Source organism: Carcharodon carcharias, chromosome 20 (genome assembly GCF_017639515.1).
Source record: "Carcharodon carcharias isolate sCarCar2 chromosome 20, sCarCar2.pri, whole genome shotgun sequence".
Classification (NCBI taxonomy): Eukaryota; Metazoa; Chordata; class Chondrichthyes; order Lamniformes; family Lamnidae; genus Carcharodon; species Carcharodon carcharias.
This window is the reverse complement of record NC_054486.1, coordinates 35,208,464-35,313,721: the sequence shown is the minus strand read 5'-3', so window position 1 is coordinate 35,313,721 and position 105,258 is coordinate 35,208,464. Positions and strand designations below refer to the sequence as shown.

At 41.5% G+C, this 105,258-nt stretch overlaps 1 protein-coding gene and 1 pseudogene across 4 annotated transcripts; both read left to right on the top strand.

Moving 5' to 3' along the window:
• Positions 1-21,067: 21,067 nt before the first annotated feature.
• Positions 21,068-23,326, top strand: LOC121292319 (annotated as a pseudogene).
• Positions 23,327-23,768: 442 nt separating this feature from the next.
• tmem62 (transmembrane protein 62) lies at positions 23,769-95,347 on the top strand. 4 transcript variants are annotated; one of them, XM_041215206.1, is made up of 14 exons: positions 23,769-24,023; positions 25,066-25,177; positions 34,131-34,268; positions 37,337-37,382; positions 47,150-47,291; positions 48,289-48,413; positions 64,535-64,657; positions 67,979-68,134; positions 70,884-71,043; positions 76,103-76,216; positions 84,710-84,794; positions 85,808-85,912; positions 89,972-90,090; positions 93,115-95,347. In XM_041215206.1, exons 1-14 carry the CDS (start codon positions 23,775-23,777, stop codon positions 93,439-93,441), a joined length of 2,001 nt encoding a protein of 666 aa, XP_041071140.1. In that variant the 5' UTR covers positions 23,769-23,774; the 3' UTR covers positions 93,442-95,347. The 4 variants fall into 4 exon arrangements, with proteins under 4 accessions (XP_041071140.1, XP_041071143.1, XP_041071141.1 ...); XM_041215209.1 differs by lacking the exon at positions 25,066-25,177; XM_041215207.1 differs by lacking the exon at positions 89,972-90,090 and having other exon boundaries at positions 93,115-93,263.
• Positions 95,348-105,258: the final 9,911 nt, after the last annotated feature.

Here is a 105,258-nt window from a genome sequence, read left to right as displayed (position 1 = left end):
TCACATCATTGTCATTGTAAGCTGTCCCTCGAATCGAGGATGACGTCTGCTCAGGCTTGCAGGTTTCTGCCATGGGTCTTCATGTGACTGAAGAGGCCAAATCTCGACCTGCAGATCTTTGGGCACATGGGACACAACGTCCCATGACGTCTCTCTGGCACTCATATTACTTCCCGTACAAATATTGCACCACATGCAATCTCACAATCTTTTCAACTCGACCTCTGGAATGTACAATCTCACTTTTTTCACAAAGGATTTGGTCCTCGAGTCACTTGCAACATTAACTCCACTCATCTGAGGCCCCTGGAGACAGTTGTCACACAAACAGGACGCTCCTGCAGAATTTCCTTAGCTAGGTTCTTGAATGTCTTGATGGTATGGATTCCCTAGAGACTCCTTTACTGGGTTCCTTTAATAAACCTTGTTCAACAGTCAGGTCAACTCTGGCAAAATAGATACATAGCCTCACAATCTCTGCTCAATTCACAATCTCTACTCGAACCATATCTTCAGCTTTCTGTCCTGTTTAACTGCATTACACACACTCAGCTCCTTGTAAATGCGCCTTCTCTGGTCTGTCTGCTGCAACCTCTTCTTTGTACTTTACAGCAAAAGCTTCTTTGTCTGTCTTCCCTGTGTCTGGGCATAAAGCTTTTTTATAGTCATTTCTTGCTTAACATTGTATTTGCATTCTTGAAAAGTGCAACTTTGAATGAAACAATGTTAAGCAAATCAGATGTTCCCATTACAACCAATGTAAAAGCTTTAGTTAGACTCTGTAGGATCTTCCCTGTCAGGGAAAAATATTAAAACATTATACTCTGTAAATTTAAATACTGTGCTAAATTACTATATTCATATACTAAATAACTTTTCAGATAAAATAAATTTAAAAGCATAAAAGAAATATGCTAACTCTTTCTACTTACCACCCGCTCACCAACCCTCCCACTGGCTGATCATCCTGCTAGCCCACTCTTCACCTCGCTGACCCTCCTGCTCATTGCCAATCCTCTCGTTCACTGACCCTCCCGCTGGCCAACACACCCCCGCCCACTCACTAACCCACTTGCTTGCTGATTCCCTCGGGAGAGGAGTGGCAAGAGGCAGGAAGTAACCTATGGAGTAAGAGCAGCTTTGAGTTGCAGCATCATGGAGGTAAGCCGGACTGATGGCAAGTGGGAGGGTCATAAAGCAGGAGGATTGGGGTGCGCAAGGATCGGCGACCGGGAAGGTTGGGCAATGGTAGGTTCAGCAGGAGGATCAGGAAGCAGGGGGATTGGCAAGCAGGCGGATCAGCAAAAAGGTAAGTTGGAAAGCAGGAAGTTTGGTGCCGATGAGGATCAGCAACTGGGAAGGTTGGTCAGCAGGAGGGTTGGCAAATAGAAGGGTTGGCAGTGAGTAGAAGGATCAGTGGCAGTGAGCAGGAAGATTGGAGGTGAGTGGGAGGGTTGGTGGTGAGCAGTAAGATTGGCTTGAGCGGGAGGGTTGGCCAGCAGGAGGCTGGGGGGGTGGAAGAGACTGTTCCAAAATGATGCCGATCAGGTCAGGCTAATCTATGTCATACAGGGTGACCAATTGCCCTGAATTTTATGGGACCACCCTGTATTTCAGGAGATTTTCCCATGTCCAGGGTTGTATGATGATGGGACGCTGTTTGCCTTTACATTTTGCATATGTGCCTTACACTCCTGCACATTTGCAGTTCATCCAGGTGCCTGACCTGCCAGCCACCCCTGTCTGCTCTCACAGGTTTGCAAGTAGCAACAGCCACCTTCCCTCCCACAGGTTTGTTAGCATCCCTCCCTCACAAGTTCACCAGCAATCTCTCCTCCACCCAACTCGTGCAGCCCCCATGCCAAAGTGTCCCTTAATTTTTCCCTAACAGTTGGTCACCCTGACATCATACACGCCGTGAAATGACATTAATGTGAGGCCACAGGGCTAAACATGAATACTGGTCCCATTAAAAACACAACATTAAATTGAAACAACTTAAAATGGGGCAACTTAATGTGAGGACTTACTGTATCTTAACTTCCTTCCTGTTGGTACTGCTCCCAGGTCACGGGTTGCCAGATCACATGGGCCAGTATTTCTTGTCATCAAAGAAAATTGTAATTGGTCCCCTTATAACTGATGCAAACTCTTAAAAGTCCTTTTCAAACATTCTTTAAAAAATTATGGATTCCTCGACATTTTAAAGTAATTACAAGTATTTTAATTATTACACTGGAAATCTTTACATAACAAAATAAAAAAGTTCTACCATAATTAAACCATTCCTTAAGACAAGACCTTTGGTCCAACACAGAGACAGAGAAGTTTTTCTCACTGTCTTTTTCTGCAGTGTCACTGTCCTGTGGTCTCAGAATAATAGCCCACATTCAGAAAGGGCTATTGGCAACATTTTAATAATAAGCTCCCTCCTACAGGTGTTCAAATATGAAACACACTGATAGAGTATCTTGTGTTATTTTAACATCTTTATAAGATGGAATTCAAGACATGTTCGAGCGATAGTTATCCCCATTTAGCAGAGATTGGGTGATTCAGTCACACAAGCGTTTGACTACTGTAAGTGCATTAATGCTTATCGATACAAGGATTGATAAACAATGCATACATAAAAACTTAAGAATTAGAGGCAGGAATATTCCATTCAACCCCTTGAGCCTGCTCTGCCATTTAATAAGATCATGGCTGATCTGATTGTGGCTCTAACTCTACTTTTCTGTTTACCCTGATACCCTCTGACTCCCTTGTCATTCAAGAATTTACCTAACTCAGCCTTAAAAATATTTAATGCTGTTACCTCCACTGCTCTCTGGGGAAGAGAATTCCACAGATTCACGACCCTCTGAAGAAAAAAATTTTCCTCATCTCTGTCTTACATGAGTCCTGCAACCTCTTTCTACTTAAATTATATAATACTTCGCTTTTCTTCCAGCCAAAGTGGACAAGTTCATATTTTCCCACATTATACTCCATCTACCAAATTTTTTGCCCACTCAATCAATCTATATCTCTTTGCAGACTCTTTATATCTTTTTCACAACATACTTTCCGACATATCTTTGTGCCATCAGCAAATTTAGCAGTTATACATTTGGTCTCTTCATCCAAGTCATTGATATAGATTAAAAATAGTTGAGGCCCAGCACTGATCCCTGTGGCACTTGTGAGGAACCCGTTTTGGAAAATTTGAAGGACATTGAATTTTGGACATTCTTCCTCCTGAGTTATTTTTAAAAGTCTGCAATGTTAATTTGGGGCTGTGAATATGCCATTCATCAAGGAACCACAGGTCAAGATAGATGTCCAGTGGGGAACCCCCCATGAGGGAAGAGATATCGAAATTAACAAAGAACTGCTGTTGCCAGGCTAAAGACTCTTGCTGATTGGTTAAAAACACCTGGCCTAAGAGAAGTATCCTTTGAACTCCTTAGTCTGAAAAACCTTCAGCCAGAAGGCTGCGAGAAAAGACTCTCTCTTTCCGTCCTTTTGCCCCACCTCAAAAAGGTCTCATCAGAGTAACTCATCTGTTTTATTGAGGGTTCACAAAGCTATGATAAGTAAGAGTCATCAAAGGCAGTTTCACCAAGAAATCCATCTGAAGGAACTTCCAGACCTATTGTGACCAGAGTTCTGTTAGATCAACAGCGTCAAGCTCGCTTCAAATTTTATTCTTTTAAGAAAAACTTTCCCATTGTCCAGCCTCTGCAGGGAACTCTGTTTGTTTTGTCCTGTTTGTGTGTGTGTGTGTGTGTGTGTGTGTGTGTGAATGTATGGGGGTTTGAATATCTGTGTTTTTTTATAAAGGGTAAAATCATTACACTTCTAAACTACAAATTGTATGTTAAACAGTTTATTAACTTGTTTTTAAAAAGTAGTTTGTTTTACAATAAATCAATATTTTTTGTGTTTACTGAAAGAAGCCTGGTCCTTTATGCTGGGAATAATAGTATCAAAGGTAAACAATTAGCCAGTTTTCTGGGTGAATTAAACATTTAAACTATTATTATGATCTGTGGAGAAGTGGGGCTAGAATTAGCTCCCATCTCAGTCCATAACACACTCCACTAGTCTCAGTTTGCCAACCTGAAAATGACCCATTTATCCCTACCCCCCTCTGTTTCCTGTTAGCAACCAATCCTCTATTCATGCTAATATGTTACCCCGCTGCATCATGAGCTCTTATTCTGTGTAGTAACCTTTGATGTAGCACCTTGTCAAATGCCTTTTGGAAATCCAAGTACACCACACCCATAGATTCCCTTTTATCCGCATTGCTTGTTATTTCCTCAAAGAACTCTAATAAATTAGTCAAACACAATTTCCCTTTCACGAAACCATGTTGTCTCTGCCTGATCGCCTTGAGGTTTTCTAAGTGCCCTGCTATGTCCTCCTTAATAATAGATTCCATCATTTTCCCTTTGATAGATGTTAGGCTAACGGCCATGTAGTTCCTACTTTCTGTCTCCCTCCTTTCTTGAACAGAGGAGTTATATTCATTATTTTTCTATTTGATCAGACTTTTCCAGAATCTATGGAATTTTGGAAAATTAGAACCAATGCATCTACTATCTCAGCAGCCCCTTCTTTTAAGGTTTACCAGGTTAAACCAATCAGGTTTAACAATACACCTCCTGACTTTGCACGTATCACTAACCTGTGCGAGATCAATATCTTATTACAAAGATAATGGCAATAATTTATCCGCATTTTCCTTCTAAATTTTCTCTAGTTTTATGAAACCATGGATGCTTGCAGCTATAGATCCATCTCATTCTTCCTGGGAAAATGTGAACTTGTCCTCTTTGGCAGGAAGAATAAAAAAGCAGAATATTATTTAAATGAAGAAAGATTGCAGAACCTGATGGTACAGTGGACCTGGGTGTCCTGGTACTTGAATCAGGAAAAGTTAGTATGTAAGTACAGCAAGGAAGACAAATGGAATGTTGTCATTATTGCAAAGGGAATGGAATATAAAAGTAGGGATGTTTTGCTACAGTTGTCCAAGGTATTGATGAGACTACATCAAGAGTACTTTTGTACAATTTTGGTCTCCTTATGTAAGATTGACATAATTACATTAGAAGCAGTTCAGAGATGGTTCTCTCGACTGATTCCTAGAATGAGGCGGTTATCCTACAAGGAAAGGAAGGACAGGTTGGACCAGTATCCAATGGAGTTTAGAAGAATGAGACGCGATCTTATTGAAACATGTAAGATCCTGAAGGGACATGACAGGGTGGATGCTGAAAGGATGTTTCCCTTTGTGGGAGACACTAGAACTAGGGGACACCATTTAAAAATAAGGGGTCTCCCATATAAGATGGAGATGAGGAGAATTTTTTTTCCCTCAGTGGGTCATGAATCTGTGGAGCTCTCTTCCTCAGAGAGTGATGGAGGCAGGGTCATTGAATAATTTTAAGGCTGAATTAGATAGATTATTGATTGACAAGGGAGTCAAAGGATATGGGGGTGGGAAGGAAAGTGGAGTTGAGGCCACAATCAGATCAGGCATGATCTTATTGAATGGCACAGCAGGCTCGAAGGGTCAAAAGGCCTACAACTGCTCCGAGTTTCTAAACGTGAACTAAACAAGAAGTTGCATTTAAATAGTGTCTTTAACATCATAAAATATCCTAAGGCTCTTCAAAGGAGCATTCCAAAACAAAATTTGACACAAAGCCACATGAAATATTAGGGCAGATGATTACAGAGCTGAGGCCTTAGACAACCCAAGGCACAGCTGCTAATACCAAAGCATTGAAAATGGGGGATGCACAATGGACCAGAACTGGAGGAGCGCAGAGATCTTAGAGAGTTGTCAAGCTGGAGGATATAACAGAGACAGGGAGAAGAGAGTCCAAGGGCCTGATTTTCAAATGCTGGCGGTGTCAGAACCCAATGTGAGCACAATTTGAAAATCGCAGTCCTGGAAGTCATCTCAGGATTCCAACAACGTCGGGACAGTCTGAGATTTTCAAAAAGTTGGTGGGTGGGGAGGGAACCACCCACTAAGCTCTTTTAGTAGTTTGTTAAAGGGTCTTTGTGATCAGGAACGCAATTCCTAATGATTATTTTGGTGAACCCGAACAGTCTGGTACACTTTAGTGCTTAGCTGTTGGACATGCCATAGGGCCAAAGAAAACTTTTGTTCTCATGGTGAAAGTTATCCGGCTCTTGGGTAATGGGGCATAACCTTTGTTGCCCAGGTTACTGTCATTCTCGAGCATTTATCCTCCTGGGTCTCTGAGGAGTGGCTTCAGCAAGTTAGCGGCAGGCCCCAATACCGCTGCTGTCTACCTTTACTGCTGGCACCAGGCAAGCAGCTCCCAATTCCTGGAGGGGCTTGGTGCCACTAATTAGCCACCAAGCTCACTCATGCCCAATTAGGGCATTTGCATTCAAAAATACAATTGCAACAATGATGGAGTTGAGGTACAGGGTTGGAATCCGGAATTCATCAGGTGTTTGGTTCCTGAACCTGCTTTGAAAATCCAGCCCCATGGAAGGATTTGAAAACAAGAATGACAATTTTAAGACTGGAAGCCAATGTAGGTTAATGGTGAACATGACTTTATGCGGGTTAGGATGCAGAATTTTAAATGAGATTGAGTTTACGGAGGGTGCTATTAAAACATAAGAAATCGGAGGAGGAGTAGGCCATTCGGCACATCAAGCCTGCCCTGCCATTCAATAAAATCATGGCTGAGCTGACTGTGGTCTTAACTCCATTTTCTTGCCTGTACCCCATAAGCCTTGACTCCTTTGTCAATCAAAAATCTGGCCAACCCAGCCTCAAATATATTCAATGATTCAGCTTCTACTACTTGCTGGGGAAAAGAATACCAAATACTAACTACCCTCAAAGAAGAAATTCCTCCTCTTTTCCCTCTTAAATGGGAGACCCCCTGTTTTTAAACAGTATCCCTTAGTTCTAGATTCTCTCACAAGTGGAAACATTCTCTCACCATCTCCCTGTCAAGCCCCCTCAGAATCTTATAGGTTTGAATAAGATCACCTCTCATTCTTCTAAACACTAAACAGCATAGGCCCATCCTGCTCACGCTTTCCTCATAAGACAAACCCATCATCCAAGGAATCAGCCTTTTGAACCTTCTCTGAACTTCTTCTATTGCTATTATATCCTTTCTCAAGTAAGGAGACCAAAATTGTACACAGTACTCCACATGTGGTCTCACCAATGCCCTATACAGTTGTGATAGGACTTCCCAACCTTTATACTCTATCCCCCTTGCAAAAAAGACCAACATTCCATTTGTCTTCCTAATTCCTTGCTGTACCTGCATACTGACTTTGTGATTCATATTTGATGACACCTAGATCTCTCTGTATTGCAGCATTCTGTAGTCTCCCTCCATTTTAATAATATTCTGCCTCTCTGTTCTTCATGCCAAAGTGGACAACCTCACATTTTCCCACATTATACTCCATCTGTCAAATTTTTGCCCACTCACTTAGCAGTTCTTTGTATCCTCTTAACAACTTGCTTTCCTACCCTATCATTGTATTGTAGCCAAATTTGCTGACAATACGGTCTGTTCTGTTATCCAAGTCACTAATATAGATTGTAAATAGTTGAGGTCCCAGCACTGATCCCTGTGGTAGTACACCATTTACAGGTTGCTATGCTTGCCTGGAGGAGTGTGGCTCAAGAAGCACGAACCATCCAGGACAAAGCAGCCTGCTTAATTGGTGCCACACCACCAACGTAAACATTCACTCCCTCCACCACTGCCACACAGTGGCAGCAGTGTGCACCATACCCAAGGTGCATTGCAGCAATTCACTAAGCCTCCTTCAACAGCACTTCCCAAACCTGTGACCTCTATCATCAAGAAGGGCAAGGACAGCAGATGTGTGGGAGCACAACCACCTGCAAGTTCCCCTCCAGCCACACACCTTGTGGGCTTGGAACTACATCACCGTTCCTTCACTGTCACTGGGTCAAAATCCTGGAACTCCCTTCCTAACGGCACTGTGGGCATGCCTATGCCACGTGGACTGCAGTGGTTCAAGTTCAAGGGCAATTAGAAATGGGCAACAAATGCTGGCCTAGTCAGCGATGCTCACATCCTGTGAAAGAAAAAAAACACCTGCAAATGAACCATTTATCCCGACTTTCTGTTTCTTGTTAGTTAGTCAGTCCTCTATCCATTCTAGTATATCACCCCAACACTATCAACTCTACTCTTGTGTAGTAACTTTTTATATAGGGCCTTATCGAATGCCTTTTGGAAATCCAAATACACTACATCTACTGGTTCCCCTTTATCCAACCAGCTTGTTACATCCTCAAAGAACTCTTATAAACTTGTCAAAGACAATTTCCATTTCACAAAACCATGCTCATTCTGTCTAATAGTATGATGATTTTCTAAATGTCCTGCTATTACCTCCTTAATGACTGATTCTCATTTTCCCAATGGCAGACGGTAGGCTAACTGGCCTAAAGTTTCCTGCTTTCTGTTTCCCTCATTTCTTAAATAGATATGTTTGGCTTTCAATCTGCTGGGACCTGTTCAGAATCTAGGCAATTTTGGAAGATTACAGCCAATGAATCCACTATCTCTGCAGCCACTTCTTTTAAGGCCCTAGGTTATGGGGCATTAGACTTGTTAGCCTTAAATTCCATTAGTTTCCCACTACTTTTTCTCTAGTTATAGTTTTAAGTTCCTCTCTCCCTTTTGCCTCTTGATTTTCTAGATTTTCAGGATGCTTTTTGTGCCTTCTACTGAGAAGACAGATACAAAATACTTTGTTCAAAGCCTCTGCCTTTTCCTCATTTCCCATTAATAATTCCCCAGTCTCACCCTCTAAGGGACCAATGCTCACTTAGCTACTCCTTTCCTTTTCATATACTTAGTAAAAGCTTTTACTATCTGTTTTTATATTTCTTGTTAGTTTTCTCTCATACTCCAATTTCTTCCTATTATTACTTGAGTCATCCTCTGATGGTTTCGAAAACTTTCCCAATCTTCTGGCCCACCACTAATTTTCACATCATTGTACCCCTTTTCCTTCAACTTGGTACCGCCCTTAACTTCCTTAGTTAGCCATAAATGGTGCATCCTTCTGGTAGAGTCTTTCTTCCTAATGGAATATATCTTTGTTGAGAGTTATGAAATATCTCTTTGAATGTCTGCCACTGTTTCTCTACCGTCTTCCTTTTAAGCTATTTACACTGTCCACTTTAGCCAACTTTGTCTTCATACCTTTGTAATTGCCTTTATTTATGACACTAGTTACAGATCCAGATTTCTCACTCTCAAACTGAATGTGAAATTCTGTCATGTAATAATCACTTTTGCTTATGGGATCCTTTACTATGAGGTCTTTAATTAATCCTGTCTCATTACATATTACCAGGTCCAAAATAGTCTGTTCCCCATTGGTTCCAGAATGTATTATTCTGAAAAACTGTCCCGGATACTCTCTGCAAACTCATCCTCCTGGCTACTTTTGCCAACTTGATTTGTCCAATTGACATGAAGGCTAAAGTCACCCACAATTATTACAGTAGCTTTCTTGCAAGTTCCCTTTATTTCACAGAATCACACAGTGCAGAAGAGGCCCTTCGGCCCATCAAGTCTACACCAAAACGAGAGAGACACCTGACCTACCTAATCCCATTTACCAGCACTTGGCCTATAGCCTTGAATGTTATGATGCGCCAAGTGCTCAACCAGGTACTTTTTAAAGGATATGAGGCAACCCACCTCCACCACCCTCCCAGGCAGTGCATTCCAGACCGACACCACCCTCTGGGTAAAAAAGTTTTTCCTCACATCCCCCCTAAACCTCCTCCCCCTCACCTTGAACTTATGTCCCCTGGTGACTGACCCTTCAACTAAGGGGAACAGCTGCTCCCTATCCATCATGTCCATGCCCCTCATAATCTTGTACACCTCGATCAGGTTGCCCCTCAGTCTTCTCTGCTCCAAAGAAAACAACCCAAGTCTATCCAACCTCTCTTCATAACTTAAATGTTTCATCCCAGGCAACATCCTGGTGAATCTCCTCTGCACCGCCTCCAATGCAATCACATCCTTCCTATAATGTGGCAGCCAGAACTGCACACAGTACTCCAGCTGTGGCCTCACTAAGGTTCTATACAACTCCAACATGACCTCCCTACCTTTGTAATCAATGCCTCGATTGATAAAGGCAAGTGTCCCATATGCCTTTTTTACCACCCCACTAATGTGCCCCTCCACCTTCAGAGATCTATGAACACAGACGCCAAGGTCCCTTTGTTCCTCAGAACTTCCTAGTGTCATGTCGTTGATTGAATACTTCCTTGTCAAGTTAATCCTTCCAAAGTATATCACCTCATACTTTTCAGGGTTAAATTTCACCTGCCACTTATCTGCCCATTTGACCATCCGATCTATTTCTTCCTGTAGCTCAAGACACTCAACCTCACTGTTAACCGGTGATGTCTTGATGTATACTCTGTCCTACTGTGTAGCTATTGCCAGGGATTTTGGGAAGTCAGCCAGGAGAGCATAGCCTGCCCAGCAGCAATGGGAAGCCAACAGAGGTGGAAGCCAACAGAGACAATTAGCAGCAATCTTCCATTGACATTCCAGTTTTCCCAGTCTCATGGGCCCCCAAGCTATGTCAGCACCTCAGAGGAGGAGGCTGCATAGCTGGTGGTTAGAGCGGTGGGGAGGGGGTTCAAGGCTTTCTAACCTTTAACAGCAAAAAAATGGCCAGACTGATGTCTTCTGTTGGCAGAGGCATGAGGAGCTCCAGGGCAGTGCTGGAGTTGATGCATTAGCAGCTGTTCCCATCAGATTGATCATGCCTCCATTGCATCCCTCCCACTCCTGCTGCATTCTCTTCAGCAGTGCTCTCCCTGCAGACACAGTGAAGGCTATCTTTACAATGGGGCACAGTGAATCCACCTCCCCACTCCTCAGGCCACCCACTGTCCCTGCTTGGATCCCAGAGGTGCGTTCTTAATGGCCACCTTCTGGAAGATTGAACCGGAAAGAGCGCTGCTGCTGTGAACAGGGTCAGGATCCAAAAATGGTGGCCCATGGCCAAAAATTTTCAAAATCCATTAAGTTCTGTCCTAAATCCTTGGAGTAAAACATCTCTGACTCAGAGGTGTGAGATCCGTCAACAAACTGATACAGATGGTAACTGAGAGCACAGAAGTATTAGGGAAATTGTACTGGGGTACCAATCGTCATTAATTTTACATACATGAGCACAGCATGGTCCAAGAGCTCATCAGAAAGTCATGGCCAACTTTACTCACACCTCCAACTGCAAGTTTTCTGTGCAGACTTTAAGTTTTGGTGTCTTGGTCACTATTTCTCTCTCAACCAACAACTGTAAAACAGATTCTGGCCATAATCACTCTGCTGTTTAACGGATGTGCAAGGGGGGCAGTGGCATAGTGGTATTGTCACCAGGCTAGTAATCCAGAGACCAGAGGGTAATGCTCTGGAGGCTTCAGTTCAAATCTCATGGCAGATGGTGGAAGTTGAATTCAATAAAAAATCTGAAGTTAAAAGTCTAATCATAACCATGAAACCATTGTTGATTGTTGTAAAAACCCATCCTTTAGGAGGACATTAGTCAACTGGTCCATTCCTTCATTGGCTGTAAAAATGTACTTTGTAACAGCTAGATGGCATGAAATGAATGCAAGGCTTTTTTTTGTTACAATCACTGCTGTTGTTATTCTCTACTAACATACAAAACAACTGATTTAAACAGGCTTTTAAATCAAATTTCCAGCATGCCATGAGAAAAGAGCCTGGCCAAAAATACCTTAATAAAACAACACCCCTTCAATCCTCATTCATACATGAGTCAGACTTCAACTCCACATTCTTTCACATGAAGCATATCTCCATTTGACAAATATTTCACATAGCTTTTTCTTTCATCTGAGAAGCACATCAATGAGTTACTTTGTTTGAAAACAAATTTTACTGATCTCAAATGGAAGCTTTCTTTTGCAAACTATGCTCTAAGGTTAACGCAAACTGTTGAGTTATGCAGCAGCAATATATCCTGTATTAACTTTCGTGATTTACGTATGAATTAGGAATTAGAAGCAGGAGTAGGCCACGCGGCGCCTTGAGCCTGCAAAGAAGAAGGTGAAAGAATTCATTAAATATCCTGACTATCTAGAGTAAACAATAGTTATAGCACAGGAGATGGTGATTGACTCGTGCTGGCTCCCTGCAAGAGGAACTCAGCTTGCTCCACTCCCCTGCCTTCCCTGTAGCTGTGCAATGTTTTTCTCTTCAGAAAACTATCCATTCCCTTTTAAAAGCCATGGTTGAGTCTACTTCTGCCACACTCAGGCAGTGCATTCCAGATCCTAACTACTCACAGTGTAAAGAAGCTATTCCTCATATTGCCATTGGTTCTTTAGACAATTATTAAAGCTCACTAAAGTCTACATCAGTACGAATAAAGTGTCTTACTCCAGCTATTTTGCATAGAATCACTACTCTTTTCAGCGACCTCAATGCGCTGTCCTCCCTGAACCTGAAACAAGTAGAGCTATCATACTCCCTGACCATACTTCAATTCCTAGATTAACCAATCTATTCCATGCAATGTTCGTGCACGTGCAACCACTATCTAAAACAGTGCAATTAAATGAATCTAAGACAATTACACACATTACTGGACTAAAACTTTTAGTTACCTGTACAATTCCCTCTGAATGATCATTATCATCACCTTCAACTTCCAATTTCTCTTTGTCATGCATCACTTCGAAAACGCAGCTGTTCTGCTTTGGGCCGTTCATCACATAATAGGAGAGGCGATGACGTAGTGGTATTGTCACTGGACTAGTAATACAGAGGCCTAGGGTAATGATCTGGGGACCCAGGTTTGAATCCTGCCATGGCAGATGGTGGAATCTGAATTCAATAAAAGTCTGGAATTAAAAGTCTAATGATGACCATGAAACTGTTGCTGATTGTCATAAAAACCTATCTGTCACTAATGCCCTTTAGGGAAGGAAATCAGCCGTCATTACCTGGTCTGGCCTACATGTGACTCCAGACCAACAGCAGTGCGGTTGACTTTTACATGCCCTCTGAAATACCCTATCAGTTGTGTCAAACCACTACAAAGTCACAAAAGAAGAATGAAATTGGACGAACCACTCAGCATCGACCTAGGCACCGGAAATGACAACAGCAAACTCAGCCCTGTCGACCCTGCAAAGTCCCCCTTACTAAAATCTGGGGGCTAGTGCCAAAATTGGGAGAGCTGTCTCACAGGCTAGTCAAGCAACAGATTGATATAGTCATACTCACGGAATCATACCTTACAGATTATGTCCCGGACACCACCATCACTATCCCTAGGTATGTCCTGTCCCACGGCAGGACAGACCCAGCAGAGGTGGGGTCACAGTGGATTACAGTTGGGAGGGAGTTGCCTTGGGAATCCTCAACATTGACTCTGGACCCCATGAAGTCTCATGGTATCGGGTCAAACATGGGCAAAGAAATCTCCTGCTGAATACCACATACTGCCCTCCCTAAGCTGATGAATCAGTGCTCTTCCATGTTGAACACTACTTGAAGGAAGTACTGAGGGTGCAGAATATACTCTGGGTGGGGGACTTCAATGTCCATCACCAAGCATGGCTCGGTAGCACCACGACTGACTGAGCCCTAAAGGACATAGCTGCTAGACTGGGTCTGCGTCAGGTGGTGAGGGAACCAACAAGAGGGAAAAATACTAAAAACACATGGTTCAATTTTGAATACTATGTTTGTTATAGCTTCTACAAAGAAAACCAATACATAAATCATTTCAAAAATGTGGATTAAAGAAACAAACTAAAAATATTGATGTCAAAATATCAACATCTGTAATAGCAAATGCTGGGCAAGTTCCATTCTTACAATTTCATTGTGACCTTGTTCTACCTCTATATTGCAAAAGTCAGTAGTTAGGTTACAGATGTTATTCTCTTGATTTACTGACAACTAAGTCACATTATCTGTTGTTTAACAACAATGTATAGGTTGCTGTTGCCAGGCTTATTAACATTTTCATGTCCAGGTGAGGGAACCAACAAGCGGGAAAAATATACTTGACCTCATGCTCACCAACCTGCCTGCCACAGGTGCATCAGTCCATGACAGTATCGGTAGGAGTGACCACCGCCCAGTCGTTCTGGAGACAAAGTCCCGCCTTCACATTGAGAATACCCTCCATTGTATGGCGTGGCTACCATTGTGCCTAATGGAATAGATTTCAAACAGATCTAACAACTCAAGACTGGGAGTTCATGAGGCACTGTGGGCCATCAGAAGCAGCAGAATTGTGCTCTAACACAATCTGTAACCTCATGGCTCACATATCCCCCACTCTACCATTACCATCAAGCCAGGGGACTAATCTTGGTTCAATAAAGAGTACAGGAGGTCATGCCAGGAGCAGCACCAGGTATACCTAAAAGTGAGGTGTCAGCCTGGTGAAGCTATAACACAGGACAACTTGCATGCCAAACAGCATAAGCAGTAAGTGATAGACAGAGCTAAATGATCCCGCAACCAAAGGATCAGATCTAAGCTCTGCAGTCCTGCCACATCCAGTCGTGAATGGTGGTGGACAATTAAACAATTCATTAGAGGAGGAGGCTCCACAATAATCCCCATCCTCAATGATGGGGGAGCCCAGCATGTTAGTGCAGAAGATAAGGCTGAAGGATTTGCTACAATCTTCAGCCAGAAGTGCCAAGTGGATGATCCATTTCGGCCTCTTCTGGAGAGGTCCCCACCATCACCGATGTCAGTCTTCAGCCAATTTAATTCACTCCACATGATATCAAGAAACGACTGAAGGCACTGGATACTGCAAAAGCTATGGGCCCTGACAATATTCCGGCAATAGTACTGAAGACTTGTGCTCCACAACTTGCCACATCCCTAGCCAAGTTGTTCCAGTACAGCTACAACATTGGCATCTACCCAGTTATGTGGAAAATTTCCCAGGTATGTCCAGTACACAAAAAGCAGGACAATTCCAACCTGACCAATTACCTTCCCATTAGTCTACTCTCGATCATCAGTAATGGAAGGAGTCATCGACAGTGCTATCAAGTGGCACTTGGTTAGCAATAACCTGCTTACTGATGCCCAGTTTTGGTTCCGCCAGGGCCACTCAGCTCCTGACTTCATTACAGCCTTCGTTCAAACATGGATAAAAGAGCTGAACTCACGAGGTGAGGTGAGAGTGACTGCCCTTGACATCAAGGCTGCATTTGACCGAATGTGGCATCAAGGAGCCCTAGCAAAACTGGAGTCGTTGTGAATCAGGGGCATTGTGAATCAGGGGGAAAATTCTCCACTGGTTGGAGTCATACCTAGTACAAAGGAAGATGGTTGTGATTGTTGGAGGTCAGCCATCTCAGCTCCAGGACATCACTGCAGGTGTTCCTTAGGATAGTGTCCTGGGCTCAACCATTCTTCAGCTGCTTCATCAATGACCTTCCTTCCATCATAAGGTCAGAAAAGAGGATATTCGCTGATGATTGCACAAAGTTCAGCACCATTCGTGACTCCTCAAATGCTGATGCAGTCCATGTCCAAATGCAACAAGACCAGGACAAAATCCAGGCTTGGGCTGACAAGTGGCAAGTAACATTTGCGCCACACAAGTGCCAGGCAATGATCATCTCCAACAAGGCAGAATCTAATCATTGACCCTTCACGTTCAATGGCATTACCATTACTGAATCCCCCATTATCAACATCCTGGGGGTGACCATTGACCAGAAACTGAACTGGACCAGCCATATAAATACTGTGGCTACAAGAGCAGGTCAGAGGCTAGGAATCCTGCGATGAGTAACTCACCTCCTGACCCCCCAAAGCCTGTCCACCATCTACAAGGCACAAGTCAGGAGTGTGATGGAATACGCCCCACTTACCTGGATGAGTGCAGCTCCCACAACGCTCAAGAAGCTTGACACCATCCAGGACAAAGCAGCCTGCTTGATTGGCACCACATCCACAAAGATTTACTCCCTCCACCACTGACGCACAGTAGCAGCAGTGTGTACCCTCTACAAGATGCACTGCAGGAATTCACCAATGCTCCTTAGATAGGACCTTCCAAACCCATGACCACTACCATCTAGAAGAAAAGGGCAGCAGATAGATAGGAACACCACTACCTGCAAGTTCCCCTCCAAGTCACTCACCATCCTGACTTAAGAGCATAAGAAATAGGAGCAGGAGTAGGCCATTTGGCCCCTCAAACCTGCCCTGCCATTCAATAAGATCATGGCTGATCAGCCCCAGGCCTCAAATCTTCTTTCATGCCAGCTCCTCATATCCCTTAACTCCTAGATATTTCAAAAATCTATCTACCTCCTCTTTAATTACTTTCAGTGATCTAACCTCCACAACTCTCCAGAGTGGAAAATTCCAGACGTTCACTACCCTCTGAAAGAAAAAATTCCTTTGCATCTCAGTTTTAAATGAGTGTCCACTTATTCTGTAACTATGTCCCCTAATTCGAGATTTACCACTAGTGGAAACATCTTCTCAACATCTACCCTGTCAAGACCCCTCAGAATCTTGTACATTTCAATAAGATCACATCTCATTCTTCTAAACTGTAAGGAATAAAGGCCTAACTTGTTTAGCCATTCTTGATAAGTCAACCCTTTCATCCCAGGAATCAGCCTCGTGAACCTCTTGAACTACCTCCAATGCCAGTGTATCCTTTCTTAAATATGGGGATCAAAATTGTACACAGTACTCCAGGTGTGTCCTCACCAACACCCTGTACAGTTGTAACAAGGCTTTCCTATTTTTAAACTCCAGCCCCTAGCAATACGGCCCAAAATTCCATTTGCCTTCTTAATTAATGGCTGCACCTGCATGCTAACATTTTGAATTTCATGCACAAGAACCGCCAAATCCCTCTGTGCTGCACTTTTTTGGAGTCTCTCTTCATTTAAATAATAGCCTGCCTTTTGATTCTTCCTCCCAAAGTGCATGGCCTCACACTTTCCTACATTAAACTTCATCTGCCAAGTTTTTGCCCACCCACTCAACCTATCTATATGCCCTTGCAGATTCCTTATGTCCCCATCACAACATGCCTTCCCACCTATTTTTGTATCGTCAGCAAATTTGGATACATTACACTCTGCCCCTCCTCCAAGTCATTAGTATAGATAGTAAATAACTGAGGGCCTAGAACTGATCCTTGTGGCACTCCACTACTTATGTCTTTCCAATCTGAAAAAGACCCATTATTCCCGACTCTCTGTCTTCTGTGTGTTAACCAATCCTCAATCCATGCTAATACATTACCCTCAATATCATGAGCTCCTATCTTGTGCAATAATCTTTTATGTGGCACTTTATCAAATGCCTTCTGGAAATCCAAATACACCACATTTACTGGTTCCCCTTTATTAACCCAAAGAACTCTAGCAAATTTGTCAAACATAATTTCTCTTTCAAAAAAACCATGTTGACTCTGTTTGATTGCGTTAAGCTTTTCTAAATGTCCTGCTATTTCTTCCTTAATAATGGACTCTAGCATTTTCCCAACATCACAAGATGTAAGGCTGACTAGCCTATAGTTTCCTGCTTTTTGTCTCCCTCCCTTCTTAAACAGGGGCATCACACATTAGCAGTTTTCCAATCCACTGGGACCCTCCTGAAATCCAGAGAGTTCTGGAATATTTTGACCAATGCCTCCAATATCTCTGCAGCCACTCCCTTTAAAGCCCTTGGATGCAGGCCATTAGGTCCTGGTGATTTGTCTGCCTTTAGTCCCATTAGTTTGTCAAATACTTTGTCCCTCGTGATAGAGACTGTTGCAAAATCTTTCCTCCATTAGCTCCTTGCTTATCTGATACCTTCGGGATGTTTATAGTGTCCTCCATCATGAAGACCGATGCAAAGTATTGGTTAAGTTATCTGCCACTTCTCCAGTCGCATCCTCCAAGGGTCCCACGCTCACGTTAGCCACTCTTTTTATATACCCATAGAAGCTCTTGCTGTTTATTTTTACTTCATCTTCATCTACCACCTGTCCACTCCACCAACTTGTCTATGTCCTTTTGAAGTTCTACACTATCCTGCTCACAGTTCGCAATGCTTCCAAGTTTCGTACCATCCGCAAACTTTGAAATTGTGATCTGTACACCAAGATCTAGGCCATTAATATATATCAGGAAAAGCAAGAGTCCCGACACTAGACCCTGGGGAACTCCACTACAAACCTTCCTCCAGCACGAAAAATATCCATTAACCAGTTCTCACTGTTTCCTGTCACTCAGCCAATTTTGAATCCATGTTAAAAACAAAAAATTGCGGATGCTGGAAATCCAAAACAAAAACAGAATTACCTGGAAAAACTCAGCAGGTCTGGCAGAGAAGAAAAGAGTTGACGTTTCGAGTCCTAATGACCCTTCAACAGAATTGGGTAACTCCAAGGAGACGGGTGAAATATAAGCTGGTTTAAGGTGGGGGGCGGGGGGACGGGGGTTGGGGGAGAGAAGTGGAGGGGGTGGTGTGGTTGTAGGGACAAGCAAGCTGTGATAGGAGCAGATAATCAAAAGATGTCACAGACAAAAGAACAAAAGAACACAGAGGTGTTGAAGTTGGTGATATTATCTAAACAAATGTGCTAATTAAGAATGGATGGTAGGGCACTCAAGGCTCTAAAAATAATGGAAATAGGGGGAAAAGAAAAATCTATATAAATTATTGGAAAAAACAAAAGGAAGGGGGAAGAAACAAAAAGGGGGTGGGGAGGGAGGAGGGAGTTCAAGATCTAAAGTTGTTGAATTCAATATTCAATATCCACGTTGCTACTTTCCCTTTTATTCCAAGAGCTCTAACTTTGCTCACAAGTCTGTTATGTGACACTGTATCAAATGCCTTTTGGAAATCCATGTACACCACATCAAAAGCATTGCCCTCATTAACCCTCTCTGTTACCTCTTTTAAAAACTCCAGCAGGTTAGTTAAACACAATTTTCCCTTAAGAAAACCATGCTGGCTTTCATTCATTAACCCACATTTGTCCATGTGACTATTCATTTTGTCCCCAATTACTGTTTCTAGAAGACCCCCACCACCGAAATTAAACCAACTGGCCTGTAGCTGCTGGGCTTATCTTTACACTCTTTTTTGAACAAAGGTGCATTGTTTGCAATTTTCCAGTCCTGTGGCACCATCCCTGAGTCTAAGGAAGATTTAAAAATGTTCTGCTTCGTCTTATTCGCTATCTCATTCATAATCCAGGGAGCTCTGGCCTTGGTTGCCCTAACTTTCCCTCTTGTGGGAATCTACCTCAAGTGTACCTGAACCCCACTGAAATTGGCCCTGAATTAAATATTTTGACTCTAGATTGCTCATTGTCCTTTTCCATCGCTAATCTAAACCTCATGATTCTATGATCACTATTCCCTAAATGTTCCCCTACTGACACTAGATACACTTGACCTAACTCATCTTCCACAGCCAGATCCAGCAATGCCTTGTAGAGATTTGGACTTTATGCTAAACCGCAGAGTAAGAAAATTGTTGTCGAGGAATAGCCACATTGGCAAAAAGATCAATCACTAATTCAGAATGCAAACTAACAAGGTTTATTGGGTAATAAACATTGATAATTAGCATTTCACTAGTTGAGGCATGGCGCAATACACAAGTTTAATGTGTGTCAGTCTGTCTCTCCAGTGATCCTGGGACATCTTTGTCTCTCCCTCGCTAGAATGTAACTGACTGAAGCTCTGATCTCTAATACTGGATTCTTATGGCAACCCTCAACCCTGTGACAATTATTTTAGCCACTAACTAAGCCTGATACTGTGTTTTAATGGCAACTCCTCAACCTGTGACAATCACTTTAGTCACTAACTAAATCTAATACAGGGTTCTTATGGCAGCCCTTCAACCCACGACAAATACCCATCAACTGGCAATGTCCTATGCAAATGCTAACTTCTTAGCAAGTGTCCTACTCTTAACATTCTCTTCTACAAATGCTCCCCAGCAAGTGTCCTGTGACAAATACTAATATTTGGTGCAAAGACCTCAGTGGTGCATCCCTATTTTTATACCCTTTTTGCAGGTAGCCTTGCAACATTTAGCCCAAGTTATGTGCACCTGTGTCAACACAACTAAGAACTTTTAACCCAATATTTTCAACTCTCGACCAATGGGAACAGCACTGCTGACTTCCCCATAACAATCTAACCTTAATTCGTATCTTTTGACCGTGGTACATCGGACCTTCAGGCCATTCTTCTGGCTATCACTATTGCAACCTTAGCTTCTGTTTGTTGCTAATGCTACGCTCACTGGAGCCCAAGTGTGCAAATGTACCCCAACTAAAACTTCAGTTCAGTCCTGTGTTATTTTTCCTGAAAGCTATATCACATCACCTGGCACTTAAAGATTTGCCAACTTTAAGACTTTCTTAACAGCATACCCAAAATTCACGAATCATCTCAATAATACATACAATTTAAGACTTTTCATAAATAAGCTTATGTACGTTACAATTTGATCACGTCAGCCTTATTAATTACACAAATGTGCTAATGAGATGAAGTCCAACAAACTCCTTCTTTGTTGGGTCAGAAACACACCGATCAAGAAAATTCTCCTGAATACAATTCTGACATCCTTCCTCCCCTCCCCCACTGCCCGTTACATTATTACTATCCCAGTCCATTATATAATTGAAGTCACTCATTATAAATACTTTATAGTTTTTGTCACCCTGCTGCCATTTCCCTGCAAATTTGTTCCTCTATATCTTTCCCACTGTTTGGTGGATTATAGAATACATTCAGTAATGTAATAGTACCTCTCGTTGCTTAACTTAAACCAAATAGATTCTATCCTTGACCCTTCCAGGATATCCTCTCTGTCCAGAAATTCTTTCTTTACTTTACTATCTTTCCTGAGCACCTTGTATCCAGGAAAATTTAGTACCCAGTCCTGCCCTTTTCTGAGTCAGGTCTTTGTTACAGTCACAACATCATATTGCCATGTGGCTATTTGACCTGCAGCTCACCACCTTAGTTACCAATCTTTGTGTACTTACGTACCTGGTACAGGTAATGCAGTAATTGCTCATGCAGTGAGATTACCAAGAATGCTGAGCTAACCCTCACTTAATTGCATAGACAATATAGAACAGATGATTGGGCCTATGCCTTTTATTGAACATACAGTACTGCAAACAAGCCAAATGGTCCATCCCAATATTTATGCCTCACATGACCTTCTTCCCTTCGCTCTTCATCTAATCCTATTAGCATAACCTTCAATTCCTTTATCTCTCTTGTGCCAGAATTTATTTTAATAATCTGAAATGTTGCATTCATTTTGGAAGTAAAATTGCTGAATATTACATTTTGGGGGGTTTCTTGCTATTCTCCTTAGTGCTTCCCAGTATGAATCCTAACACTTTGTCCCCCCACCCCCCGCCCCTGTCTGAAACTCTTCACTGTCACATCGATTAAGATAGACCAGATATTAGTACTCACATTTTCTATCCATCATGAAGTCATTGCTACTGAGCAGTTCTTTATGAATTGCTCTTGATTAATCCAAGTTCTCCCAGTGTTAAGCACTTTCCCCGAAGCTCCCAATGCAATTTCCTCAATCCCAGAATGTTATCTTTAGCTCTCTTTGAAGTTCTTCCAGGTAACTCTTTTCCTTCCAAGTCCCTGTGAAACATTCATCATCCATCCTTAATCCAGTCCTCTCAGCACAAGATGTTAGCCATGGGTTAGTTGTAGCACTTTTAGAGTCATAGAATCAATACAGCATGGAAAGAGACCATTTGGTACTCTGGCTCTCTGTAGAGCAATCCGATCAGTCCCAGTCCCCATTCTATCCTCATAGCCCTACACGTTTCTTTCCTTCAGGTGTCCATCTAATTTCCTTTTGAAATCTTCATTCTTGTTTCTTAATAAGAAGATTATGAGTTCAAGCCCCACTGCAGACTTGAGCATGTAGAGGGGGTACTGCACTTTCGAACATTAAATCAATGTCCCATCTGTCCTTTCAAATGGGTGTATGGCATCCATGGCATTTTCGAAGAAGAGCAGGGAGTTCTTCTCATGTTCTGGCCAATATTAATCCCAAAACCAACATTACTACAACAGACAAAGTTGTAAAGTGTAAAGTTCTTTGGGAACCTTCTACAGTCCTCAGAGATGCTATATAAATGTAAAGTCTCTATTTAACTTTCTCTGTCCTTGGTGTAACTTCAGTTTTCCCAATGGCTTTTAGAATCTGCCAGCACAGGAGGCAGCCATTCAGCTTGTCATACCTATGTTGGCTTTTCAAAAGAGCTATCCAGTTAGCACCACATGCCTCCACACACCCACCCAACTCCCCTTGCTCTTACCGTGGAAGGGAAAAATAGTAATACTTCAAAAATGACTGGTACTAATCTTGTATACCTTAAAATGGAACTCTAGTTCGAACCAGTACCAGTCACTTCCCAAGTTTTGCTGGTTTTCCCTTTAAGTTTCTTTGAATTTGCTTCCACCATTTTTTCAGGCAGTGCATTCCAGTTCAGAACAACATACTGTGCAAAAAAAACTCATCTTCCCCTTCACTTAACTGGGAGCGTGTTGGTTACAGAACAGTATATCTTAAAGAAAGTCTTCATAGTCTTCAGTAGGTTAACTGCAAGTCTTTATTAACTATTAGAACTATTTACACATGTACAGTAAAGGGTGCAGGCTAGGAGCTATCTCTATGCTTAGGCCTGCCACCCTTGGTGGACTCAGTAGTTGCCATGGAGCTGCCTGTGGGGACAGATTGCGAAGATGAAAGCTATAGACTAGTTGGCGTTTGGTGAACGGGTCCCACCCAACCAGGGAGTAATGTTTAATGCATTGAAAACCCGAAGCGATTCTCTATCTAGCAGGTTGACTTCGCTTCCTGAGAAACCTCTGGCCTTTGAATGAAGCTATTACCGGAAAGTGATTATGACGGCTGGTATGGTGGGCAAGTTTGAAAAGCAGCATGAAGCGTTGAAGATTCCAGAACCTGTTGACACACAGGAGAAGATCAATTCCCAGGAGCAAGAGGCTGACAAGAGTGCTCAGTCCTACGCATTGGCTTCAAAGGAGCGGATTCCCAAATATGAGAAAGAGCTAGCCAAATTCAAAAGCATGGTCCCATTTGACCAGATGACCATTGAAGATCTGAATGATGCTTTCCCTCAAACCAAACTGGACAAGGAGAAGTAACCCTTCCGGCCGCACAAGCCCATCAGTGAGCTGTAACTGTCGCCTGCTCCAGCCTGTATTCTCTACAAATGTAACTGTCTCATGAAAAATAAAACTAAATTCAGTGTTGAAAAAAAACACTGACTCCCTCGGTCTGGGTCATGTGCCTTCTTCCATCACTGCATAGGCAGTACTGTACTCGGTCCCACATTAACACTGTATGTGCCAGATCCTTATACTACAAATTGTATCTCCTTGTTACTGACCTTCCTGTCACTGGAAACAGTTCCTCCTTATTTTAAAAACCTCTATAAAATCTCCCTCAATCCTTCCTCCCAGAAGAACAACGTTAAGCTCCGCAGGTGACTGATCTCATATTGCTCTAACCTCAGTGTTCGCATAACAACATTTCCTCCCGCCCCCAGACCGTGCCGTCAGGGTGCCTCTTGTCCCGCTTCGCCTTATTATCGCTATTGGATGCCCGGTTTGGGATGCCGGAAGTACAATGGTTGTCAGGGAACTGGGTGTCACCCCGAACCTGCCCCATTCCACTGCCGCCGATCGCTGGCCGAGGATGTACCGTCTGTTCAGCGTAGTGATCGCGGCCGGCCTGCTGCTGGCCTGTCTCACCGCCTATGTCTTGGAGAATTACACTGTGCAGCCTGCCTTTATCGAGAGTGGCGGCGTGCACCCGCGGACCGGTCAGCCCCCTTACCCGGGCCGGGCCATGGACAACATCTTCTGGTTCCTACAGGTAAAGGATGGCGGGCCCCCACTCACCCGCCCGCTCAGGGAGGGAGGGAGGGGGCCCGCGGGATATTGTGCCTGCTTGGGGCTCACCTGTGCCGGCTGGACTTTCTCTCCCTGCCCTATCGTGTCTGGGGCTTCGTCATTGGGGGCAAGAGGGAGACAGGGTGACTAAACCTGGACACCTTTAAAACCCCCTCTATGTATATAGTCAGAGTACTTCGCATGTTAACATAATCATTGCTGTATGTCATTGAGAGATTTGGGAATATTAATTCATACAAAATTTAGGAGTAGATTCACCTAATATACGAAAGCTCTGAGATTTAAGATGGATAAAAGCTGTTTAAACGTGGCCAATTTCTGGACCCCCCCCCCCATACTCTACCCAAACATTTACAGAACAGGTGCAGAAGTGAATCTGAGCCAAAGCAGATTGCTGCTGAATTGAATTCACTTTTGCTGTTTCTTTCTTTTCGTTTGACTTTTTACACACACGTTTTATACGTGGAGCTGCATTATTGGAACAGTCTGATGTTCAAGATAATCTCATGACTCGAATCTCAAGTGTCTCTAATATACAGACTGAAATTAGTCTTAGTGAAACGCAGGAAAACAGACATACTCACGGGCCATGTAAGATTCAATGATGTCTGCATCTTCAGCAGTACACCCCATGAAAAAAATCAGCTCACCTGGAACTTGGACTTGTTTGAGCAGTAGTCCGTCCTGCTGTAATTCTTCAAGGAATTTGAATGCTAAGAGAGTTAAGCTGCATGCTGCCAAGTGATGTGAAAGGGTAGATTCAAACAGAATGAAATGCAAATTCATATCATATCCAAGCATTTGTTATAATGTAAGAGTAGAATTACGTGCCTGGAAGATTAGTGTTTTCGTGGCAGTAGCTGGTGTTCTTTTTATTTGTTGAAGGAGGTGGAGGAAAGGTCAGGCCTTGTGCATACTTATTTTTTTTTAACATCTCTTTTACGAGTATATATGTACTGGCTTTGTTCATGGTGGATTTAACTGAAAAATGTTTTTCTGCTCAGGTGTCTGACCTCCATATCAGTAGGTTTATAGATCCCCAAAGAACCCCTGACTTTAAGAAATTTTGCACAGAGACCATTGATGTAATTAAGCCAGCAATCGTTTTCGTCACAGGTAGGTCATAAAACCCAGCAAAAAATAATTTGGTTGTCAATAGATTTGTAGTTGCTCATATATTCTAAGATGGCACAGGGGCATCCAACAAAAGCGCAGCAATGTTACAAGATCATTAATCACTTTCCTAATTAGCGAGTTGACTAGAACAGGGTTTCTCAGCTGGGAGTCTATCAGAAGTGTTTTAGTGGTCTGCCAAATCAGCACCTTTCAAGAATAAATAAGATCAAGGTCAACAAACAAAACACACATTATTCACTACCATCATTAGTGGTGCCCCATTTGTTATTAAGAATGAAACCTTGAAATCAGTTATATTTTTTACCCACTTCCAAAAACAAGAGAGTTTAATTCACTGCACCATTGTGAGGTTGGGCTGAGGTACAGCTGCCACCTCCGCTGATGTTGGAGAGTAAAGACCCTGTCCCCACTCCCCCAGATCTGTTTGTGGTAGTCTTTTTTTGCCAGATGTGTAAACCTGCAAACGCAGCATTGGGTCAATGGGGTTTGATGTCTTGATCAAAAACAGAATTACCTGGAAGAACTTAGCAGGTCTGGCAGCATCGGCGGAGAAGAACAAAGTTGATGTTTCGAGTCCTCATGACCCTTCAACAGAACTGAGTAAAAATAGGAGAGGGGTGAAATATAAGCTGGTTTAAGGTGGGAGGAGTGGGGGGAGAGAAGTTCGGGGGGGGGGTGGTTGTAGGGACAAGCAAGCAGTGATAGGAACAGATAATCAAAAGATGTCACAGACAAAAGAACAAAGAGGTGTTGAAGGTGGTGATATTATCTAAACAAATGTGCTAATTAAGAATGGATGGCAGGACACACAAGGTACAGCTCTAGTGGGGGTGGGGTGAAATAAGACTAACAGGGCAAAAATGGTATAGATTTAAAAATAATGGAAATAGGTGGGAAAAGAAAAATGTATATAAATTATTGGAAAAAACAAAAGGGAGGGGGAAGAAACGGAAAGGGGGTGGGGATGGAGGAGGGAGTTCAAGATCTAAAGTTGTTGAATTCAATATTCAGTCCGGAAGGCTGTAAAGTGCCTAGTTGGTAGATGAGGTGCTGTTCCTCTACATTGGAGAGACCAAACGCAAACTAGACGACCGATTTGCAGAACACCTGCGGTCTGTCCACAAGAATGACCCAAACCTCCCTGTCGTTTGCCATTTTAACACTCCACCCTGCTCTCTTGCCCACATGTCTGTCCTTGGCTTGCTGCATTGTTCCAGTGAAGCTCATCGCAAACTGGGGGAACAGCACCTCATCTTCCAACTAGTCACTTTACAGCCTTCCAGACTGAATATTGAATTCAACAACTTTAGATCTTGAACTCCCTCCTCCATCCCCACCCCCTTTCCGTTTCTTCCCCCTCCCTTTTGTTTTTTCCAATAATTTATATAGATTTTTCTTTTCCCACCTATTTCCATTATTTTTAAACCTATACCATTTATGCCCTGTTAGTCTTATTTCACCCCACCCCCACTAGAGCTGTACCTTGTGTGTCTTGCTGTCTTGCCATCCATTCTTAATTAGCACATTCTTTTAGATAATATCACCACCTTCAACACCTCTTTGTTCTTTTGTCTGTGACATCTTTTGATTATCTGCTCCTTTCACTGCTTGCTTGTCCCTACAACCAACTACCCCCCCCCCGCCAACTTCTCTCCCCCCACCCCCCTCACCTTAAACCAGCTTATATTTCACCCCTGTCCTATTTTTCCTCAGTTCTGTTGAAGGGTCACGAGGACTCAAAAAGTCAACTTTGTTCTTCTCTGCCGATGCTGCCAGACCTGCTGAGTTTTTCCAGGTGATTCTGTTTTTGTTTTGGATTTCCAGCATCCGCAGTTTTTTGTTCTTATTATTATTGATGTCTTGATGTCTGTTTTGTGAGATAAATAAACTGACAATTAGTCAGATTACCACCTCCCTTGTATTCCTAACTTCCTAGTGTTTAAATTCGTGTCTCCTGGTGTTAGAGCTTTTTGTCACAGTAAAAAAAAGGCTATATTAACTTAGTAGATATTTGAAAGGAAGGGGAGAGGTGAAGCATCATAAAACTAACAAGTATGCTGTTTAAATTGCATTGCAACAGGACTAGGCCACTCGCCCCCTCGAGCCTGCTCCACCATTCAGTTAGATTGTGGTTGATTTGTATCTCAGCTCCAATTTCTTGCCTTTTCTAATTATCCCTTGATATCCTTATTTAACAAGGATCTAATGATCTCAGTCTTAAAAAGATCAATTGGTCCCCAGCATTCACAGCCTTCTGGAGGAGAGAATCCCAGACTACTACCGTCCTTTGTACAAAAAAAGTACTTCCTGATTTAACTCTTGAATGGCCTAGCTCTAATTTTAAGATTGTTCCTGGTTCTCCATCAAAGGAAATAGCCCTTCTGTTATCTTAAATTAATGATTAGACTATGCTCAGTCATCTAAACTCAAAGGAATTTGAGCCATGTTTTTGTAGTGTAGCCTCTTAATTTAAACCTTTAAGTCCAAGTATCATTCTGGTGAACCCATGTTACACCCACTCCTGGGATGTGGTGCCCAAACAAGCATACAGCAAGGACAGCATGGTTTTAATGGGGGATTTTAACTCCCTAGATAAAAATAGCTTGTGTCAGAAAACTAGTGAATTTCTTGAATATGTTCAGAATAGTTTTCTGCAACAATATGTCCTAGAACCAACAAGTGGCAAAGCCATATTTGGTTTAATAATAAGTGTTGAACCAGATTTAGTTAACAAACTAACAGTACATCGACATTTATCTAATAGCAATTGTATTATGACTGAGTTCAATGAAATGTTTGAAAAGGAGAAACGTGGAACAACGACTAAGATTCTAGATTCAAATAAGATTGACTTCAATGGCATGAAACAGACTCCACAGTCAACTGCGCAAATCTATTTATGAGCAAAACAATAGGAGTGGGAGGTGTTCAAAGAAGAATTTAAGGTGTTACACTTTATACACCCAAGAGGCAAGACATCTACTTGCCAAAAGAAAGCTATGGGTGACTGAAATGCAAAAGGACAACATAAAATTAAATGAAGTATGTATAAATGCATGATCTAACATAGATCCTAGCAACTGGGAGAGATACAATGTGCAGCAAAGTTTTCAGAGCTACAAAAAGGAGTATAAAAAGAAACTTGCAAAGGATATCAAAATCAACACTTTTTTTTACAATTATATTAGGAAATAGAGGGTGTTGATGTTGTCCACTATTTTCTTATTTAAATTGACACGTTGAATAATTTCTGTGTCAGCATTACAGTAATGAAAAAAGTCCACTTGCCAGACATCCCAAGGAAACTAATATTCAGTCAAGGATAAAGGCCCACCAAAATTAATGTAAGCAAAATAACAGAAATGAAGAAAATAATGGCATCAAAGAACGACAAATCCCAGGACCAGGGTTTCCACCCCAAGGATTTAATAGAAGTAGGTGAAAACATTTCCAATGCCCTAACTTTAATCTTCTAAATTTCTCAATTTGAGAGCTGTTCCTTTAGCTTGGAAAATTGAGCATGTCACTCCACTATTTTAGAGAGGTGAGAGAGGGAGACTAGGGAACTATAGACCAGCTAGCCTAACATCTGTTGTCAGGAAATTGCTACAGTCTTAATTAAAGTTAGGGTGACTGAATATCTTTAAAATTTTCAGCTGATCAGAGAGCAACGTGGATTTGTAAAGTGTAGGTAATGCCTGATGAATCTGATTGAATCTTTTAAATTAAACTAGTGAACAGGGGAATCTCTGTGGATCGTGTTTATATGGACTTCCGAAGAGATTTGATGAAGTAATTCATAAACTGTTAGCTAAAGTTGAATATCATGGAATTGAAAGTACATTATTGATTATTGATTAGAAAATTGGCTGAGCAGGAGGAGACAGAGAGCAGTGATAATGGTCAGGTACTCTAATTGGCTGGATGTGACTAACAGAATCCTGAAAAGGTCTGTTTTGGGGCCTTAACTATTCACTATATTTATTTACAACTTGGATGATGGGTTAGAAAGCTACATATTCATGTTTGCTGATGACAAAAAGATAGGCAGCATTGTAAGCAGTGCATATGAATGCATAAAAATAGAGATTTTAATAGATTAAGTGAGCAAAAGTGTGGTAAATTGTTTCAATATAAGCAAATGTGAGGTCATCCACTTTGGACCTAAAAAGGATTGCTACATGGTGAAAAACTGGAAACACTTGAGATCCAAAGAAACTAGGGGGTCCAGGTACATTGATTATTAAATTGTCATGAACAGGTACAGAAAATAATCAAAAGCCTAATAAAATGCTTTATATCTAAAGATCTAGAATACAAGGGGATAGAAGTTATGCTTCAGCTATACAAAGGTCACACCTGGAGTACTGTGAGCAGTTCTGGGCATCACATCCTAGGAAGGACATATTGGTTTTGGAGAAACTGTAGTGTAGTTTTACCAGAATGATGTCAGGATTCCAATGGCTAAATTCTAAATTCTAATGCAAGGCAGGGCTGTAGTCCCTGGGATTTAGAAGGTTAAGAGCTGATTTGATCAGTTTTCAAGATATTAAAAGAAACACATAGGGTAGATAGAGAGAAATTATTTCTGCTCGTTAACAATCTAGAGGACTAATGGGCTTAATCTAAAAATGAGAGTCAGATCTTTCAGAAGTGGAATTGGGAAACATTTCTATGCAAAAAGGGAGCTAGAAGTTTGGAGTTGCTTCTGCAAACTGCAGTTGACGCTAGATCAATTGTTAATTTTAAACCTGAGATTGATAGAATTTGCTAACCAAGGATGTTAAAGGATATAGGGCAAATTCAGGCATATGAGGTTGGGTTTCAGATCCCGCTGAATGATTCACAGGCTCGAGGTGATAAATGACCTACTCCTGTTCCAATATAGTTGGGTACAGGGTTGCTTGTTGTCTGTTTCTTAAGGAAATGCCTGGTTGGTTTTCAACCATTCTGTTATGGGGAGGAGGTAAGCTTCTGGGGTTTAATACTCACGCTGCAGAGATTCTTGGTCATGGACTTGCATCATACTGGTCTGTGGTTTTGTGCATCACAGAAGCAGTACGCCCTGCTGTGACATGGAAGAAGAAATGAAGGAAAACAAAAAATGCTGGAAATACTTAGTAGGCCAGGCAGCATCTGTGGAAAGGAATGTACATCAGTACAGACCTGAAACGTTAACTTTTTTTCTCTGCCCAGATGCTGCTTGACCTTGTGAATATTTCCAGCATTTTCTGTTATTTCAGATTTCCAGCACCTGCAATATTTTGCTTTTGAAGAAAGAAAGGAGTTGCATTTGTATAGTGTCTTCCAAAACCTCAACCTCCTAGAATGCTTTACGCCCATTTTCCTTTGGCGTAGTCATTGTTATGGTGTAGGAAATGTAGGTGCCGATTTGCACAAATCAAGATCGCATAAACAGCAATGAGATAATGACTGCAACATCTGTTTTAAGGATACTGTTTGAGAGAAAATATTGGCCAGGACAACAGGGAGAGCCCCCAGCAATTTTTAAAAATAGTACAGTGGGATATTTGAACAGATCCTCTGTTTAACATCCGAAAGATGACCTTACAGACAGTGCAGCACTCCCTCAGTGTTGGCCTGAGGTGGCTGCCTTAATCTTCTGATGGAGGTGAGAGCCCTACCACTGAGTCAAGGTGGTAATGTATCACATTGGGATACTTAAACTAAATAAATGACCTCATAGTGTCTGGGGTAACATATTAGCATGGATAGAGGATTGGTTAGTTAACAGGAAGCCGAGAGTCGGGATAAATAGGTAATTTTTTGGGTTGGCAAGCTGGAACTAGTGGAGTGCCACCAGGATCAATGCTGGGCCTCAACTATTTACTATCTATATCAGTGACTTGGATGAAGGCACCGAATTTACGGTTGCTAAATTTGCTGATGACACAAAGATAGGTAGGAAAGTAATATGTGAGGGGGACATTGAGTTTACAAAGGGATTTAGATAGTTAAGTAAGTGGGCAAAAATTTGGCAGATGGAGTGTAATATGGAAAAATGTGAACTTAAATTTGATGGAAAGAATAGAAAAGCAGCATATTATCTAAATGGAGAGAGATTGCAGGAACCAATTTGCACACAGCAAGACCCCATTTAAATGAGCAGTTGAGCTGTTTGCCTGTTGGTTGAGTATTGACTAGGACAATGGGGAAATCTCTCCTGCTCTTTGCAAGTGCCAAGGCATCTTTTATGCCCAACTGAGAGAGTAGACAGGACTTCAGTTTAATGTTTCATCCAACAAAGATACTTCAATAGTACAGCACTGGAGCATGGGCCTGGATTCTGTGCAATACCTCTACCGTGACAAACCTCTAATAATCAGTGTCTACTTGCCAATCAGTCAGCACTGTCTTCTCATGCAATATAAATTGTTGCTCCCTTGAGATTTTGTATTCTTGCAATTCTGTCCTGATGAGTGCAAGATGAAAAACTTCAACAGGATATTTCTTTTCAGCAGTACTCAAGTTCTATGCTACCAAGTAATAATTTGTATTATTTTTGTTCCTATAACATTGTACTTATACAGACCCCACTGCTTGTTGTGGGCTCATTGGTGTCAACACAATTTGCCCATTCTACATGGGAGCAGTGTAGCAAATATATAATGGATGTGAACTGGTGGAGGCATAAAGGAATTTGGGATGAATCTGGAAGAACACCCAAAAGTTAGGGTACTTTGTTTAGCCATGAAAATGTTTTAGTGGTAGTCAGATTGCAACAAAGGCAGATGGAAGGTGCATGTAGGAGAGCAAGCTGAAATCTGAATCAAAAGCAAATACTCTTTGTCCTATTCTCAATAAGTTCCCATTTCAATTGAAATTGTCTCTCAAGAGCACTTAATGTGCTTTAAGCACAGTCTTGGTGATTGATATGATCTTTACCCACAGAGTGATGAGAATGTGGAACTTGCTACCATTTGGAGTAGTTGAGATGAATGACATTGCATTTAAGGGGGAAGCTAGATAAGCATGCGTGTGAAAGGAATAAAAGGCTCTATTGATAAGATTAGAATTAGGGTGGGTGGAGCATAAATACCGGCATTGATCTTTTAGGCTGAATGGCCTCTTTCTGTGCTGCAAATTCAATGACAAGGCAAGTGGTTAGTGCGATTTGTCCAATGTAGGCAGTTGCCTGGGGAAAGTGGTATAAACTGTATCTGTTGAGGTCGAAAGAAGCAGAAGGAATTGCAAGGCAAAATTTTAGCATTTAATGAAACTAACAATTATGCAGGTTCCCTTAACCTGGCAAATTGGTTTTAATTTATGCTGTACTGGTCATTTATGTGTCTATAATAGTACGTGACATTTTGCCAGTTTAATATTGTAACGGGAAACAATAGACTGACCTTGAAACCATCTCTGCAGCTGAGTTAAAGTTTTAATCCGTTGACTCCTGCACTTAATTGTAATAGAGATAAACATTTTTATGCATAAAAATACTAGTAATCTTGGGTAGGGAGACCTTAATATGTGCTGAACAGCTACAACCCAGATTAGCACTTAGAATGTCTTATTTCATAATGGAAAGGGGCCTTCTCCCTCTGTGGGACATGGACAGATTTATGTGACTGTGATATGAGGGATAATCTGATCTATTTACCTAGGTGCCCTACTTTCCAACCCCACTCCCCCTCCCCAGTTTCCACCATCCAATAACACCCCCATTGCAAAAGGGTAATTCCTAAGTCCCCAAGAACAACATCACAGGAGGTTGGCTAATGTGTGTAAAAAAGCACATCTTACAAATTTATTTTAGAACTGTTCTAAGTCCCTCTCAAAAACTTGTGCCAGTATGCAACCCCTTAAGCTGTAAAAGTACGGTGTTCAAGACTGTGTAAATCTTCCTGACTACCATCATTATCTGATAGTGGAAAGAACTCAACATTCGAGGCTCCCACCTTAACAGCATGTTGATATACTAAAAACACTTATTAGTGCCTTATTAGTAGAACACTAGTTTGTGCTAGTCATTTCCTTCTCATGTTAGCCCTTCCACATATAGACACAAAGTGGGTAAGAAAAAGAAATCAAGTCTATATGATTAGACCACATTTGGAGTGCTTGGCATGGTTCTGGTCTCCCTATTACACAATTAGAGGCACTGGAGAGGATGCAAAAAAGGTTCACCAGGGATGTTACCAGAATTCAGAGCTTATAACATCAGAGATGTTTGAGTCTTTTCTCTAGAAAAAGAAGGCTGAGGGGTGACCTGATAGAGGTCTTAAAAATTATAAAGGGTAGAAGTAAAGAAGATAGTTTCTACTTGTGGGGGAATTCAAAACTAGGGGCCATAAACATAAGAATAAATCAGGAATTCAGGAGAAACTTGTCTTCTCAGAGTGATTAGAATGTGGAATTCATTGCCACATTGAGCAAGGGTGGGGTAAATGTATTTAAGGGGAAACTAGTTAAGTACATGAGGGTTAAAGAAATGGGAGGATTTGGGGATTTTGGATGAAGTAGAATAGGAGGAGGTTTGTGCGAAGCATAAAGAACAGCATAAACTTTTAAGTTGAATGGTCGGTTCTTGTACTGTAAATTCAATAGAATTCTATTTTTTAAAAAGCTGTCCTTGGGAACATAGGAATTGCTAGAGGAAAAAAGACTATGCTTCATCTAGTCTGCCCGTGTGCATTTCTTAGTCCCCAGAGTGCTACTTGTTGGAGCCCTTCAAAATGTCGTCATCTTTTTGAGTCAAAGAATGTTGAATGACTCAGCATGATCAAACGGAAGGACAGGGAAAAATACACCAGTAGCCAGAAAAACTGGCAAAACCCAACTCCCAACAACCCCAACTGATGACGCGATAGGCAACTCTGGGTCCTAGGTATAATGGAGAGAGCAGGGTCCTTTTCTGATGTGCTCTGATGGCTTTGATTTCATGTCTCGATTGCATTATGTCTCACAGGAGATCTGACAGATGCTAAGACACAGAACAGGATCGGATCTGTTCAACACGAGGTCGAATGGCAAACCTATCAGGCAATCTTGAAACAATCTAGCGTTTTGGAAAAGACAAAGTGGATCGATATCAAAGGAAATCATGGTACAACAGTCACATTGATTTTTGGCATTTCCCTTTATGGTTATGGTGCAGCAACTTAGTTATTAATGATCGTATCAACACAGAAGGCCATTTGGCCATTGTGTCCATGCTGACTCTCTGCAAGAGCAATTCCCCCCGCCTTTACCCCATAGCCCTGCAATGTTTTTTCTCTTCTGATAATTACCAAGAACACTTTTGAAAGCCACAATTGAATCTGTGCCCACCATGCTCTCAGGCAGTGCATTCCAAATCCTTACCACTTGCTGCATGAAAACATTTTTCCTCATGTTGCCTTTGGTTCTTCAGCTAATCACCTTGAATTAGTATTGTCTGAAAGAAAGATTTGCATTTATACAGCTCTCACAACCTCCAGGCATTCCAAAGTGCTTTAGGGCCAATGAAGCACTTTTTGAAATGCAGTCACTGTTGTAGTTTAGAAAACAGCAGCTAATTTGGATGCAGCAAGAACCCACTATAGCTATTTGATCAAAACTACATAATCAGGTTTTTTGTTTTAGCAGCATTGGTTGACCAGGACACAGGGGCCTTGGTTTAACGTCAAGTACAAAAGATGTCACCTCCCATAGTGCAGTGCTCTCTGAAGTGTCAGCCTGGATCATTTGCTCGGGTCTCTGGAGTTGGAATTGGACCCACAGCCTTCTGAGTCTGTGATGAGCGTACTGCCACTGAACTACAATGAGGGGTTGGCAGAAACACCCGCCAAAGAAACAGGGGAGCCCCAGTTATGTTGTCTTCACTATTTTCTTGAGCTTCCTGGTGCCATGTAAATGTCATAGTCATTTTGGCACAGAAGGAGACCATTCAGCCCATTGAATCTGTAGAAAGCCTGTTCACTCTATCTCCAAAGCCTTCAAGTGCTTATCCATAACATTTTGAAAGCATTCATTGCCTCCATGTCCATCACCCTCTCAGTCAGCAAATTCCAGGTCATTACCACTTGCTACTTAAAAAAGTTCTTCCTCACATCCACCCCCCACCCCCCTCCTCATCCACTGTCCAAAACCTAAGTCTATGTCCTCTGATCCTTGTCCTATCAGCTAATGAGAACAGCTTTTCTTTCTGCACCTTATCTAAGCCTGTCATAATCTTGTACATTTTTATCAAATCTCTCCTCAATCTCCTTTGCTCCAAGGAGAACATCCGCAGCCTCTCCAACCTAAACTTGTAGCCACAAACCTTCATCCTTGGAACCATCCTGGTAAATCTCCTCTGCACTGTCCCAAGGACCATCCAATCCTTCCTAAAGTGTAATGACCAGAGTTGGAAGCAATACTCTTGTTATGGCATAACCATTGCTTTAAAAAGGTTCACCATAAGCTTTAGTACTCAATGCGCTGAATCTTTCAAAGACTGACAATCACTGTCTGTTTGCTGTTCCATTCCTAGTTTCTTTACAGTAAGATGGAGCTCTGTATTTCTGGCCCGGACTTCCAAACCGGGCCTCTTCAGAAATATGGAGCCTACCTATTCTGAGTCTTTCTTCATAGTGCAGGATCATTAGTGGAAGCCGAGCCACATACCCTTTTTACTCCACTAGCTGCTGCATTTTGGTAAGTCTTCATTCACTGACACACTGAAAAGCTTTGAGACAATTAAATAGCTTTTCACTATGATAGTGAATGACTGCCAATGCCATAAGTGGATAGGGTGCCAGCTGGATAGGGTGGGTGGGTCAGTGGAGATTCGAGAAGGTTGAAGGGTCAGTAGGGAGTTGGAGGGTCATGGAGAATTGGAGGTGGAGTGGGTCAGAGGGTTGGTGGGGAGAGGCGGAGGGGGAGTCAGTTGGGGGCGTGGAATCAGGGAGGTGGTCAGTTGTTAGTTACTCAGGAATTAGATGTGATTTTTTTTTCCATCTAACATTTCCTGGGTAACTATCTAGGTAAGTAAATCAGAGAATTTGAGACTTTTTTTGGAAGATCGCGGGGAGTAGAGAAATTGCCTATTGAAAGTTGAAACTTCCCAGGCAATTCCTGCGGAGTTCTTGCATTAGGACTTCCAAGGGTGCATCCAGTCTCCAACAATCTAGAGACTGGAAGATATGGGCTTAGACATCGATTTGTGAAACCTGAAATCCATATGCCTTGCTAACTACTCTGTCAATATGTCCTGCCAAATATCTGCACATGAGCCCCCAGATCTCTATGCCCCTGTACACTCTTAAGTCTGTATTGAACTTCCATCCATCCCCATTACAAAGGGCCACCAGAGTTAGTGCCACTGGGTAGGGACTCCCATGAGCCAGAGTTACTTGTCCAAGGTCTTATTTCAGATGTCACAAGAAATGAAATCTGCTGGCTTCCATAAGACTGCACATCATTGCTAAGCCTGAAAGTGATCTGGCCCCTCTAACTCTGCTCTCCACCCCCATCCCCATCAAATAGTTCTTTAAAATTCCTGAATGGTCTCTCTTCTTTTTCCCACTCCTCCCGCAACCCATTTTGGCTTTCAAAAGTCGACAGGCAGAAAGTTATAATGTAGGACATATTGCCCAATAACCTACCACATTTGAAAGCAGTGATGTTCTTCTAAGAATAGATGTTGTGACTCAAACAAGACAGCATTCACTGGAAGTGAAACAGTGCAGGCAGCCTTTCAGGATGTGGTCATGAATTTGAATATTTTTGTTTTGGGAGTAGCTCAATTTTAAAACTCTCATTTTTGTTTTCAAATCCCTCCATGGCCTCATTCCTCTCTTTCTGAAATCTCCTCCAGCCCCATAACCCACTGAGATCTTTGTAGTCTCTCAAATTCTGGCTGCCTGTGCTTCCCCACTCCCTTCACCATTGGTGGCTGTGCGTTCAGCTGTCTCGATCCTAAGCTCTGGAATTCCTTCCATAAACATCTCTCTCCTACTTTAAGATGCATCTTAAAATCTACCTCTGTCCAGGCTTTTGCGCACTAATCGTAATATATCTTTATGTTATGTCAAAGCTTGTCTGATTATACTCCTGTGAAGTATCTTGGAACTTTTCACTATATTAAACTACAATCTAAGTGCAAGGTGTTGTCATATCCACTGTGATGTAGTCTTCTCTTTCTCATTACAGACACCTTCAACATTCCATCACTTGAGAGCATCAATAACTACTACAGGTATTGTGCTTGAATACTATCTAAAATTAGGTTCTCAAATGCACTGCATGATGTGATGTTGAGCAGTACAGTTAAATTCCTGGGTCATTCTAAAAAACTGATCTAAAGCAAGAAAAATGCAATTGGCATAATTTTTTTGGCTCGCTTAGAGTGAAACTTGCCTTAGGTGTTTTTTCCCTTGGCTCTCACAGTGTCAAGTGCCATCGATGACTTCATCAGCAACCTGTTCTGACAGGTTGCAGACGGTCTACTGGAAACTACACAAGACCAACAACAAAGAAGTCTGTATACTTGGTTTTCCCTTATTGTGGAAAACACCCTAGCTCCCACCTGCTGCTTTTCAGGATAGTATAAATAAGAGAGATGTGGCAAAGATAGAGTACCAAAACTTTTTATGCCAATGCAGATGAGAGAGAGGGTGGGAAAGGATGTTGGAGGAGGAGTATGCTTGGTGGAATTTAAATTCCACTGGAAATTTTCACTTAACCGGTTTGAATAAAATTTCTCTGACATTTCCTATGAATACATCTTTTAGACTTTGGGTATCATATAATTGTGATGGCCCAGCAGGAGGTCATTCAACCCATCAAGTCCATGTTGGCTGTCTGTACTGTAATCCAGTCAGTCCCATTCCCTGCTCTATTCCTATAAGTGCTGCAAGTTTACTTCTCTCAAGTGCCCATCCAATTCCCTTTTAAAATCATTGATAGTGTCCGCTCCCAGTACCCTTGTAGGCAGTGAGTTTCAGGTCATTACCATCTGCTGCATAAAAAAAGTTCCTTGCTATAACTCCCCACCCCATCCCTGCATATCTGTGGCCAAAGCTTTAAATCTGTGTCCTGTTGTCCTTGTACAGTCAACAAATACGAACAGCTTTACTGTCTTCCTTATCTGATAAACCTGTCATAATCATATACGCTCCTTTCAACATCCTTTGCTCCAAAGACCCAGTTTCTCCACCCTAATCTTGTAGCTAAAATCCCTCATTCCTGGAACCATTCTGACAAATCTCCTCTGCACTTTCTCAAGCATTCTCATATCCTTCCTATTGTATGGTGACCAGAACTGGACAAAATACTCTAGCTGTGGCCTCGTCAGAGCTTTAAAAAGATTCAGTACAACTTATTGCTTTCAATACCTCTACATATGAAGCCTAAGATTTTATATGCTTTATTAATTACTCTTTCAGTATGTCCTGTCACCTTCAAAGATATATGCATATGAATTCCCAAGTCCACCTGTTCCTGTACACTCTTTAGAACTGTGCTATTTAATCTATATTGTCTCTCCCTCTCTAATGCTAAAATGTATCACCTCATACCTCCCTATTAAATTCCATCAGCCATTTGTCTGCCCATTCTGTCAGCCTATCTATGTTCTATTGCAGTCAATTAGTATAATTCGCATTGTCTGCCGCGCCTCCAAGTTTGTAATCATTGGCAAATTTTGAAATTTTACCTTGTACTCCAATATTCAAGTCATTTGTGTATTTAAAAAAAGTGGTCCTTCCACTGACCCTTGGGAAAACACCATTGTCTACCATCCTCCAATCTGAAAAGAACATTTACTATAATTCAGTTACCTGTTCTTATGGCAATTTTTTTATCCAAGCTGACACTGACCCTCTTATTACATGAGCTTCAACTTTGTTAACCAGCCTTTTCTCTGGTATTTTGTCAAATGCTTGCTTAAAAGCAATTCCTTCCTAAAGTGTGGTGCCCAGATTTGGTCTCAATACTCCATTTGGAGCTGACCTTGCATTTTACATAGGTTCAGCATAATGTTATTGCTTTTGTACTCCGTGCCCCTATTTATAAAGCCCAGCTTTATTAACTGCTTTGTTAACCTGTCCTGCCATCTTCAAAGACTTGGGGAAGAATTTTCTCCCTGTCAGGTGTGCCGGTTGGGAGCGGGCGCGGAGCTGATCGCCACCATTTTATGCGAAAGGACCAATTAAGGCCTGCCCAGTGTGACGCGTGCTCGGTAGCGCACTACCTGTGCGGGTGGGGGGAGGAGGGAGAGTCGGGCCCTGTGCTCTTTTGCGCATGCACGCAAAAGAGTGCAGAAATCTCCCTGAGGCACAGAGCTGCCTCAGGGAGATTAAGTTCATATTCAAAGTTTGAAATAAAGAGAGATAAAAATTATTCAGACATGTCCCCTCACGTGACCGTGTCACATGAACTGTGAAATGTTTATGAAGTCAGCAAAATTTATTTATTAATAAAACCTTCATGAAACCTCATCCCGCCTATGGATGAGGTTTCATGAAAAACGCAAAAGCTGCTTGGGCTCTTCGCCTGCCCACCAATCATAAGCTTGGATGGACAGCGTTCATAACTACCTTAATTGGTTTTTAAATGGCCTTAACAGGCCTTTGACAGTTCGCTGAACGGAAGATCGGAATGACACGTGGTGACGTTGGGACGCACGTCTAATGTCGCCGTGCATCATTTTATGTGTCGGCGTGCGAGGCCCGTCCCCACACACCGACATGAAAATTCTCCCCTTTTCCACAAAAATCCCCAGGTTTTGGCTGTTCTTGCATCCACTTTAAAATTTCACCTCTCGTCTCTCCCTGTTCTCCCTATCAAAATGTATCATCGCACACCTTTCTGCATTGTTTCATCTGCCATGTGTCCACTCATTTCACCAGCCTATGTACATTCTCTTGAAGTCTATTACTATCTTCCTCAGTCTTTATTACACTTCCAAGTTCTGTCATCTGCAAATTTTGACGTACAAAATAGGAGCAGGAGTAGGTCATTTGGCCCTTCGAGCCTGCTGCACCATTCAATATGATCATGGGTGATCCTCAATCTCAACACCATACTCCCCGTTCTCTCCCCATATCCCTTGACGCCTTTAGAGTCTAGAAATCTATCTATTTCCTCCTTAAATATATTCAGTGACTTGGCCTCCACAGCCCTCTGTAATAGAGAATTCCACAGGTTCACCACCCTCTGAGTCAAGAAATTTCTCCTCATCACAGTTCTATATGGCCTATCCTGTAACCTGAGACTGTGACCCCTTGGCTAAAAAAGTTCTCTTGAATGCAAGCCAGAGGAAACATCATCCCTGCATCCAATCTGTCCAGCTCTGTCAGAATTTTATACATTTCAATGAGACGCCCCCCCCTCATTCTTCTAAACTCCAGTGAGTGCAAGCCTAGTCGACCCAATCTCCCCTTATACGACAGTCCTGCCCCCCTAGGAATCAGTCTGGTGAACCTTTGCTGCACTCCTTCTATGCCAAGTATATACTTTTATTTAGGTAAGGAGACCAAAACAGTACTCCCAGTGTGGTTTCACCAAGGCCCTGTACAGCTGCAGTAAGACATCGTTGCTCTTGTACTCAAGTCCTCTCCCATTGAAGGCCAACATACCATTTGCCTTCTTAACTGCTTGCTGGACCTGCATGCTTGCTTTGTGATTGGTGTACAAGGACACCCAGGTCCCTTTGTCCATCAACATTTCCCAATCTATCGCTATTTAAATAATACTCTGCCATTCTGTTTTTTTCCTACCGAAGTGGGTAACTTCACACTTATCCACGTTATACTGCACCTGCCATGTATTTGCCCACTCATTCAACTTGTCTAAATCACCTTGAAGTGTCTCAACGTCCTCCTCACCACTCAAATTCCCACCAAGTTTCGTGTCATCATTTGGTTCCCTTATCCAAATCATTGATACATAGTGAATAGCTGGAGACCAGCACTGATTCCTGTGGTACTCCACTAATTGCCACCTGCCACCTGCCACTCTGAAAAGACCCATTTATTCCTACTCTTTGTTTCCTACCAGCTAACCGATTCCCAATCCATGCCAATATATTACTCCCAATCCCATGTGCTTTAATTTTGCACACTAGCCTCTTATGTGGGACTTTATCAGTGTGAAGGGCACAGAGGGCGCAAAATTCTTGAACTACATTCAAGAGAACTTTTTCTAGCTAGCATGTAACAAGCCCAACGAGAGGGGGCACAATTCTAGAATCAGTCTTAAGAAATGAAGCTGGGCAAGTGGATGAAGTAGCAGTGGGGACCATTTTGGAGATGATGACCATAATATAGTTTGATTTAGCATTGTTCTGGAAAAGGACAAAGATAGAACAGGAGTAAAATTCTAAATTAGGGGAAGACAAATATTACAAAGCTGAGAGGTGAGCTGGCAAGAGTGGACTGGATGTGGCTATTAGAAGGAAAAACTATGTCAAATCAGTGGGAGGCATTCAAAGGCAAGATTCTACAGGCACAAAGTAGACATGTCCCCACAAAGAAAAAGGGCGGTATTGCCAAATCTAGAGCCCCCTGGTTATTCAGAAGTATACAGCCAAGATAAAGCAGAAAAAGAAAGCTTATGACAGTCACAAAAGCTTAATACTGTAGAAAGCCTTGAGGAGCACAGAAAATACAGGGGTGAAATAAAAATGGAAATGAAAAAAGCAAAGAGGATATGAAAAAATGTTGGCAGATAAAATCAAAGATAATCCTAAGATGTTTTACAGTTCATTAACAGCAAGAGAGTAATTAAGGAAAGGGTAGGCCCTGTCAGAGGTGTACATGGTAACTTGTGGGTTGATGCAGAAGATGTGGGCAGGGTTCTCAATAAGTACTTTGTCTCTGTCTTCACTAAGGAGAGGGATGATGCATATATTCTAGTTAAAGAGGAGGGTGTGAAATATTAGATACAGTAAGCATAGTGAGAGAGGGAGTACTGGAGGGACTGGCATCCTTGAAAGTGGATAAATCATCAGGCCAGATGGATTGTATCCCTGGCTGTTGAAGGAAGCCAGGGAGGAAATAGCGGATGCTCTGAGGATCATTTTCCAATCCTCACTAGATACAGGCGAGGTCCCAGAGGATTGGAGGTCTGTGAACTTTGTACCATATTTAAAAAGGGTGCGAGGGATAGGCTAGAAAAATATAGGCTGGTCAGTCTAACTTTAAGGTGGACAGATTATTGGAAACAATTCTGAGAGACAGGATAAACTGCCACTTAGAAGGATGTGGATTGATCAGGGATAGTCAACATGGTTTTGTTAGAAGGTCGTGTCTTACTAACTCAATAGAATTTTTTGAGAAAGTAACAAGGAGGATTGATGAGGGTAGTGCAGTGGATGTTGTCTACCTGGATTTCAGTAAGGTATTTGACAAGACCCCACATGGCAGACTGTCAGGAAAGTGAGATCTCATGGGATACAGGGGAAGGTGGCAGATTGGATCCAAAATTGGCTCAGTGACAGGAAACAAAGGGTAATGGCCGATGGATGATTTTGTGAATGGAAAACTGTTTCCAGTGGTGTTCCACAGGGCTCGGTGTTGGGGCCTTTGCTGTTTGTTGTATGTATTAATGATTTAGACTTAAATGTCTAAAGGCATTTAAATGAGTGGGAAGTTTGCAGATGACATAAAAATTGGCCGTGTAGTTGATAGTGAAGAGGAAGCTCGACGCCAGAATGATATCGATGTTTTGGTTGAGTGGGCAGAGAAGTGGCGAATGGAATTCAATCCGGAAATGTGTGAGGTAATGCATTTGGGGAGGGCAAACAAAGCAAGGGAATATTCAATAAATGGGAACTTATTGAGAGGGGCCGAGGAAGTGAGAGACCTTGGAGTGCAATGTCCACAGGTCCTTGAAGGTAGCAGGACAGGTGAACAAGGTACTCAAGAAAGCATATGGAATGCTTTCCTTTATTTGGTTGGGATATTGAATACAAAAGCAGGGATGTAATGATGGAAATGTGTAAAAAGCTGGTTAGACCACAGCTGGAATTTTGTGTACAGTCCTGGTCACCACATTTCAGGAAGGATATAATTACCCTGGAGAGTGTGCAGAGGAGACTTAGAAGATTGTAGCCTGGGCTTGAAAATTGCAGCAATGAGGAGAGATTGGGTAGGCTAGAGTTGTTTTCCTTAGATCAGAGGTGGCTGAAGGGTGACCTAATTCAAGTGTACAAAATAATGAGGGGCCTAGATAGGGTAGACAGTAAAGACTTGTTTCCCCTAGCTGAGGGTCAGTTACAAAGGGGCATAGATTAAGGTGATTGGTAGAAAGATTAGAGGGGACGTGAGGAAAAACTTTTTTACCTAGAGGGTGGTGAGTGTCTGAAATTCACTGCCTTAAGTTGATGGTTGAGGCTGAAACGCTCAACTCATTTAAAAGGTACCTGGGTCGACATGTGAAGTGCTATAACATGCAAGGCTACGGACCAGTTGCTGGAAAGTGGGATTAAAATGAGCGGCTAGTTTCTTTTTTCTCTTTTTGTCTCACACAGACACAATGGGCTGAATGGCCTCTTTCTGCACCATACCCTTTCTATGGTTATGAAAAGCTTTCTGAAAATCCAAATACACCACCTCCACTGGTTCTCCCATATCTATTCTACTAGCTACGTCCTCAATAAAACTCCAGTAGGTTTATCAAATATTATTTCCCGTTCTTAAATCCATGTTGACTTAGAAAATATCAATGGGATTAGACAAAGTGCCCTGTTATCATATCCTTAAAAAAAGACTCAAGCTTTTCCCTACTACTGATGTTAGGCTAACCGGCCTGTAATTCCCTGTTTTTTCCCTCATCCTTTTTTAAATAGTGGAATTATATTTGCCAACCTCCAATCTGCTGAGACTGTTCCAGATTCTACAAAATTTTGGAAGATGACAACCAACGCATCCACTATTTCCATAGCCACCTCCTTTCGTGCACTGGGATGTAGATTATCAGGCCCTGGGGGTTTATCGGCTTTCAGTTCCATTAATTTCTCCAGCACTAATTTTTTAGTAATAGTAGTTTCCTTCACTGCACCCCCTATTTCAAGTCATTAATATATATCAAAAGCAACATAGGTCCTAGTACTGAGGTTTTGGGAACACCACTGTATACCTCCCTCCAGTGTGACAAACAGCCAATTGCCACTATGCTGTTTTCTAGCTATCCCTTAGGCAATTTTGTATCCATGTTGCTACTGAACCTTTTGTCTCATGAGCTTCAATTTTACTAACAAGATTAACATGATTTTTTTTCCTAATCAAATGTCTTTGAAAGTCCATATGCAAATCACCAACTGCACTGCCCTCATGTGGCCTCGTCGAAAACTCAGATCAACTTGGTGAAACATGATTAGCCCTTAACAAATGTGTGCTGGCTGCCCTGTAAGTAGCTCAGACTTATCCAAGTGTCTGTTAAATTTCTCTTGAATTATCAGACTGGATTTAATGGTTATGGCATTGGGCCCATCCACTAGCTGGAGAGCCAGAAGCAGCTCTGACGTGGCCATTTCTGAGTGCCCAACACTATTATAAGCCAATTAGGCACCTATCTGCCTGTCGTTGGGGTTCCCAAGTCCTACAGAGTGGATGTCCAGCCTCCAAGAGCTTCTGGACAAAGGCAAAGGGGCGTTGACGGGGGAGTTGGGGAAGTGTTAATTGTTCAGCAAGTTCACTTTTAAATACATTTTGAGGTCTTTCTGATACAACTTCTGTTAATCACTTTCACCCTGGATCCTACACCTGTGGTTAACAGGCATGAGTATCCTGGAGCAAATTTCTGGGCAGTTCAGGGCATCCAGCCCAAGTCTACAGTAGTGGAGGCATCTAATCAGGGCCCTGGGAGGCGTATCACTGCCCATTGGAAGTTTAAATTTTGCACCCAAGTACTGTGCATGTGCACACATCGGGACTTCTCTGGGTTCCAACATGCATCAGTGATGAACATCTCTAAGTTCGCTGCTCATTCAATTGGAAGATCTGGACTTTTATGACTATCTTATATTCATTTCTGGTCTCCTCCAGAAGTGAAAACAGCTTCTCTGTCTTTACCTTATCAAACCTTTTCATGACATTAAAGATCATTATCAGATCATGCCTCAGTCTTTTTTCTAGAGAAAAGAGACCCTGCTTATTTAATCTTTCCTGATAGGTATAAACTCTCAGTTCTTGGATCATTCTAGTAAATCATTTTTGCGCTTTCTCCAGTATCTGTATATCCTTTTTCTAATATGGAGACCAGAATTGTTCACAGTACTCAGTTTGATCTAACCAAGGTACTATGCAAGTTTAATGTAACTTTGTTGCTTTTCAATTCGATCCCTCTAGAACTGAACTCCACTGCTTTTGTTTATGGCCTTATTAACCTGTGTTGCAACTTTTAGTTTGTGTGTCTGTACCCACAGATCCCTCTGTTCCTCTACCCAATTTAGACACATTTTCAGGAAGTATTTGGGCACCTTATTCTACTTGCCAAAGCATATTAACTCTCACTTTTCGACGTTGAAGTTCATTTGCCAATTACACCGTTTAATAAGTTTATTCTTGTATTTTGTCAGTCTTCCTCAGTATTAACTACAACAACCCAAATTTGGTGTCATACACAAATTTTGAAATTGTACTTCACTTCCGGATCCAAATTGTTCTGTAAATCATGAACAAATGTGATCCCAGCACTGATACTTGTGGTTCATCACTTCCTACCTTTTGCCAGTCTGAGTAGCTGCCCTTAACACCTACGCTCTGTTTTCTATTTTGTAGCCAGCTTGCTATCTATTCAGCTAGCCTGACCCCAGACACTCTGACCTTAGGTGTGATTCTGCTATGAATGCTGCAACGACAAGAACAGTTCAGAGGCTGGGAATTCTGTGGCAAGTAACTCACTTCTGGACTCTCCAAAGCTTGCCCACCATCAGCAAGACACAAATCAGGAGTGTGATGGAATACTCGCCACTTGCCTAGATTCATGTGCTCTAACGACACTGAGGAAGTGTGACACAATCCAGGACAGATCAGCACCCATCTACTACCTTAAACATTCACTATCTCCACTGCCGCACAGCAGCAGTATACCTTTTACATGATGCACTGCAGCAACATTCCACAGCTCCTTCGACAGCACTTTTCAAACTCGTGACCTCTATCAGCTAGAGGTACAAGAACAGCAGGTGCATGGGAACACCATCACCTGCAAGTTTCCCTCCAAGCCACACACCATCCTTACTGGGAGCTATATCGCCGTTCCTTCACTGTTGCTGGGTCAGAATCCTAGAGCTTCCTTCCTAACAGTGTTTACACCAGGTGAACTGCAGCGGTTCAAGAAGGCAGCTCATCACCACCTTCTCAAGGGGAATTAGGGATGAGAAACAAATGCTGGCCTTGCCACTGATGCTCACATCTCATGAAAGGATTTAAAAATCCTTATCATAGGCCTTTGGAAATCTGAATACACTGACCTCATCTACCCTTCTTGTTACTTCAAAGAATTCAGCAAGGTTGGTCATATCTGTGTTGACTACCAACATACCCTCTAAATATTTTTTGGAGTGTTTAAGTGTGCAGCCTTGAAATTTTTTTTGCATGGCCACACCTGTATGGTAACTTAAAGGAGCCAACTTGTGCACAGCCAGTTCAGGGACTTTGGGGTTGCTGTGCAGCTTAAGAGAAAACATTGCTGACTATTACTTTTTTCAATTTCTAGATGCTTTTCTATTACATCTTTGTAAGAATTCTATTATCTTTCTTTTCATTTATGTTAAGCTAATTGGCCTTGTTGGAACTGGACTTAATAACTGGACTTTATAAATATAAGGATCACTCTATGGGCAGAATGTTTAACTTCTGACTTATAATAATTCATTTTAAGATTTGAGATTAAGCTAAAGAAGACAAGGTGACAGTAAAAGAAACCAAATTAGATTGGCATTTTTAAGAAATCACTACATTTAATACATATCCGTAAAAGCTTATGACTTTGAAACTTATGATGCTCATTTTACAGGAAATATTCTGCCCATCGTAAGGATGGTTCCTTCCATTATGTACATCAAACTCACTTTGGAAATTACTCCTTCATCTGTGCTGATGCCACCCCAAGTCCTGGTCCCAAAAGACCATTCAATTTCTTTGGGTTCTTGAACCAGGTAAGAACACAATTACATTATAGAGAATTAAAGCTTTCTTTTAATTTTTTAATTTATTCTTGGGATGTGGGTGTCACTGGCAAGGCCAACCTTAAGGGCAAAAGTGGCAGTTTGAGAACTTGAATTCACTTTTGAAGATCTGGAAATAAACAGCCGACATCTGTGAAACTGACAGTGAAGCTGTTGGATTGTCATTAAAAATATAGGTGGTCCAATAATGTCCTTTAGGGGAAAGAAACCTGCCGTCTTTACCTGGTCTGACCTTTATGTGACTCGAGTCCTACTCCAACGTGCCTGACTCTTAACTGCCTTCTGAAGTGGACAGTAGACTGTTTTGCACAAACAGCATTGTGATCATGACCAGATAATCTGTTTTAGTGATGTTGATTATGGGATAGACCAATTTCCATTCAGAGACTCAAGCATATAATCCAGGCTGGACTCGCAGTGCAATACTGAGGGTGTGCAGCACTAGTGGAGGTGCTGTCTTCCAGATAAGACATTAAGCTGAGGTTTGCCTTCTCAGGTGGATGTAATAGATCCTGCAACACTATTTGAAGAAGAACAAGGGATTTCTTTGGTCCTAGCCAACATTTATCTCTCAAATGCTAGAACAGATTATCTGGTTGTTTACCTCATTGCTGTATGTGGGACTTTATGCACATTCTGGTGCTACTTTTACCTAAATTACAGCAATAATACTTCAAAATCAATTAATTGGATGTAAGGCCCTTTGGGATGTCAAATACAAATGCAAGTTCTTTCTTTCTTTAGTGCATAAGTACCAACAGTATAGATCATTCCAGTGCAGGGATAGCTGCAGCCTGTGTGTACTAACCTCTTAATTGAACACAGCAGCTTACCTTACAGGAAAGCAATCTGCTGTATATGGGGTGGGATGAGAAGAAGACTGCTGGAAAATGGGGAAAATACAGGATGGGGTACTGGGTGGAAGTTTAGTAAACAATAGCATCAGTAAATATCCAATATTTTGCAGAATAAAATGGATGAATTGTCAAAGCTAGCATCTGAAACAGTCAACAGTAATCAAACCATTTGGCTTGGCCATTACACCACCTCCACTATCATCTCTGCCTCTCCCGGAATACATCAACTCATGAGGTAAGGGCTTTTCTTTTTAACTACAAACCTGATATGGGAACATAGAATAGGATGAAGCCATTTGGGCCTTTGAACTTGTTCTGCCATTCACTTAAATCATTGCTGATCTGTATCTTAACTCAAGGAACCAACTTGGTACCATTACCTTTAATATCTTTAACTATCAAAATCTATCAGTTCTGATGAAAGCCCATTGACCTGAAGAACTTACTCTGTTTTTATCTCAGCTTCTGTGCTTCCAGCACTTCCTATTTTTATTTCAGATTTGCAGCAGTATTTGGCTTTTGTAAAAGTCTTATCAACCTCAACAGCTTTCTGGGTGTGAGTGTTCCAGATTTCCACTATTCTTTTGTGTGAAGAATGCTTCACGACAACTCCTCTGAATGGCCTGACTCTGATTTTAAGGATAGGCCACTGGCCACTTCCACTTGAGGAAACGGTTTCTCTCCATCTACCCTTCAAATCTTTTAATCCCTTCGTAAGGAACATATCTTTTTATTTCGATTGGACTATTGTAAAGAACGTATCTTTTATTTTCTGTTGGACTGTGGTAAAATTACAATGGCTGCAGTTGAAAGACATGTCCACTGGAACATAGTGAGAGACATATACAACGTTGCAGTCCTAGAACAGAGTATGCCATGAAAGACAGGATGATGCCAGAAAGGAGTCCTGGACCAAGGCAGCTGCCTGACAACAGCACTTTTTTGGCTCCTGACCAGGTGACCAGGTTTTGTGTGAGAGCAATGCATTATAGCTCCTAGCCTGAAAGGAACAAGACCTAAAACCCCTTTCTTATGTGGGTCGAAGATTCTAGTAATGCCACGATAATAGCTAGCTTTTTTTTTCTCCTCATAGTCCTATAGCCTGCCCTCTCTGAAACCCCTGTCAAGAGGCAAAGGGGAAAACCACTGTTTGAGCATTTGCCTTTCAAAGTCTCTATCAGTGAACTACAGACTGAAAATGCTGGTAGTCCACCTTGTCATCAACAAGAACAGAAAGGAATTTGGAAGCTATCGATCAAAACCAACCCATCGAATCCTGTACCCCGGATTGGTGCTATTGAGCTGTTTTATCCCACCCTTAAAATCCATGGTATGTGTACGCGTGCAGGGATTTAAGAAGGGGATAGATTTAAGTTATAGTGTTAGAAGCTATCGGCTCATATTTCTCTCTTTTGTCACTGGTTAATAACAGTTTGTTCAATAAACAGTTATTTACTTATTAAGTTTACAAACCTGGTGCTCGTATTCTGTTAACCTAAATTAAACAGTTAGGTAGAATTGGGCAATCTTGTGGTTTGATCAAACTTTTCACATTTGTCACAGCTCGGGGAGCAGTGGGGCTTAATATTACAGCGCACTATCCCTAATGGATCGTGACAAAGTTTGGGATTTGGATTTTAAGGATAGGCCTCCTAGTTCTGGCCACTTCCACTAGAGGAAACTGTTTTCTCTCCATCTACCCTTCAAATCCTTTAATTCCTACAACACACCAATTAGACCATCCCTTCATCTTCTACATTCAGGGGAGTACAGGCATAGTCTCTGCAATCTGTCCTCATATTTTCAATTAATTTGCAAATTCTGGAATCTGGAAATAAAAGCAGATGGCTCTAGAAACACAACAGGCTTGTTGGCATCTTTAAAGAGAAAAGGTGGGTTAGCGGTTCCACTCAGAGGCAGGACCCAAGTGAACGATCCCCACTCAATGTCAAATGCTGTTGTATCTAATGGGCTTGTTCAATAATTTTTGTTTTTATTTAAATGTAAGTCACAACAACACAGGAGGACATTCAACAGCAAACTGTTAAACGCTGAATGGGGCCATGCAGTTATATCCGAGGTAGTGTTTCTTCCTTTTATGTAAAATCACTCCCTTTTCCAACAGTGTGGATTATTCCAGGAGGGGTCTATTGTGGATGCACCTTTTCATGACTGTGTTCTAACACCACATTGATCAGGAGGCTGTGATTTTAAATGATTTCTGGAGCTCAAGTTGAGAGAGATAAGCAAGTCTTGGCCTTTTCTCCGTTGGGCTACCTCGTGGAAACAGGGAATCCCATTTTTTTGGGAGGAGGGATGGAATGGTGGACAAAGAGCTCAAAACATTGCCATGACTAGTCTCAGACATGGACAATGATGACTGGGGAGAGGGGGGAAGGGACTGGCTCCTGTGGCACTGTGTTGCAGCAAAGGTCACCACATTCAAGAAAGGCCTAAAAGCAAGAATGACTGACCGAAGGAAAGAACAAATAGAATAATAGAATTGTACACCATAAAAGAGACCACTCAACCCATTGCACTTGTGCTGTCTCCTTGAATGAGCTGTCCATTTAGCCCCAATCCCCGAGTAAGTTTATGGCTCTTTGTTGTCACACCGTGTTGGGTCAGGGGACTGTGAATTTCAGTGCTTGTAGGAGGCCAAGGCTAAACAAACACCGAGATACACCTTGTGGGCATTTGATTGTAAGTCAGGGCAGGTTATTTCAACCCAATAGAATTGGATGAGAAGGCCACATTAATCTGTTTGAGATGATTCCAAGAGAGGAGGACAATTTCTCATAACTTCTTCATGGATTTAGAAGCTGATGCTAAAAGGATTAGATGTAGTAGGGTGCAAAGAAGCTCATGTGGATCATAAATATCAGTATAGACCTGTTGGGCCGAATGACCTGCTTCTGTGCTGTAAATTCTGTGGGATAATGACAGAACCACAGTAAGTGATTATAAAGCTATCTAGTGCAGACATAAGATCAAATATCCAGTGAAATGCAATAGTTCTTATTCCTGCATTGTAATTGTGTTTGTGGAATATAACTAGTCCGCATGGAGGAATAAAGATTGTCAAGTCATTGGCGATACCGTAGTGAGCACCTGTGGGGATCAGGGAGCTCTTGCATTGATGGTAGAAGGAGCAGTCTTGATCTGCTGAATACTTTCTCTCATTCCATATTTAATGTATTTATGTCATCATAAAGCGTGAGAGCAAAACTTAAGCTAGTAACAGGCGTGTCTGTACCTTGAGGGCATGCTCATAGCCGGCCACATTTTTGAAATAGTTCTATAAATTCTAAGCCTCTCTATTGAAGTTGGAACAAGGAATTCCTGATGATATTGTTTATGTCCAAACTTCGCTTCAATCAGCAAACTTAGGGAGGGAAGATATCACTTTAGTTTTTGTGCTCAAAAGTGCAGGGAACAGAATATTTAGAGGTTGGGACACCCTGGCCTTAAGTTTCCTCTACATCAGCATTCTGAGACGTGTCGTACGGAGACAAATAATTTAAGTGCCTTAAAAGTTTGTGGAAATTTAGTTGCGATCTACTCTTGTAACGACAACGCACCCAGGCATTCTCCATCTTTTAGGGCCATCCAGCAAATCCTGTCTCTGAAGTCTGCAGACACAACTGCTCACAGATACAAATCCAGACCACACCCATAAACCAGCCTGTGCCTGTAGAATTGACCACAGCCAGAAACTGGTAGTAACCACAAAACTGACCACATTCTGACTGTCAAGTTCAAGCCTCCTGTGATCACACTTTCCCAGGTGCACTAGGAAACAGTCGCTTTCCTGGTCTTCTAATTTTTTGAACATGGTGGCGTCGTGGTATTGTCACTGGACTAGTAATCTAGAGATCAGGATTCTGCTCTGGGCACCCAGGTTCGAAACCCACCATGCTAGATGGTGAAATTTGAATTTAAGTAAAAATCTGGAATTAAAAGCCTAATGATGACCATGAAACCGTTGCCGATTGTCATAAAAACCTATCTGGCTCACTAATGTCCGTTAGGGAAGGAAATCTGCCGTCCTTACCTGATCTGGCCCACATGTGACTTTTGACCCACAGCAATGTGGCTGATTCTTAAGCACCCGCTAAAATGGCCTAGCAAGCCACTCAGTTGTATCAAACTGCTAAAAAATCTCAAAGGAATGAAACTGGACGGACCACCCGGCATGAACCTAGGCACCGGAAACGACAACGGCAAACTCAGCCCTGTCGACCCTGGAAAGTCCTCCTTACTAACATCTGGGGGCTTATGCCAAAATTGTTAGAGCTGTTTCATAGCCCTTTAGACAGCACCTTCCAAACCCACAACCACTACCATCTAGAAGGAAAAGGGCAGCAGATACTTTGGAGCATCACCACCTGAAAATTCCCCTCCAAGCGGCTCACCAACCTGACATGGAAATATATTGCCGTTCCTTCACTGTCACTGGGTCATAGACCTGGATCTCTCTCCTGAATGACCCTGTGGGTGCACCTTCTTGCAGCGGTTCAAAAAGGCTGCTCACACCACCTTCTCAAGGGCAATTAGGGATGGGCAATAAATGCTGGCCTAGTCAGCGAAGCCCACATCCCTTGAATGAATAAAAAAACTCAGATTTGCTCTATATTTTCCACTTTTTTAAATATAGTTTTATGATCTGAGTCAGGTTAAAAATTGTAAAGCTTTTCTGATTGTAGATTTTAAACCTGCCATGCCAAACTCGCATTAATAATGGTGAAATGAGTTGAAACTATAAATTTTAGGATTCACATTTTCTGGGGTCCTGGACAAAGGCTACCTCATCCTCCTGGAATGTGACTTGTATTGTATTGTATAAATATTTCCAGCCAAGCCAACACAAAGGCTTTGTAGACGATAAGTCTGCACCAGCCAGCTATGGACAAGGGTAGAGCTATTTGTGACTCTTAATTTCCAATGTTGTGCTAATGACCCCACTGTTACCTCCTCCAAAACACAATGGTTTTCAACCAGGCACCTCGCTAGCCGAATAGCTCGACCGAAACCACCTTGTCACTTGAATTCCTTTAATGATACAGCATTGGAATTTTATCTTTGGTCCCTGTTTGACCTCAAAAGAGAAGCAGGACTCCAGGCAAGCAGCCTGTGTCTGTCTACCATTTTATCATCTAACAGGTGGCAGCATAAAGAGCTCTACTGGAACATTAGAATCTCTGTATCTGTGCCTTCAAGACTAATTCATCTCTATGTGTCTTCTCCCATCATGGAAGTCCTCGTTTCTGGAAAGTTGGATCACCCTGCAACCATTCAGCCTGCTAATCTCTGAAGGAATATACCACTGGACTTTTGATTCAGGACTCACATGAAACCATAATTCTTATTTTTATTGTGGTCTTCGCCCTGAACCCATTTCTTTCCCTTATCTTCCTTCTATTGTACGAAAGCAAAAGGTGCAAAACCCCTTCCCGCGTTTTGTGTACGTGTAAAATAAACTACCCCTGCTGTGGGGTTATTAATAGAGGATTGGATAACTTCAAAACTGAAGGGTTGGGGAAAATATGCCACCACTTATAAAGGGGGAAATCAAAAACACCTTTCTGTTTACAGACAGGTAGTGAGTGGAGAAATGAGGGCTGTTTAAATTAATCCCCCTCCCTTCCATAACAGTATCTACCCCGTTGAATCCTTTGATCATCTTACACATCTCAATTAGCTCACCCCTTAGTCTTCTTTACTGAAGGAAATCCATGCCTAGCCTATGTAATCAGTCTTCATAATGTAACCCTTTTACCTTCATTAATCAGAAGTAATACTGATTCATGATGTACCAGAGTTTCACACACTGATTTACATTTGAAGTAGGATGAGTGCTGTTATGTAGGCTGTTTAGGGTGAGAGAATGGGGTAATTCCCACTGTGATCAGTGAGCACTCACAGGTCAGGAATGAATCTCTCACCACCAAGAGCAAAGTTTAATTTGAGGTGTTAGTGGACCAGGAGCCAATGTAGGTCAGCAAACACCATGTTACTGGGTAACTGGAACATGGGTATAAAAATGGTTCAGACACCAGCTGCCATCTATACAGTTTTTACATAAAATGAATGGGAAAGAATGATGAAGGAAGTGACGTTCATTCAGTCAGGATTTGATGGACGGATCTAAAAGATGGAGAATTCCTGGGTGTGTTGTCATTACATGGGTAGATCACAACAAAATTTTCATGATCTTTTAAGCTACTGAATTTGTTTGCCTCCATACAATGCTTGTGTCAATGCAGACGCAGAAGAAACTCAAGGCCAGGATATTCAATCTTTGTAAATATTCTGTTCCCCAATGTTAGCACCTTTCACTTTTGAGCACAAAAACTAAAGTGAAATCTCCCGTCCCCAAGTTTTCTGATTGAAGCAAAGTTTGGCTATAAATAATAATATCATAAGAAAGTCCTTGTTCCCACTTCAGTGGAGTGGCTTAGAATTTAAAGAACTATTTTTTAAAAAGTGACTGGCTATAAGCATGTCCTAGAGGTACAGACACGTCGTTATTGGCTCAAGTTTTGCTCTCTCCATTCTTGATGACATAAATAGATTACATTTGGAATGAGAGAAAGTATTCAGATTGAGACTGCTCTTTCTACAGTCAATTTAAGAGCTCCCTGATCCCCACAGGTGCTCACTACAGAGCACCACTTTATCTTCACAATCTCTGTTCTTCAATGCAGACTAGCTGTACTCCACAAACACAATTACAATGCAGGAATGAGAACTATTGCATTCTATTGGTTGTTTGATCTTATCTTTGCACTAGATAGCTTTATAATTATGTTCTGCAGTTCTGTGATTTTACAGCACAGAAACAAGTCACTCAGCCCAGCAGGTCTATGCTGAAGTTTGTGATCCACATGAGCCTTACTACATCTAATTCTTTTAGCATAATTCTCTTAAGTATTTAGAAGCTTACGAGGAATTGTCCTCCTCTATTGGAACCATCTCCAAGAGATGAATGTAGCCTTCTCAATCAGTTCTATTGGGTTAAAATAACCTGTCCTGACTTACAATCAAATGCCCATAAGGTGTATCTTAGTATTTGGTTAGCCTTGGCCTCCTGCAAGCATCTAAATTCACAGTCCCCTGACCCAACATGGTGTGACAACAGAGAGCCATAAACTTATTCAGGTATTGGGGCTAACTGGACAGCTCATTCGAGGATCCAGCACAAGTATGGTGGGCTAAATGGCCTCCTTTTTGCTGTGCATTTATTCTATTTGTTCTTTCCTTTGGTCAGTCATTCCCACTTTCTAGTCCTTTCTTGAATGTGCTGCAACACAGTGCCACAGGAGCTGTGATCCAACGCTTTCCCCTGTCTCTCCAGTCACCATCATCCATGTTGAGTCTAGACATGGCAAGATTTGAGTCCCTTGTCCACCGTTCCTTCCCTGTTCCAAAAAAGTGGGATTTCCTGTTTCCATTCCTGGTTCCATGGAGAAAGGACAAATACTTGCTTATCTCTCTCAATTTGAACCCCAGAAAGAATTTAAAATCACAGCCTCCTGATCAATGTGGTATTAGAACACACAATAGAGCCACAAAAAGATGAGTCCCCAATAGACCCCCTTGTTCAACAATCCACTCTGTTGGAAACAGGGGTGATTTTACATAAAATGACGTAACACTACCTTGGATCCAACTGCATGGACCCATGCAGCTTTTAACTGTTTCCATTGGATGTCCTCTTCCTGTGTTGTGACTTACATTTAAATAAAAATGGAAATCACTGGACAAGTCCAATAGGAGCGTTAGCATTTTGGAAGGAGGAATTATGGTATTTGCATTTCGATGGGGATCATTTGTCAGGGTCCTAGTGCCCCATCTTTTCTCTCTCATAATGCTGACAAGCCTGTTATGTTTCCAGCTTCTTCTGCTTTTCAGTTTTCAGTTCCCAGGATTTGCAAGTTATGTGAAAATATGAGGACAGGTTGCATTGATTAAGTTTGTATTCCTTTGAGTGTAGAAGAGGTGAGTTGAGACTGGGATAGTAGTAGTATAAAGGGCAGAGAGAAGCAAGAGTTGCTAGTGTGTGTTCAGGAAAATTTTCTGCAGAGATATGTTTCTAGTTCAATGAGAAAGGAGGCTCTGCTAGATCTAGTTCTTGGGAATGAGGTGGACCAAGTGGATCAAGTGTCAGTAGGAGAATATTTAGGGGACAGTGATCATTGAATCATAAGTTTTAGGATAGATATGGAAAAGGACAAAGAGCAATCCAGAGTAAGAATAATTAACTGGGGCAAAGCCAACTTCAATTGGGTAAGAATGGATCTAGGCTAGACAAACCGGAATCAAAGATTGGCAGAAAAAATGGTAACTGAACAATGGGCTACGTTTAAAGAAGAGAGAGTTCAGACACAGTCAAGGTATATTCCCATGAAGAGGAAAGGTAGGGCAAACAAATCCCAAGCTCCCTGGATAACAAAAGAGATAAAGATTAAGATGAAGAAAAATAAGTGTGCTTATGACAGATGTCTTGTGGTTAGTTCAATTAAGAACCAGGCTGACTCTCGAAGGTTCAGAGGGGAAGTGTAAAAGCAATTAAGAGAAGCTAAGAGCGAGTATGAAAAAAGACTGGCAGTGAACATAAAAGGAAATCTTGAAGTTTTCTATAGGCATATTAATAGTAAAAGGGTGGTGAAAGGAGGAGTGTGGCTGTTTAGGGACCAAAAAGGGGATTTGTGCATGGAGGCAGAGGGCATGGCTGAGGTAGTAAATGAATACTTTGCATCATCTTAATCAAGGAGGATGCTGCTGCCCAGGTCTTGATGAAAGAGCAGGTAATTCAGATACTTGAAGCATCTAAAATTGATAAAGAGGAGGTATTGGATGGGCTGTCTGCACCTAAAGTTGCTAAAGGCACCAGGACTGGATCAGATGCATCCAAGGATACTGAGGGATGTTAGTGGAAACTGGATATAATTTTCTAGCCTTTCTTAGACTTAAGGGTGGTGCCAGATGCCTGGGGGTTTGAAAACATTACATCCTTGTTCAAAAAAGGTGTAAAGATAAGCCTAGCAACTACCAGCCAATCAGCTTAACTTCAGTGGTGGGGAAACCTCTAGAAACAATTAATTTTGTCCCAAATTATAGTCACTTGGACAAATGTGGGTTAATTAAGGAAAGCCATTAACCACTTGTTAAGGGCAAATTAAGTTTAAATAACTTGCTGGAGTTTTTTGCTGAGTGCTGAGGTAAGCGAGAGGGTTGATAAGGGTAATGCTATTGATGTGGTTTGTGCATGGTCTTCCAAAAGGCATTTGATACAGTCCCTCACGACAGACTTATGCGAAAAGTTACAGCTCATGGAATAAAAGGGACAATATGGATGTGGCAACCTGGATACATAATTGGCTGAGTGACACAAAACAGAGTAGTTGTTAATAGATGTTTTCGGTCTAGAGGAAGGTTGTAGTGAGTCCCCCAGGGGTTGCTGTTGGGTCCCCTGCTGTTCCTGATATATGTTAATGACCTAGACTTTGGTGTACAGGGCACAATTTGAAAATTTGTGGATGATATGAAACTTGGAAGCATTGTGAACCGTGAGGAGTTCAGTGTAGAACTTTAAAAAAGATATAAACACGTTGATGGAATAGATGGACAAGTGACAGATGAAATTCATTACAGAAAAGTGTAAAGTAATTCATTTTAGTAGGAAGAATATGGAGGCACAATGTAAAATAGGGGGACAATTCTAATGGGGGTGCAGGAGCAGTGGTACCTTGGTACATATGTGCATATATCATTAAAGGTGACAGAGAACGGTTAATAAAGCATCCTAGGTTTTATCAATAGGGACATAAAATACAAGAACAAGGAAATTATGTTAAACTTGTATAAAACACTGCTTCGGCTTCAACCAGAGTGTTGTGTCTAGTTCTGGGCGCGACACTTTAGGAAGCATATAAAGCTATTACAGAGAGCACAGAAAAGATTCACAAAAATTGTTTCAGGGATGTGGAACTTCAGCTATGTAGCTAGATTGCAGAAATTGTGACTGTTTTCCTTGGAGAAGGGAAGGTCGAGAGGAGATTTGATAGCGGTGTTCAAAATCATGAACGTTCTGGACAGAGTAGATAGGGAAAATCTGTTCCCATTGGTGGAAGGATCAAAAATCAGAAGCCATAGCTTCTTTTGCCAATTATCTTAAAGCTATGGACACATGAGAAGAAACTTTTTCACACAGCAAGTGATTAAGATCTGAAATGTGCTGCCTGAGAGAGTGGTGGAGGCAGGTTCAATCGAGGCATCCAAGAGGGAATTGGGTTATGATCTGAAAAGGAAGAATGTGCAGGATTACAGGTAGAAGACAGAGGAATGGCACCAGGTGACAGAGATGACAAGGTAACTAACTCACCCCCTCGCTCCACAAAGCCTGTCCACCATCTCCAAGGCACAAGAAATAAAATGGAATATGTCCACTTGCCTGGATGGGTGCAGCTCCAACAACGCTCAAAAGCACAGCACCCAGGACAAAGCAGCCCTCTCGATTGGTGCCGCATCCACCACCTTTAACATCCACTTCCTCCACCACCAACGCACAGTGGCAGCAGTGTGTACCATCTACAAGATGCACTGCAGCAACTCACCAAGGCTCCTTCGACAGCATCTTCCAAACCTGTGACCTCTACCACCTAGAAGGACAAGGGCAGCAGATGCATGGTGTTATGGACAGGAGATGGATTAATTTAAACAGCCCTGATTTTTCCACTCACCACCTGTCCGTATACAGAAAGGTATTTTTGATTTCCCCCTTAATAAGAGATAGTATATTTTCCCCAACTCTTTAGTTTTGGAGTTATCCAATCCTCTATTATTAAACCCACAGCAAACTTGAGATAAGGTAAAATAAGAAGGGTAGTTTATTTTACACACGCACACAAAACTCAGGAAGGAGTTTGCATTCATACAATAAAAGAGGGATAAGGGAGAGAAAGGGGCTCAGGGCAAAGACCACAATAAAAATAAGAATTATGGTTTAATGCAAGGCCAGAGTCCAGTAAGTCAAGGTCTGTTGAAGGTTCTTTCAGGTGGCTTTGTTTGGCAGAACTCCTGGTCTTCGTCCTAGGAACTTGGTTGCAGGTTGAGTCCATTGAAGATGCAGCAAAATATTCTTGTATCCTGGGTATTAGTTCACTGTGAAGGTGAGATACAGGTTTCTTCCTGCAAATCAGGCTTCGAGAGAGATGGAAATCAAAGGCTAGCTTGGAGTCCTGTTCTCTTCGAAGGTTAAATCACAACTTGAAGATAAAATTCAAAAGCTGTATAATTAAAGGAATTCAAACTGCTCAAGTCTCCGTCATGTGACAGGATGGTTTCGGGTCAAGCTATTCAGCTAACAAGGTGCCCTTGTTAAAACCAATTGTGTTTTGAGCAGGTAACTGAAGGACCATTAGTACAATGTTAGAGATGAGAAGTCCCAAACAGCTCTACCTTTGTCCAGGGCTGGCTGGTGCAGATGTATCATCTATGAATCCTTTCAATTGGCTGGCTGAATGTTTATACAATACAAGTCATATTCCAGGAGGATGATGAGGTGAGCTTAGAATCTTCCAGAACTACGAGCATGTGGTCAGCTGTGGCCATTTTATCAGACTAGCCATTGGTCCATTTTGAAAAAAGTAAAGAGTTTATAAAGTAGACAGGATGATATGGATACATATATATATTTTCCTTCCTGTCTTCTGTTCATGACAATGGAAACACCACCACCTGCAAGTTCCCCTCCAAGCCACTCACCATCCTGACGTGGAAATGTGTCGCAGTTCCTTCACTGTCACTGGGTCAAAATCCTGGAACTCCCTCTCTAACAGCACTGTGGGTGTACCTACACCACATGGACTGCAGCGGGTCACGAAGGCAGCTCACCCCACCTTTCAAGGACAGTTCGGAATGGGCAATAAATGCTGACTTAGCCAATGATGCCCACATTCCATGAACGACAAATTTTAAACGAGTCCACGTGGTGTAGGTACACCTATGGTACTATTAGGAAGAGAGTTCCAGCATATTGACCGAGCAACATTGAAGTAATGGAGATATAGTTCGAAGTCAGGATAGTGTGTGACTTGGAGGGGAGCCAGCAGGTGGTGGTGTTCCTATCACTTGCTGCCCTTGTCCTTCTGGGTGGTAGTGATCATGGGTTTGGAAAGTTCTGCCGAAGGAGTCTTGGCATATTGTTGCAGTGCATCTAGTAGATGGTTCACATCGCAGCCACTGTTCATCTGTGGCCAAGGCAATGAATGTTTAAGTGCATGATATGGTGCTAATCAAGCAGGCTGGTATTGAGTGTTGGACTGCTTTCCTGTTCTGTTTTCTTTCGTTACTTTAAACACTCATCGGTTGTAACAACCGTGGAATCAGATCTTTGTCTTTAATAAGCTCAGGCTACACAATTCAACATGAACACCCAGTCAAGTCATATAATACAATTCCATTAATGTAATTCTTTTGTATTGAGTTCACGATACACCATATGAACTTGGGTACTACACTTCACAATTCCAGCCTGATAACAGCAAACAGCGCTTTAGTCAAAACACTCACACCAATTCTACCTTTTGATCCCCACATTCTACTCAAACTAACACTAAACTACAATGCATCAAAAGACAGAAAGTGCTGACTTCAGATAACATGAAGCCAAGAAGATACACTCATCACAATCTCTCTTATTGATTCTGCTAACATGATGTTGTGGTCCACTTAAAGTCTTTAATTAATTCATTACTATAAACAGTGACCAAACAACCAGTTGCAGACATTCACGACATAGATGAATGGATTTCCATTTCCTTCAGCTTTGTGAAGCATCCCATTGAGCAGAATTAAAGCTGTTTTAACTCCATGTGTGCTGATCCCACAAACAACGAGGTACATTGTGATACATGTTGTTGGAGCAGCACTCATCAAGGCAAGTAAAGAGTATTCCATTACATATCTGACTTGTACCTTGTAGATGGTGGTCAGGCTTTGGAGAGTTGGTGTTATGGCACAGCCGATAGTAAATGCTGGGTTCTTCAAATCCCAAAGAGAAACTTGAAACAACTGCCACAACTTGTTTTGCAATTTGTATAAATTTCAGGATGCATGCCTTGAATTCAGTAGTAATAAGACCACCAAGTCTTATAGGTTTTTACAAAACTAGATTAAACATTTATTCATAAAAGAAATGATTTTAAGCACATATACATGTCTACAAATTACTACTATGATAACTTCTAAATCCTCTAATTAATCTAACTCCCAGTTACACTTTTGTTAAGGCAACAATAAGACACCTAGATTTTAAAAGACCCAGGCAAAGAAACATGATACCTTGAACCAGCAGAATTGAAAGTGAGTTTTCTTAACTTTAATTCGTTGTAGACAGCAGCTTGAGGCGTAGATGTTGAAGACTTTTCACACTTGTTAGATCTTAAAATACCTACCGTTGCACACAGCCTTCGCTCCTTTATACATATTTTCCCCACTGGATGCAAATTCCCATTGTTTCATTATGACTTTACCTTTCAGACAAAAATCTCTCACAGTACTAATTTTAACCAGTAATCTTTGGGAAAAGTAATCACACTGTTTCTGAACTTCACCTGGCTAGGTGACACATTTCACCAAGATAAAAGCAAAATACTGCAGATGCTGGAAATCTGAAACAAAAACAAAAATTGCTGGAAAAACTCAGCAGGTCTGACAGCATCTGCGGAGAGGAAAACAAAGTTAACATTTCAAGTCCGTATGACTCTTTATCAGAACTAAAGAGAAATAGAAATGTGGTGAAATATAAGCTGTTTAACTGTTTAAGCCTCCTCTTCACCAAGGATGTCCAATCTCTCTACACCTCCATCCCCCACCAGGATGGTCTGAGGGCTCTCCACTTCTTCCTCGAGCAGAGGCCCGAACAATCCCCATCCACCACCACTCTCCTCCATCTGGCTGAACAATTTCTCCTTAAACTTGTCTCACTTCCTCCAAATAAAAGATGTGGCCATGGGTACCCGCATGGGCCCCAGTTATGCCTGTCTCTTTATGGGGTATGTGGAACATTCCTTGTTCCAGTCCTACTCAGGCCCTCTCCCACAACTCTTTATCCGGTACATCGATGACTGCTTTGGTGCCGCTTTATGTTCTCGTCTGGACCTGGAAAAATGTATTAATTTTGCTTTCAATTTCCACCCCTCCATCACTTTCACATGGTCCATCACTGACACTTCCCTTCCCTTCCTTGACCTCTCTGTCTCCATTTCTGGTGATAGACTATCCACCAATGTTCATTACAAACCCACCGGCTCCCACAGCTACCTCAACGACAGCTCCTCACACCCTGCTTCCTTTAAGGACTCCATCCCACTCTCTCAGTTCCTTTGCCTCCGTCGCATCTGTTCTGATGATGCCACTTTCCAAAACAGTTCCTCTGACATGTCCTCCTTCTTCCTTAACCGAGGTTTTCCACCCACAGTGGTTGACAGGGCCCTCAACCGTGTCCGGCCCATCTCCCATGCATCCGCCCTCACACCTTTCTCTCCCTTCCAGAACCATGAAAGGGTATCCCTTATCCTCACTTATCACCCCACCAGCCTCTGCATTCAAAGGATCATCCTCTGCCATTTCCGCCAACTCCAGCATGATGCCACCACCAAACACATCTTCCCTTCGCCCCTCCTGTCGGCATTCCGTAGGGACTGTTCCCTCCGGGACATCCTAGTCCACTCCTCCATCACCCTTTACACCTCAATCCCCTCCCACGGCACCTTCCCATGCAATCGCAAAAGGTGCAACACCTGTCCCTCCTCACAGTCCAAGGGCCTAAACACTCCTTTCAAGTGAAGCAGCATTTCACTTGCACTTCCCTCAATTTAGTCTACTGCAGTTGCTGCTCCCAATGCAATCTCCTCTATATTGGAGAGACCAAATGCAGACTGGGTAACCACTTTGCAGAACACCTTCAGTCTGTCTGCAAGCATGACCCAGACCTACCTGATGCTTGCCATTTCAGCACACCGCCCTGGTCTCATGCCCGCATGTCCATTCTTGGCCTGCTACACTGTTCCAGTGAAGCTCAACACAAACTGGAGGAACAGCACCTCATCTTCCGATTAGGCACGTTACAGCCTTCCAGACTTAACACTGAGTTCAACAATTTCATATCATGACCTCTGTCCTCCATCCTCATCCCTTCTTCATCCCCCTTTTTTCTTATAACTATTATTTTTATAATTTATTTCCATCCATCGTTTTATCACCACCCTTTAGCCTATTTCGATCCCCTATCCCCACCCCATCCCCACTAGGGCTATCTATCACTTGCTCATCCTGCTTTCTACCCTTAATGTCACCATTAGCACATCCTTTAGCTAATATCACCACCGTCAACACCCCTTTGACCTTTTGTTTATGACATCTTTGGCAATCTCTCCTTTGCCTCCACCTATCGCTGGCCCTCTATCCAGCTTCACCTGTCCAACCCCTCTTAAACAACTTACATTTCACCACATTTCTATTTCTCTTTAGTTCTATGAAGAGTCATACAGACTTGAAGCGTTAACTCTGTCTTCCTCTCCACAGATGCTGTCAGACCTGCTGAGTTTTTCCAGCAATTTTTGTATTTGTGACACTTTTCACTGCTCCCTTAAAATCAATCTAGTCTGGTTTATTTTAAAAATGGAAATGTTCTTTTATACCTATGTTTACCTACTTAACATTTCAAACCTAGCTCATCTCTTAAAACATCAAAGCCTTCAGACCAACTGCGTTTAATCCATTTAAGTCTCTTTCTCTCTCTCACTCTCTCTCACACTCTCACACCCAATTTTCCAATAAACTCTAATAACATTATTATATCTTCCTGACAGTTGGGTGGTGTGTTGCTTGCCACAGAACTCTCAATCTCACGTTGTTGGGAGACTCAACTATGTCAATGCTATTGAATGTCTATGGGATATGGTTAGATTCTCTCTTTTTGGAGATAGTCATCACGCTAGTGTGATGTAAATGTTACTGGGAAGTGACAATCTAATACTGTTTCCCCAAAAAGCTGTTGTGACTTAAGGTCACTTGAAAATCTCAATGCTGAGGTTGACAGATTTTCATTAGGTATTGATACTAAGGGTTACAGAACAATTAACAACTTGGGAAAAATTGAGGCAAGTAAATTGATTTAAGATACAGATTAGCCATGATCTAGCTGAATTGCAGAATAAACTGGAGGGGCTGAACATCTCGTTCTTATGTTCTGATAAAAATTCAACCAAGTTTTAAGGAGTGAGAGGAGAGGAACTAGCTACATCTGTATTTTGTGCTTCGCAAATGGAACTTTTCTATACTTTACAGCTCTGCTATCGCATACCTGTGTGGACACTTACATGCACTGGGTGGTCTCATGCCTGTTCTGCACAGCAGAAATGCACAAGGGACACTGGAATTGGAGCTAGCCGACTGGATGGACAACCGGAAGTTGGTATCTTTTGAAATAACAAATACACTAGTGCATGAGAAAAGCTTTGGAACGGTTTTTTCACCATGAAACTTGTGACATGCACCATAATTCATTGTTGAATGTCCTAAGTTGGTAGTGTAACAGTTAAGACACTGAGTAGTGTTCTACATTGTATTATCGAACGTATGTCAGCTATGGCTCAGTTGGTACTCTTATCTCTAAGTGATAAGGTTCTAGGTTCAAGTCCAACTCCAGGGCTTAAGCATAAATTGAAGGCTGACACTCCAGTGCAGTACTGAGAGTGCTGTACCGTTAGAGATGCCTTAAACTGAGGTCCCTCTCTCAGTATTCTGGTGAATGTAGAAGATCCCACGGCACTATTTCAAAGAATAGCAGGGGAGTTCTCCCTGGTGTTCTTGGCCAATATTTATCCATTGATCAACATCACAAAAAACAGAAAACCTGGTCATTATCCCAGCACTGTTTGTGGGAGTTTGCTATGTGCAAAATTGGCCTTGGTCTTTTCTCATCTTAAAATCTATACAGTAAGTCCTCACTTTAAGTTGCCCCATTTGAAGTTTTGGTTTAACAATGTGTTTTTAATGGGCATGGTATTCACATTTAGCATTGTGGATTTACGTTAACATTGTTTTGCACTGGGTTTGACGTAGATATGCGTGACTCGATCAGCATTTTGGAGCAGTCTCTTAAGTTCCTCAACCTCCCTGACTCCCTGACCACTTCTGACTGCCACCACCTCTACTTCTCACGGGCCCTCCTGGCTGTCACTGCCTCTCCTGCTGGCCAACCCTCCCTCCAGCTTGCTGACCCTCCTGCTGGTCACTTGTCCCCCTGGCTGACTCTCTCGTTCACCACCTCTGCACCTGTGGCATGGTAACACCTCTACCAATAGGAGTCCACTTGCCAACCAATTAGCACTCTTCTCATACAGAATAAATTTTTGTTTTCCCCTTATAATGGTATTCTTGCGAAGTGTCCTGATGACTGCAAGACGAAAAGCTCCAACATGTCTCAGATTTAAGATAACTGGCAAAAGAACCAGAGAGGAGATAAGAATTTTTTTAAATGAATAGCGCTGTTGTGACCTGGAATGCATTGCTTGACAGAATGATGGAAGCAGAGTCTATAGTAATTTTCAAAATGGGACTTGGTTATTTCTGGGAAAAACGGGTATCCCTGGTACCATTCTAGTAAATCTCCCCTCTCTAGGGCATTGACACCTTTCCTAAAGTGTGTTGCTCAAAATTGTCTGCACTATTCTCGTTGGAGCCTTACCAATGATTTATAAAGGTTTAACACAGCTTTCTTGCTTTTTGAATTCTATTCCCTTATAAAACCATGAACCCCATATGCCTCTACCAGTCTGATCAATTTGCCCTCCGATTTGAGAATCTGAATTGTCTTTGGCTTCCCTCATGGGCCTGTCACATGCAATGGCGTTTACACTGTCCATTTTGGGCGTGCGACAAGCCATTTTCTGACTCTAATCTGGACTGTTGTGCATGGCACTTCAGCCATTTTGAATGGTGTCGAATGCATGACAATGGGCCCACTCCTGGCCATGGGGAGAACGGTCAAGAATCAGGAAGCTGGGAATAGTTATTTATATAAATGTAAATTGAAAGACAAACCCTAAGGGGAATTAAAGAGTCCCACAATTCTAAGACCTTTTCAAAAGTATGAGTTTGAGTCGAAGTTGGTGCATGGAGCTGATTCTCACTTAGTGATGACACAAAGACGAGATTGCATTTTGGAGCTTAGGAGGAGTAAGGTTCAGTTGACTTGACTAGTATCGATGCTCACTGGGATATAGTTCCAATGGTGCTAGACCCCTTTTGATACAGTGGCCAAGCTTCGTGTACAAGCAGGCTGTTTGACCACAGGAGCCTCATATCTGGGGTGATCCCATCCTCCCCTGTCCCTGTAAATGGGCAACCTGTCTGATTTTTCTAGTTCCCAAGCCCAAGGGCACAGAGGTCAAGTGTACTGTCTCACATGTCCAGTAGCTTATCTTAAATGGCAAACAGGGGGATCAAAAACAACTTGCATTTCTGTTGTTCTCAATATATACAGGAAGAGAAAATTCAGAGCACTTTACAGAGCAGTGAATAATGAGTTGAAGACCTGTGGGTAGAGTTGGGGTTGACACAGCAAAAGTAAAGATTAACAGGGGGAGGAAAGAGAACAATGAGGACAATCTTGAGGTAGTTGACAAGGCAGAGATGCTGAGGGAGTGAGTTCCAGATTGCAGGAGGCCTATCATGGAGTGGAGAATGAGAAGTGTTCAGGGTTGGAGTGGAGGGGGTCAGAAGGGGCAAGGTTATGGACTTATTTGAAGATCTGGCAAGTGGGCTGAGAGGGTGCACAGTGTTAGAGGTGAAAGAAAGCAACAGATTCAATGTGAAGAGGAAGTGGACTTTGGGATTGAACAGTGCATAGTGGTTTATGACCTTTGACCTGATCCTGAGGTGGCAACCAGGGAGGGGGAAGGAGTCAATCCAAGGAGGGCAGCTTCAGGTTAAAAGCCAGAACAAGCTTTGGCTTGTCTAGGTCTTAGTGTTGGATAAGCAGATGGAGATGTTGCAACATCTGTAGGATTGAAGGCTAAGGTACAGTGGACTATCATCAGCATACACTTCAAAGCCAACCCCACACAAGTACAAGTTACATTTGTGAGCCTTTAATCTAATAAAATGTTACAAGGCGCTTCATAGGAACGTTATGAAGCAAAATTATAGACCGAAGCACATACGACAATATTAGGGCAGATTGGTAAAGCTGCAGGCTATCATTGCGAGGGGTAGTTTGTAAATAATGAAAGGTGTTGGTGGTGGGTAGAAAAGATGAGACTCTGATATCCACCAAAGGTAAGAGTATGGGTACAGGAGGAGAATCTATTTGAAGGATTGTAATGAAGGCAGAAGTGATATCAGAAGCGAGTAGTTATAGAAATGGACTGTGGAGGAAAGGTGTCCATGGAGGATTGAGTGGTTGCAACACTGAAGGCAGCAGAAAAGTGAGGAGGATACAAAGGCACTTGATCACATGAATTGAATCAGACCAATCCTCTCTCCAATCCATGACCCAGGCATGGCAATTGATTGTGACCAGCTAATTCACTATAGATCATTAATCAAACAGGAACCTGCCTTGTCTCCAAACCTGGTCATCAGGAGAGCTTAGTCATTGCTTTTGAGGAGAGGATAAAGCCATCTTCTGGTCGCATCTGAAGCCAGTTTTTATATGGACTCATTTAAGCTGAATGGTGTTGTCCTGTTCACAAAAGTTGTGTGCCTTTGTTGCTTTTCTCTTGGCAGATACCGTTTAGTGGCATTTGACCACGATCTGTTTAGCTTTGTGGACCTGAAGTTTGACAAGTGGCCAGTAGTTCTCATCACAAATCCAAAGTCTGCTGTATACAGTAGCCCAAGACATGAGCCCCTGGGGAAAATCAAGCATTCTACACATATCCGGTATGATCCAGTGTATTTTCTGTTATTTTCAGATACATTCCTTTTAGCTGCCTTTTTATCTGAATAAGTCTATAGTCAAATATTTAAGAACATGAGAAACAGGAGCAAACCATACAGCCCCTTGAGCCTGCTCTGACATTGAATACAATCATGGCTGATCTTCTGTCTCAACTCCACTTTCCCATCCACTCCTCATATCCCTTGATTCCCTGAAAGACCAAAAATCTGTCTATCTCGACCTTAAATATATTCAACGATGGAGCATCTACAACCCCCTTGGGTAGAGAATTCCAAAGATCTACAGCCATTTGAGTGAAGAGATTCCTCCCCATATCAGTCCTAAACAATCGGCTGTTATACTGAGATTGTGCTCCCATGTTCTAGATTCCCCAGCCAGGAGGAACAACCTCTGTGTGTACCCGGTCAAGCCCCTTCAGAATCTTGTGCGTTTCAGTGAGACCACTTTTATTCTCCTAAACTCCACGGAATATAGACCCAGTTTACTCAGCCTTTCACCATTGAGCAACCCTCTCAGCCCAGGGACCAATCTAGTGAACCTTTGCTGTACTGCCTCCAAGGCAAATATATCCTTCCTTAGATATGGAGACCAAAACTGGCACAGTATTTCAGGTGTGGTCTCACCAAAGTTCTATGCAACTGTAGCAAGACTTCCTTATTCTTATACTCCAATCCCCTTGCAATAAAGGTCATCTTGTTACTTGCCTTTCTTATTGCTTGTTGTACCTGCATGCTAAATCTGTGTGTCCCTTGTACAAGTACACCCAAGTTGCTCTAAACAGCAACATTTACAAGTTTCAGATCTTTTGAAAACTATTCTACTTTTCTATTCTTGCTACCAAATTGAATAACCTCACATTTCCCCACACTATACTCCATCTACCACCTTGTTCGCCCACTCACTTAGCCTGCCAATATCTCTGCAGCCTCTGTGTCCTGCTCACAGCCATTTTAATAGCATGAAAGATGAATGACAGAGGGTCATTGTTTGATTTATCATGCCTTCAATTCCTTGCTTGCATTCAACAAACATATCCTGTGGAAAATTACAATGTGATGGGTCAACCCCTGTATTCCTGAGACAAGATCTTGTCCTTTCCATCCCATGCTGAATCACATGTAGCTGGGTGGGCAAGTTCCCTGCCTTGAAGAATATGGGTTAACCTGTTGAGCCATATTTGTTAAAATCAGTTATACCAACTTGCCATGGTGGGTTTAAATCTCAAAACCTTTGGATTACTCGTCCATAATCATTGCATTCCTGTATCTGCGTGAGTACTTTCATCAGCTTGTTCTATCATCTCTCTCATTCGAATGGTGGCGGTTCTTAGTCTCATCACTTTGTTGAACTGAAACCACTCACTTTTGTCTAATCTAAAGCGGTGTGTTTTGGCTGCTTGGTGTACATGAAACTGGATTGCAAGGACCCAGTTAGGAGCAAACACACTTGGGGGGCAAAAGGTTACAGTTCAAATCCAAGGCCATATTTTGAACACCTAATCTTGGCTGACACTCAAATGCAGCATTCAGACAGTAGTTTGATGGCATTTTCTTTGTAGGATACAGAGTATTCAATGATAATGGGATTACCCATGGAATAATGCAGCATATGCTCATTTCCATGGCAGATCCTCAATTGAGCAGTTATAAAGGTTCCATTTTCAATTTTCATTGGAGGTAGAGCACATGCTGTTTTATCATTTTTTTTAAAAGTGCTTGTATTTATATAGACTTCACAACATCCAAAGTACTTTACAGCCAATTAAGTAAGTTCCAATTAGATGCCAGTTAATTTGTTTTACGTGGTGTTGATTTGAAGGAAAGTGATGCCCCAGATACCAGGAGAACTCGCTATTCTTCTCAATATGGTGGCAGGGACCTTAACATTTCACTTAAAATAGCCAGCTGGGACCTTGGATTCAGGATCACTTCTTATAGTGCAGTGCTCCCTCAGAAATGAACCGGTACTGTGCTAAGAAAGAAGTTGTATTTATGCAGTGTCTTTCATAACCCCAGGATGTCCCAAACCACTTTACAGTCAACTACATACTTTTGAACACTAAGATAAAAGCAAAAAACTGCAGATGCTGGAAATCCAAAACAAAAACAAAAATACCTGGAAAAGCTCAGCAGGTCTGACAGCATCTGCGGAGAGGAGCACAGTTAATGTTTTGCGTCTGTATGACTCTTCAACAGAACTGTTGAAGAGTCATACGGACTCGAAACGTTAACTGTGTTCCTCTCCGCAGATGCTGTCAGACCTGCTGAGTTTTTCCAGGTATTTTTGTTTTACATACTTTTGAAATTGGGTCACTGTTGTAATGTAGGAAATACAACAGCAAATTTGTGCACAGCAAATTCCCACAAACAGGACTGCAATAATGGCCAGATAATCTGTTTTTACTAATATTGGTTGAGTGATACGCTCTTTTCTCCAGTCTGGATAAATGAGTCATTTTCAGCTTGGCAAACTGTAACAAGTGGAGTACCACAGGGATTCATGCTGGTACCTAAACTCTTTATAATCCAAATTAATGACAGACTGTATTGTAGCTAAATTTGCTGATGATACAAAGATAGCTAGGAAAGCAAGTTGTGAGGACACAAAGAGTCTACAAAGGGATATAGATAGATTAAGTGAATATATAAATACAGAATTATCAACTGAGGAATTTAATCAGGTTTTGTACTTCAGTTACCTCTGGTAACATGGTTCATATTTCTTCATTAGGGTTCTAGCCTTCTCCCCATCACAAATCACTTCGGTCTTAATCAGTATTGATGGTATCGCTTTAGGCAATGCGGTCCACATCGGAGGCCCACTCTTCTCGATAGTCTGGAGGGCCGAGGATTACAGCAAAGGAATACACTACATTGAAGTCAGAGCACAGGTAACATGATGCATACCTTTCTCACTGGTATGCGTTTTGTGAGACTGTTTGCATCAAGTCCCTGTATGAATAAGTTTGTTGTTGGATAGTTTGGCTAAAACAATTATCAGTTCACAAGATCCTTAAAAGATTTATTTACATTCTCTTCCTTCCTCCCTCCCATGTAATTTCCCCTCTTCCCTCCTCCCCTTTTTGATGTATGCAGATAGAGTTCCAGAAGCACCAGCCACTCTATTGTTGCTCTGCAAAAATTGTCATTTTTATTTGCAGCAGGACATTTGATCATGGAGGAAGTCACTGCCAATATCTGTTCAGTCACCCTAAGAGATTCGAGGAGAGAAAAGATTCGACAAATCTCTATATTGCTTTCTGCGCTTTCTCAGCAGAAAGCGCTTCATAATCACTGGCTATCTTTTTTGGCTAATTATGAATGGATTTTTGGGTAATATTAACAAATAACACCACAAACATTCCAGACAATCAAGATGGTGACAGGAGGGAACTGTTGTTTTGTGCAGTTCACAAAATGGTGCAGCACATACTCCACCTGTCCAGTAATTGATTGCTCCCCACTTCACCCAAGACCCAGCTCTCACAGCCTTGACCTGGGAGCATCCAGGCATACAGTGACATTAATGTGAATCAGTAACAATGCAACACGAGTGCAGGGTATAAATTGGAGATCGATGTTAATGCGAAACAATGCTGTGGGGGATGACGTTAAGCAAAGAGATCTTGTATCCTAACTCACAGCAAGTCTCTTTCACCCCTGTGCTCACTCATCTGCTCTGGCTTCCAATCCAGCAAAGCTTTGAGTTTAAAATTTTCATCCTTGTTTTCAAATCCCTCCACGGACTCATCATCCCTAAGTCTGTAGCCTCCCTCAACCCTACAACCCTCTGAAATCAGTGTGCTCCTCCAATTCAGGCTTCTTGCACAAGCTCGATTTTAATCGTTCCACAATTGGTGGTCATGCCTTCGGCTCCCAAGGCCTTAAGCACTGAAAATCCCTCTTTACCTCTCAATCCTCCTGAAAGTCATTCCCTAAAATCTACCTCTTTGATCACATTTTTGTCACCTCTGTCCCAATATCTCCTTGTATTTTGGTTTCATATTTTGTTTGATAATGTTCCTAGGAAGTGCCTTGGGCCGTTTTACTATGTTAAAACACTACATAAATGCAAGATGTTGTTGTTTCAATCAGATCACCGCTAAGTCTAAGCTTTCTGAAAATGTAGAGTCTCAGCCAGTTAACCATATCTTAATAATCAAACACTTTACAGCCTACAAAGTACTTTTGAAGTGTAGTCACTATTGTAATGAAGGAAACGCAGCAGCCAATTTGTGTACAGCAAGGTCCCACAAATGGCAATATGATAATTACCAGATCATTTGTTTTTGTGATGATGATTGAGCAAAATAATATTGACTGGGATCTTGGGGATTACTCCCTTGCTTTTCTTTAAAATAGAATCATAGAAAAGTTGCGGTGCAGGAAGAGGCCATTCAGTCCATCAAGTCTGTGCTAGCCAAAGAAAAGAGAAAAAGAAACTAGCTGCTCATTTTAACCCACTTCCAGCACCTGGTCTATAGTTTTCCAGTTTACAGCATTTCAGCTGCAGATCCCAGGTACCTTTTTAAATGAGTTGTGTGTCTCAGCCTCAATCACCAATTTAGACAGTGAATTCCAGCCACCCACCATCTTTTGGGCGAGAAAGCTTTTCCTCATATCCCGTCTAATCCTTTTACCAATCGCCTTAAATCTATGGCCCTAGTAATTGACCCCTTAACTAGGATTAAGGTCTTTCCTGTCTACCTTATCTAGGCCCTTCGTAATTTTGTACGCTTCAATTTGCTCACCGCTCAGCCTGCTATGTTCTGAGGAAAACGACCCTAGCCTATCCAATCTTTCTTCATAGCTGCAATTTTCAAGCTCTGGCAACATTCTTGTAAGTCTCCTCTGAACCCTCTCCAGAGCAATTATGTCCTTCATGTGATGTGGTGACTAAAACTGCACACACAATTCCAGCTGTGGCCTAACCAGCATTTTATACAATTTCATCATTACATTCCTGCTTTTACATTCAATATCTCATCCAATAAAGGAAAGCATTCCATGTGCTTTTTTTAACCATCTTATCCACCTGTCCTGTCACCTTTAGAGACCTGTGGGCATGTGCTCCAAAATCTCTCACTTCCTCTACCTATCTCTGTATCCTCCCATTTTTTGAATATTCCCATGCTTTGTTTGCCCTCCCCAATTGCATTACCTCACACATTTCTGAATTGAATTCCATTTACCACTTTTCTGCCCACTCAACCAAACCATTGATATCATTCTGGAGACAGCAGCTGTCTTCTTCATTATCAACTACACAGCCAATTTTTGTGTCATCTGCAAATTTCCCAATCATGCCTTCCACTTGTAAATCCAAATCATTAATATATACGACAAACAGCAAGGGCCGCAACACTGAACTCTGTGGAATGCCACTGGAAACTGTTTTCCATTCACAAAAACATCCATTGACCATTACTGTTTGTTTCCTGTCACTGAGCCAATTTTGGATCGAACTCACCACCTTCCCCTGTATGCCATGGGATCTCACTCTTCTGACAGTCTGCCATGTGGGACCTTGTCAAATGCCTTACTAAAATCCATGTAGACAATATCCACTGCACTACCCTCATCAATCCTCCTTGTTACTTCCTCAAAAAAATCGATTGAGTTAGTAAGACACGATCTTCCCCTAACAAAACCATGCTGACTATTCCTAATCAATCCATGCATTTCTAAGTAACAGTTCATCCTGTGTCTCAGAATTGTTTCCAATAATTTGCCCACCACCAAAGTCAGACTGTCTGGCCTGTAATTTTCTGGCTTATCCCTCGCACCTATTTTAAATAATGGTACATTATTCACAGACCTCCAACCCTTTGGTACATTGCCTGAGGATTGGAAAATGATTGTCAGAGTATCCAATATTTCCTCCCTGGCTTCCTTTAACAGCCCAGGATATAATCCATCTGGCCCTGCTGATTTATCCACCTTCAAAGATGTTGGTCCCTCCAGTTTTGCTCTTTCGTTATGCTTATTATATCTTAATATTTCACACTCTTCCTCTTTAACTATGTCAGCATCATCCCCCTCCTTAGTGAAGACAGAGACAAAGTACTCATTTGAGAATCCTGCCCACATCTTCAGCATCAACGCACAAGTTACCATATACATCTCTGATAGGCCCTACCCTTTCCTTAGTTACTTTCTTGCTCTTAATGTACTGGTAAAATATCTTTGGGACCTTGGTGCCATGGGATCTTTTACATCCAGCTGAGCGGGCAGATGTGGTCTTAGTTTAACACCTTATCAGAAGATGACCGTGCAGCACTCCCTCAGTACTGCACCGGGAGTGTCAGCCTGGATTATGTGCTGAAGTCCTAGAGCGAGACTTGAACCCATAACCTTATGATTCAAAGGCGGGAGTGCTACCGCTCAGCAGGGCTGACACCAATGTCATTGTGAAACTGACATTATTCTTCATTGCTAAAAGGCTACTTAGCTGTATAGTTTACCCTAATGACAGACCACTGTGTCAATAGTTACAAAGGAAAGATTGCCTTGTGTCAATGCTGAATAACAGGAGGTCAGAGTTTACTATTTATTAGAGTTCTTTGAGGAAATAACAAGCAAGGTAGATAAAGGGGAATCTGTAGATATGGTGTACTTTGATTCCAAAAAATATTTCATAAGGTGTCACATCAAAGGTTACTACACAAAATAAGAGTTCATCGTGTCAGGGGGTTGAGGGGGCTGGTGGGAGGGGTGGTAACATATTAACATGGATAAGGATTGGTTGGCTAACAGGAAGCAGAGAGTATGGATAAATGGGTCTTTTTTGGGTTGGCAAGCTGTAACTAGTGGAGTGACTCTAGAAACATGTTAACTAGTCATAATCACATTGCTGTTTGTGGCATCTTGCTGTGTACAAATTAGCTGCCATGGTTCCTACATTACAACAGCCCTTAGCACTTTGGAATATACTTAAGTTACGAAGGATGCTATAGAAATACAAGTCTTCTAACAATCGCAAAGCCATGGAGACAGAAAATTCCTTTACGTGTGGCTGGGGCATTGATATGATTCCACAGCATGCACTGGCCATTGAATTTACTGTTAATTAATTACAAATTACTGCAGATCTTTTGAGAAATAAAGTAGCTCTGATCTTGTGTCACGAGAGAAATTAGAAAGCATTGAACCCGGTGGTTAGAATGCTGTACTGAAATAACTCCAGGGTCATATACACAGTAATGCTATATATTGATAGATCAGCCACAGAGAATTGTGCTTGAATTGTCCGTCCACAAAAATATCTTAGCTCCCATATGAAGAATGGCAATAACAGAAAGTGCCTGCCATCCATGGACAGTACCCTAACAGGAGTGAGCACTTTCAGTTAAGGATAGAGTGATAAAATGTCAAAAGCATAACATTCACTGAACAGCTGTGATTTTGTTACTGAGTGTTTTTGAAGGGGTGATGCTACTGTTATGAGCCAAAATCTCCAGGTCTTTGTCTAATACTAACTTGGCCAATATCTAATCAACAAATGTGACCCTTTTGCATTGTTGAAACCCTTCTGTTAAAATCCAATCTGTAATTGAGTCCCATTTTCCACATTGAACAATCTGCACATACTCGATTGATGCAGAGTCACCAGCCCCTTGTTGATCTGGCAAGACCTATCTCTGTATTTGGAGGAGGGTAACATGCAGGACAGCAATGCCAATGGTTAATGATTGGCCTGTACAAGCGTGTTGAGTGGTCAGGTGGCTTGAGACCAGACCCAAGACATTGTACCCGACCAGCAAGAGGCACATAACTTTGCTCCCGACTTCTTCCCAGTCAAGCTTGAGCAGGACTTTGGTCTCTTTGCTAAATCTAGTGCTGGGATCCTTTACATTCCTTTAATTGAAATGGCATCGAGCCATGGCTTGGTGAATCGCTCACACACAATATTCCGTGCACACACCAAACCACTTCACTTTCTGTTTTCAGGACATAGCTGGAAGACTTACAGTTAAAGGTCACGACTTTGCAGTGGAAGAGATAAACCTCCTCCCTTTTGATATTATGGCCTCATTCATCCTCCTGGCTCCTCATTACATTATGGTAGGTGCAACTGTTGACTTTGAAACCACAGTGAGGAAGGACACCAGTTCAGTCACAATTGGAGTGTTGTTTGTAGTTTTGTAGGTGCATTTACATGATGGATATTAGAACCATGGAGAAGATACAACATAAATGCACTAGAAAGTTTGCAGGAATATTTGAATCTCCTGTTAAGTGATTCAGTACACTGCTGTCTTGTTTGTAGTGTATGTCTTCAATGTAAACAAAACATGTAGACATGATGGGTAAATTGACCGAGGTAGGTTGGAAAATTAAGTTAAAAGATATAACAGTTGATAGGCAATGGCAAACATTTGAAGAAATAATTTGTAATTCACTATGAATATACAGCCACTTGAGGAATAAAAACCTGGCGAAAAGTTGGCTAACCATAGCAAACAAGATAAGTTGGATTAAAAGACTAGGCTTACAATATTGCCCAGGAGAATAGAAAGTCTGGATATTGGGAGGGTTTTAGAATTCAGCAAAGGATGACTGAGAAATTGATTTGAAGAGAGAAAATAGAATATGAGAGTAAACCTGGAAGAAATGTTAAAAAATCGATTGTTAGACATTCCACAAGTATGTAAAAAGGAAGAGAGTAGTGAAAATAAACACAAGTCCCAGGTGGGGAATAAGGAAATAGCAGTGATATTAAAAAAATATTTTGCATCTGTCTTCACAGTAGAATACACAAATAACATTCTGGAAATTGTGGGAACCAAAAGTCTAGTGGAAATGAGGAATTTTAATTAAAATTATGCGGGAAAAGTACTGGAATAATTAATGGAACTGAAAGCCAACAAATTTCCTGGACCTAATGGTCCACGTCCTAGGGAGGTGGCTGCAGAGATGATGGATGTGCTGGTTTTGATCTTTCAGAATTCTCTAGATTCTCAAATGGCCTCCATGGTTTTGGGGGCAGCAAATGTAAATTCAAGAAAGGAGTGAAAGAGAAGATAGGAAACTAAAGACCAGTTTGCCTGACAGTAGTAGGGAATTGTTAGAATTTATCTTTAGGGATATGGTAATAGGGCATTTAGAAAATTCTAATATGATTAGGCAGAGTTAACACAGATTTGTGAAAGGGAAATTGTCTTGTTTTTTGTGGCTATAATGTAGTTTATTTCAGAATGCTTTCAGTAAGATGCCACACAAGAAGTTGTTGCACACAATGAAGACTCATGGAGATGGGGATAATATATGAGCACAGATTGAGAAATGGTTAATGAATACAAAACAATGAGTAGGAATAAATAAGTCAATTTCAGGTTGGCAGGCTATTAATAGTGAAGAACTGCAAGGATCAGTGCTGGGGCCTCAGCTATTTATAATCTATATTAATGGCGTATATGAGGGGACTGCGTGTAACATATCCAAGTTTTATGACAATACAAAGCTAGGCGGGGATGTATGCATTCATGATTTTTAATTAGTAACAGGTTGAAACGTAATGGGGAGAGGATGGGAAATTGGAATAGTTGAGGCCGAAATGAGATCAGCCATGATCGTATTGAATGGCGGGGCAGGCTCGAGGGGCTGAATTGCCTACTCCTGCTCCTAGTTCTTATGAAGGTTGCAAAGGAACTGCACAGAGATATAGATTTGTGAAGTGAGCAAGAAGGTGTCAAATGGAGAATAATGTGGGAAGTGTGAAATTATCCACTTTGGTGCTATTCATCCTTTGAGGCAAGGATGACCATGTTCAACATCTGGTGGGTTTGGTAGGGTTCTGGTGGGTACATAGGTGACTCCAAAGATCTGTGCCTGGAATGTTCTGCTGCAGATAGGACAGGATACCACAGACGGTTAAGTTTTGGACAAGTTGCTGGCTTTGGATTTCCTTTCCATGCATTTTCTCTCTGCCTCTGATATGAGCTTGTTTTCAAAGGAGGCTGCACTCGTGATCTGGGCGAGTTTCTCGTACGAATCAGGGTTAATATTCAAAACTCCTGAGCAAAGCCTCCAGAATGTCCTTGTGGTGCACCCATTGACCCACCATGAAAGCACACCCCAGACTCAAGCTCTCCATAGAAGATTCTCTTTGGTAAGCAAGTGTCAGATATTCTGGCTACATGACCAGTCAAGCTCAGTTGTGACTGTGTCAGTATGGTGTGGATGGTTGGCGTGCCAGCTTGGGTGTCTCACATCGCCATGGGGAAGAATGCCGAGGAAGCCATTTTTGAGATCAGGCTACAAGCTTCCCTACAAATCAATAATATCGCACACCGGGAGCAGTTTTTGTGTGGTCAGCAGAAAGAAGAGGCTGTGTGGCTTTGCAAACTTCCACAGCTGGATGCAGGAGGGAGATGCTGTCTAGTTGAAGAGACACAACCTGCAGCCATCTAAGGAATGTAGGAACATAGGATTAGGAGCAGGAGTAGACCATTCAGCCCTTTGAGCCTGCATTGCCTTTCAATTAGATCATGGCTGTGGTCTCAACCCCACTGTCTGTCCTCCATAACCCTTGACCCCCTTGTCTATCAAAAATTGCCTAAGTTGACTTGAATAAACTCAATGACCCAGCCTCCACTGCTTTCTGGGGAAGAGAATTCCACACACTAATGACCCTCTGAGAGAAAAAAAACTCCTCATCTCCATCTTAAAAGGGATACCTCTGATTCTTAAACTGTGTCCCTGGTTCTAGTCTTCCCTAGAAGTGAAAACAACCTCCTGGTATCTATCCTATCAAGTTCCCTTGTTATCTTATATGCTTGAATAAGATAAGAAATTGATGCACTATGTGCCATTAGCAGAGCTATACATTTTTTCAAAAAGCTGTCGTTGCACAGCTATGGGCTCTTCATGCATAAGATGCCTTATCTGCCTGTATGCTACAACATACAATACTATCAGTGTTTTAGTGTATATAGGGTTTGAATCCTGATAGAAACCGGGAACAGCATGAATAGAGCCTGGGGATCGGAGTACAGCCTTTCCAACCTGGGAGCGGAGCAGAGGCAGTCAGGAGCCGGAGCATTTCAGCTTCTGAAGAAACTGAGTGGGAAAAGCAACTCTGACATCACAGGAAACTGGTAAGTTGATTAGCTGGTAAGTGCTTGGTGTAAGGGACAGTGTGTTAAAAGCCAGTTTAGAATACAGGAGTTAAGGTAGATCTATAAATAAAAAGAAGTAAAACTTTAAAATAAAAAAAATTAAAATTAAATGGTAATAATTACCTAAAACACATTCTCATGTAATTAAGAAACGTATAACTTTTAGTTGCAATTGTGGGTGGTACTAGCATTTAATAAACACAGGAAGTTGTAGTATACAGAGGATTTATTCCAATTTCATTAAGAAAATAATTTAAATAATTTAGTAAATTAGAATCAATTCGTAAATAAAAACTGTAGTAAACGTTTTACATAAAGTTTAAGGTACATGAGTGCAGATTGGTCATGTGGAATGTATATCTTGTGGAACGTGGGAAGTCGTGCATGACTACATCTGCAGAAAGTGTCACTAGCTGCAGAAACTTGAGCTCCGAGTTGCAGAGCTTGAAATGAGGCTAGAGTCACTCTGGCGCATCCGCGAGGCTGAGGATTATGTGGATAGCGCATTTAGAGAGATGGTCACACCACAGCTAAGAAATACACAGGCAGAGAGGCAATGGGTGACCACCAGAGTATCTAGGAGAAACAAGCAGGAAATACAGGAATCCCCTGAGGCTATCCTGCTCTCTAACCACTTTTCCATTTTGGATACTGGTGAGTGAGATAGTTCCTTAGAAGACTGTAGCAAGAGGCAAGTTCGTGGCACCATGGGTGGCTCAGCTGCACAGGAGAGGAGGAGGAAAAGCGGAAGTTCTACTGTAGTCGGGGATTCCATAGTTAGGGGGAGCAGACAGGCGTTTCAGCAGCCATAAATGTGAATCCAGGATAGTATGTTGCCTCCCTGGTGCCAGGGTCAAAGATGTCAGATGGTGGCTGCAGGACATTATTTTGAGTGAGGGTGAACAGCCAGAGGTCACGGTCCACATTGGGACCAATGACAAAGGTAAGAAAATGGATGAGGTCCTGAAAGCAGATTTTAGGGAGTTAGAAAGGAATTAAAAAGCTGGATCTCAAGAGCAGTAATCTCAGGATTACTCCCAGTGCGACATCCTAGTGAGCATAAGATTAGGAAGATTGAGAATTCAACATGTAGCTGGAGAAATGGAGTGTGAGGGAGGGCTTTAGATTTCTGAGGCATTGGGATCAGTTCTAGGGCAGGTGGAACCTGTACAAGAAGGACAGGTTACACCTTAACAGGTCTGAGGTGAATGTCCTTGCGTGGGGAGGTTTGCTAGTGCTGCTGTGGAGAGTTTAAACTAGACTGGCAGGGGGATGGGAACCTGAGGGGATATTCAGAGTGCAGAGGAGGAAAACTGGCAGTGGGAAGTAGTGAAGTATCAACTGATAACGAGGATATATCAGAGAGTAGTATCAAGGTAGATAGAATACTTGGAGAGTTTGATAGAATTAGAGTAGGCAATAGTAGGTCATTAGATGGGGTCAGAATAGGGGAGAAAGTAAAAAAGCCTAAATCAGGACTGATGTGCATGTGTGTGCATGCGAGGAGTGTGGTTAATAAGATTGGTGAACTACTGGCACAGGTTCACAATGGAACTATGATCTTATTGTTATAACAGAGACCTGGCTCAATGAATGGCTAAACTAGGCATTAAATATTCCTGAGTTCAAGGTGTTTAGGAGAGATGGGAAAGGAAGACAAGGGCAGGAGAGCGTGGCAATATTGATTAAAGATGGCAGTGGAGAGAGAGGATGTTCCAGAGGGGTCAAGGACAGAATCTCTCTGGCTAGAGGTAAGGAATGAAGTGCAAAAACATTGATTGGTGTAGTATATTGACCACCAACTAGTGGAAGGGATGTGGAGAAACAAATTTGCAAAGAAATTATGGAGAGATGCAAGAATTATAGAGTAATCATAAAGGGGGACTTCAATTATCCAAATATAGAATGGGTTAGGAATAGTACAAAGGAACAAGAGTTCCTGGAATGTATTCAAGATAATTTTCCACAGCAGTATGTTTCCAACGAGAGGACATGCATTTTGGACCTGGTTCTGGGGAATGAGTTGGCCCAAGTGGATCAAATATCAGTGGGAGAGTCTCCAGGAGACAGTGACCATTGTATCATAAAGTTTAGGTTAATCATGGAAGAGGACAGGGAACAATCCAGAGCAGGAACAATTAATTGGGGGAAAGCCAACTTCAATGGGATAGAAATACACCTGAGTTGAGTGAGTTGGAATCAAATGTTGGCAGAAAAGATGGTGGCTGAACAATGGGCCACCTTCAAATAAATAGTATTGCTGGAAATGTCAAGGTATATTCCCTTGAAGTAGAAAGGTAGGACAAATAAATCCAGAGCACCCTGGATGACAAGAGATAGAGGTAAAGATGAAAAGGAAGAAGTGCACCTACGACAGATGTCAGGTAGAAAATACAATGGAGAATTAGGCTGTATATAGAAAGGTCAGAGGGGAAGTGAAGAAACTAATAAGAAAAGCAAGGAGAAGCATGAAAAATGGCTGGCAGCGAACTTAATAGGGAATCCCATGGTCTTTTATAAGTATGTAAATAATAAAGGTTGGTAAAAGAAGTAGGGTCAATTAGGGACAAAAAAGGGGACTTGCATGTGAAGGCTAGAGAAATAGCGCATGTGTTGAACAAGTACTTTGCATCTATCTTTACAATGGAAGAACTTGCTACCTAGGCTGAGGTGAGAGAGGAGGTAACTGGTACACTAGAAGAACTTACAATCGAGAGGAAGGTATTGGAAAGGCTATCTTTTTTAAAAATAGATAAGGTACCAGAACCGGATGAGATGCATCCAAGAATACTGAGGAAAGTGAGTGTGGAAATTGAAGAGGCACTAGTGATAATCTTTCAGTCTTCCTTAGGCACAGGCGAGGTGCCAGAGGACTGGAGAATTGTGAATGTTACTCTCTTGTTCAAAAAGGGGTGCAAGGATAAAGCTGACAACTACAAACTTGTCAGTTTGACTTCAGTGGTAGGGAAACTTCTGGAAACTATAGTACTTAGACAAGTGCAAGATAGTTAAGGAAAGCCAGCATGGATTCATTAAGGGAAAATCATGTTTAACTAATTTTCTGGAATTTTTGGAGGAGGTAGCAGAGAAATTTGATAAGGGAAACACTGTTCATATGGTGTATATGGATTTTTCAAAAGGCATTTGATACAGGGCCACTCAGCAGACTTGTGAGCAAAATTCTAGGTCATGGAATAAAAGGGAAAGTAGGCATTTGGATAAGAAATTGGCTGAGTGACAGGAAACAGGGAATAGTGATAAATGGTTTTTCAGCTTGGAGGAAGGTTTGTAGTGGAGTTCCCCAGGAGTCAGTGTTGGGACCCTTGCTCTTCCTGATATATACTAATGACCTAGACTGTGGTATGCAGGACATGATTTCAAAATTTGCAGATGGTACAAAGATTGGAAATGTTGTCAACTGTGATGGGGATAGTCATGAACTTCAAAAGGACATAGACATGTTGGTGGATTGGGCAGATGAGTGACAAATAAAGTTCAATGCAGAGAAGTGTGAGATGATTCACTTTGGCAGGAAAAATATGGTGAGACAGTATAAAATAAATGGAGAGCTTCTAAAGGAAGTGCAGGAACAGAGGGACCTCGGCTTTTATGTATATAGGTCATTGAAGATGGCAGGGCATGTTGAGAGGGCAGTTAATAAAGCATATTGTATCTTAGGCTTTACTAAAGATGGCATTGAGTACAAGAGTAAGGAGGTAATATTGAACTTATATAAGACACTAGTTAGGCCTCATCTGGAGTACTGCGTCCAGTTCTGGGCACTGTACTTGAGGAAGGATGTGAAGGCATTGCAGAGAGTACAGAGTAGATTCAAAAGAATGATTCCAGGGATAAAGAACTGTTGCTATGAGGATAAAGTGGAGAGGTTTGGACTGTTTTCCTTGGAAAAAGAAGGCTGAGAGGAGAGGTATTCAAGATCCTGAGGGGTACGGACAGGGTAAATAGTGAGAAACTGTTCCCACTCAAGAGAACATTGAGAACCAGCAGGAACATATTCAAAATAATTGGCAAAAGAAGTAAATGTGATGTGAGGAATTTTGTTTTTCATCCAGAGGGTGGTTGGAATCTGGAACAAACTTCCTGAAGGGTTGGTAGAGGCAGCTTTGAATGAAGTATTCAAAAGGGAATTGGATTGCTACCTAAAAAGAGAGAATGTGCAAGGTTACAAGGATAAGGCAGGGGAGTGGGACTAGGTAGAATGCTCTTTCAGAGAACCAGGGCAGACTCAATGGGCCAAATGGTCTCCTGCACTGTAAAGATACTGTGATATTATGAGCATGGTTTGATTATGGACAATTTGGCAGCATGGCCCCTTATTTATAGTCATTGGCGTTCATGTGAGGGGGCCAGGTTGTAAATGTATGTTTGTTTGCAATATGATGAGGCTCATGGCTATGATGGTGAGGGTTTCAGCCATTTGAAGACACTTCAGCCAGGAGATTCATCCTGGCCTTAGCCAGACAGAAGTATCATCAGGTCAGGCTTTACTGCTGGTCATAAATTTAGGAAACGCTTTGAAAACAAAGGGAAACATCTGGAGGCAGTCATTCGAAGTTATTACTTGGTGAAACGGGAAAACGTGAACCCATTGGAAGCAGGGAGCAACCATGGACTGTTCGCTATAAGGGCTGTAATTCAATGGAGTGTGTGATGTGTGATAAGTAGAAAATAAAGGAACATTCCTTAGGAACGTTCCAATATATAAGTTGCCTACAGCAAGAAAATAGGGTTAGTCAATAGATTTTTTTTAGTCATTTGTTAAAATAGAAGTTTTAAAACATGAAATCTTGCCATGTCACTTCCAGTTTAGCTATTAACTGGAAGTTTAAATAATTTTTAAAAATTCATTAATGCATGCATGGCCACCATCTTTTTAGGGCATAATGTGCAGCAGGGAGCATGTGCAGACATAATAAAAATGGAAAGTGCTGGAAATACTCAGCAGGTCTGGCAGTATCTGTGGAGGGAGAAACAGTGTTCACGTGTTAGTTGAATACGACGACTCTTTGGAGTCATATTTGACTCAAAATGTTAACTCTGTTTCTCTTTGCACAGATGCTGCCAGCACTGCTGAGAAATAGAGTTAACATTTTGAGTCTAATATGACTGTCCCCCGCTCTCACTGTCACCAGGACCCCACCTCCCCCACCGCAAGTCAAAGCATACCTTATTTTATTTGATAAGAGTTGGTCACCCTGCTGTTGTATATGATTGATTCAGTGCCACTCTCATTTAGCATCACTCTCCTTCAAGATGGATAGTACATCAAAGCTCACAAAAAAGATGGCAGCTTTCAAATTTAATTCTCTGAAGAACTACCTAATGGAAGATTGGATCCACACATAGATTAGGGAGCAGGTGAGGTTGTGACATGGAGATGCTAACTTGATGGTGGATATGTCTTTATATTTTCCAGGCCAGGGTTATCTTTGTTCTGGTTTTTCTGGCTAATATCATCATTCTTGTCACCTTCCGATACCAAAGAAAACCACAGCTTAAAGGCAAGTTTAGCTCTTTATGTTTGATACCAAATGCTGTTGAAAATATTATCTATGTCCAGTAGCTCTCAGCTGAACCCTACACTGGAGAAGTGCTCTACTTCTAACCAGGATAAATGTTCAAGAAAATTCCAGCCCTGTTGCAGATGCATCTCTGTGGCTCCCTCAGGCTTACTGAGTGTGTCAAGTGAGATTTATACACTGTGGGAGGGGAGGGTGGTCATTTTAATTATGGTGTAAAACTGGCAATTTGTAGGGTTGCAAACCCAAAGGTCACCACGCATGTGTTGCACCCTTTAAGTTACCCTGTGTGCAGCTGCATAGAAAAATTTAAAGGGGCCACACACTTAAATTGCCTGTACACTCCAGAAGAAAAAATTAGAGGGTACCTTGTTGGCAACCCCACGAATATTGAGATCGTAATGCATCATTGGCATCAGTAAGAGGAAAATCGGACTGGGGTGAATAATCAGATAGCAGCCATTGCTACGGTTAGCCTTAGCACCCAGAGAAAGAGAAAGCAGCAAACTGGAAGGATTTCCTGCCCCTAATTATCCGCTGAACTTTGCTAGATAGTATACACATGTGGATGGTGGGTGGGGGGGAAAGTGAGAGGGGCAAGGGGCGAAGCTAAGATCATACTCTCTTCTCCCTTCCCTGCCCCACAACTCCTCTCAACTCAGTGATCCAATATCTCACCAAGAATCAGAGGAGAGATGGGGAGTACTTTATTTTTACACAGTGAGTTGTTCTGATATGGAATGCACTGCTTGGAAGGGTGGTGGAAAGAGATTCAATAGTAACTTTCAAAAGGGAAATACCTGTTTGCAGAATGACAGGGAAAGAGCAGGCAAATAGGGCTAATTGGGCAACTCTTTCAAAGAGCTAGCACTACTATGATGGGCCACATGGCCTCCTCCTTCTGTGCTGGATGATTCTATGAAGTTCACTTTTTTCTTAAATTTAGAATTGTTTTCATTCCTTATAAAATGGTTTTGATCTCTTTTCCACACTAGAGAGCCCTGGTGTCTTCAGTCTGACAACATTTTCATTTCATATATTGTGCAAGACCAACATATTCTTCTATCCTGTATTGCTGTTTACTTGCTACGTAGCTTTGGGTGAGTATTTAATACATGCTATCTGCATATTATCACCAATAACATTAGGACACCCTCACTGTCCATTCACGATCTGTCGGCTGATTTATTGCATATTGTAACAAGTTTTGTTGGACTTCTTTTTAAATAAGTAGTGCAGTGTTATCATGGCAACATTAGCTCCAATACCTTTCATTTAAAGAGTAACTTGGGAGTATTATTTCTTCTTGTCCTGCTCCACTTTCTGTTGGATGACTTATTTTGTTTTCCTCTCAGTTCTTCCACAGCATAGAGTTAGTTGCCAGCCATAGCTGGATATATTCTTGGAGTTTTCATCACATGACTGCTCCAATAGCCAAACCCATAGGCTCCCACCACTGGCCACCTGAAATGTCCATCTTCCCGGAGCCCTGCCTCCCCACAACAAATTGGATGATTCATACTGTTGGTTGCACAGCCTCCTTGACTCATCTTCCAAATTTTTATAACTAATAATCAACATGTTCTCTTTTTTTTGAAGTGCGCTGCTGATTTAAGTGTGTCATCCCTTATAAACTTAAAGGAGCCAACTTTTGTATGGCCTGCATGGGGACTTGCACACAGCTTTCAGGGAATGTTGCTATTAATCGCAATTGGTGGAAATTGAAACACAAGAAGATCAGCCGTGATCTTATTGAATGGCGGAGCAGGCTCGAGGGGCTGATTGGTCTACTCCTGTTCCTGTTTCTTATGTTCTTTTGTTCATGCCCTTATGGTTTTTCTCCCAGTTTGTTTGAAGCACAGATTAATCCTTAATTCCTGCAGACTCCAGGACAATCTTAGAGGGCAACCCCAAACTGAGAAATATGTAGAAATGCCATCCTTTGAGGGAGGTGGATGAAGTAACCTGGAATGACCTACCTTCTATTGGCGTCCACTTCATGCCTACCTATCTTCTAGATTGGAATATTGTACATGTCACTGTGCTATTTAAGAAAAAATGAGAGCCGGAAACCAGGGAATTATAGGCCAGTTAGTCAAGAAATTTCTGGAGTTTATAATTAAGGATAGGGTGACTGAACACCATGAAAACTTTCAGTTGATGAGAGAGCCAGTATGGATTTGTAAACACTAAGCTATGCTTGATAAAGCTGATTGAATATTGTGAAGTGGTGACTAAAGTAATGCATTGGGAATGTCTATGGATGTTACTTATGAGTAGCTGGAAACAGAGAGTTGGAATAACGGGCAGGTACTCTAAAAATTTTTTTTATTCATTCATGAATAAAAGAACATAAGAACACAAGAAATAGGAACAGCAGTAGACTATTCGACCCCTCGAGCCTGCTCCGCCATTCAATAAGATCATGGCTGACCTTCTTGTGGGCTTCGCTGGCTGGGCCAGCATTTTTGCCCATCCCTAGTTGCCCTTGAGAAGGTGGTGGCAAGCTGCCTTCTTGAACCACTGCAATCCATGTGGTGTAGGTAGAAAGTTCCAGGATTTTGACCCAGCAACAGTGAAGGAACAGTGATATATTTCCAAGTCAGGATGGTGAATGACTTGGAGGGGAACTTCCAAGCGGTGGTATTCCCATCTATCTGCTGCCGTTGTCCTTCTAGATGGTAGTGGTTGTGGGTTTGGTAGGATGTAACTAATTACCATACCTGTTAATGACTTAGATTATGGGATAGAAATCCGTGACACAAAGATAGGAGGAATTGTTAGCAGTTAAGATGAAAGCATTAAAATTACAAGGAGTTATTAATAAAGTAAGTGATTTTGCAAAACTATGCAAAATGGATTTCAGTGTAGGGAAATGTGAGGTAATCCACTTTGGACCTAAAATGGATAGAACACAGTACTTTTTCTCAATGTTGAAAAGCTAGACTTAGAGTTCCAGGTACACAAATCATTGTAATAGCAGAAAATGATCAAAAAGACTGATAGTATTTTGGCCTTTATAACTAGAGGATTAGAATACTGGGTAGAAGTTATGCTTCAGCTATACAAAGCCCTGGCTAGACCACACCTGGAAAACTTTGAGCAGTTCTGGAGACTGCATCTTAGGGAGTACATATTGGCCTTGGAGGGAGTAGAGGATAGATTTACCAACATGATACCTGGTCTCCAAGGGTTTGATTAAGTGGGGAAATGACACAAAATAGGATTGTATTCCCTGGAATTTAGAAGGTTAAGGGGTTATTTTATTCAAGATAATAATGGGAACAGTTAGAGTAAAATAGAAACTCTTTCTGCTGGTTGGGGAGTCTGGAACCAAGGGGCATAGTCTAAAAAGTAGAGCTAGACCTTCCAGGAGTGAAATTAGGAAACACTTCTACACACAAAGGAAGATAGAAGTTTGGCATTCTGTTCAGCAAATGGCAATAGATGCTAGATCAATAGCTAATTTAAATCTGAGATTGCTAGATTTTCATTCTTCAAGGGTGTTAAGGGATATTGGGACAAAGTCAGGAGTTAGGTCACAGATCAGCTATGATCTCAAATTACAAAATGGACTCGGGGCTAAATCAACTGCTCCTGTTCCTATCTCCTCCAGCCTACAACCTTTCTCAATCTGCACCCTTTCAATTTTGCCCTCTTATACATGGCCAACTTCCTTCACTGGACCCCAATTTCCTCCCAAAACTCCTCTTTCTTCTTTTAAGTCATCCTTAAAACTTGCCTCTTGGATACAGGCTTTGGCCATCTGTCCTAACATTTCTGTCAATTGCTTAGTGCTAATGCTCCTGTGAAGCACCTTGGGGTATTTTTACTGTATTAAAAGCAAGTTATTATTCATGTGTTCATTGAAACTTCAGACAGAACAGGCCACATCTTTACTTTCTCCTTTATTGATTCTATATCTCAATGCGTTTACAATCTTCTTTGCCCACTTCCAGAGCTCATATAAAATGAGAACTCAATGTAGTTACATTGCATTGGAAAGAATCACTCTCCCAAATGCAGAATTGCACACCGCTTTTATATTTTCTCAACCCATTTTTGTATTTATTTTCATGGGGAAACTGGAGAGTTGTTATAACCTCCCTGCCCATATCCTAACTCGCACAAGTCCAGTTCACCCATCACCCCTGTGCTTGCTGACCCACGTGGGCGCCTAGTCAGGCAGTGCCTGTATTTTAAAAATCTCATTGTTGTTTTCAAATTTCTCCATGGCCTCCCGCCTTTCTACCTCTAACTTCCTTCAGCCTCACAAACCTTTGAGATATCTGCACTCCTCTAATTCTAGTCTCCTCACTATCTCCAATTTCTTTCGCCCACAGTTGGCAGCAATTGCTAGGCCCTGGAATTCCCTTCCTAAACCTCTCCGTCTCTCTCTCATCCTTTAAATCACTCCTTAAATTCCAGCCTTTTGATCACCTACCCTAATATCTCCTTCTTTGGCTTGATTACACTCCTGGGGGTGTTTTAGTATATTTAATGTGATGTTTACACGGAGGTTATTCTTGTTAGTGTTGCCATACGGTTCATTTCCAAAGCTCTAGGTCTGCCCACTCTTGCATGCCAACCTAACACATTTTTGTGATTAATGTTGAACTCTACTTAACAACCTATTTATTATCATTTATCACATTGCTTATAATTTAGAAGATAGAAATCATTTTCAAGAAGGCAGTGAAGAAAGAGAATACAAAACAAACAAAACATTATAGTCATCCAGTTCAGACCTGTGGAAGATCAAATATGGATTGCCAAAAGTTTTAAGATACAGAAATGTTTTGATAAATTTGATTGAATCCTATTTTCCCTCACTCCGTGCCACTTAAATCATATTGTCCCAGCCATTAAGGAAATATGACTGATTCCTTTCATGGCTAAGCCCTTGCATTGTGTTCATTGAAGCAATTTTGGGGTTGCACTTTGTGGAAATATTAAACAAAACAGTTATTCATCAGTGATCAGTGGTAAGAGCCCATCAGTTGTTCCCTCTGATGTTTATAATATTCATGGAAGTTTTATTCACAAAGAGACTGGTGTAGAGCTTCCAATCCTCCCCCAACTTCATTTTTGAACCTAATGTCAACTGCAAGCAAAAGTTGGGTATAGAAGTCTCAGCATTCACTTTTCTCATGCTGCAGGGCCCTGGTTTGTTGGTGAGGTAATAGATGGCCAATTTGGCGCCTGCTTTGTCTTTGGGATCGTAGTGGATGGTCACTTCTTGGAGGGAAGCCTGACTTTCATCTTTGGAATCATTCAGGTAAATGGGAGGGCAACAATTTACAATTGCCCCTCACGCTGCACCAACAAGCTTCATTGACATTTAACAACATTAAAATTAATATTCCAGGTTATGTGTTGTGTAACATTGATGCAATGTTAGAAGTGTTGTGTGTGGACCATGGTTTTGATAGAGTAAATAAGGAGAAAATGCTTCTCCTAGTGGAAGGGTTGATAATCAGAATATTCAGATTTAAGATAATTGACAAAAATAAACCAGAGGGAGACAAGCATTTTTTTGGACCGCTCTTTCGAAAAGGCACAGTGTGGTCGAATGACCACTTGCTATACTGTAAGATTCTATAATCTAGAAACAGAACAAAAAGCTCCTGAATTATCTGGTAATTTGAAATTAACCAATTTTGACTTAGCAACTTACTATTTGAATTATATTGCATAATGCTTCTGTGGTTACAGAGCACCATATCTATTCTTCTAGAGCACGATAATGTAGTGATTATGTTACCAGATTAATAATCTAACATCCTGAACTAGTAATCCAGAGAATGAAAGTTTAAAACCTACCATACTGTTGAAAAATTTTAATTCAGTTTAAAATACCTGGAAGGAAAATAATGGTGTCAGTATAAGTGACCATGAAGCTGTTGGATTGTTATAAAAAACTGAACTGGTTCCTTTATGGAAGGGAACTAAGGAAGTTTTGTGGGGATTTTCAAACACCACTCCGAGGTACAGATGTGTAGAATAGCGAAGTTTATTCAAGTATATACAGGGGAGAGTCCTTCTCAAAGAACCAATGGTTATAGTAGCCATATTTATACTTCACCCTAGTATGACCATATTATTCTGGCTAACCCAATTAACCTTAACCTAATAATCTTAACCTAATAATGACCACATGGGGATTTCAAACTTATTGCCTACACAACTTCAAGAAACTAAAGATAATATCAAATTGAAAGAAAAAAGTACAATTCCCCAAAGATTAGTGGCAGGTCAGAAGATTGGGCAGAATAAAAAAATTAGCAAATAATAACTAAAAAAAAAATGGAGGGAGAAATTAGAGTATGAGAGAAAGCCAGCTAGAAATATAAAAAAAAACAGATAGGAATTTCTACAAGTATTTAAAAAGGAAAAGTGTAACTGAAGCAAGCATTGGCCCTCTATAGAGTGAATCTGGGGAAATAATAATGGGAAATAAGGAAATGGCAGAAGAGTTGAACAGATATTTTGTGTCTTCACTGCAGGAGACACAAATAACATCCTATTGTAAGTACTTGTAAATTAAGAAGTGAAAGGGAGAGAGGAACTTAAAACACTAACAATTACAAGGGAAAGGGTACTGAGAAACTGTTGGAACTAAAAGCTGACAAGTCTCCAGGACCTAATGGACTTCATCTTAGGCCTTAAAGGAAATAGCCGTTGAGACAGTAGATGCAACGGTTTTAATTTTTCAAACTTCCCTGGATTCTGGAAAGGTGCTATCAGATTGGGAACTAGTGAATAGTGAACTTCTCTATTCAATAAAGGAGGGAGACAGAAAGCAGAAAATTACAGGCCAGTTAGCCTAACATCTGCCATAGGGAAAATGCTAGAATCTATTATTAAGAAGGTTATAACAGCTTACAGAAAATCTTAATTCAATGAGGCAGAATCAACATGGCCTTGTGAAAGGCAAATCGTGTTTGACTAATTTATTAGAGTTCTTTGAGGAAGTAAAAAGCAACATGGATAAAAGGGAACTTATAGGTGCAGTGTACTTAGATTTCCAAAATACATTTGAAAAGGTGCCACATCCAAGTTTACTGCACAAAATAAGAGCTCATGGTGTTGGGAGTAAAATATTAGCTTCGATAGTGGATTGGTTAGCTAACAGACAGCAGAGAGTAGGGATAAATGGGTCATTTTTGAATGCAAGATATAACTGGTAGACTGTCACAGGGATCAATGCTGGGACCTCAACTATTTACAATCTGTATCAATGACTTGGATGAAGGGACAAAATGTGCAGTTGCTAAATCTGACACAAAGATAGGAGAGTAAGATGAGAAGACATAAGGAGTCTACAAAGGGATGTAGATTGTTTAAGTGACTAGGCAAAAATTTGGCAAATGGGATATGAAGAGGGAAAATGTGAACTTGTCCGCTTTGGCAGGAAGCATTGAAAAGTGGCACATTAATTAAATGGAGAAATATCGCAGAACTCTGCGGTGCAGAGGGACCTGGGTGTCCTGGTATATGAATCACAAAATGTTAGTATGCAGGTACAGCAAGTGATTAGGAAGACAAATGGAACATTGGCATTTAATGCAAGGGGAAAGAAATAGAAAAATAGGGAAGTTTTGCCACAGTTGTAAGGGGCTTTAGTTAGATCACATCTGGAGTACTGTGTACAATTTTGGCCTCCTTAAGAAAAGATATAATTGCATTAGAAGCAATCCAGAGAAGGTTCACTCGACTGATTCCTGGGATGAAGTGGTTATCTTAAGAGGAAAGGTTGGATAGGTTGGACCTGTATCCATTGGAGTTTAGAAGAATGAGAGGTGATCTTCTTGAAACCTATGAGATCCTGAGGGGCCTTGATAGGGCAACACCCACATCACTTGAAAGAATTTTTAAAACTGTTGCCCTTACCTGATCTGGCTAAAGTGATGTGACTCAAGTCTCTGCACCAACTGCCCCCTGAGGTGTCTTATCATTACCTTCAGTTGTATCAAGAAGGTCCACCGGCAGGAGTCGCTGGTTAGCAATGGAACAGATATTTTCTAGTCAGAGACCCCGAGTCAAAGACAAAAGCCTTGGAGCCTTTTATCAGCGTAATCAGTGTGAGCAGAACAGGACTTGGAACTAAGACAGACAGGAAGGTCTGGGAGTGCTGGGAGGATCCAGAAGAGGTGAGGAATGGGAAGGTAGCTGGAGAAGGCTAGTGCTGATCTGGGATTATTCTTCCATTATCCCTACCAATCCAAATCTTTAATCTTAACAGGCAATGTTCCTTTTTAATATTACATTTGATGTTTTTCCCTTCCTTTTCTACATCCAGCTGACATTTTTTAACATTCCACTGATGTGCTACCTGTGCTGGTGTCTACTCCTTCGATGTCGAGGGGCCTGCTTTCGGTCACACGTCAAGTACACTGGGTGGATTCGCACTGTCCCCATGCACATCTTCATAGTGGCACTTCTCTTGTGGCAAGTCTACAGCTGCTACTTTCTGCTGATAACTTATGGGACAGCTGCCTTCTTCCTGTCTCCAGTAAGGACGTGGTCAGTTCTCTTGGCCCTGGTCCTTACGTACAAGGCTTGGACTCTCAACAACTCCTTCATCAGAACATTTAAAGCCGAAATGAAGAACTGCCCCTACTCCTGAAGGCTGGTTGGGGACAGCCCGAGAGCTGAACACACAACGATTGAACATCTCGACTGCTAGTCACAAATCTCAAACAAGTCTATCAAAATCACATGGGATGATTGAAGATTAATGCTATCAAGTAATTCCTTCCATTACCCTCCTCAAAATCAACTACAATAAGGGAAACAAGCTTGAAATCTACTTAAATGCAAATGGAGATGATTTTCAAGAGAGGGCCTGGTAGAGGCGGCTCAAATTTTACCTCATCGTCACACCAAGTATCTTTTTACAATGCCTGCTGGTCGGAACCTGGGGGGGTGGGGGGTGTGTGTGTGTGTGTGTGTGTGTGTGTGTGTTCGTGTATGTGTGTGTTCGTGTGTGTGCTGCCGTGTATGTTTGTGTGTGTGTGTGCTGCCATGTATGTTTGTGTGTGTGTGTGCTGCCGTGTATGTTTGTGTGTTGCCCCCTAGGGAAAAAAATACATTGCATCCACAATATTTCTTCATTTCAGGACTTGAGTGGATCGAATAAAGCAGCTGCTGCTGTTCCTGATCTCTGTATTGTTTTACAAGAACAATGTGCACCACAGAAGAGACAAGGGGTCCTTTAAAGAATGAGGGGTGTTGAACACAATGTTAATAATATTTGTTAGGTGTAATTCTTCTGATTAATTTAATTTAGAAACAAATTCAACTTTGTGAGACAAAAAGCAAAATGCTGCGGATGCTGGAGAACTGAATTAAAACAGAAATCGTTAGAAAACAATCAGCAAGTTCCAACAGCATCTATGAAATGTCATCAATCTGAAACAACAAATGTTTGCCTGTACTGAGAGAGAGCTGCCCTACGAGAGGTGCCATCTTTTGGATGAGATGTTAAACCGAGGCCCTGTCTGTCCCCTTCACATGGATGTAAAAGATTGTGTTGCTATTTCAAACGAGCAGGAGAATTTTCCTGGTGACCTGCCCAATCCCTCAACCAAAAAGAAAGACTTGTATTTATATAGTGCCTTTCACAACTACCACATGTCTCAAATATTTTTGAAGTAGAGTCACTATTGTAATGTAGGAAATACGGCAGCAAATTTGCATGCAGCAGTGTGATAATGACCAGTTAATCTGTTTTAATGACATTGATTGAGTGATAAATATTGGCGAGACTGCAGGGAGAACTCCCCCGCTCTTATTCAAAATAGTGCCATGGGATCTTTTATGTCCACTTTAGAATGCAGATGGAGTCTTGGTCTGATGTCTCAAATGAGAGACAGAGTCTCAAAGTGCAGCACTACCTCAATTCTGCACTGACATGTCAGCCTTGTGTTTTGTGCTCAAGCCCTAGAGTGGGGCTTAAACCCACAACCTTCTGACTCTAAGGGAAGAGTGCTATCAACAGAGACACAGCTGGCCTTTAAAAAAACAAAAAATCAGATTATCTGATCATTATCACATTGCTGTTTGTAGGACATTGCTGTGTGTCAAAATTGGCCGCTGCATTTTGCTATATTACACCAGTGAATATTGACTGTAAGGTGCTTTGGGATATCCAGAGGCTGTAACAGGCACTATAGAAATTAAAGCTCCTTTTTTTCTCTCCACAGATGCTGCCTTACATGCTGAGCATTTCCAGCATTTTCTGTTTCTCTTGTTAATTTGGTGAGTTTATCTCACTGAATGTTGTAATCATACGGTAAAGAATTCTTTAAACAATTTATAAAATGACTACCCAGAGAAGCACTGAATCAAAACTCTTATACTTTGGGAACACTTTCATTTTGGGAACATTATTTGCATTTTGAACATAAAAGTTAAATCACCTGGACCTTCTTGCATGGAGGAATTCCTGTTTACACTTTATTGCTTGTCACCCTGGAACATATTTTGAAAAAAATAAATGCCGTTTAGGTGTTGTCAAATCTAGTATAAAACATACATGCCTCATCTACTTCACTGCTGTACTTTCAATAACATATTGTATTTATAAAGCACCTTTAATGTAGTAAAACATCCCAAGGTGCTTCATAGAAGCCGAAACACAAATCTTGACCCTGAACCACTTTAGGAGATATTGGGACAAATAACAAAAAGCTTTGTTAAAGAGGTAGGTGTCTTAAAGGGAGAGAGAGAGACACACAGAGATTTTAGGGAGAGAATTCCAGCGCTTAAAGCTGAAGGAATAGCCATCAGTGGTGGAGTGATTAAAATCAATGATGGACTAGAGGAATGCAGATTTTTGTTCTAAATTACAGAACCAAGCCAGATTTACGGTGTTAGGATACATGGCAGAACAGGCTTGTGGGCCTGACTCGCCGCCTCCTATTCCGATGAACCCTACTGACCTTTAGTATATTAAAATCCTTACAGCTGTCACTGTTGTGACACTTCTCCCTTAAAATCAAGAGAGGCTGTAAATTTTGCCCCAGTCCATTGAAATCTTCAGCAGCACCTGCTATTCTTATTTGAGCCAGGTGTGGTGCTCTTTTCATAAATGTGTACATTAGAGGGTAGTCTGTTATTCTTGCTTGCTCCAGTGGAGGCGCTGTAATCATTCAGCTCACGAGAATAAACCAATCTAAAGGACAAAGCAGCAAAATGCTGCAGATACTGAAAATCCAAGATAAATTCAAGATGAAAGATCACTGACCTGAAACATTAACTCTATGTATCTGTCTCTCCACATGAGTGTTTTCCAACATTTTCTTGACCCATTGTTTCCTCTGATTTGATATAAAAAAGAACTCTAATAGCCTCCCCATGCTTTCTGTAACACATTCTTGTCCCTCATGGAATGAGTCAGTTAAGTAATTTGAGTGCAAAATATTAGGGTCCAACACCATTCAATGCTTTAGCAAGTTTGAGAGGTAATGCATTGCCCAATATATGATTTTTAAAATCCAACTTTGATTAAAAAAAACCCTACATTTTAAAAAGACAAGTGAGCCATATGAAAATGCAGAGTCCAAAGGTTTGTTTTCAACTTTACAGACATGAGGTACTTTCCAAGAATGCACATGAGCATTTAATTCAGTGTGAAATGTTCATTTTAACTTGCAAGGTCATCTGTTGGCATAGCTACCACAGCTAAGGGGTGTTGTGGCTCAGACTTAGGTTAACTCCCGAAAGAACTTACCAGTCATGAATGGTGGTAAGAGGTTGGGGGAGGGAGGAGCCAGTTCAATGCTCACCAACTTAGTGAAACACAATTCTATATAAAAATTAGAATATGCTTCAGATAGTTCAGGGGGAAAACCAGGGGAGAGATTTAAACTACAGCTGTAAAAAGTGGAGTGAAATGGAAACACTGAAACGCTGATAGATTCACCTATTCTGCTTACAACTGTTTCAGACATACGGCTGTTCCCTGCCCCTCTCTCCCCAATCACAAAGTTTTCACCTTTACAATCAAAATGATGCCAAGAATATAGAGAGTCATTACTGAACAAATAAAATTCCACCTAACAACAGGAGGACAAAGGAACAAACTTGTATTTATGCAGTCTTTTTCGTATCCCCAAGACATCCCAAAGTGCTTCAGTCAACAAATTGCTTTGGAAATATAGTCACTGTAATTTTGTAAACATGTTGAAGGGTTTCTCCCTGACTAGAAGGGAAGTGAGGAGAATTATATTCACACACAAGGTTGTTAAGATCTGGAACACACTGCCTTGAAGGAATTGAGATTCCATAGGAACTTCCAAAAGGCAACTGGACGTGAACTTGAAGAGAACTAAGGGGAACAATCTGCATTGTGGGACTAAACTGGAAACTTCAAAGGACTGGGACAAACACAATGGGCTGAATGACCTCATTCTTTAAGATTCTATGATTCCAGTAGCAGACAATTTAAGCACCGATGGGATGTTAAACTGATCCCCAACTGCTTGTTCAGAGGGATAAACTAGGAAACTATAGGCCAGTCAGCCTAACATTGGTGGTGGGGAAGCTATTGGAAACAATTATCAGCAACAAAATAAATTTTCATTTGGAAAAGAATTGGTTAATCAAGGAGACCCAACATTTGTTAAAGGCAAATGGCATTTGACTAACTTGATTGAATTCTTTGATGAACTAGCAGAGAAGGTTGGATCAAGGTGGTGCAGTAGATGTTGCGTTTGTGGACTTTCAATTCAACAAAGTGCCACCTAGGAGGCTTATTTAGAAGCTCATGGAATTAAGAGGAAAGTGGTGATATGGATACTAAATTAATTTAGTGACAGAAAATAGAGGTAGTAAGGGGATGGATGCTTTTCAGACTGCAGTTTGCAGTGGTATTCCCAGGACCAGTTTTGGCTATAGTACTCTTTTCTATCCCTATAAACAGCTTAAACTTGTGTAGGGAGCAGCATTATGAAGTTTCCAGATGATAGGAAACTTGGCAAAGTAGTAGATAGTAATGAGGGCAGTTATAGGCTTCAGAATGACAGAAAAGATGATGAAGGGGTCAGAAGCATGACAAATGGAGTTCAATGTAGAGAAATATGAAATGATGTACAGTGGGAGGATTAATATGGAACAACAGTATATTATAAATGAGGCGGGTTTTGAAAAGTGTAGTTGAGCAGAGAAACCTTAGTGTCCATATCCACAAATCTGTAAAGGTGGCAGAGCAAGTTATTAGGTAGTTGAAAAAAAATATGGGTTTCTTGGGTTTAGAAATAGAGGAGTAGAAAATAAAAATAATGAGCTCATGTTAAAATTTTATAAATTACTGGTTAGGCCTCAGCTGGAATATTGTCATTAGTTCTGAGTACCACACTTAAGGAATGATGTAAAGGCCTTAGAAAGGGTACAGAGATTCTTTATTAGGATGTTACCAAGATGAGAGGCTTCAGTTATGAGGAGAGGTTGGAAAAGTTAGGACTGTTCTCCTTGAAACAGATTGTTAAGGAGGTGAATTAATAGAGGGTTTCGAGGGAAATTTTGATAGAATCAATAGAATAAAACATGAGGCCATGGAAGTAAAATCATTAGCAAAAGATCTAGAGGAGAGACGGGGAGAATTTTTTTCACTCAGATCTGTCGGGATTTAGATCACTCCACCTGAAAAGGGGTCGAAACGGATACCATAAATAATTTTAAAAGGGAATTGGGCTAGTATTTGAGAATGAAGGATTACAAGTTTATGGACAAAAGTGGGGATGTGGGACTAAGCATAACTGCTCTTTCAAGGAACTAGCACAGGGATAATAAGCAAGGAAGCTTCCCTCCATATTTCTTAGATTCTAATATGAATAGTTGAGTCCCTTCATTATTTTAAACACCTCTAATCAGATCTTCTTGGAGTCTAAGCACCTCTGAAATAAACAGACCTGGTTATTAAACTCAACTGGGTAGCTTAAACAAAAATAGAATTACCTGGAAAAACTCAGCAGGTCTGGCAGCATCGACGGAGAAGAAAAGAGTTGACGTTTCGAGTCCTCATGACCCTTCAACAGAACAGAGTTCCTCTATTTCTAAACCCACGTCAACTCTTTTCTTCTCCGTTGATGCTGCCAGACCTGCTGAGTTTTTCCAGGTAATTCTATTTTTGTTTTGGATTTCCAGCATCCGCAGTTTTTTGTTTTTATCTCTGGGTAGCTTAAACTGGATAGCATTCTCACAATCCTCTTCTAAACCTTTTCCAAAGACACTCTATCACCTGCCATGTAAGGGGACTTATCTGGTTCTTATTCTAAGTAAGATTTAACCAAACTCTTACACAACGACAATATGGTGCTTTATATATATTATGTTGAATTTTTCTAGCATTGCAACCATATACCTTGGATGTCACTGCATGGCTCTGTTTGTGAACTACTACAGAATGATGTACCCAACACCAGGATCTTTTTCTTTCTGAATATGCTTCAGTTCTTGACCCTGTAGGGTTTAAGTGTACTTGGAGTTGATCCCATGCACATACACAATGTCAATTTACCCAAGTTAAATGCCTTTGGCCAAATGTGGGCCTATTCTCATCGCATCAAGATCCTGTAGTTTGTTCGTATCCACAGTCTCAACACACGCCCAAGATTTATCAGAACAGGAATCGTTCATTTACTCCCAGGAGCTTGTTCCACTATTCAATGAGATCATGGCTGATCTGCAACCTAAATCGATAAACCTGCCTTTGCCTGTAAGAAAACTCTTTCAATTGCAGATTTAAAATTTACAATTGACTGGCTGCTCACCACCACCTTCTCAAGGGCAATTAGAAATGGGCAACAAATGTTGGCTTAGCCAGCGATGCCCACATTCCATAAAAAGAAATGTCTAAAATTGATCTAACATCTATTGCTATTTGCAGAAGCCAGCGCGCAACTTCAGTGTTTCACCCCTGAAAGGTCTGGCTCTAATTTTTAGACTATGCCCTCTGGTTCTAAACTTCCCGACCAGCGAAAATTGTTTCTCACTATCTACTCTATCCATTCCCCTTAGAATCATGAAAACTTTGAATAAACCACCTTTTAATCTACTAAATTCCAGGGAATATATCTGCAAAGTTGCAGACCAACACCTAAATGTAGGTCATTAACAAAGATCAACAGCAACTTGCATTTATGTGCCTTTCATAACATCATAAATTAAGTTTGCTCCCTAAATCGCTCCTCCTTTACGACATTCCTTAAGTACACTTCTTTAATCACAGTTGGTCACCTGCCAAAACAGGTCATAAGTTGCTGTAGAGAGTACTTAACATTTAACCATTTAATGTAAGGTTCTTTGAGGCATTGTGGAAAACATTATATAGATGCAAATTTCTTATTTATTACTTTGATATGAATGCACCAGTGAAGCATTTCAAATATTGTTCAATACTGTGAAAAGACATATCTCCATATAGAGATGATGGTGTAGTGGTAATGTCTAGTAATCCAGACACCCAGGCTAATACTCTGGGTTCAACTCCCACCACAGTAGCTAGTGGAATTTAAATTCATTTAATAAATATGGAATATAAAGCTAGTGACTATGAAACTATCATCGATTGTTGTAAAACCTATCAGGATCATGAACGTCCTTTAGGAAAGAAAATCTGCCATCTGGCCTACAAGTGACACCAGATCCATAGCAATGTGGTTGACTGTGAAATGGCCTAGCAAGCCACTCCATTCAAGGGCAATTAAGGATGGGAACAAATGCTGCCTTGCCAGTGACTTCCACATCCCATCAAAGAACTTTAAAAAAGCCAATGAAGTACATTTGAAGTGTAAGAATGTAGGAAAAATGGCAGCCAATTTGCACAGAGCACAGGGAGCCTCTAAAAGTAAAAAAAATAATCACAGGACAATTGCTTTTTTTGTATATAAAGAACCAGAAAATGCTGGAAATACTCAGCAGGTCCGGCAGCATCAATGGAGAGGAGGAGGTTACATTTCAGAATGCTTTGATAAATGGTATCAGCATTAATTAAGGTTTTCACAACTTGAAATGTTGACTCTGTTTCTCTCTCCACAGATGCTGCCAGACCTGCTGAGTATTTCCAGCATTTTCTGTTATTATTTCAGAATTTCAGCATCTGCAACATTTTACTTTTGGATCTAGAGAGTGACTCATCACAGCTCTATGTAAGAAAGGGACTTTTAAAAGTGCACAGTCAGTAAGGGCACATGGTCAGTGAGGGAGACCTCGCCTAAGTGAGACAGAGTGAGTATAATTGGGAATTTGGTGGATAGGGGGAAGAGGTGCTTTAGGTAAAGTTTATTGCAAGAAGTCTGCTGAGTGGGGAGTTTGGTGAGGGATGGGGAGGAGGTGCTTTATTCTTCTACTCTTTTCCAGCTTCCAGTATTTGAAAGCCACTTTGGTGAAGCAGGAGCAGGTAAATCAGTAACTGGTATTATTGAAAACTAAGTTTTATTAATATTGTAAAGTTTACTGGCATGGCCAAAACCTATTGGGAGGCATAGGCTTCATTAATTATAAATTAATGTGCTGTGCTGTGATTGCCGGATGTGGGAGCTTCTGGATGCCGGTGTGATCCAGTGCAAACACATCTGCACACCCCATAGGATAGAATCTTCTGATTTGGTCCCTGATCTTCTGATCAGGGACAGGAGGGTGTGACTGCAAGTGAGGCAGGTAAGGGGACCCAGAGGGCACGAGTGCAGGAGCCTCAGCCTTTGCAATTGTCCAACAGGTTTGAGGTTTTTTCAGCTTGTTTGGATGTGAGTGGGGGCTGCAGGGTGGATGAGTTAACTGACTCTGGCACCACAGCTGTATTATCTGTGCAGTGCCTGGGTTCAGGACATCTGCTTGGGACTGGAGAGGAACTTGCAGTGGCAGGACGAAGACCCAATCCTCATGGTCCGTGTAGGTACCAACGACATGGGTAGGACAAAGCAGGAAGTTCTGCATAGTCAGTATGAGGAGCTTGGCACCAAATTAAGAAGCGGAACTTCAAAGGTCATAATCACTGGATTATTACCTGAGCCACATGCAAATTGGCATAGGACAAATCAGACTAGGGAGATGAATGCATAGCTCAAAGCCTGGTGTGGGAGAAATGGGTTCCAGTTTGTGGGGCATTGGCACTAGTACTGGGGAAAGTGAGATTTGTACCATTGGGATGGTCTACACCTGAACCATGCTGGAACCGGTGTTCTTGCGAGCCGCATAATTAGGGAAGTAGAGAGGGTTTTAAACTAAATAGTGGGGGCAAGGGATCAAATTTGGGAAGATGTGGTAAATTAAAGAGTAAAGACAAGGCAAAAGAGAAAGATATTATTACGGGAAATGACAAATGACAGGAAGAGATAGAGAGTACAAATCTAACTGTAAATCAATAGATGAGACTAGAAGTTATAAAAAGAATAAAAGGATAAAACTAAAGGTTCTGTATCTAAATGCACGAAGTATTCAATAATCAGATGAACTAAGACCGCACATAGAAATAAATAATTACGATTTACTAGCCACTATAGAGACATGGCTGCAGGAGGACATGGATTGGGACTTTAATATTGAAGGGTACAGGACATTTAGGAAGGGCAGGAAGTGAGGAAAAGGCAGAGGGGTGGCTCTGTTAGTTAATGATGTAGTAACACAATAGAGAGGGATGACCTAAATTCAGGAAACCAGGATGTGGAAACGGTTTGGGTAGTGATGAGAAATGGTAAAGGTAAGAAGGTAATTGTGGGAGTCATTTACAGCATTCCCCCCCCCCCCCCCCCCCCCCACCCCTCCCAATAGTAGCCACATAGTAGGATGGAGCATAAAGGAAGAAATTTTGGGAGCTTGTCAGAAAGACAATCATGGGAGATTTTTAATCCACATATAGGCTGTAAAAGTCAGATGGGCAAAAATAGCCTAGATGAGGAGTTCATAGAATGTTTTCAGGATAGTTTCTTAGAACAGCATGTTCTAGAGACAACCAGAGGGCAGGCTATGCTAGACCTAGTATTGCGCAATGAGATGGCATTAGTGATCTCGTTGTGACAGCGCACCTAGGTAGCAGTGACCATAATATGATTGAATTTTACATTCAGTTCAAGGGAGAGAGTAGTGGCTCTGAGACCATGTTTTTAAACTTAAAGAAGGGCAATTATGAGGGCATCAAAAGAGCTGGCGAAAGTGAATTGGCAATTTAGGCTAAGGGATAGGTCAATAGAGATTTCAACACTTAAGGGGATATTTCAGAATACACAAAATAGATACATTCCAATGAATAAGAAAACGTCCAAGGGATGGACACACCTTCCATGGTTAATGAGAAAGGTTAAAGATAGTATCAATTTAAAGCAAAAGCATATAATTGTGCAAAGGCTGGCAGAAGGTCAGAAGATTGGACAGAATATAAGGAACAGCAAAAGATGACTAAAAGATTAAAAAGGAGGGAAAAATTAGAGTACAAGAGAAAGTTAGCCAGAAATATAAAAAGTTAGTAAAAGATTTATAAATATTTTAAAAAAGAAACGAGTTAATGAAGTAAGCATTGGTCCTATAGAAAATGAGTCTGGAGAATTGATAATGGAAAACAAAGAGATGGCAGATGAATCAAATGGGTATTTTGCATGATAGAGGATAGAAGTAACAGCCCAGAAGCAGCTAAAAATCAGGAAATGGAAGGGAGGGAGCAACTCAGGGAAATTACAATCACAAGAGAAGTGGTAGTGTGTGAATTGTTGGAGCTGCGGGCTGACAAATGCCTGAGTCCATAATTGGCTTCATCCTAGGGTCTGAAAAGAAATGGCTAGTGAGATAGTTGATGCATTTAATTTTCCAAAACTCCATGGATTCAGGGAAGGTCTCATTAGGTTGGAAGATAGCAAATGGAACTTCACTATTCATAAAGGCAGGGGTTCAGAAAGCAGGAAACTACATGCCAGTTAGCTTAACATCTGTCATAAGGAAAATGTTAGGATCTATTATTAAAGAAGTTATAGAAGGGCACTTGGATAAGTTCAAGGTAATCAGGCAGAGTCAACATAGTTTTGTGAAAACGAAATCCTGTATAACCAATTTATTGGAGTTCTTTGAGGAAGTAACATGTGCTGTGGATTTGCAGAAAGCATTTGATGAAGTGCCACATCAGAAGCTATTGTGTAAACTAAAAGCTCATGGTATAGGGGGTAACATACTGGCATGGATAGAAGATTGGCTGGCTAACAGGAAACAGAGAGAGAGCATAAATAGGTCTATTTCAGGTTGGCAAGATGTAACATGTGGTGTGCCACAGGGTTCAGTGCTGGGACCTCAGCTGTTTACAATTTATATAAATGACTTGGATGAAGGGATGGATGGGGCAGTTGCCAAATCTGCTGATGACACAAAGATAGGTAGGAAAGTAAGAGGAAATAAGGAGGCTACAAAAAGGCATAATAGGTTAAGTGAGTGGGCAAAGATCTGGCAAATGGAGTATAATGTGGGAAAATATGGAATTGTCCATTTTGGCAGGAAGAATATAAGAAAAGCATATTATCTGAATGGTGAGAGATTGCAGAGCTCTGAGATGCAGAGGGATGTGGGTGTCTTAGTGCATGAATTGTAAAAGACTAATATGCAGGTACAGCAAATAATTAGGAAAGCAAATAAAATGTTTCATTTATTGCGAGGGGAGTAGGGAGGTTATGCTTCAGTTATAGAGTACCAGTGAGACCACATCTGGAGCACTGTGTACAGTATTGGTCACCTTATTTAAGGAAGGATGTAAATGCATTGGAAACAGTTCAGAGAAGGTTTACCAGTCTAATACCTGGAATGGGCAGGTTGTCTTATGAGGAAAGGTTGGACAAGCTAGGCTTGTATCTACTGGTGTTTAAAAGACTAAGAGGTGACTTGATTGAAACATACAAGATCCTGAGGGGTCTTGACAGGGTGGATGTGGAGAGGATGTTTCCTCTTGCAGGAGAATCTAGAACTAGGGGTCACTGTTTAAAAATAGGGGGTCGCTCATTTAAAACAGAGATGAGGTGAAAATTTTTCTCTCTAAGAGCTGAGAGTCTTTGGAACTCTTTTCTTCAAAAGGCAGTGGAAGCAAAGTCTTGGAATATTTTTAAGGCAGAGATGGACAGATTCTTGGTTAAGTTATTGGGGGTAGGCAGGATGCAGATTTGAAGTTACTATCAGATCAGCCACGATCTTATTAAATGGTGGAGCAGGCTCGAGGGACCAAATGGCCTACTCCTGTTCCATGTTTGTATGTTCGATCCGTTTATTATTTGAAGGGTAAATCTTGGCCAGGGAAGAACTTTGTGGTAAATTAAAATTGTACCATGAGATGGCAGACAGGGCCTCAAATTAATGTTGTATCTGAAAGATAGAATTCCCTCTGTGGCTTATGTGCTCAAGTCTCTGGAGTGGTAGTTGAACCCATGACTTTCTGACTCAGAGGTGAGTGTGTTACCCATTGAGCCACAGCTGA

Coding starts and splice junctions, on each gene's coding strand:
- tmem62 (XM_041215206.1), top strand. CDS start 23,775: ATGGTTGTCAGGGAACTGGGTGTCACCCCGAACCTGCCCCATTCCACT. Junction 64,658..67,978: donor GACTGGATGGACAACCGGAA/GTTGGTATCTTT, acceptor TTCTCTTGGCAG/ATACCGTTTAGTGGCATTTG. Junction 76,217..84,709: donor TGGCTCCTCATTACATTATG/GTAGGTGCAACT, acceptor TATATTTTCCAG/GCCAGGGTTATCTTTGTTCT.